This window comes from Nicotiana tomentosiformis, chromosome 8 (genome assembly GCF_000390325.3).
Source record: "Nicotiana tomentosiformis chromosome 8, ASM39032v3, whole genome shotgun sequence".
NCBI classification, from domain to species: Eukaryota; Viridiplantae; Streptophyta; class Magnoliopsida; order Solanales; family Solanaceae; genus Nicotiana; species Nicotiana tomentosiformis.
In genome coordinates this window covers 65,500,739-65,644,917 of record NC_090819.1, presented here as the reverse complement: position 1 = coordinate 65,644,917, position 144,179 = coordinate 65,500,739, and the positions used below count along the sequence as shown (strand labels likewise).

At 39.4% G+C, this 144,179-nt stretch overlaps 3 protein-coding genes and 1 long non-coding RNA gene across 5 annotated transcripts; 3 read left to right on the top strand and 1 right to left on the bottom strand.

Annotated features, from left to right (window-relative positions):
* The first annotated feature begins 34,257 nt into the window (after positions 1-34,257).
* Positions 34,258-76,136, top strand: LOC104119907 (uncharacterized). Of its 2 annotated transcripts, none has more exons than XM_070182407.1 (23): positions 34,258-34,330; positions 35,079-35,376; positions 35,480-35,548; positions 36,469-36,606; positions 36,747-36,864; positions 37,826-37,908; positions 38,338-38,433; positions 52,100-52,268; positions 52,352-52,494; positions 52,568-52,654; positions 52,804-52,989; positions 54,598-54,765; positions 55,896-56,016; positions 60,983-61,052; positions 61,881-61,968; positions 62,073-62,193; positions 63,356-63,549; positions 63,656-63,764; positions 65,831-65,986; positions 70,330-70,432; positions 71,684-71,857; positions 74,349-74,494; positions 75,586-76,136. In XM_070182407.1, the coding sequence occupies exons 2-23, from the start codon at positions 35,131-35,133 to the stop codon at positions 75,777-75,779; spliced, it is 2,979 nt and encodes a 992-aa protein (XP_070038508.1). In that variant the 5' UTR covers positions 34,258-34,330; positions 35,079-35,130; the 3' UTR covers positions 75,780-76,136. The 2 variants fall into 2 exon arrangements, with proteins under 2 accessions (XP_070038508.1, XP_070038507.1); XM_070182406.1 differs by lacking the exon at positions 34,258-34,330 and adding an exon at positions 34,337-34,612.
* A 2,430-nt stretch (positions 76,137-78,566) lies between these two features.
* Positions 78,567-78,896, top strand: LOC138897616 (uncharacterized). Its single transcript, XM_070183609.1, has one exon. It carries the CDS (start codon positions 78,567-78,569, stop codon positions 78,894-78,896), a length of 330 nt encoding a protein of 109 aa, XP_070039710.1.
* A 43,617-nt stretch (positions 78,897-122,513) lies between these two features.
* Positions 122,514-125,333, bottom strand: LOC104110383 (ubiquinol oxidase 1, mitochondrial). Its single transcript, XM_009619864.4, has 4 exons — positions 124,800-125,333; positions 124,542-124,670; positions 122,930-123,418; positions 122,514-122,814 (listed from the first exon to the last, which is right to left on the bottom strand). The coding sequence occupies exons 1-4, from the start codon at positions 125,181-125,183 to the stop codon at positions 122,755-122,757; spliced, it is 1,062 nt and encodes a 353-aa protein (XP_009618159.1). The 5' UTR covers positions 125,184-125,333; the 3' UTR covers positions 122,514-122,754.
* Positions 125,334-127,635: 2,302 nt separating this feature from the next.
* LOC138896878 (uncharacterized) lies at positions 127,636-129,053 on the top strand. The gene is made up of 2 exons (XR_011410379.1): positions 127,636-128,112; positions 128,759-129,053. It is a non-coding gene; the product is annotated as an uncharacterized lncRNA (long non-coding RNA).
* Positions 129,054-144,179: the final 15,126 nt, after the last annotated feature.

The following is a 144,179-nucleotide window of genomic DNA, read 5'->3' as shown; positions in this document are numbered from 1 at the left end:
ATCAGGAAAACTCCCAGATACACTAGCTTTTTGATAAATGATACGCACGTTTCCATAGAAGTATTTTATAGAAATGCCAATGCGTATGACTCGATCCCATCATAATCTGGTATATAACCATAGATACATCTATTATATATTGCCGAGAAAAATGGCCTGCTCCCATGAGAGTGTGGTATATAATCTTGCCTAGGCGAACGGCACAATCCCATAAGATATGCGCACTGCCGAGGGTCGAACGGCACGAACCATTGATGTGTCTATCCTGCTGAGGCGAACAGCCCAATCCCATTAGAATAAGAAGCTTTCACGAGTTCTCAACCTCACTCACGAAGGGACATGTGAGTTATAAGAAGCTTTGGGGAAACCTATTGATGAGAACGCATAATGCGGGAGAAATTCGTAAGAGGAGTACAATTATTCCGTGGCAAATCATGAAGTTCGTCTTAATCTCTACAATAACGAGTCTACCACTCTACACGAATCTAGTCTTAAATTGTAACGTGTAGTAAAAGAATTTAATAGGCAAGAGATAACTCTAATAGTACAGTTATAGCATGGCATGAACCTGAGTCTACCCGGACAATAACATGAATGTAGCTGCGTACGGACTCTTGTCACCTCGTGCGTATGTAGCCCCCGAAACAAGTACCAATTATCAATTACAACACCTAGGGGTAGTTTCCCCCTCATAAAGTTAGACAAGAGACTTAACTTGTTCCAAAGTTCCATAACCTTCTCCAACGCCGTTCTAGCACCTCAAACCGGTGCCAGTCACTCCAAAACTAGTCAATCAATGTGCAAATCCATAAATATATACTCTAATACGCATCGTAAATCCAACTATAACAATTTCCAACTCCATTCAAAAAATCGATAAAGCCGACCCTCGGGCCCATGTGCCCGAATTTCAAAAAAATTTGAAGATAACCATTACCCATAACATTACGAACTCAAACATATAATTTATTCTCAATTCTAAGTCATATTTCGTGGTCAAAATCAAAAAACTATGTGTTTAACTCACATTGTGAAGAAATCACTTACCCCTTAAAAGCTGATGAAGATGGCACTCCACAATTACTCCAAAAATCGGCTCCTATGGACGAAATGAATTAGAATTGATCCTACTCCTTTGTATAAAAAGAACATTGCCCAGCCCGACTACTGCACCTGCGGCCGTTTCACCGCATCTGCGGTCTCGCAGGTGCGGCCAAAACGTCGCACATGCGCATACCCTCTACACAGCACAACTCCGAACTTGCGATTCCAAACGTGCTCCTGCGGTATCGCACATGCGAAGACCTTCCGCTTCTGCGACTCCAGTTGCCCAGCTCGCATTCTGCTTCTGTGGAGCTTTCCTCGCATCTGCGGCCCTTTTCACGCATGTGCAATTGCACCAAATATCAGCTGCCTCAGCACTTCTTCCAAGTCCAAACTCGATCTGTTGATCATCCGGAATCCACCCTAAGCCCTCGAGGCCTTAACCAAATATACCAACACGTCCCAAAATACGATACAAACTTAGTCGAAGCTTCAAACCACGTCAAACAACATCAAAACTACATGTTGCGCATTGATTCAAGCATAATGAACTGTTGAACTCCTAACTTCCACATTCGATGCCGAAACCTATCAAATCACGTACGATTGACCTCAAATTTTGCACAAAGGATACATTGACATTACGGACCTACTCCAACTTTCGGAATCGGAATCCGACCCCAATAACAAAAAGTCCACTCCCGGTCAAACTTCCAAAAAATCCCAATTTCCAACTTTCACCAAATGACCTACGGACCTCCAAATCCATATCCGGACGCGCACCAAAGACCAAAATTACCATACGGAGCTATTCCCAGTCAAAAGTCTAAATGGACATCGATAATATTAAAATACACTTCAACCCAAAATTTATGAAATTCTTCCGCCAACTTTTCATAATAGGCGCTGAAACGCTCCCGGGTCATCCAAAACCCGATCCGAACATACGTCCAAGTCCAATATCATCATACGAACCTGTTAGAACCTTCAAATCCTGATTCCGAGGTCTTTTACTCAAAAGTCAAACCTTAGTCAATTCCTTCAACTTAAAGCTTCCGAAATTAGAATTTTCTTTCCAAATCAACTCCGAACTTCCTGAAATTCAATTCCGATCATGTGAACAAGTCATAATACTCAAAGCCTCAAACCGCCGAACGGCTCGCTAGAGCTCAAAACGACCGATCGGGTCGTTACAAATTCACTTCATAGTAAAAATATATTTGTATTAGAAATAAACAAATATCACTTTAGATATCTCTTGAGAAAAATGGCATCATCATTATAATATAACTACGTTCATATTGAGAATTCTATGCAGTTTATTTATTTAACATGTATTCTTGTAGTTCCTTTTATTTCGAGAAATCTAATATTAAACACTATCACCGATATTTATCAATTCGATTCTCTCAAATAGTAAGTCAAGGTAATAGAAATCTATAGAATAGAATATCCAATATCTGTGGGGACGATACTTTACGTCACTATAATTTGACAAAGTACGAGTCTTAAATCTTTATATGTTAAAAACTCGTCATTTGTATTGTGATTACAAGTCATTGTACTCCATACTTTGAAAAGGGATCTAATATGTTTAAATCCTTCATTACTAATGAACTTAAAGTTGTGATTTTCGGAATATTCTATATTTTGATGTTTATGTTGATAATCCTTGAAAGTAAAGAAATTAAAGCGTAAAATGTGAAATACGGCCACCGTGCCATGAAAGAAGAATCATAAGTATGGCCAAGATGGCCAATGAAATAATAGTGATGTTGTGAATGGTTGAAGTTACTAACGAGTCTATATATAGTGTGAAAGGTAATGAGTAAAAATATATTTTTACTTTTATTTCCCTTGTGTGCAAAATAAAAATATTTTTGGGAGTATCATTAGCAAACAGAGGAAGGGTGGGTCATAAGGCCCAAACCCGAAACTACACGTGTCGGTGTAGGGGTGGATTGTAATTATTCCCCTTATTTGGGATGAGATTGAAATATTGATGTGATTGTGATTATTCTCCTTAATTGGGATGAGATTGATATTAGTTGTGAATTGAAAAGTCAACCCACACGGCATATATGGGAAGGCGGCCTAGCCGATCGGGGGGAGATCGGACACCATATTGCGCATATAGTGGTACTACTCTTGGTAACACTTTTTTTTCGTATCACATGTCAAACCACATTGTCCGTTGGGAGATGGCCTAGCCGATCAGGCGTGATCGAACTCTGTGCTAAAAACACGGTGGTATATCGGTGCTAATGATCTCCCAACCAAAAATATTTATTATTTTTATATTTTTAAAAATTGTTATGTTTTAACTTGGCATTTGGATATCATTGATTGTTACTTGTTGCTTCCATGGTGCTTCCCCTTCTGATATTGGCGTTCTATTTCGAAATAGGACATTTAGCTTTACATACTAGTACTATTCCACATGTACTAACGTCCTTTTTGCCGGGAGCATTGCATCTTCAGTGGATGCAAGTGGTTCATCAGCGGGCAGCTTTGGTCCTCCTTAGCAGTCACTCTCTATTCAGAAGGTTTTGGTGAGTCTTACTCTGTTTCGGGCCTTGTGTCATTTGACGTTGTATTTTGAGCTTTGAGGTATAGTTGGGGCCTTATCGCCGACACTTGCATTCTTCTCTTATGTTGTACTTAGAGGCTCCGTAAATAGATTGTGGGTGGTATTTGATGTTGGGTAATGAACTAAAAGTGTTGGTATGTGGCAAACATATTTTTCATCATATCTATAAACTTGTAATATTTTGGAAGTTGTAAATGAATCTCTTTTGAATAATGGAAAAAGAATGGGGAACATTTAACTCTTCTCATGTCTATCTCTTTTACTGATTCTTATATTGTTAATGGGCAAGGTTGGGTAGAAGGCATCTAGTAGGCTTTCTTAACCGGGATATCTCGGATGAGCGCCAGTCACGCTCCCCAAGGTTGGGACGTGACAGATAGCCTACTCTTTAAAAAATAATTACGAATTAAATATTAGTGCAACTTTAGCCACAATCAAACTATAAAACACTGATCTAAAGTTTGAACTGCTACAGTCGAACTTCATACCAGTTTGAATTTTTGTAGCTCAACTTCAGACCATCAATCTGAAGTTTGAATTTCTTTAGCTCAAGTTTAGACCCTTGTTAATAATCTGATAGTTAGTTTTGTATCGTCTATCATGTTCTCTTTTTTGGTTAAAAAAAGCGAAATATTGCGAATATAAAAATAAAAAAAATTAAAGAAAAACTTAGAAAGAACGTAAAACGACATCACTCATTATTGGAACACCCAATTGTGGAAAGAAAATATTAAGATGAGTTCATCCCATGACGACTATAATGTTAGATAAGTAATCTTAGCAAATGTATTTTACTACAATAATAATCATAAATGAGATATACTTCATCACTTTGGAAGAGCTTCTAGAATCACAGTGAAGGGGTCCTTCGATTCCAATGGAACTTTCATCTTTCATAAAGAAGAAGAAGAGGAGGAGGGAGAAAGAAGAAGGCGTAGGCAAAATAAGACGAGAGATGAAGTAGAGGAAAAACGGTGTGTGTCGATAATAGTTAAATTTACAATATCTTTTATATTGTGGCTAAATTAAATGCATGCCACAAAATGGTTACATGATGTAAATAATCCCCTAAACTAGTTTATTTTCAAGACATGGAAAAAAATGCAAAATATTTTTCCATCAACATAATTAGAGAAAAATTGTTCAGTTTCTTGCAAAAATTAAAATACTACTACTTCACAAGCGTATTTCAATTTTTGGAACGTTTTTCAGTTTTTACAAGATAAAAAACTTTTCTTTATTGATATTTGGTTGAAAAGAATTTCAAACATTTTTTTGAGTTTTATTGATTCTTTTTACTCTTTCTGAAAACAAAGCCAATAAAGTGCTTTGATTAGATTTTTTGGGGGGCAATATTTGTAATCTATTCTCTACCTACTTGTTCAGTGACATCTTTAAGAACTCTTATTTCTAACATCTCCTCAAGTTGGAGGGTGATAAAACCCCTAACTTGCGCAAGATAAGGTGATGCCCAACACCAGATAAGACCTTGGTGAACACATCCGTAAGCTGGGAAGAGGTAGGAGTATGCAACTGGTGAATGAGATACTCATTGAGCTTTGTCCGAACAAAATGGCAATCTAACTCAATGTGCTTGGTCCTCTCATGAAAGACATGAATGCGAGCAATATGTAAAGTAACCTGATTGTCACAAAACAAAGGCACAGATCAAGGAGCAGGCATACCAAAATCAAATTGCAGTTTGGCAACCCAAGTAACTTTAGCAACTGCCTAACTCATAGCCCTATATACAGCTTCAGCTGAAGATAAGGAGACAATGGTTGTTTCATGGATTTCCAAAGCACCAAACTACTACCTATGACACAAAAATCAGAGACGGACCTTCAAGTATCATGGCAAGCAGCCCAATGACTATCATAGTACAAAGTTAAGTTAAGATCAGGAGAACTGTTCAAGAAAACCCCAAAATCGAAGAAGACAATAAAACAAAAGAAATAAAAGTGGCTTTGAGGTTCCCATCGATTGGTTATAGAGGTTTCTACCACTGAACTCATTTTATTGATTGAAAGAGAATAAGCACTATCCATTGAGTAAAGAGAGGATTTTTGGTCAGTTCCCGGTCGCCTTCCCTCCCTGTGCGTAGATCAAAGCTTAGTAGAGAGACCATACATAGGAAAGTTACAAGGACAGGTTATCAACAGGGGTCGATGGTAACCAAGATGATTTCTTTATGCCCATCAAAGGACGTCGAGATGCTAATCCACAAAAAAGGATACGAAATTTTTTTATCATATACAGAACGAGGGCGATCCGTGTAAATACATCGGTTTCTTACTCTTGCAAAGGAACTCTTTCTTGGCTCTTTATTTCATCTCCGGTGCTATTGCTGGAGTGATGGGCACATTCTTCTCAAAACTAATTCATATGGAATTAGCACGACCCGGTGATCAAATTCTTGGTGGGGTCCCTTTTAAGTATCTCAACAAATGCAAAGTAGCTTTCATGTATGGGAGACATATTCTGCATAAACTGGGAAAGGTATTGGACAACAAAGGATATGTCCGGCCTAGTATGAGTCAAGAAATTCAACTTACCCGCAAGACATTTGTACTTATCAGGATGAGGCAATAGATCACCTTCACCAGCTCTCAATTTGGAGTTTATCTCAAGTGGACATACTACTGAGGTAGTATCAGAAGAATAAAACTCAAAAAGTAAATCATGAAGGAATTTCTTTAGATGAAGCAGAACACCAGAAGCAGAAGGCAGAACCGCAATTCCAAGAAAATAGTGGAGAGACCCCAAGTCCTTTATCTTGAACCGAACATGTAGAAAACTTTTAAGTGTTTCCAACTCAAGAGGATCAGTCCCAATTAAGATATTATCTTCCATATAGATTGCTAGGATGATAAGAGAATTCCCAGAAGACTTGGTAAAAACTGAGTAGTCATTAAGAGAGTGAACATATCCTTTGGAACATAAGGCTTATGATAATTTGGCATATCATTGTCAAGAATCTTGACGCAAATCATATAAATATTTCTACAATTTACAGACTAATGGAGCAGAAGAACAAGAAGAGGATGGAACGACTAAGCTAGGAGGAGGTTTCATGTAGACCTCCTCATCCAAATCACCATGAAGAAATGTATTATTGACATCCAACTAAATATAGGCCAATGCTTCTTAATAGCTACAGCAATAAGAGTTTTGACAATGGATAATTTGACAACAAGAGAAAACGCCTCAGTAAAGTTAACACCCTCAACCTAAGTATTACCTCTAACAATCAACCTAGCCTTAAACCTTTTTATGGAGGCATCAATCTTTTATTTAACTTTATACATCCATTTGAAACCAATGGGCTTCTTCCCTTTAGGCAAGAGAACAAGCTGCCAAGTCCATTGGCTTCCAAGGCATTAAATTCCTATCTCATTGCATATTGCCACTCAGAAGTAGCTGTATCCGAAGAATAGGTATTAGGTTCAAAAGCATGATGATGAATCACAGTAAAAGCGTAGAATCGGATCAAGGAGAGTAGATAGTAGGAGCACAAATATAATCCTTGAGATAGGAAGGAGGATTATGAGGTCTAGAGGATTTCCTAAGGGAAGGAGCAAAAGGAGTAGGAATGGCAGGAGAAGGAGAAAGAGAAGGTGAAGAACAAGAGATACTAGAGGAAGAGTAATTAGAAGAGGAAGAAAAATATGAGGAGGAAGGAAATGAAGAAGTTTGAGCAGGCACCACAGAAGGAAGAGAGTTATCAGAGAAGTCAAAAATATAGAGAAAGAAAAAGGAAGAGTAGGTGGAGAAGCAGTAATGCTGGAGGATTGAGAAAAGGGTAAAATTTGTTCATGAAAGTAAGCATCTCTGAAAATAAAATAAGACTTAGAGACAAGAGAATATAACTTATACCCCTTTTTAGCAAAAGGATAATCTAAAAAGACACAGAGAGTAGCTCTTGGCTGGAACTTATCCGTGTGAAACTTTGGAACAGTAGAATAACAAAGATAACTAAAAGATTTAAGTTGGGAAGATTAGGGAGTTTTGTGATAAAGCACTTCATAAGGACTTTTGTTCTTCAATGAAGGAGATGGAAACCTGTTGATAAGGTAGGTAGTAATGAGAATGAATCACCCCAAAATGTAATGGGAAGAGAAGATTGAAAAGGCAAAGCTCTAGTTTCAAGCAAATGTCTATGTTTACTTTCCACAATGTCATTTTGCTCTGGTGTGTGGGGATAGGAGGTCTGATGAATAATGCCCTTTTCAGAAAGAAAAAAAGAAGAAGAGCCAGACAGACTAGAGTCAAGTTTCAAGGCATTAGCACTTCTAACATTCTGCACTTTGGTGGAAATTGTGTTTCGACCATGGATATAAAAGCTTTAAGAAGGTCAAAAGCATTGCTCTTAGCCCCCATAAGATGAGTCCAAGTGGCTCTGAAAAAGTCATCAACTATTGTTAGAAAATATTTAGCCCCATCTGAACTGACAATATGATAAGGCCCCCAGGTATCCAAATGAATTAATTGAAAATGTTTAATAGTTTGTATAGAACTGTCTAGGAAAGGCAACATGGTTTGTCTGGATAAAGGGTAAACAACACAAGGAAATGATTGTTTCTGTGAGATGGATGAGGAAATATTAGCAATATATCTCATTTTTTGAAAAAGGAGCATGACCAAGTCTATAATGCCAAAGAACATATTTTTTATAGATATTATTTACACTTGAAAGACTACCAGACTCATTAGATGAAGAACTCTCAACAACAGGGAAAGAAATAGATTCAAAACATACAAGAAATGAAGAAACATGAGTAAACCTATCAACAACATTAGAACTAGAAATGGAACTTGCAGCATTGAAAGGAATGGCACATTCAGTGAGAGGTGTCACTGTAGGCGTGGAGTAGAACTTGTACAATATATTGTCTAATTTGTCAAGTACTAGTGGCTTCTTTATTGAAGGGCCCTGAAACATACCTATAGTACTGGTAAATAGAACAATACATTAAAGTTGAATGGTCAATTTGTGAATAGATATCAGGTTGTAGTGCAATGTGGGCACATATAAGACTTTGTGAAGAGTGATGTCAGCAGACAAGGTTAGAGAGCTTGTGTTAGTAACCTTAACTTTATAACCATTGGGTAATGAAACGAGATAGGGAATATGAAGTACTTAAATATTAAAGAGAAGGGAATTATTTGAAGTCATTTGGTCTGAAGCTCCAGAATCTACAATCCAAACGAAATTATCTACTTGTGATAACATGCAAGACTTGAACGACACACCAGTAGGAAAGAGCTTAGCAGCAAAGTTTGCAGAAGCTATGAGTGCAGGGCTTTGAGAGGAATGATGAGAAACAGGCAGTGCTTCAATAGTGATATTAACTAAGTGTACCGATCTTTAGTTAGACCTAGAGTAAAAGACCTCTCCTCATTGCTGGAACCATCAGAAGTGGATGGACATGCAGGCGCGTTGGCAGCAAACTCAACTTCAACATTACTTGCAGTCTTTCTAGGTGCAGAAGATAACTTGTTGAACTTAAAATTTGGAGGAAATCCATGCAATTTATAACACTATAGAATGCCATGGCTTCTTACAATATTTACAAACAACCTCAGTCTTTAGAGGCTCAAAACTGATTTTAGAGGAAAAACTCTGCATAGGAAAACTCTGCTTGTACACTCGATCATTAAACAAAGCAGAACTGGAGGAACATTGAGACGTATATGGCAAATGTCGTTTTGCTTCTCATCCAATAATAGGATGCTATAAACTGTGCTGAAGGAAGGGAAAATCTTAATCATAAGGATGTTGCTCCTAGTTTGGCTATACATGTCGTTCAGTCCCAACAAAAATTCATAATGTCACGACCCAATTTCACCTATAGGTCGTGATGATGCCCAACATCACCGCTAGGCAAGCCAAGTAGTGAATTAGACATATTATTCCTCTTTTAAATAAATTTTCGAGTAATTAAACTTTCCTTATTGCAAGATTTAAGAAAAAATAAAAGGGTTTAAATAAATAAAACCAAATAATAGTTCAAAACCACAATTCTACCAGTGTGTGTTCCAAGACCTGGTGTCACAAGTGTAAGAGCATCTGGTAGATTATACAAAACTCAACTATTGTCTGAACATAAAATAGACAGAATACAAATACAAAGGAGAGGCTCTAGGAGCTGCAGAACGGCTCAGAAAGCAGCTCACCACTAAGTCTTGGGATATCTGGGATGCATGTCGGTAAGACCGCCTGATGCACCTATCTCAGATCCTGCACAAAAAGTGCAGCAATTGTAGCATGAGTACGTAAACAACGTGTACCCATTAAGTATCAAGTCTAATCTCAAAGAAATAGTGACGAGAAGTCGACTTCGACACTTATTATGGGTCAGTAATATTAAGATAGGAATATTTAAATAAACATGATTTATAGGTATAATAACAAATTTCCTTACCAAACAGGAAAAAATAATTATTTCACAAGTTTAAAGGTTTCCAATAAGTCATTCATCTTCACAAGTTGCAATAATAATGTCAAGACACCGTGTAATTATTATTATTAAGTACGATTTATGCCGAGGTAGTACAACTCGATCCAGAATAGTAGCTACGCACGGACAATAGCATAATAGTAGCTACGCACGGACTCTCGTCACCTCGTACGTACGCAGCCCCCACAATTAGAAACAAATATTTATTTGAAACACCTATGGGGTAAATTCCCTCTTACAAGATTAGACACGAGACTTACCTCTTCTCAATGCTCACTTCCTGATCATAATTTCGCGTTATAGCCTCAGTTTGGTTCCGAAAAATCCAAAACTAGTCAAACGTTATATAATTTAATCAATAAATACTCAAAATTTCATAATTTATCTATTAGAGTAATTACCCAACCCAAATTGGTAATATTTCTAAAATTCACCCCAGGCCCACCTGCCCGGATTCAGGAACTTTTGGAGGGAATCGTCACCCATAACCTTAAGAAATCAAATATACAATTTTTATCCCATTCCATAACCATTTTCATGGTTAAAATTTTATTTTTATCAAAACCTAGGTTTTTCATCTAAACCCATAATTTTCAATAATTTACATGTTAAAATCTACTCCTAATCTAAGTATTTAACTCACAATAGGTAGAATTAATTTACCTCCAAGTTGATAGGTGAATACCCCTCTCAAGAAGCTCCAAACATCACCCCAAAATGAAGGAAATGAGTCAAAAATACTCAAACCCCGACTTAAATGAAGGTTCTGCCTTTCTGTGTTTTTCGCACCTGCGGAGGTACGGCCAATTCTGTGGTCCCGCATCTGCGGAAAAGTCCTCGCAGAGGCGGTCTCCTCCAGTTGGGCCAAATTCCGCACCTGCGGACCATTTGCCCGCTTCTGCGTGTCCGCTTCTGCGAGTCTCGCGCGACTCCTCCCTCACACTTGCACGCTCGCAGGAGCGCCCAATGGCTCTGCTCCTGCGACTTCTGAGTTACCTCTGCTGGACCGCTTCTACGGCTTCTTTCTCACACCTGCGACTATCTATGTGCAGGTGCAGTTACACCAAAAGCTGGAAACTTTAGCCATTGCTCCTAAATCCAAACTTGGTCTGAGCCTCGTCCGATTAACACTCGAGGCCGCCGGGGCCCCTCCCGGACATACCAACAAGTTTCAAATCATAAAACAGACTTCCTATATCCCTCGGAATGCGTAAAACAACATCAAAACTAATAATCATACCCCTAACCAAATTGATTCAACTTGGAAATTTCAAGTTCTTCAAACTTACTCTGAACGCGCCGAAACATACTTAAACTACTCGGAATGACACCAAATTTTGTGGACAAGTCTTAAATCACCATACGGAACTATTTCTAGGCCCGGAATTCCATACGGACCTCAATTACTCCAAAACCTACTCCAAACCAAATTTGAAGGATTTTAAACCATCAAATAGTCAACTTTTACTATTAAGCGCAAAACGCTCCCGGGTCGTCCAGAACACGATTCAAATGTACGCCCGAGTCCAAATTCATCATACGAACCTATTGGAACCGTCAAATTCCTATTTCGGGGTCGTTTAATCAAAACGTTGATCGAAGTCAAACTTACCCTTTTAAAGCCAAACTAAGGAACCAAGTATTCCGTTTTCAACCCGAACCCTTCAAATTCCTGAACTAACCATCCTCGCAAGTCATAAAACAGTAAAAGTACATACGGGGAGTCTTATTTACGGGAACAGGGTTCTAGAAGGCAAAACAACCGGTTGGGTCATTACATTCTCCACCTCTAAAATAAACGTCCGTCCTCTAATGGTTTTAGAATCATACCTGGTGCTGAATAAGTGTGGATATCTGCTCTGTATGTCCTCCTCGGCCTCCTAAGTCGCTTCCTTGACTGGTTGGTCCCGCCACTGAACTTTTACCGAGGAAATTCTCTTGGACCTCAATTGGAGATCCTGCCTATCAACAATGGCAACTAGCTCCTCCTCATAACCCAAGCTCTCATCTAGCTGAACCGTGCTGAAGTCTAACACATGCGACAGGTCGGCGTGATACTTCCGAAGCATAGATATATGGAAAACCGGATGAACTCCCGATAGACTGGGAGACAAGGCAAGCTCGTAAGAAACCTCCCCAACTCGTCTCAACACCTCAAATGGGCCTATAAACCTTGGGTTCAACTTGCCTTTCTTCCCGAGCCTCATGATTCCCTTCATCGGCGAAACCTTCCAAAGAACTTTCTCACCCACCATAAATGATAAATCACGCGCTTTCTGATCCGTGTAACTCTTCTGTCTGGACTGTGCTATACGAAATCACTCCTAAATCAACTTTACCTTTTCCAAGGTATCCTTCACCAAATTAGTACCATATAACTTAGCCTCGCTGGGCTCAAACCATCCGATGAGTGAACGACATCGCCGACCATATAGAGCCTCAAATGGAGCCATCTTGATGCTGGATTGGTAACTGTTGTTATAAGCAAACTTGGCTAAAGGCAAGAAACGATCCCACTAACCTCCTAAGTCAATCACGCATGCCCTGAGCATATCCTCCAAGATCTGAACTGTACGCTTCTGCGGATGAAAGGTTATGCTGAGCTCTACAGAAATGTGAAGTAAATTGAGGGCCTCTATCTGATATGATGGAAATTGGTACACCATGCAATTGAACTATCTCCTGAATATAAATTTGGGCCAACCTCTCTGAAGTATACGTAGTCACAACCGGAATGAAGTGTGCTGACTTGGTCAATCTGTCGACAATGACCCAAACTGCATCAAACTTTCACAAGGTCCGCGTCAACCCAACTACGAAGTCCATAGTAATGCGCTCCCATTTCCACTCCGATATAGACATCTGCTGAAGTAGGCCACCTGTCCTCTGGTGCTCATACTTAACTTACTGGCAATTTAGGCACCTAGCTACATACTCAACTATGTCTTTCTTCATCCGCTGCCACCAATAATGCTGCCTCAGCTCGCGATACATCTTCGTAGCACCTGGATGAATAGAATACCGAGAACTGTGTGCTTCTTTTAGGATCTTTTCCCTCAAGCAATCAATATTAGGAACACATAGGCGACCTTGAAGTCACAGAATACCATCTTCGCCGATAGTAACCTCCTTGGCACCACCCCGTAGCACCGTCTCTCGGAGACCCAACAAGTGTGGATCAACAAACTGGCAAGTTTTGATCCGCTCAAATAGTGAAGACTGGGCAACAACACATGCAAGAACTCGACTGGGCTCTGAAATATCCAGCCTTACAAGTCTATTAGCCAAGGACTGAATGTCCAAAGCTAATGGCCTCTCCTCTGCTGAAATGAAGGCCAAACTACCCATACTCTCAGCCTTTCTACTCAAGGAGTCTGCAACTACATTTGCTTTGCCCGGATTATAAAAGATAGTAATATCATAATCTTTTAGTAACTCAAGCCACCTACGCTGCCTCAAATTTAGATCCCTCTGTTTGAACAAATGCTGCAAGCTGCATTGATCAGTGTAAACCTCACAGGACACCCTATAATGATAATGCCTCCAAATCTTAAGAGCATGAACTATCGTGGCCAACTCTAAATCATATACCGGGTAATTCTTCTCGTGAGGCTTCAGCTGACGTGAACCATATGCAATAACTCACCCCTCCTGTATCAATACACAACCTAGGCTAACGCGTGAAGAGTCGCAATACATTGTATACATCCCTGAACTAGAAGGCAACACTAACACTGGTGCTGAAGTCAATGCGGTCTTGAGCTTCTGAAAGCTCACCTCACAATCAACGGACCATCGGAACGGAGCACCATTTTTGGGTCAATCTTGTCAAAGATGCTACACAAGATGAAAAGCCCTCCACAAATCGACGATAATAACCCACTAACCCCAGGAAACTCCTGATCTCAATCACTGAAGTGGGACAATGCCAATTCTGAACTGCCTCAATCTTTTTGGGATCAACCTTAATACCCTCGCCCGATACAATATGCCCCAAGAATGCTATAGAGTCTAGCCAAAACTCACACTTGGAGAACTTAGCATATAGCTTTTGTTCCCGCAAGGTCTGAAGCACCACTCTCAAATGCTGCTTGTGCTCCTCCATGCTACGCGAGTAGATCAAAATGTCATCAATGAAGACGATAACAAACGAGTCGATATACGGCCTGAACACCCATTTCATCAGATCCATAAATGTCGCCAGGGCATTAGTCAAACTGAAGGACATCACCAGAAACTCATAATGGCCATATCTAGTCTGGAAAGCAGTCTTTGGAACATTCGAATCCCGAATCTTCAACTGATGGTACCCCGATCTCAAGTCGATCTTAGAGAACACTCTGGCACCCTACAACGGGTCAAACAAATCATCAATACGCGGCAACGGGTACTTGTTCTTAATAGTAACTTTGTTTAATTTGCAGTAATCAATACACATTCGCATAGTCCCATCCTTCTTCTTCACAAATAATACCGGTGCGCCTCAAGACGACACACTCGGCCTGGCGAAACCCTTTGCTAACAATTTTTCAAGTTGTTCCTTCAACTCTTTTGGATCCATACGGTACGGTGGGATAGATATAGGCTGGGTACATGGAGCCAAGTCAATACAAAAATCAATATTACGATCTGGTGGCATGCTTGGAAAATCAAAAGGAAACACATCGAAGAACTCTCGGACTACGGGCACTGAATCAATTGTTGGAGTCTCTGCAATAGTATCCCGAACATAGGCTAAATAAGCCAAACAACCCTTCTCTACCATGTGTTGAGCCTTCATAAAGGAAATAACCCAACTGGAAGCACTGACAGACGAACCCTTCCATTCCAATCTAGGCAAATCTAGCATTGACAAGGTAACAGTCTTGGCATGCCAGTCTAGGATGGCATGATATGGAGATAACCAGCCCATGCCCAGGATGATCTCAAACTCGGACATATCAAAGCAGAAGAAGATTTGCTCTAGTTTCGTAACCACAGAATGTAACAATGCAGGACCGGTAGATATGATCCACAACAATAGAATCGCCTCCAGGAGTGGACATATAAACAAGAGTACCCAAGGACTCACGAGAAACACCTAGGAAATGAGCAAACATATATGACACATATGAATACGTAGACCCTGTATCAAATAATACTAAGGCATCTCTACAGCTAACAAAAATAATACATGTGATCACGGCATATGAGGCCACTACATCTGGTCTGCCCGAAAATGCATAGAACCTAGATGGAGGGCCACCTAACTGGCCTCCATCTTTAGGACGGCCCCTACCCACCTGCCCTCCGCCTCTGGGCGGCCAGACGGCTGGTGGAACAACTGGTGCTGTAATCATAGGTTGGTGACCCTGCTGCACTGCCTTGCCCCGAAGCCTATGGCAGAATCTCCATATATGACTGAAATCCCCGCACTCAAAACAACCCCTCGGTACGGTGGACTGTTGACTTGAAGTCTGGCCCTGATGACCTGAATATCCACTGGAGAAGCCCTGAATAGCTGGTGGGTGGTAAGAACTCTCTGGCATAACACTGAAATAAAGTCGCATTGGAGCACCCCAAGGAGGTGGCGGTGCTGGATAAGGGGTCCTGCTGGAATGACCCCTCACGAACTAACCTCTGCCCCTAGCCGGGGCACCACTGAACTCTCTCAAATATCGAAACCACTTGTCCCTTGCCGCCTTCCCTCAGCTCTATTGACGGACACCCTCGATCCTCCGAGATATCTCCAAAACTAGCCCGTAAGAATTCCCCATCTCCACTTCTCTAGCCATGGTGGCCTGAATACCAGAGTGCAATCCGGAAACAAACCTCTGCACTCTCTTTGCATCGGTAGGTAGTATCATAAGTGTGTGGCGAGACAACTCAAAGAACCTCGACTCATAGTCTGTCACTGCCATCTAACCTTGCTGGAGCTGCTCGAACTAGAACTGCAACTCTTTCCTCTAAGATGGTGGAATGTATCTGTCCAAAAAGAGATGTGTGAACTGTTTCCAAGTCATGGGAGGAGAACCTTCTAGTCTGCCAAGAAGATGTGACTGCTACCACCTACGGGCCATGCCCTATAGCTGAAAGGTAGTGAAGTCTACCCCGAGGGACTCTAGTATCCTCATATTATGTAGTCTGTCCCTGCACCGATTAATAAAATCCTAGGGGCCCTCATGTCGCTCACCTCCGAAAGCAGGAGAATGAAGCCTGGTCCATCTGTCCAATAGCCTGTGCGGATCACCTACCGTACCTGGTATGGGCTCCGGTGTAGCTTCTACAACTGGCCGAGCTCCGCCCACGGGTAATGCACCGTGGGTCTGATATACACCAGTTGCATGCCCATGAGCATGTGCGGTAGGGGTCTGTGCTCCCCCTCCGGCCTGAGATGTGGCTAGGTCTTCCGGAAATAAACTGGTCTAAGTCATAGTATCCATGAAGTGCAGCATACGGCCCATGACCTCCTGAAATCCCGGAGCAGTTGTGAAATCCACCAGACTCTACTGCAGTCACCTCGCCCTGCTCCTCAATGATAGGATCCTCTACAGGATCCACTGGTGGCATAGCTAGAGCAACTCTGGGACGTCCTTGTCCCATACCACGGGTTGGATCCCTCCCTCGGCCTCTACCTCGACTTCTAGCAACAGGAGGAGCAGCCCTTCCCTGGTCTGGAACCTCCGTAGAGCACGTTCTCACCATTTATGAGAGAATAATAGAAAGATACTTAGCACTACATTAACTGCACGATAGGAAATGAAGAAAGGTAGTTTCCTTAAACCCTATAGCCTCTCGAAGATAAGTACAAACGTCTCATTACCGATCCGCAAGACTCTATGAGGACAGCTCATAACTTGTGAGACCTACGTGAACCTAGTGCTCTGATACCACGTTGTCACGACCCAATTTCACCTATAGGTCGTGATGGCGCCCAACATCACCGCTAGGAAGGCCAACTAGTGAATTAGACATATTATTCCTCTTTTAAATAAATTTTTGACTAATTAAACTTTCCTTATTGCAAGATTTAAGAAAAATAAAAGGGTTTAAATAAATAAAACCAAATAATAGTTCAAAACCACAATTCTACCAGTGTGTGTGCCAAGACCTGGTGTCATAAGTGTAAGAGCATCTAGTAGATTATACAAAACTCAACAACTGTTTGAACATAAAATAGGAAGAATGCAAATACAAAGGAGAGGCTCTAGGAGCTGTAGAACGGCTCAGAAAGCAACTCACCACTAAGCCTCGGGATATCTGGGATGCGCGTGGTAAGACCGCCTGATGCACATGTCTCAGATCCTGCACAAAAAGTGCAGCAAGTGTAGCATGAGTACGTAAACAACGTGTACCCAGTAAGTATCAAGTCTAATATCGAAGAAATAGTGACGAGAGGCCGACTTCGATACCTACTATGGGTCAATAATATTAAGATAGGAATATTTAAGTAAACACGGTTTATGGGTATAATAACAAATTTCCTTAACAAATGGGAATAAATAATTCTTTCACAAATTTAAAAATTTCCAATAAGTCATTTATCTTCACAAGCTGCAATAATAATGTCAAGACACCGTGTAATTGTTATTACTAAGCACATTTAATGTCAAGGTCGTACGGCCTGATCCAGAATAATGTGTACACTGCCGATGGTCGAGCAGCACGAACCATAGATGCATCTATCTACAGCCGAGGCGTTCGGCCCGCTCCACAAGAAGAGGAGGATACTTTATAAGCATTAGACTTAAACATTATTGAGGTTTTTATACGAAATAATACGAATTTCATTAGCGATCTTTCACAATTTCTCCAACAAATACTAATATAATTTAGGCATTTAAAATTAACAAGTATGGTGCAAAATTTCCAAATAGTTCATGAATTTGGGTCCTAAAACTACCCGGACAAAAGTATAATAGTAGCTACGTACAGACTCTCGTCACCTCGCACGTATGTAGCCCCCACAATTAGAAACAAATATTTATTTAAAACACCTATGAGGTAAATTCCCTCTTACAAGATTAGACACGAGACTTACCTCGTCTCAAAGCTCACTTCTCTATCACAATTTCGCGTTATAGCCTCAATTTGGTGCCCAAAAATCCAAAACTAGTCAAACGTTATATAATTTAATCAATAAATACTCAAAATTTCATAATTTATCTATTAGGGTAATTACCCAACCCAAATTGGTAAAATTTCTAAAATTCACCCCGGGGCCACGTGCCCGGATTCCGGAAATCTTCAGAGGGAATCGTCACCCATAACCTTAGGAACTCAAATATATAATTTTTATCCCATTCCATAACCATTTTCATGGTAAAAATTTCATTTTTATCAAAACCTAGGTTTTTCATCTAAACCCACAATTTTTACTAATTTATATGTTAAAATCTACTCATAATCTAAGTATTTAACTCATAATAGGTAGAATTAACTTACCTCCTAGTTGATAGCTGAATAGCCCTCTCAAGAAGCTCCAAACATCTCCCCAAAATGAAGGAAATTAGTCAAAAATACTCAAACCTCGACTTAAATGAAGGTTCTGCCCTTCTGTTTTTTTCGCACCTGCGGAGGTACGACCGCTTCTGCGGTCCCGCATCTCCGGAAAAATCCTCACAGATGCGGTCTCCTCCAGTTGGGCCAAATTCCGCACATGCAGACCATTTGCCTGCTTTTGCGTGTCCGCTTCTGCGGGTCTCGCACGGCTTCTGCGGCTCCTCCCTCGCACATGTGCGCTCACAGTTGCGCCCAATAGCTCCGCTACTGCGACTTCTAAGCTGCCTCTGCTTGACCGCTTCTACGGCTTCTTGCTCGCATCCGTGAGCTCGCACCTACGGCTGTCCATGCGCAGGTGCAGTTACACCAGAAGCTGGAAGCTTCAGCCATTGCTCCTAAGTCCAAACTTGATCCGAGCCTCGTCCGATTAACACCTGAGGTCCCGGGGGGCCGCCCGAACATACCAACAAGTTTGAAATCATAAAACAGACTTGCTCGAACCCTCGGAACACGTAAAATAATATCAAAACTAAGAATCATACCCCTAACCAAATTGATTCAACTTGAAAATTTCAAGTTCTTCAAACTTACTCCGAACACACCGAAACAAACTTAAACTACTCGGAATGACACCAAATTTTGTGTGCAAGTCTTAAATCACCATACGGAACTATTCCCAAGCCTGAAATTCCAAACGGACTTCAATTACTCCAAAACCTACTCCAAACCAAATTTGAAGAACTTTAAACTTTTAAATAGCCAACTTTCACTATTAAGCGCTGAAACGCTCCCGGGTAGTTCAGAACCCGATTCAAACATATGCCTGAGTCCAAAATTATCATACGAACCTATTGGAACCGTCAAATTCCAATTTCGGGGTCGTTTATGCAAAACATTGACCAAAGTCAAACTTACCCTTTTTAAAGCCAAACTAAGGAACCAAGTGTTTCGTTTTCAACTCGAACCCTTCAAATTCCTGAACTAACCATCTCCGCAAGTTATAAAATAATAAAAACACATATAAGGAGTCTTATTTAGGGGAACGGGGTTCTAAAAGGTAAAACAATCGGTTGGGTCGTTACACATAAACACTCTGGACATCTTCATCCATTTGGTAATCAGATTTAGCTCCACAAAAAGAATAATTCCTCACTCGACTCACGGATAAAGCAAGCAATATCAAGAGATCCTTACGATATATGAGTTAAATCCTTATTAAGTTCATAAACCCTAGCAACATCAGCTTTTCTATAAAGTTCCTCCAATTCATTCCAAATATCCTTGGCGAATTTTGAGTACTCAACACTCCGCGCTATTTCTTTAGCGAAAGAGTTGGTTAGCCATGAGATAACAAGATCGTTGCACCTTTGCCATTGTCTAGTAAGAGGTGAAGTAAAAGGCGGCTTATCATATGAGCCATTAATGAAGTCTAAAATGTTCCTTATAGATAGAGTGACCAGAATAGTTCGCCTCCTGCTCCCATAACAACTCCCATCAAAAGGATTAGAAACCAAAGATGTTCCTAGAGCGATCGATGGATGAACGTGTAGATGATGGAACTGATGCGTTCAATCATCCTCATGAAAAATGATACGAGATGAGGAGGAGGTAGTAGATAAAGAATTGTCATCTGATATTTCAGAAACTAGAACCCTAATTTCATAATTGCAGAAGTAATACCAAAATATCGATTCACAAGCAGAACCCTAGCTTTTAGGAGAACAATCAAAACTGACAAAATTGATGAATCAAACGAATCAATATATGAAGATTGCAGAGTACAAATTCACCAAAAAAAATCCCAAATTATTGGCGAAATCGCCGAAAAAATAGATCAGCGAAAAGCAGAATCTCAACAAAATTGAACGAAAATAAGATCGATATGCAGCTAGTCATCATCAGAGGCTAGATCTCTAGCTCTAATACCATGTTAACATGAGAAAATCGAAGGAAAATGATGAAATGACATGAGGATTCATATGTATTGAAAGAGACAACTCAATCTCATTATCAGTTGAAGAGAAAAATGTCTGAGAGCCTTTACACGTATTGGGTCAGTGCTATATATACATGACCCGAGTCCACTACCCATTGACTGGAAAGAATAAAAGAAATACATGGGTACATAATTACATTTTAGGCCAGCCCAATATTATCAATAGCAAATAAAACAAATCAGTAGTCTATTAAGTAGGTTCATCAACAAGATGTTCAATTGAACTATTATTTCCAACATCATCTAACAGAGAAGAATTTTGTTTGATTCCTTTACAAGAATTAATCTTATTCAACTTCTTTGTATTTATAAGGAAAATAATGCATGGACTATATCTGCTAAAAAGACCAAAAAATTGATTCTTTATATTGATCTTTCACATTTATATACAAAACGTCCTTTTCCACTGTACATTTTGCAAAATTAGTGTTGCCAAGTTAGCTATATTCCTTGGAGATGGATGGAGGGGAAATTGACACCAATTGTGAAAGCATTATTTTATTGATTTCCTCATATGTTCTTGGGATAAAAAATTTGGTGTATTGAAAAAAAAAAACAGGTTATTCCTGGGATTTATCTTGGAAAAGGGATTTACTTTAGTTGTGAAGGGAAGCAGATTGCTTTTTGGGTTTTTATTTTGTGAGTGGTTATAGTTTATAGTTCACCATTAGAGGAGGTTAAAGAGAGATTATGGTGATGGTGTTGAGCAGGTTATGATGTGGAGAAATTGGTTGTTGGTGATGGGTGGTGGGATATGTTGCAGATTTGAAGAAAATTGTTGAAGAAGAAATTAAACAAAAGTAAAAAAGAAAAAAACTATCTCTTGGACACGTGGCATAAAGACCCTGTAATTTTTAATTTGCATTTATCTTGTCATGCGCTAGATAAATGTGCAATACATTACTAGTATGTCACAATCCGGAATCCTAACCTCGAAGTCGTGATGGCGCCTCACATATACTTGCTAAGCAATCCAATGTTAGAGAGTCAGTTAACCATTTTAGCAGTTTTAAAATAGATCATTAATAATACGAAACTGAAGAAACTTGAAATAGTGGTGATGTGTACAACATGGCGCAGTCTAAATATATCCTAAAAATATGGAGTCACGAATACATGAGCAACTAGATTACTACAAACAAAGTCTAAACAAAAATAATACAACCGTTTGAAATGAGGTAAACAGTAAAGACTGAATAGAAGGGGAGTTCAGGGATTGCGAACCTCGGCAGCTCTACCTCAAGTCTCCTACTGAAAGCTGGTCTAGGCAAGATCTCCTCTACACGTTGTTGGGACCAACACTGGTATTTGCACAAGAAGTGCAAAAGTGTAGCATGAGTAAAACCAACCTCATGTACTCTGTAAGTGTCGAGCCTAGCCTCGACGAAGTAGTGACGAAGGTATGGCAAGTCACTCTAAAATAACTTGTACGAAATAATAATAACAGAAAAATGGGTATAGAAAAACAGACCCGAAAGTTAACTACAAAAGGGCCCAGAATAGAAATAAACTCAAATCTCATATTAAAATACCGAGAACAATCTCTACAGCCACAAACAACTTGCAATACATCAAATTCTTAGTGGCGCGCAATTCGGTCCCACTATATCATCATCTCTTCATGTTGTATTTTTTCCTTATTCCTTCATATCATTTTAATACTGTTCCGGCATGCAACCCAATCCCAACAATTTTAAATTTATCAACATAAACAACTCAAAAATAATATTTACGAAATATCAACACAAAAGAATATGAAACGTATTGAACATTTAAGAACTACCAATATAACATAGAATATCTAACACCTCGAAATTCCAAACCTTTCTGATTCATCAATACAAGAATAGCTAAACGGCTCGCATAAGAGAAATAACATAATAGAGTGCATCGAGTAATATAAGGATAATAAAAACAGGTAAAACATGTGATAATGAGAATGTACAATTAAGGCAAGTAGAAACAAGTAACAAATAAGCTGAAATCGTGTGAGAAATGAACAAATTAAAACAAGTAACAATTAAACAATAATTAACAAGTATAACATAGATGTCAGGTAAGAACATGTAAAAATTAAAGCATGTAACAAGAAATAATATGGAATAAATGAAGACATGAAAATAAATAGCCCAATCCCGCATGTTAAATCCCATGACAACGCATATACACACATCACATCTCATATACATTGGTTTCCACATAATTCACATAACAAATAGTTCAACAAGTCCTAATTCCCTCAAGTCAAGGTTAGACACAACACTTACCTCTTTTCGCAATCAAATAATTATTCAACCACGGCCTTTAATTTAAAACTAGCGTCCAAATTAGTCAAATCTAGCCAAATATAGTTCAAATAATTAAAAATAAGCTTTAGAAACTACCTACGAGTGAAATAAATTCAATCTATAATAAATTTGAAAATAGTCAAAAAAAGGTCAACCCTAGGCCCTCTTGGTCAAAACTAGAGATTAGGACCAAACCTAATTACTCATTCACCCCCCGAGCTTGGTTATGTGATTTGTTTCGTAATTCGACCTCAATTTGAGGTCTAAATCTCAATTTTGCAAAATTCATAAATTCTACCCAAACCCCTAATTTCTATCATTAAATTCATGGATTAAAGGTTAAAATCAATGGATGATTATGAAAATAAATCAAAAATCACTAACCAATGAAGTGGGGATGAAATTACTCCTCAAAATTGCCTCTAGGCCGAGTTCTAGCCTTCAAAATGGTGAAAAATGACCAAATCCTAACTTTTAACACTTTAAATATCTGGTTGTCATGTGTTCTTCGCGTTCACGAAGCACCCGACGCATTCCCGATGCACTAGCCAATTGGCCTTCGCATTCGCGAGGTCCTCTTCGCATTCGTGATGACATCCAAATCCACTACTAAAAAGTAAATGGACACGACTGCATGCAGTATAATATATCCAACTATGAGTCGGGATCGAATCCCACAAAGAACAATATGTAGGCGATTAGGCAATGTAAGAGAATTATCGCTTATTATGCTAAGCCAAACACTTAAAAGGTGATTGTAAAAATATCATAACTAAATGTGAACATGTAAATTAACCTAGAAAGTGAGTAAAATGATCAATGGCTACAAGCATGGATACATGGGAAATTACACTCAAGTAATGATCCATTGTATTTCATAATTTTATTCTAGGATCTCGTGGGGTGAGTTTTGTTTAAGGATCATGGTGTTCTGGCAAGGAGAAGTGTCACCTTGAGGGTAATTAGGAAGGAACTCGAAGAAGTAGGACAATTAGATAGTAGGTTGGATCAGCATGGTAATGGGTATGACAGTTCTTTGGGCATTTATGATGTGGTGAGTCTCTATAGGTGTTTCGTGGTAATGCGCTGGGGTTTGGTGACCTACGTGGCTTGGTTGAGGTAGAGAGATTCAATTATGATGGCTTGGTTATGTACAAATGGGTTTCGAAGAGTTCTTAATAGTTTTTACCACGGTTTGGGATGGATAATTCCTACTGCCATGAGGAGCATGTTCCGCATTGTGATTTTTCTCTTAGATGGGGATCAAATGGAAAGTTTCTGACCGATTGAGTATGTATTCTACTGGCGACTCAGAATGGATTATGAGATTCTCGTACTTTTTATATGATGGCATGATGGATGCGAAGTGTGTGTGGGATTAAGATTTGCGTGTGCAAAGTCACGGTTCAGTTTTGGAGGGAAGGTCATGAATTTGGATAGCATGGACAATTTCAGATATTTAAATAAGTGTTATAACTACTTGGTAATTCCTGGAAAGGGTGCACATTTCATAAGGCACACTGTGTGTTGACTTACGGATGCTTCATTGGTATTGCGGTACTCGCCTATTTGACTGACTGTTGATATTCAGATTTTTGCTATATGGCACGGAGGAATTTTAGAAGTATTCCTTGTGGGATGATCGTGTATAAGAGATGTGTTAGACATTCGAGCGGTGGAATTGGGATCAGATATGGTGATTCATGTATTCTATGGACTTGGAGACCAGGAGTTCTCAGAAATATATTGTTTCGTGATTATGGAATGTGAAGATGTGGCCAAAGCTAGCCAGATATTAGTATGTGTTATGGTTCAGTTATTGTGGACTTTCGGAGGGTTATGTATCTATTTATGGGAGACCGGGGTGGATTTGGGGTCCATTGGCAGGCTCAATGAGGATGTGTATTCTACATCGAGTAAGATTGGTTGACTCCGTACTGCTGTTGTTGAGGGATTTGCCATTCGGGTAGAGTTGAGCTTATTTGTGTTCTGAGATGTTCTATGAGTTACACGTCTATGCTACGAGGGGTTGGGATCCGTTGGTTATAGGCCCACATGGTGCGGTCCTATTTGGGCCTTGTGGTGGAATTTGAGCGAGATGGATATTAGGGTGTTGGATGATTGATTGCGCATTTGGTTATGTTCTTTCTAGATTATGGTATTATGTTATTGGTTCCTCCGTGGTTATGGTCATGCACCTTAGGTACTTGATGTCAAATTGCATGTAGTTGTTGATTTTGAGCATGGTGGCTTGAGGTATTTCATATGGGCCGTGTTTGGATGGGGTCACGCATTGCAGCGAAGTTATGTTGAGATACGGTCCTTTGTGTTAGATTCATGTGTTATGGTTCTACGATGTGTGATGGGTTTCTAGCATTGCGTTGTGGTGGTACTTGTTGAGCTTGTGGGACAGTTCTCTCATTGGAGTCATTTTCTACGTTTGAGTGCATTTGAATTATTGCGTATTGGTGCACGGATTGCACGGTTTGTGGCTCTGGGTAGTATTGGTGTGGCATGTTAGTAGAGTAGAATAAGGTTGTCGAATCTAGAAAGGTGCTATCGGAATCAATCGCGGTATATTTGGAAGAATGGTGTCGCTGATCAGCTTAGAAATTAGCGATAGTTCTTGTCGAAGGAGATGGAGCTCTATGACTTGTTGATCTGATGAATGGTTATGAGTTTCTGCATGTTTCTTTTATCATCGACAGTGTGCGAAGGTTTTAGAATGGGGTTTTGTTTGATATAAGGTTTATTACCGGTTTTGGGTTATTTTGAGCAGCTACTGTGATCGAAAATTTTGCTACAAGTATGCGAGTCATGTAGTATGTCATGTGATTACATCTTGGGTTATAGTTATGGCTTGATACAGCTTGTTCAGACTTATACAGTGTGTAGATGCGAGATTCAGGTCTTATAGGAAATTTCAGATGTTGTAAATTGGATTTTAAGGTTTTTAGGCTAAGGTCGAAGTAATGACCTTCAGTTATGTTGTGGGTGACATGGGATCACCCACGGGTATGCGCATGGTAAGGTTACACGGCGATTTGATGGCTTTTGGAGCGACTCTCGGCACGTTCGAGGACGAACGTATGTTTAAGTGAGGAAGGATGTAACGACCCGACCGGTCGTTTTGAGCATTTGCACTTCGCTCGGTATTTTGAGGGCATGAGTAGCTCTGTATGATGTATTTTGACTTGTGTGATTCATCTGTTTTGGTTTTCAGGTTATTCGGAATCGACTTGGAAGAATGAATTTCATTGTTGAAGCTTTAAGTTGAAAGATTTGACCAAGTTCGACTCTTTAGCATTTGACCTCGGATTTGAGTTTTGATGGTTCTGTTAAGCCCGGATGGTGATTATGGACTCCACACATGCCAAGATTTGCATTTGGATATTTCTAGAAGGTTCCAGCACAAAGTGGCAAAAGTTGGAAATCCGAAGGTTTGGAAAGTTCATAACTTTGACCGAGAGTTGACTTTGAGGATATCGGATTCAGATTGTGTTTTCGGGAATTTGAATAGCTTCTTTATGTAATTTGTGAATTGTGTGCAAAATTTGAGTTCATTCCGAGTTGATTTGATATGTTTCGGTGCAAGTTTTGAAAGTTCAAAGTTTATTTAAGTTTGATTTGAGGTGCGATTCGTTGTTTCGATGTTGTTATGCATGATTTGAGGCCTTGAGTAGGTCCGTATTGTGTTTCGGAACTTGTTGGTATATTCGGACGGGGTCCCGAGTGGTTCAGAGGAGTTTCGGACAAGGTTCGGTTCGTTTGGAGTCTTGTGGATGTTGCTGGAATTTTTGTCAACTGGTGTCTTCGCGCATGCACATAAGGGACCGCAGGTGCGTGCTCGCGGAAGCGTGGAGCTGATCGCAGAAGTGACCTGGGGAAAGGCTAGCTGGGGAGGCTTCACAGAAACGACTCGTCATGCGCAGAAGCGCCATCGTAAGAGTGAACCTGGGCATCGCAGAAGAGGCCACTACTGGCCAAGGCTGTCTCGCAAATGCGACTTTGTTTCGCAGAAGCAAAGGTCGCAGGTGCGACCTACTGTCTGCAAATGCGGAAACGCTGGGCAGAATGCTTTAAGTTTGAGGGTTGGCCATTTTTATCACATAGTGTGCTATAGACTTCGGAATGGAGCAATTTTGGAGGCAAATTTCATCACAAGGATTGGCGTAAGTGTTCTACACTCGGTTTTGATTATATTTCGCGAATCTATCTTCATTTTTGGCAATTGGTAGATGAATTTTAAAGAGGAAGTTGGGAGATTTTGTCTAAAATTTAATAAAGCGAAATTTTGAGTTTTGAACATCGATTCGGAGTCGGATTTGAATGAAACTAGTATGGTTGAACTCGTAATTGACTGGGTTGTCAAATTTTGTGAGTTTTACCAGGTTTTGAGGTGCGGGCCCGGGGTTTGACTTTTGAGTTAATTTTGGGCTTTTGATTAAGGATTCGACCTTTATCATCTGGAATTGTTTTCTTAGGCATTGTTTGATGTATTTGAGTTGCTTTTGGCTAGTTTCAAGCCACTCGGAAGCCGGTATACATGAGATGGAATTTTTGGAGTATCGTTTGACTTGCTCGGTGTTGGATTTGGCTTTTTCGAGGTAAGTAAAACCGCTAAACTTGGTGCTGAGGGTATGATCCCCTGAATATACGTGATATGTGTTTGGTGTTGAGGTGACGCACATGCTAGGTGACGGGCGTGTGAGCGTGCACCGTGTGAATTATGACTTGGTTGTTTTTATGGTACTATGTAGTTACCAAATCTTGTTTTATCCATGAGATTTCTATGTGTTAGAGTAATTGAGTTGTGATCCATGTTAGAAACCATGTTTAGGATATATGCTTATTCTGTTGGGACCCACTGAGGTCATATCTGTTGTGGAGTTATTTGCTTAAATTGCAATGACATACTCAGTCATACTCATTCCTTTGTATATCATATCTCAGTCTCTGTTGCTATTTATTGATACATTATATCATCATTTTAGGGCTGTTTAGCATGAGTGTTGTGAGTCAGAGAGACTGGAGAGATTGATGACTGAGTGAGGCCGAGGGCATGTTGTGAGTAATATCTATGGGATCGGGTTGCACGCCGCAGCAGACTTTATTGATTCATGCCAGGATTTGGCTTATTATAGTGCTTGGGATGGAAGGAGCCCCTCTAGAGTGTGCACACCCACAGTGGGCGCAATTGCTAGCAATCATTTGCATTGGGCTGGATCTGCCCTGGTTCATTTGCATTGGGTGCGATCTTCCCCGATTTATTTGTATTTAGATTCATTTGCATTGAGCTAGATCCACCCTGGTTTATTTGCATCTTGGGCTGGATCTGCCTTGGTTTATTTGCATATGGGTTGGATTTGCCCTGTACAGTATTGAGTGTGCTGCGTATCGAACATGATGAGTGAGAATACTGGACAAAGAGATTGAGTACTCTGAGAGTGTGAGTACATAAGTTCATCATTGAGATGCATTGTATTTGACATGCGTACTTGAGATACATGCACAGAGATGCATTTCCTTCTACTACCCGACTTTGGTGACATTCTTGATTTCACCTGTATATTGACATGTAGGCATAGAGATATGTTTTCCTCATGCTATCTAAAAATGAAACATCTTATTTATTGTTGAAAGGTTTTTAGGAAAAATCACAGTTTTCAAACTTATTCATATGTTTTGGTGTTTCCGGTGAAAGATTTGGGATTTAATGTTATACCTGAAAAGCATGTCTATCATTCCGTAACTGTGAACAAGTTGAACATCTTACCTCTGAGTTATTTTCATGTCCATTTTATTATTATTGTTATGACTGTTGCTCGTTATTGGAGTTGGACTCTAACCCTTTGTCCGAACTCGTTATTACTTTCAACCTAATGTTAGGTTTGTTACTTATTGAGTGCGTGGAGTCGGTTGTACTCATACTACACTTCTACACTTTGCGTGCAGATGTTGGATGTTGATGTTGCTGCGTACAGAGTGAGCTGGATCGGAAGATGTACCCGTATTCTAGTTATGGCTATCACTAGTCCTTGATAGCATTAGATTCGAATTCTGTTCAGTTATATTTCAAACAGATGTTATAATTATTTCAATTCAGTTTTTGTAAAGAAATCTAAATCTTAGACGCTCATGATTTGTACTACCAGTCTTTGGAAAATTCTTGTATGAAAGCAGTTGTATTATCATTTCTTTTCTTAATAAATCTCATTAAATTGGATAGTTGTTAATTGGCTTACCTGACAGGTTGGGTGTCACACCCCATGTTTTTGTACGTAAAAGTACGTCATAAATAAAATGATGAGAGCTAGGAAATGAGATGTTACATCCCGAGTTTTTGTACGTTAAAGTTTCGTCGTAAGTTAATCGACGTAAGCTCGGAAATTAGATTATATTGGGATTATAAGTATTTTGCAACTTCAAACAAGTGATGAGTAAATTCGTAAAGGTGAGAGGGTAAGCAAATCGAAGAAAATGAATTTCGTCGAAGTTTGGTATTTTGAGATAAAATAAGGCCCAAGCTAAACTACCTGGTGTTCATCTGGGGTTTCAAGAAGCCCAGCAAATGTCGATTTCTTTCACTTCCAAACATGATTTTGGCACATAATTTGTACTCAAAACTTCTAAATTAGTGCAAATCATGATTAAGTGACTTGATTAAACCAGATTTTACGGCACTTAGCAACCAAAATTCTTTCGGACAATTTATTGAACACATGACAAGCACAAAGTGTTTTGAAAAACTAAATGGGTAATCAGAGTTCCCCAGTTATTTTCAATATTAACATCACACACAAATACACTTTCAACCAATTTCCCTCACTCCTAAAACTAACATGAATCGAGAGGGGAAAGCGGGACTGTGAGGGTTCATTCATGCAAAATCAGAAATGAATAAGAAGAAGAAAATAGAAATAGAGAAGAAAGAGAGGAAGAGTATACTTGGTTGCCTTATGTGAGAGCAATAGAATGCGAGAGAAATGGAGATGTATAGTAGTAGTTGTGTGAGAGATAGAGGATTTAGAGTTTTAGGGAAGATGTTTTTGAATTTTACCTGTTGAAGAACATATTGCATCTAAACAATTACCGGACGAGTCGCAGATGTGGAAACCTGACCGCTTCTGCGAGGGCGCTTTTGCATTTTTTTTGTAGCGCTTCTGCGATAAGTCCGCATCTGCAGTCAAATTAGCGCTTCTGCGAGGTCGCATCTGCGAGAAAAGTTCCACAGATGTGGTTGCACCAGATGACTGATGCACAGACTGGGCAACCACTGTTTTGGTTCACTCCAACACCTCAAACTTCTCAATTCAACTCCAAAAAATCTGAAACTTTGCATATTAGTCAAAAACAATATAATAAACTATTCTAAAAAAGAAAATTTCAAAAACGACTTCAAAATTTGAAACGACGGGTTGCCTCCCATCAAGCGCTGCATTTAGTGTCGTGGCACGACAATTACCAACTTTACCACTTTTCTCTCCACTTGGAGGATATAAATTGGGCACCTAACTTGGAATCAAGCTTGTGACCATGAGCGGCGGGGGTGGTAAGTAGATGAAAAAGCCAAATGCCATTTGCATGATTTTGCATTTCTTGGCTTTCATGTGAGGAATGTCATTTTGCCTTCTTAAATTTTCAAATTGCATGGCTCTTATTTTTCTTCTTTGCACTTCCATATGGATTCACACGGTTCAATTCTCATATCAGCATGAAATTTTAAAATTGAAAAATGCTTGGAATGTGACATCAAGCCTTCAAATTGCAATTCTTTCCGGATTTTGACATCCTTTTTATCCCCCGAACTAGAGTCAATTTCAACCATCTTTTCAATTACACCGATTTACTCTAATTCCATATTTTTCTTGGCATCACCAACAAGCATGGAGTCGGCTGGCGGATGTTCAATTCTTGATTCCTCAAAAATAAAGCTCTCTTTCTTCCTCGAAGTTGGACTCTTCTTGACCTTTTTTCACACTCTCAAATTGGTAGGCATAATGAGCCTCAGCCAATGATTTCATTTGATTTTCCAAAGTGCGGATAGTCTCATCATTTCAATTTAGTGTTTCTCTTAAGTCCTCGAGTGCCAAGTTTTGCTTCTCCTCATTTTCAAGAATGACATCCAACATGAGCATTAACCTCTCATTTGAGCATTTGAGAGTTCTTCTTGATTTGGATTAAGTGTCAAAGAAGGACTTTTGGCTTCAACCTCTAAGGAAGGTTCTTGGCTATCATTCACTTCCGAGACTTTTTGGACCTCTAAAGCTTCAAGCATTTCTCCCATTTGTGAGTTCAACCTTTCAAGCGCCAAATCATTAGGAGACTATTTTCCAAAAGCTCCTCCAAGGATTTTTGCTCTTTGTTTCCTCATTAAGTAGGCATTCCTTCCTGAGCTTGAACTCTCTATTTTTACTATGCTAAATTTACTCTACTTCCACATTCCTATAATTGTCATCACAAAAAGTAGAATCATCATAGCGGGTGTTTAGGGAAGGGAAGGACAAATAAGTACAATTAGCGCAATGGCCATTTTGACCACCACACTTATCATATATAGTCCACTCATAGGTTTGAGATTGTGCGCACAATCCGTCCTCGGGAGAATTTAAATAATTTTGCCAAGAGTGTGGTCCTCCACAATAAGGACAAGGGTCATCAAATTATGAACAACTACTATCCGAAAAATTTTCATTATGCGATGCCATTTTTCAAAACTAAGGAAATATACAAGAAAAATAAACAAGAAAACAAATAAGAACATAAAAAAGATAAGAAAATAATTACACAAATATTCATAAGTTTGAACCAAAGCACGTACGCTTACTTCTCAAACAACCTAAGTGCGCCAAATTGTTCCCCGGCAACGGCACCAATTTTGATGACGTTCAAATCCACTACTAAAAAGTAAACGGATATGGTCAAATGCAATATAATATACCCAACTATGAATCGGGATCCAATCCCACAAAGAACAATATGTAGGCGATTAGGCAATGTAAGAGAATTATCGCTTATTATGCTAAGTCAAACACTTAAAAGGTGATTGTAAAAATATCATAACTAAATGCGAAAATGTAAACTAACCCAGAAAGTGAGTAAAATGATCAATGGCTACAAGCATGGATACACGGGGAATTACACTCAAGTAACGATCCAATGAATTTTACGATTTTACAAATATGAGCGAGTTTATGTTAATTAGCCTCGAATATTAATCCTTTATTAGCTTCTTCCGAAGACTAACAAGACTTCCTAATTGAATTATCCCAAAAACAATTAAGAGATTAAGTGCATCCCATATGGCTACAAGTAGTTCAATCCTATCCCTAGGTAGCATCTATAAAGTGAGGGTTAACGCTTCAAGTCCTTATTAATTAATCTTTCCCAACCCAAATTACCTTTTTCAAGATTAATTCGAAGTTAATGGACGAGTCCTAGGGTTAGCTAATCCCTTTGGAAATATTAAATAATAAGAATAATTAAAGAAACAATAACTCACTTCAATATTTTCGGAAAATCATTCAATACATAAGCACAACAAGATATTTAACCCAAACTTTAAATATAAATATTTCCATAAACAACAATCAAGTGTTGGAATCCTACTTAGATATTCAATATACAGCAAGAAAATTAAGAAATGAGAAAAAACAAGGGTAAGAAAGTCTCAACCAAAAGCTTCAAATCTTCAAGTCCCAAGTGTGTGTGCAAGAATCCTAGCTTGAATACTTGTTTCTCTTAGTCAAGAGACTAAAAATATGCCAAAGACATGTTTCCAATATCCTAGGTCGCGTATTTGTGGGTTTGGAATGGAGAATGAGAAATGTCTAAGTTGTTAAAGTTTGAAGCCCGTTGCCCTCATCTGCGAAAGGACCATCGCAGGTGTGTCTCCGCATATGCGGAATTATGCACGCAGATATGATGGTGAGTAGACAGTTAAATCTCCGCAGAAGCGGATCATGGGGTGCAGAAGCACATACGCAGGTGCAGTCCTTTTGTGCAGAAGCTCCTCCGCAGATGCGGATGACCTAACACAGATGCGATCCTAGCAAAAATTTGGTAATTCTGCAGATGCGGCCTTCTACTCACAAATGCGAGTTCGTATAAGCAAAAAGTGTTCCGCATATGCGAGATCACTGAAGGAATTTTGCCCATCTTTAACTCTTTTTTTGCTCAATTCCACTTCAATTGACTTCAACTCTCTTCATGACATCAGTTACCTAAAAATCTAGCAATACACACCATAAACATCTAGAAACACGAACCAGACATCAAAACGCATGAAATTCAATAGAAAACTCAAGAACCTCTAGAATCACAACCAAGCGTCTGAATCCTATCAAACCAACACTAAATTTTGCAGACAAGTTTCAAATATCAAAACGAACCTATACCAAGTCCCAAAACCAAAATTTGAACCCAATAGCCATAAAGTCAACCTATGGTCAAATCTAGAAAATTTTCAAACATTCAAATTGCTAACTTTCGGCAAAACAAGTCAAATCAACCTAGGGTCCTCCGAATTCAATTTTGGGCATATGCCCACGTGTAAAATCATAATACGAAACTACTGGAATCGTTAAAATACCGATCCAAGGTTGTTTTCCCAAAATGTTGACCGTAGTCAACTCAAGTTGTTTTTTAAAGCCAAAAATTATATTTTCTTCAAAATTTTACATAAAAACCTTAAGAGATAAAAACACAGACCACGCACGCAATTCAAGATTCACCAAATAAAGCTAGTGGAGGTCTCGAAAACTAAAAATAAGGGCTAGCACTCAAAATGACCTATCGGGTTGTCACATAGTGCTACGTCAGCTAATAAGGTGAAACTAATTACACTTGAAAATAGTTCAACGGGGTTAATAGGATTCCCCCCTAAAGTATAAGTGTGTAGTAGCAAACCCGAGACAAGTTCAGGGGATTTTTTAATGTATTTCCCCTTTAAAAAAATACTAGAACTAATGTATTTGCCTTTAAAAGTCAATTTTAATATTGTTTTCTGATTAAAAAAAAAGGATTAAGTAGGCGTTTAAGCATAAAAATTATGATTTTTGAAAAATGTAGTAGTTGAAGTTAAGTTAAAAAATAATATTTGAAATTTGAAATTATGTTTAAACATGTATTTTAATGTGAAAAAATATTGTAGTTTTGTGAGTGGGAAAATTTTTTTCTCGAAAAAACTTAAAAGAGTGGTCAAGTTTTTGAAAATTTCACTTTTGAAGAATCACTTTACAAATTTTCGCGGACAAATATGATTTTGAAAAAAATTCTAGAAAAAAACTTAAATTTCACTTCAATTTTTTTTCATTCGGTATCAAGTACTTCACTTTATGTGCGAAAAGATAGAATGGGCATATTAGCAACAGCTGAAAAAAGTGCCTTCACAAATGGACAAAAACTCTCACCACGTCATGCACTCTTTTCTGACTCTACGGATATGGCCATACGGCTAACTCATACTGACGTAGTACACTACGCTATGCTATTATACTCATTTTATTCTGCACCTTTTTTGTTTTGTTACTGAATTATTAAGGTTTCGGTTCAGGAGGAACCCATATATGGACAAACTACAGTTTCCAAATAGCATCATTATATCACCAAAGTGTCACATATTTGGCCATTCCATTAGTCCTTGTTGTGCCAATCCTAGGGTTTCAAATGGGTCTCTGAACAACACAATATTTTTGCATTGCATTAGTCTGCTTAGTTCTAGAAGTACAACTTGTGTTCATCGTTTAATCAGGTTCATTTGACTCTAAAGTTTTAATCTTTTTGTTGTCCCATTTGGTTAAATTTGATTAAGGATTGGTTAAAGAAGAGTTTGTGTAATGATTATTGAATCTTTAATTCACTTTACTTTATTGGGTGTTTTGATTTTTTCTTGATTGACTGGAAGTTGAAATCTTTGGAATGCATTTCTTAGAAAGTTGAGAACTTTATTTCCCGGTCATTTGATAATACAACCCTTTGAGTTTCTGTGCTTCACTTTTGGGTCTGATCAAAGTGGTAGAATTTTCTTGAATTTCATTGCTTCAGTATTATTGAGTTGTTGAGCTGATAATTGGATGGATATTTTCTTTACTCCAGTATTCCAATTGAGTTCTTGAATCTTATGATTGGACTGAAAATTTGCTTTCGATGTACTGGTCTTGATCAACCATGAAAGGCATGTTTTTTGATAAGTCCTAAATCTATTCTTTTGCGTGCAGAGCGAAGACCGTTAATAAGAGGTCTACTGGTGTAAGTTTTGTTGTGTCGAAAATGGCTAGAATAGATGGTAGAACTTCAATGTCAGATGCCAGAACGGGGAACATGATTTTCGAACCTATTTTGGAGGAAGGAGTCTTTCGTTTTGATTGCTCTGCAGATGATAGAAATGCAGCATTTCCGAGTTTTTCCTTTGTTGATCCCAAAGTTAGGGAGACACCGATAATGTCTATCCATAAAGTTCCATCACATATTCCTACTTTTGAATGTATCATGGGACAACAAGTTGTTAACGTTGAGGTAACACTTTCAGGTCCTGGTGGCTTATTCCATTTCCTCTCCGTTTCACTAATGAAAAAGGTCTGAATATGTCATTGATTGAGATGTTTCGACTTCAATTAAGCTTCCACCAGGTACCTCATTCTATGGAACAGGGGAGGTTAGTGGTCAGCTTGAAAGAACCGGAAAAAGGGTGAGTTTCACATACAATTTTGTTGAACAAGATATACTCTAAAGGCTTTTCTAGTTTTAGCTAAGTCTCTTTCTTCATATTTTACGAATTCTAGGCAACATATAAAAAGCATTTAAAAGGAATTATTCTTATGGAGGACAAACTATCCAGAAACAAAGACCAGTCAAAAGCTATTTCCAAGAAGAGGCGTAGATAGAACACTGCCAATCTGATCTCATGACATATCAATAAAAACCTGTTTCTTGAACCTATAGCCTTGCACCATGAAAGCTAAGAGTAGCAGCGGTCCTGAGCATATTTATTAGGGACAATGGTATTGAAAGTTACATTTCGACCAAGCCTATCATGCAACAGCATACCATACATACTGCAGATCTTGGTAGAGCTTCACTTGCTTAATACTTTACACAATCCCTGGATTAATTGGAAAAGAAGTTCAAGTTCTGTGGTACTAACACATTATAAGTGAAGTAGTGAACTACAGGAAAGAGCCTAACTGTGAACAATCAACAGTGGTCAGTTTGCTAATGACCACTGTTGATTAATTAATCCAATCCCTGGATTAATTGGAAAAGAAGTTCAAGTTCTGTGGTACTAACACATTATAAGTGAAGTAGTGAACTACAGGAAAGAGCCTAACTGTGAACAATCAACAGTGGTCAGTTTGCTAATGACTAATCTGTCTTTTTGATTTTGGAACATTTGATGAAACAGAAATTGAATAAAATGCATATATTTGATATCAATTGGTGCTTTTCCAAATTAAAGAACCAAGCGTAAGGTCTTGGTCCCTTTGATGATGGGAATAAAACACAATAAGAAAGACCTATGCAGAAAACTTGACTTTCCAAGAGCAAATCACAAGATGAAGGTGGTTAACAGATTTATTACACTTGCAAATTTAATTTTATTATTTTCAGATTTTTACATGGAATACTGATGCATGGGGTTATGGTCCTGGAACTACCTCCTTGTATCAATCACACCCGTGGGTGCTAGCTGTTCTTCCTAGTGGAGAGACACTTGGAGTTCTGGCAGATACAACACATCGCTGTGAGGTACTAGCTTACTCTACTTTCTACACCCATGCAAGCGCTAGCATGTGTTTTCTGTATGTCTGTTTGTGTATGTATCAATGCGCATATTCTATACTAAGCTACAATTATGTGTCACTGAATGATTATTGTCGTTTGAGCAGATTGACTTGCGACAAGAATCCAGTATAAGGTTTATCAGTCAACAATCCTATCCTGTCATCACATTTGGCCCATTTGCTTCACCAATTGATGTTCTCGTATCATTCTCTCATGCAATCGGTAATTCCCTGCAGTATTATTCTTCATTTTCTCATAAATATACAAGCTTATCTTTAAATTGATTTTTCTATCACTGAGTAGAAAGTAGTGGCCAGGAAAGGAATCTTTCACTTCGGTTCTTATGATCTTCATTGGACCTTGTAACTAAGTATAGAAAGTCCTACTCACCGAGGCCCAGGCATCAACCTAAATATGTTTATTTTGTCTTTTAATAAATAGATATGTCCGGATTATCTGCTCGGCACCTAAATGGCTAAATGCATCAGCTTTTGGAATTTGATACACGTATTATTGTGGATGAAATTAAGAATCTACAGCGAAATCAATCGAAGATGAATGTTAAAATTGTGAGAATGACCCCATTGTCGAATCACATTTACCAGTTACTAATTGTTCTAGGTAGGTTTGTGGAGAAATTTGAATTTACGAGACCTTGCCTTTGCTGTTGGGCAGCATACAATTGAGTAGATGGCATGAATATTTGAACATTTTGCAAACAAATTACAAAAAGATGAAGATTGATGCCTATTTTCTGCCTTACATCTCTATCATCAGCCATGTGTTGGTACACGTATAAAGCAATTGAATCCAGTTTGACACAGTTGTTTAAATGGTTTCTGATGCATCTTATGTGAACCTACAATTTTTCGTTCTGCTGCTGCTTTTTCCATATCTCCGAGTGTGCCATTTTCTTTAGATAATAACTTACTGCATTTGTTTAAATGAGTTTTGATGCATTTCATATAATGGGATGTTTCTGTGAGCCGATTACCTTCGTTCTGCTCCTTCTTACATATCTGAGTGTGTGTCATTTCTTGTGGAAGATTAAGCTCAAAATATAGACTCTTATAATTTGATAAATCTTTAACCTATTCCTCCCCCCAATCTGTTCCCAGATTTCATTTCCCCATTTGTTATATTTACTTTGTTTGAAGTATTAGTCACAGCAATTTGAACTCAGGAACGGTGTTTATGCCTCCAAAGTGGGCCTTGGGTTATCACCAATGCCGATGGAGCTATGTGCCTGATGCTCGTGTTCGAGAGGTATGGTCACTTCATTATGTGAAATAGTCTCTTACTCTCCTCATGGTGTTTGTTTTGCAAGTTGTCTCTTGATTCTGGCTGCCTGAATGCAATTTACCTTATTTATTTTTCTTTTCTCTTCCTCTGCCACCAACTGTTGCCATTTTCTTATCCTGTTCTTTGTCCCTCCATTTATGTGCATTTGATTGATTCTGCCCGTTTACTGGGCTGGGGGTAGGGGAGAACCTCAGATATGAGAACTACTCGGCTAGGGGACAATATGAGCTCTAATTTTGTCCTTACTTTGCAATGCTTGTCCGGTTTCATTGGTCTGTTTTTGTCCTCCACTTACATTAATCTTTTGTATTTGTCTTCCTCATACTAAAGTCTGATAGGTATATATCTGGCTTTTGAATCTTGTATTTCATTGCGTCTGAATACTTCATGCAGATTGCAAGGACCTTCAGGGAGAAGAAAATTCCTTGTGATGTCATATGGATGGACATTGACTACATGGACGGTTTTCGATGTTTCACATTTGCAAAGGTACTCCGTCTCTCTCTCTCTGTCTCTCTCTCTTTCTATATATATATTTGATTCTACAGGCAATTAGTCCAAGTCAATGATATATGTAAGACAATGATCAATTTCTTTTATCCCCTGCTAATTAACATTAATGTTTTCATGACCAGGCATTAAATTATATGCAGTTAAACTGAGAAGAATGCTTGTTAATATTTCCTATGTATATGAAATAGGGAAATTCTTGTCTCCCACTGATGTATTTCATTTGGTTTCTGTTCATGAAATTCCTATCTATACAAAAAGGAATAATGCATGAAGCAGGTAACGGGGAAGGAATTCTGTATCTTCTCCTTGAAACTCTGTAAAGAGAATTGTGTTCTCTTCTGTTACCTTAACTTTATATTCGTGTTTCGAGCTACTTAAAGTTGTAAACTGAATCATATATCCAATTTTCCAGTTATCTGGATAGCTTTACATATTTGAGTATTTAACTTAGTTGTGAAGTTTACAGTTGGATGCTTCTCTCCCCTTCTCCTTCTTTGACCTTTTGTTCAACATCAATATTCACAAATAGGCATTAATTATGAATTTTATAGTGCTCTTATCAAAAATGATTTTTAGAAGGTGTTTGATGTATGGAAGTGCTTGGTTTTGGTATCTGATCTTAGACACAGGCTCTGCTTCTTTGGCATTGTTAGATAGTTATGTAATTAGTATGTAATTAGTTGGAGTCCCACATTGAATAGGAGTAGGATATATATTATGTATAGTTATAAATATGACTCATTGTATTTCAATTAACATCAATAATATATTTTTCTCCCGTGCTTTCTCACATTGTATCAGAGCTAACGTGAGAGATTCATCGCCGTGCAAAAATACCAGCGACTCAGGGAAGAAGAAATCAGTTAACCGGAAAATTTTCCGGTGACCGCAGGTCTGTCCGGTTTAAAAGTTCTTTTTTGTCTGTGTTGTGCAAAAACTAACACCACCACGAGGTAGATCACCCTCCGGAGACCAACCTCGAAAAATGTCTCCGCCAGAATACTTGTCACGTGCCCTCACGCGCCGCTGACAGTGAATTTTTCACCGACATCTCCGACCCATGCGCCGGCGCGTGGAGACTGTTCCGGCCACTTTTTGGCCCAACTTCTTCAGGACAGCTTTCTGGGGAGGTGATTCCGAGCCTGTCCATACAATTTTCTTTCTAATCCGACAACCTTGGAATGTTTCGGCGAGCTACAGTGTTTTCTGGCGTGAACAGTGTTTCCCCAGCTATTTCTTCAGTTTTCCCGTAGGAGTTATTGATTTCCACTATTTCAAGTGAAGAACTTGATTTCCAACTCCATCTAACTAAGAGGAAAAAAAAAGGTCTCTATCTTAACTTGTTCCGACTTGGCATTCCAAGGTTAATCATACGACTTTTAGTCAAGAATTTGAGCAATTGGTTGTAGCGAAATGGGATCCAATACTATGAATAGTTGGATGGTTTCTCTACCGGATTATATTGAGTTCCTTTAGTACAAAGCATGTGAACATGCATCTTCAAAGATAGCTTCCGTTGTTCAAACAGGTAATAGCGTGACTTGTGTCCCTCAATCTTCATCATCCGATTCTTGGGTCACTGATTAAGGTGCATCTGATCATATTTCTGGTAACAAATCTCGTTTCACTATTATTTCATATTCTCAATCTCTTCTAACAGTTTCAATGGCCAACGAGTCTCAAACCATGGCAACTGGAATAGGTCAAGCAAGTCCACTTCATTCCTTACCTTTAGATTCAGTTCTTTATGTTCCCGAAAGTCCTTTTAATCTCATAGCCGTTAGTCGCTTAGCCAAATCACTTAAATGCTCTGTTTTATTTCTTGATGACCTTGTTTTTATACATGAACGCAGTACGAGGCGGATCATTGGTACTGGACGTGAGTCAAATGGACTTTATTACCTTATCCTTGCTAAATCACATGGACTCACATCTTGTCTTCCTTCAACAGCTTGTCATGTTACTGATTCACCAGATTTATTACATAAACGGTTGGGACATCCTAGTTTATCAAAACTTCATGTCCACTTTAGAGTGTGAGTCATGTCAGTTCAGTAAGCATACTCGCTCCCTTTTCCTCGGCGTCCTGATAATCGAGCAGTCACCTTTCACTTTAGTCCACTCAGATGTTTGGGGTCCTAGTCGAGCCAGTTCTACCTTGGGATTCCGCTACTTTGTCAGTTTCATTGATGATTATTCCAGGTGCACTCAGTGTTATCAAAGGCGAAAAACGCAAAAAAACTCTAAGGTCTGTTAGGGCTTTAAGCGCAAAGCGCAAATAAAGTGTGGGTTTTAATGAAGAAAGGCGCAAATGGAGAAAAACTACAAATATGTATGTGTAGTCCAAGACTAATATCTACAAGCATGAATACCTAATATATGAACAAAGAAGTTGAAGAAAATTTACGATAAGGTGAAATATCAAACGGTCTTCCGGATTACGCTCGTTAGCAAGGAAAAGTATGCCTTAGAGCCTTGATGACAACACTTAAGCGCCCATTAAGCGAGGCGAAGCGCTCAACATGTTTTGAGCCACGCTTCAGGGCTTAAGCGCGCCTTTGATACACTGGGTGCACTTGGATATTCTTGATGAAAATTCGATCTGAGTTGTTTTCTATTTTCAGACTTTCCACACTGAAATCCAAAATCAATTTGGGGTTTCTATCCGCACATTTCGTAGTTATAATACCCCAGAGTATTTGTCTTCTCCATTTCAGCAGTTTATGAACTCTCATGGGATCATTCATCAAACATCTTGTCCATACACATCTCAACAAAATGTGGTAGCGAAAAGGAAGAATAGACATCTCATTGAGACTGCTCGTACCTTACTAATACAATCTCATGTTCTGTTGCATTTTTGGGGGATGCAGTTCTCACATCTTGTTGTCTTATTAATCGTATGCCATCCTCAGTTATCCAGAATCAAGTTCCATTCTCTGTGTTGTTTCCTCACTCACCCTTGTTCTCTCTTCCACCTCGTGTTTTTGAGAGCACATGTTTTGTTCATAACCTTACTCTAGGAAAAGATAAGTTAGCTCCCCGTGCTCTTAAGTGTGTATTTTTAGGTTACTCGAAAACGCAAAAGGGGTATCGATACTACTCACCTGACCTGCAGCAGTGCCTTATGTTTACTAATGTTACCTTCTTTGAATCTCAGCCATACTTCACAGGACCAGGTGATCACTTAGACATTTCTGAGGTGCTACCAGCTCCATCTTTTGGAGATTTAGTCACTATTTCCCCTTCATCTTCCTCCACGACTCCATCACCTACAACTCTAACTCTAACTCCAGTTTCGTCACCTATAGCTCCTCCTACATCCTCAACCACAGAAGTCTTACCCATACCAACCATTAAGGAATCAAGTGTTGCTCTTCCTGTATCTCCAGCCACAGGAACACCTCTCTTGACTTATCGTCGTCGTTCACGCCCAGCATCAGGCCCAGCTGATTCACGTCCGACACCTGACCCTGCTTCTACTGCGGGCTTGTCTCCTCATAGTCCACCACTTGCACTTCGGAAAGGTATACAATCCACACTTAATCTTAATTCCCATTATGTCGGTTTAAGTTATCATCGTTTGTCATCACCCGTTATGCGTTTGTATTAGGGATGCGCATAATTTGGTAAATACTGAATTACCGTACCGAAACCGAAAATTTTGGTATTTGATATTCGATATTTTGGTATTTGGTTTAAATTTTTAAAATAATTTGGTATTAGGTATGGTATTTGGTATTTTAAAAAATAATACCGAAATACCGATACCGTACCGAAATATATAATAAGTTTAACAATACACATATTATTGATTATAACATACTAAGTTACACAATACTTTTCTTTGGTATGCATGTTGAGGCTGACAGTAAAGCCCATATACCTTTTTAGGAAATTGGATGAACAAGCTGCAGATTTTGACTCTTTGCCTCTAGGATGCCAAGCATATTAACGTAATACTTTTATGGTTTTAGGATGTTTCTTCTCGTATATTGAATTTCATTTGTTGGATTAGTCCTTGTTGTATTCTTTAACTTCAACAATTAGCTGTAAGCAAGTAACAAGACATTTTCAATGATTAAATTTATTTCTTTATGTACCTTTTTTCTCTCTATAGGTTGATACTTGTTGGTATTGGACAAACTTTTTGGCAATAATCACGTGAGTTTAGAATATTTTCATTTTTATATTTGTGAGTACTTTAATTAAGAATATTAGAGTATATGGCTTTATGCACTAGTTAATATTGAAACCAGTTAAACCGAAGTTACCGCCGAAACCGAAAGGAGAAAAGCCAAACCATATCAAATATAATTAGGTACGATATTGGTATAGCATTTTAAGAAATCGAATACCGAAAATACCGAACCGAAATGTCTAAATACCGTACCATACCGACCGACAAACACCCCTAGTTTGTATTATCTTTGTCCTCTATTTCCATCCCTAAGTTTACAGGTGAAACATTGTTTCATTCAGGATGGCGATAGGCTATGATTGACGACATGTCTACTTTACATACGAGTGGTACTTGGGAGCTTGTTCCTCTTCCTTCAGGTAAATCTACTGTTGGTCGTCGTTGGGTGTATGCAGTCAAAGTTGGCCCAGATGACCAGGTTGATCGACTTAAGGCTCGTCTTGTTGCCGAAGGGTATACTCAGATATTTGAGCTCGATTATAGTGATACTTTCTCTCCCGTTGCTAAAATAGCACCAGACCGCCTCTTTTTATCCATGGTTGTTGTTCAACATTGGCCTCTCTATCAGTTAGACATTAAGAATACTTTTCTTCACGGTGACCTTAGGATGAAGTTTATATGAAGCAACCACCTGGTTTTGTTGCTCAGGGGGAATTTAGTGGCCTTGTATGTCGGTTGCGTCGGTCACTCTATGGTCTAAAGCAGTCTCCTCGAGCCTGGTTTGGTAAATTCAGCACAGTTATTCAGGAGTTTGGCATGACTCGTAGAGCTTATCACTCTTTGTTTTATCGGCATTCTGCTTCAAATCTCTGTATTTATCTGATGGTTTATGTTGACGATATTGTTATTACCGGCAATGATCAGGATGGTATTACTTAGTTGAATCAACATCTCTTTCGACACTTTTAGACTAAGGATCTCGGCAGATTAAAATATTTTCTGGGTATTGAGGTCACTCAGGCTAGCTCAGGTATTGTGATCTTACAACGAAAGTATGTCTTAACATTCTTGAAGAGACAGGAATGACAGGCTGTAGACCTGTTGACACTCCTATAGATCTGAATTCTAAACTTCTACCAGGACAAGGAGAGTCGCTTAGCAAACCTGTAAGATATATGCGGTTGGTTGGTAAATTAAATTACCTTACAGTGACTAGACCTGACATATCCTTTTCTGTGAGTGTTGTGAGTCAGTTTATGGATTCTCCCTGTGATAGTCATTTGGAATGCGGACATCCGCATTCTTCGATATATAAAATCAGTTCCAGGCAAATGACTATTGTTTGAGGATCGAGGCCATGAGCAGATCGTTGGATACTCAGATGTTGATTGGGCAGGATCACCTTCTGATCGACGTTCTACGTCTGGATATTGTGGTTTAGTAGGAGGTAATTTGGTGTCTTGGAAAAGCAAGAAACAGAATGTCGTTGCTCGGTCTAGTGTAGAAGCAGAATATCGAGCAATGGGTGTGGCAACATGCGAGCTAGTTTGGATCAAACCGTTGCTCAAGGAGTTGAAATTTGGTGAGATCAGCCAGATGGAACTTGTGTGTGATAATCAAGCTACCCTTCATATTGCATCGTGTTCCATGAGAGAACTAAACACATTGAGATTGACTGTCACTTTGTCAGAGAAAAGATACTCTCAGGAGATATTTGTGATAACTCGCCATGTCATCATGCCACGTAGGCGCCATTTGGCATATATTAATGCCATGTGGAAGTTTAAATAGGAGGAAGACTTGCATTTGTGAGAAGATTCTACAGAAGTATGGACATTTCCTTTGGAAGATCCTAGATGTTTATGGATTTGCTAGGAAAGTCCTTAGAATCTTCTAGGCTTGTAGAGAGTTCTAGAGAAAGTCCTTATCTTGTAAATATTAAGGACTTATGTAACAATTAATATTTACATACCAGCCCCTAGGAGACTAATATATAAAAGGGGGCCATTCATTTGTATTTCATCAAGCAAACAATTCAAGTTTTCTCTAATACAAAGTTTCCTTTAACAATTCTCTTGTGTCCTTTCTAACATTCTCTTAGCGATCTTGAGTGTAGTAAGGCTGACTTGGCATACCAAGAACGTGAGAAAATTGTCAAGTGCCGCACGTGTACTTAGTTAACGACTAAGGACGTGACAACGTGGTATCAGAGCAAAGGTTGCAACTAAGGGAATGACGAACGACGGAGAAATTAACGCTGCCAACACCCAAGCCAACATCATCCAGGATGCTGCTGGCAAGAGTGGCCGTAACAAAAAGAGAAATGCCACCAATAAGGGCCAGGAGGTGCCACCCGAGGTTGTGTCAAACGAAGGGCTTACATCCCAAGAACCATCTGTCACTGAAGCGAGCGAGGATGAAGTGGAGGTCCTGCCCGAGGATGTCTCGCTCGGTAAAGAGTGGGTGATGAAGATGAACGCGGGGATGGATGCCGTGGAGATCTTTGGCCAACGCTTGGGGAAGGTGGAAGGCACCCTTAGCGTTCTTGAGGGGCACGCTCTTGAAGAGATTGAGAGCATCCGAAATGACTTGGAGGGACGTACACAGACCGAGATGGAACTAAGGCAAACTATCACTGCCTTAGAGTGCAGACTCATGGAGGCTTTGAGTACTATCGATGCTATGAAGGCAAAGATAGAATCACTCGAGGAGCATGTTAATGCTGGCGTGACCGAGGCAGCCAGCAATGTTGTGGTGACGAAGGAGGCCAAGATCGAGGCTCCCAAACCCCCGGTGTTCAAAGGTGTTCGTGATGCGCAAGAAGTGGAAAACTTCCTTTGACACTTGGAGAACTACTTCAAGCACGGCAAAGTGAAGGACGACGAGGCCATGATCAACACTGCAGTGTTGTACCTCTCAGAGACTGCCATGCTATGGTGGAGAAGGAAGATATCCGACGTGGATAAAGGTCTATGTACTATTAGCATGTGGGATCAGTTCAAAGCCGAGTTCAAGCGACAGTTCTTTCCAAACAATGTCTTGTACGAGGCAAGGCGCAAGCTTTGGGAGTTGAAGCAAACAGGGAGCATACGTGTCTATGTCAAGGAGTTCACTACCCTTATGCTTCAAATCCCCAATCTGACCAATGATAACTTGTATCACTTCATGGACGGGTTGCAAAATTGGGCTAAGCAGGAGTTACAATGCCAGCAAGTCGCAAATATAGACCAAGCCATAGTGGAGGCCGAATCATTGATGGATTTTAGGCATGACAAGCACGACAAAGGGAAAGTCACAGAATCAAAGTTTAACAATGTCAAAGGTGGGGAGACCGTGGCAAAGGCAAGGAGATACAACACCAATACTACAAGACTCAAGATTCCAAAAAGTTGAGTAGCCGTCAGGGCTACGCCGAGAAGAATGGATGTTACATATACGGAGGGCCGCACAGCTTCAGGAATTGTCCCGACCTAAAGAGCCTTAGCGCCATGGTCCGTGAACGGAAGGAGCAGCAGCAAGAAGAGAGTTCGGGAACCGCACAGTTAGGTATGATCGGATTATCCGGTGCTGTCACAAAGCAATCTATCCAACCTACCGAGAATGGCAACCAGTACGTGGATCTCACCATCAACAACAAGCCTGCTCGTGCAATGGTGGATACTGGAGCAACTCATAATTTCGTGACTGAGGCTGCCGCAAAAAGACTAAAATTGAAACTTGCTCCAACCAACTCCCGCGTCAAGACCGTGAATGCCGAGGTATAAAATGCTCGTGGGGTAGCTAATGAAGTTGGTGTCAAATTGGGAACTTGGAAAAGCATGATAAACTTTACTGTAACCGCTATGGATATCTTTGACATCATATTGGGACAAGAGTTATTTAGACACTGTCATACTTTGATCGATCCCTACCTCCAACATCTCTTGGTTATGGAGCGAGAAAGAGCTTGCATGGTACCTACAGTGTCTATGCCACACGGACAGAGCCAAGCACAACTCTCAGTCTCAGCTATGCAGGTTGTCAAGGGGATTAAGAAGGGGGAGCCGACGTTCGTGGCAACCATCGCAAGTTTGGAGGAAGACAAGAGTTTTCAAGAGACACTACCACCTTGCATAGAGAAGTTGCTTGAGGAAAACAAAGATGTCATGCCCGAATTATATTGATCCAATCGGTCGTTTTGAGAATTTGCATTCCGTTCAGCTATTTGAACTCTTGAGTAGCTTCGTATGATGTATTATGACTTGTGTAAATTGTCGATTTTGGTTTTCAAGTGATTCAAGATTGATTTGGAGAAATGATTCTCAATTAGGAAGTTTTAAGTTGGAAGAGTTGACTAAGTTTGACTTTTTGTATATTTGACCCCGGATCAGAGTTTTGACGGTTCCGTTAGGTCCGGATGGTAATTTTGGACTTGGGCGTATGCTCGGATTTTGCATTTGGATGTTTCGAGAAGGTTTCGGCACTATTTGACGCCGCCCGAGCTAGAGGAGCTTAGGAAACAATTGAAAGAGTTGCTAGATGCTGGTCATATTCGCCCATCAAAGGCACCTTTCGGCGCACCAATATTGTTCCAGAAGAAGAAGGATGGATCACTACGCTTGTGCATAGACTACCGAGCACTTAATAAGGTCACAGTGAAGAATAAGTACCCGATCCCGCTCATTGCTGACTTATTCGATAGACTTGGGCAAGCCAAGTATTTTACAAAGGTGGATCTTCGCAAGGGCTACTACTAGGTTCGCATTGCAGAGGGGGATGAGCCAAAAACAACATGTGTGACGAGATATGGAGCCTTTGAGTGGTTGGTGATGCCTTTCGGCTTAACCAATGCACCTGCCACATTTTGCACCCTTATGAATAAGATTTTTCATCCCTACCTTGATCAGTTCGTGGTAGTCTACCTAGACGACATAGTCATCTACAACAACACCTTGGAAGAGCACATGAAGCACTTTAGGAAGGTTTTCCAAGTCTTGCGGGAGAACGAGCTATACATCAAGAGAGAGAAATGCGAGTTTGCACAATCAAAGGTGCACTTCTTAGGCCATGTTATTAGCAATGGCGAGCTACGCATAAACGAGGCTAAGGTACGTGCTATCCAGGAGTGGGAGGCACCTATAAAGGTAACTGAGTTGAGATCCTTCCTTAGCCTTGTTAACTACTATCGTCGGTTCATCTATGGCTACTCAGCAAAGGCCGCACCATTGACTGAGATGCTAAAGAAGAACAAGCCATGGGTTTGGACAGAGCATTGTCAAAGGGCGTTTGAAGACCTCAAGGCAGCTGTAACAGAGGAGCCAGTCTTTGCATTACCTGACTTTGCCAAGACATTTGAGGTACATACCGATGCCTCGGATTTTGCCATTGGAGGTGTCTTGATGCAGGATAAACATCCCATGGCATTTGAGAGCCGCAAGTTAAATGAGACGGAGCGGCGTTACACGGTGCAAGAGAAGGAGATGACCGCCATTGTGCATTGCCTTCGTACATGGCGACATTATTTGCTCGGGTCGAGGTTCGTGGTCAAGACCTACAATGTAGGTACTAGCTACTTTCAGTCGCAGAAGAAGCTCACACCAAAACAGGCTATGTGGAAGGATTTCTTGGCCGAATTTGATTTTGCGCTGGAGTATAAGCCAGGCAAAGGTAACATTGTAGCCGATGCCTTGAGCCGGAAGGCCGAGCTTGCTGCAATCACTTCAACAAGATGGGACATTCGTGAGGCTATAAAAGAAGGCGTGCAGCATGATCCAGCAGCCAAACAACTTATCGAGTTAGTCAACCAGGGCAATACGAGACGTGTTTGGGTCGAAGACGGTCTAATGCTTACCACAGGTCGACGGGTCTACGTGCCTAAGTTTGGAGACATTAGACGGCGGATCATAAGGGAGAGTCACGACACAATGTGGGCTGGTCATCCAGGCCAACGTCGCACTAGGGCCTTGGTTGAGTCATTCTACTACTGGCCACGCATGCAAGATGACATAGAGTGTTATGTGCAGACTTGTCTTGTCTGTCAACAGGACAAGGTTGAGCAACAAAAATCCGGAGGACTTTTGGAGCCACTACCAGTTGCAGAGTATCCATGGGAGAGCGTGACTATGGACTTTATCACTTGCCTACCGAAGTCTGATGGTTATTGTACTATTATGGTGGTCGTAGATAGTCCAAATATGCCACCTTCATGCCCGCCTCACCAGGTTGCACTGCCAAGGAAGCCACCAAGCTATTCTTTAAGAATGTGGTGAAGTATTGGGGCTTACCAAGGCATATTATCAGTGATCGAGACCCCCGTTTTACTGGAAACTTTTGGAGAGAATTATTCGACATACTTGGCACGAAACTGCACTTTTTCACTAGTTTCCACCCACAGACAGATGGACAAACGGAACGGGTCAATGCCTTACTAGAATGCTACTTGAGGCATTATGTAAGCGTGCATCAGAAAGATTGGGCAAGGCTCCTAGACATCGCCCAATTCTCTTATAACTTGCAGCGGAGTGAGTCCACGGGGCGGACACCATTTGAGCTAGCCACAGGCCAACAACCACAAATTCCACATTCATTACCAGCCGCGTTCGAGGGAAAGAGTTTGGGGGCTTATCATATGGCCAAAGGATGGGAGGAGCAGCTTGACACTGCTAAGTCCTACTTGGATAAGGCAGCTAGGAAGATGAAGAAGTTTGTAGATCGTAAGCGGCGTCCCACGGACTATAGTGTTGGGGACATGGTCATGGTGAAGTTTAACCCAAGACAGTTTAAGGCACTACGGGGCATGCATCAGAATCTGATTCGCAAGTATGAGGGGCCATTTAAAATAGTCGCCAAGGTAGGCAAGATCTCATACAAGCTTGACATGCCATCGTATTTTAAGATCTACCCAGTTTTCCATGCCAGCATGCTTAAGCCATATCATGAAGATAAAGATGATCCGAGTAGGGGCCAATCAAGTCGAGCGCCTATGACTATCACCTCATCGCATGATAGGGAGATTGAGGCTATCATGGATTACCAAGCCAGGCGAAAACAAGGGCAAAAAGCCACCGCTATGTTCCTCGTCCATTGGAAGGGGCAATCACCGGAGGAGGCCACATGGGAACGATATGAAGATTTATGACAATTCAAAGATAAGATCCGAGAGTTTATGCAGCAACATTGCGCCGCGGTCGTCGCAACATTAGGTAGGGGAGAGTGTGATGACTCGCCATGTCATCATGCCACGTAGGCGCCATTTGGCATATATTAATGCCATGTGGAAGCTTACATAGGAGAAAGGCTTGCATTTGTGAGAAGATTATTGAGAAGTATGGACATTTCCTTTGGAAGATCCTAGATGTTTATGGATTTGCTAGGAAAGTCCTTAGAATCTTCTAGGCTTGTAGAGAATTCTATAGAAAGTCCTTATCTTGTAAATATTAAGGACTTGTGTAACAATTAATATTTACATACTAGCCCCTAGGAGACTAGTATATAAAGAGGGCCAATCATTTGTCTTTCATCAAGCAAACAATTCAAGTTTTCTCTAATACAAAGCTTCCTTTAACAATTCTCTTGTGTTCTTTCTACCATTCTCTTAGCGATCTTGAGTGTAGTAAGGTTGGCTTGGCATACCAAGAACGTGAGAAAATTGTCAAGTGCCGCACGTGTACTTAGTTAATGACTAAGGACGTCACATATTGCTACAAAGTTTGTGAAGTCGAATGATCAGCTTGCAGATATTTTCACCAAGTCCCTCACTGGTCCTCGTATTAGTTACATTTGTAACAAGCTCGGTACATATGATTTGTATGCACCGACTTGAGGGAGAGTGTAAGATAGTTATGTAATTAGTATGTAATTAGTCCGAGTCCCACATTGAATAGGAGTAGGATATGTATTATCTATACTATATTAAAAGCACGAAGTCCATTAGTGAAATGTCGTTCGTCTTTTTTATCCTTTAAAAAACAGAGTGCACAATGAATAAAATAGTCATTTTGTTAATTTCCTAATATTTAGGATTTTAAAATCAACTAAAATTTTAACTATTATAGTAGGAAATCCCAATATTTAAGACATTAAAACCAACTAAAAGTTTCCTTTTATAATTCAAAATCCTAATATTTAAGACCAAATATAAGAACTAATTTGGAAGTTGAAATACGTTTTAGAAATTTCAAAATTTCAATATCTCACCACTAAGCATTATATTTGGATTCAAGAGATTAAAGGCAAAAATTGAAGAACTACAACTACTTTTAAATTTGAAGAAAAGAACAACTATTATTGATTCTTTTTTTTTCTAAGTACTATTGTTAATTATTCTAAAAGTAAATTGCTAGATGAGGAATTGGAGTTAAAACAAGCCAATATACAACTAATATAAGGGAATTAATTTCTACTCCCTCCATCTCAAGTTATTTATCGTAATTTTTAAAAATAGATGTTTCAGATTATTTGTCATTTTAGAAGTTTAAGAAAAAATTTATTTATTTTTTTCATTTTATTCTTAGTAGTAATTGTTCTTGAAGATGAAGATATCACATAAATAAAGTAAATGTCAATAAAGAGATATTATACTTAAGACATAAATAATGGTTAAATAGTCAAAAATTCCTTCGAATTAATGTTTTCATTAGGTGAGTGTAAAAGAGAAATGCGATAAATACTTTAAGATAGAGAAAATATTTATTAGTAATCGAGAGCCTTTAAATAGATAGAAAAATGTTGAACTTATTAGTAATATGAAACATTTAATTTAACAACAAGAACGTAACTCCAACCAAACAAATCATTGATCAATGTCAGAAATCACATCAATTGGTAAATGGCGATGAACGATTACCATTAAGATATTAGTACTGAAGTTGCACTAATCAATAAACTCATAAAGTTTACTAGCAAAATTAACTATGTTCTGGCTGGTGGAATTGTATTTTCTAAAAGTTGAAGGCAATAAATTTTATTGGTATTTGACATAAAAGAAAAATTATAACTCACAAAGTTAAAACCATGTATCAAAATTACTCAAAGTCGCAATAACTCACAAAGTTAAAACCATGTATCAAAATTATTCAAAGTCACAAGTCGAAAGTTATACTTTTTTAATTATAAAAGGACAAAAAATAAATAATATTAAATCTTTGTTTAATTTTACTATTTATATATGATTTTTGTCCACAACTAAAAAATGTACATGAATCTATCTATATATCTATCCAATTTTAATAAGAAAAACGTGTTATATAAATTGAAATAGAGGAAGTAATATTTATATAACTTTTTAAAAATTTAGCATCCGTTGATATAGGTACACGCGCAAAGCGCGTACCCTAAAACTAGTGTATAGTTATAAATAATACTCAGTGTATTACAATTAAACATTAATAATATATTTTTCTCCCGTGCTTTGCATTAAATTTGTCTTTTCTTTATCATTTAGTTATGTTAACTTAGGTGAATTGCCTTTGTTTACTAATGTCAAAATTGACATCCTAAAATGTTTTCTGGACATGTTGTCAGGAGAGTTTTCCAGATCCAAAGTCCCTTGTGGAAGAACTTCATCAATCAGGTTTCAAAGCAATCTGGATGCTTGATCCAGGGATTAAGTATGAAAAGGGATTTTTTGTTTATGATAGTGGTTCTGAAGCAGATGTATGGGTTCAAACAGCAGATGGGAGGCCTTTTATTGGTATGTCTTTATCCTGCAGTTTAAACCTTTATTATTGTTTGTATACATTTTCAGATTTGTCATCTTTTTGCTTCCATCTTTAGGGGAGGTGTGGCCGGGGCCTTGTGTGTTTCCCGATTTCACTCAATTGAAAGCCCGATCATGGTGGGCTAACCTAGTTAAAGATTTCATCTCAAATGGCGTGGATGGTATATGGAATGACATGAATGAACCAGCTATTTTTAAGGTGGCCTACTGTACAACTTCAGAAAACTTATTATGCTGCACTGTTTTCGTTCATTGAGTCTTTTCTGTTGCAGACAGTAACAAAGACAATGCCTGAGAGCAATATTCACAGGGGAGATCCTGAATTTGGAGGTTGCCAGAATCATTCATACTATCACAATGTGAGCCCATTTTCCGCGTTATACATAGATGAAGTTTATACTTGAACAGCTCTGAGGAGAGTTGTACTTAATGTGCTTGCTGATGATACCCCTGCTCCTTTGCCTTTTGTAATGCAATATGCTTATAATTGGCTTGACTGCATTTTAAGGTTTATGGCATGCTCATGGCAAGATCAACCTATGAAGGAATGAAGCTAGCTAATGGAAATAAACGCCCTTTTGTTCTCACACGTGCTGGGTTCGTGGGTAGCCAGAAGTACGCTGCTACATGGACAGGGGATAACCTTTCTACATGGGAGCACTTGCATATGAGTATCTCGATGGTTCTTCAACTGGTTAGTAGCTAAGTATGATCACTTATGCTTTTAAGTTTATATCAGATGCAGGCTTTTACGTTTGATTTTATTTTGGGAAGTTCCTGAAAGGTAACTGAAAACTTTTGAACTCAAAATCTGGGGAATACAGTTGGAGGTTTTGTTCTAGCAGGTTAGTAATTTAGTTGTTATCTTTGCAACTTGTGAGGTGCATTCATATGATTCACCACATTAGAAATTCAAAAGTTGTAGTTACCTGTTTCCTTTATTAGTCCTCATGGAAAACCAATACCTTCGCTTCCAGGAAATCTATAGAATGTCTATCTGTAAAGCTTCAATTTGTTCCAATAAAAAATGTCTGATCTATAGAGGTTCGATCATTATGATTCAAGGTTAATGTGTACTACCAGTAAAAAGTATCGTCAACATAATCCTTAGGATGCACAAGGCAAATTTTTTGATTAGCAACAGTTCCATCCCTGCCACAATGTTGAAACATACTCTAGTGTTGTGGTTCTTGACGCTTTGTTACAGCTCTCAGGTCCAAGCACTGGGTACAGGTATCTGTTTAAAAAGCCAGGTTTTCTATCAACTAGAGAAACCCACACAAGGTAAGCTTGATTGCGTCCTATTTGACATGGAATGGCAAGCACTACCAATCAAATGTGTTGTATACGAGTTCATCCCTGACCGCCTGACACCACTTGTACCCGTGTCCGACACTAATCCAACCGTGTCTCTTTGTTGTTATTTAATTTGTTAATATGTTTCGTTTCAATTAAGCAGACTCCAACAGGGCACTGCTTCTTGCTTCTTAGGTATGCTTCAACTAAAATTTTAAGAACAAACGTGGTTGTTGCATTATGAAGGATCTACTAAAATGGAGTCTTCAATATTTTCTGTTTGACCTCGCCCTATATCAATTACAAAAATGGTGAAGTCTGCTAAGAGAGTAGGACAATTGATAATGTGTTTTGATGATCTTTTAGTTAATGAACTGCTTGCTTTTGTCGACTGAACTTTAAAGTTGATAAAGTATCCATGAGACATGTCCTTGATGTGTTATGCTATAGTAGATTATGGCTACAAAGAATGTTGCAGATATTAGTATTTAATTCCTGTCTTGGTTCCATGCCTGTGCTACTTAGGACATGGTTATTTCAATGCAAAGATGGTAGATTCCATATTGCCCTATCATACAAGAACAACGACAACTACCCCCAGTTCCAAACAAGTTGGGATCGGCTATATGAATCCTTACTTCTCTCATTTAAGCTCAAATCATGTCCTCATCATATCAAATAAAATTAAAGTGAAATATATATAAATAATAGTGATAGTATTAATAATATTATTATTATAAGTTCTCTAGAAAGACTAAATCCTATTCCCAATTAGTAGATATCACCTATATGGATCATGGCATTTATTTTCACGTGACACAAAAAATCTCTTTTGCTCTTTAGTATAGTCAAATTTCGCACAATTAATCTCCATGCCCTGTGTGTGTTGTACATACATATTACATTATTATGTGTGTATGCTTCATAAGTAACAGTAGCAGTTTCATTTAGCATTGTAATGGGTTGACACATTGCACTCTTCTCATGAGGGAAATTTAATGTTCAGGGGCTCAGTGGCCAACCACTTACTGGACCAGATATAGGTGGCTTTGCTGGAAATGCAACTCCTCAGATGTTTGGAAGGTGGATGGGTGTTGGTTCCCTGTTTCCCTTTTGCCGTGCGCATTCGGAGGCTGACACAAATGATCACGAGCCTTGGTCATTTGGGGAAGAGGTTTGCTCTTTTCTGTAGTAATGAGTAGTCAACTATTTGAAAGTTCTGTTTTGTCAAATGACTTATTTAACTGTGTCATATCCTATGGCTTGGTCTGAAAGATCCCATCTGATTGTGTCAAATATGAAAGTTTTGCATATGTTTCAGAGTGTGAACTGGTCCCTGACGGGAGTTGGAGTTTTCAAGTTAGATTCATTCATTTCTTCAAGCGCGTGCACTCTCTCAATACCTGTTATAGTTTCAATGGCTAACCAAGTTCCTAAGCAATAACTGTCTCAAATATTCTTGATCCTTATTCTGAAACTTCAAACATGCAGATTATAGTACCAGGCTCATGACACTGATACAATAATAGTTGGCATGTATGCTCGGGATACCATGTAGAAAAATGTGATTCTATTTCGCACTTTGATTGCATGGATGATTACAATTCTTCTCTATTAATCTCAAATTCTTTTCTAGAATATCTCTAACTAATTAAATATACAAAAAACTGCAATCATTCTAGAGGTACAAATCCCTGTTATTAACTCCGGATACAATGTACAATCACTCTAACTGATTTGACTTTCTATAGCAATGTAATATATCCATTTTATTTGCATTAATTCTTACAATTTTGATGCAAGCTTAGTATGTTGGTTCTTGGAGAAAAATGGATTTTATAACTGTATGAACATTTGAATTGTTAACCATTGCTTTCTAGATAGCTTTGTTCAAGAATTCCATTGCTTCGTCTAGTTGAATGGTATCTTAAACAAAAAAAAACGAGGAGTTGCAGACATACCCTCTTCTCCTGATAAACTTCAGTTTCTGGTTACCTCATTTCCTGAAATCTGGGTTGATGATTGGCCTAGTTGTGCTATAGCATTCTTTTCCGTTGGCATTCCCCTTGTGGTCTCGTTGCTGATCTCCCTCTTTTCATATTTACTCTTGGAAATTTATGAAGATGGATACACTTGGATATGGCTAAATTGTGCAGACTGGATTAATCTAGTTTCTTAAGTGTATTCAAGATAATTAACCAGAATAATAGTATACCTTTTTCATGTCTTTTCTGTATGTAAAACTTCTTATTTGATTTTGGAATAAGACATCTGATTTGACTTGGGACCTTACATCTCTAACAGTGTGAGGAAGTTTGTCGCTTAGCATTGGAGCGGCGCTACCGTCTTTTGCCACACATTTACTCCCTCTTTTATTTGGCACACACGAGGGGTACACCGGTGGCCACACCTATCTTTTTTGCTGGTAAATTTCTCATCACTGATCAAATTGTTTTTTGTCCATGTGAGAAAGCACGGGAGAAAATATATTATTGATATTAGATACTCAATATAATACAAGAGGTCCTATTTATAGCTATAGTCTACAAAGTACATATTACTCCCATTCCAATGTGGGACTACACATAACTAACACTCACCCTCAAGCCGGTGCATATACATCATATGTACCGAGCTTGTTACACATGTAACTAATACGAGAACCAGTAAGAGACTTAGTGAAAATATCTGCTAGTTGATCATCTGACTTTACAAATTTTGTAACAATATATCCTGAAAGTATTTTTTTCTGACCAAGTGACAGTCGATCTCAATGTGTTTAGTCCTCTCATGGAACACCGGATTTGACGCAATATGAAGAGCAGCTTGGTTATCACACACCAGTTCCATTTTGCTGATTTCTCCGAACTTTAACTCCTTGAGCAACTGCTTGACCCAAACTAACTCACACGTTGCCATAGCCATGGCCCGATATTCGGCTTCAGTGCTAGATCGAGCAACTACATTCTGTTTCTTACTCTCCACGAGACCAAATTACCTCTTACTAGAACACAATATCCAGACATAGAACGTCTATTAAAAGGTGATCCTGCCCAATCAGCATCTGTGTACCCAACAATTTGCTCGTGGCCTCAATCCTCGAATAGTAATCCTTTGCTTGGAGCTGACTTTATATACCGAAGAATGCGAACAACTGCATTCCAGTGACTGTCACAAGGAGAATTCATAAATTGACTTACAACACTCACCGGAAAAGAAATGTCAGGTCTAGTTACTGTGAGGTAATTTAATTTGCCAACCAGCCTCCTATATCTCGTAGGGTCTCTAAGAGGCTCCCCCTGTCCAGGCAGAAGCTTAGCATTCAGAATAGGAGAGTCAATAGGTCTGCAACCCATCATTCCAGTCTCCTCAAGAATGTCTAAGGCATACTTCCGCTGTGAAATAACAATACCTGAGCTAGACTGAGTGACCTCAATACCTAGAAAATACTTCAATCTGCCCAGATCCTTAGTCTGGAAGTGATGAAAGAGATGCTGCTTTAGTAATACCATCCTGATCATTGCCAGTAATAACAATATCATCAACATAAACCACTAGACAAATACACAGATTAGGAGCAGAATGCCGATAAAACACAGAGTGATCAGCCTCACTACGAGTCATGCCGAACTCCTGAATAATTGTGTTGAACTTACCAAACCAAGCTCGAGGGGACTATTTCAAACCATAGTGACCTGCGCAATCTGCACACACAACCATTAAACTCCCCCCTGAGCAACAAAACCAGGTGGTTACTCCATATAAACTTCTTCCTCAAGATCACTGTGGAGAAAAACATTCTTAATGTCTAACTGATAAAGAGGCCAATGACGTACAACAACCATGGACAAAAAAAGACGAACAGATGCTACTTTAGCCACGGGAAAGAAAGTGTCACTATAATCAAGCCCAAAATTCTGAGTATATCCTTTTGCAACAAAACGAGCCTTAAGCCGATCAACCTGGCCATCTGGGCCGACTTTGACTGCATAAACCCAACGACAACCAACAATAGACTTACATGCAGGAAGAGGAACAAGCTCCCAAGTGCCACTCGCATGTAAAGCAGCCATCTCGTCAATCATAGCCTGTCGCCATCCTGGATGAGATAGTGCCTCACCTGTAGACTTAGGGATAGAAACAGTGGACAAAGAAGATATAAAAACATAATGAGGGGACGACATACGATGATAACTTAAGCCGACATAGTGGGGATTAGGATTAAGTGTGGATCGTACACCTTTGCGGAGTGCAATTGGTTGACTAAGAGGAGACAAGTCCGCAGTAGGTGCAGAATCTGATGCAGGCGTGAATCACCTGGGCCTGATGCTGGATGTGGACGACGATGATAAGTCAAGAGTGGTGGAGCTGCAGAAGGTTGAATTGGATTATGTGGAGGAACTGGAGCTATAGGTGGTGGAGCTACAACTGGAGCTGTAGGTGGTAGAGCTACAACTGGAGCTGTAGGTGGTGAAGCTGGAGATGTAGAGGAAGATGAATGGGAGATAGTGACTGAATTTCCAAAAGATGAAACTGGTAGCACCTCGGAAATATCTAACTGATGACCTGAACCTGTGAAGTATGATTGGGTTTTAAAGAAGGTAACATCAGCGAACATAAGGTACCGCTGGAGGTCAGGAGAGTAGCGTCGATATCCCTTTTGTGTTCTCGAGTAACCCAAATATATGCACTTAAGAGCACGGGGAGCTAACTTATCTGTTCCTGGAGTAAGGTTATGGACAAAACAAGTGCTTCCAAAGATACGGGGTGGAAGAGAGAACAAAGGTAAGTGGGGAAACATGACAGAGAATGGAACTTGGTTCTGGATAACTGAAGATGGCATACGATTAATAAGATAGCAAGAAGAAATGCATCCCCCCAAAAACTCAACGGAGCATGAGATTGTATGAGTAGGGTACGAGCAGTTTCAATAAGATGTCTATTCTTTCTTTCTGCTACCCCATTTTGTTTAGATATGTACGGACAAGATGTTTGATGAATAATCTCATGAGATTTCATAAATTGCTGAAATGGGGAAGACAAATACTCTCGGACATTATCACTACGAAATGTGCGAATAGACACCCCCAAATTGATTTTGAATTTCAGCGTGGAAGGTCTGGAAAATAGAAAACAACTCAGATCGATTTTTATCAAAAATATCCAAGTGCACTTGGAATAATCATCAATGAAACTGACAAAGTAGCGGAATCCCAAGGTGGAACTGACCTGACTAGGACCCCAAACATCTGAATGTACTAAAGTAAAAGGTGACTCTGCTCGATTATCAAGTCGCCGAGGGAAATGGGAGTGAGTATGCTTACCGAGCTGACATGACTCACACTCTAGAGCTGACAAGTGAGATAAACCATATACCATTTTCTGAAGTTTTGACAAACTGGGATGTCCCAACCGTTTATGTAATAAATCTGGCGAATCAGTAACAAGACAAGTTGTTGAAGGAAGACAAGATGCGAGTCCATATGATTTAGCAAGGATAAGGTAATAAAGTCCGTTTGATTCACGCCCGGTACCAATGATTCGTCCCGTACTACGTTCCTGTATAAAAAACATGGTCATCAAGAAATAAAACAACGCATTTAAGTGATTTGGCTAAGCGACTATCAACTATGAGATTAAAAGGATTATTGGGAATATAAAGGACTGAATCTAAAGGTAAGGAAGGAAGTGAGCTTGCTTGACCTATTGCAGTTGCCATGGTTTGAGACGCATTGGCCATTGTGACTCTTAGAAGAGATTGATAATACGAAATAGTGGTGAAAAAAGATTTGTTACCAGAAATATGATCTGATGCACCTGAATCAATGACCCAAAACTCAGAGGATGAAGATTGGGAGAAACAAGTCACGCTATTACCTGTTTGAACAACAGAAGCTATCTCAGAAGATGTCTGCTTACATGCTTTGTACTAAAGGAACTCAATATAATCTGCTAAAGAAACCATCCGACTATTCAAAGTATCGGTTCCCAAGTCGCTACAATTTGTAGTAGTAGGGTTAACTTGAAATAGTGGAAATAAGTAACTCCCGTGGGAAAACTGAAGAAATAGCTGGGGAAACACTGTTTACAGCAGAAAACAGAAAACTATTTTATGCCGGAAACATTGTTCACACCGGAAAATACTGTAGCTTGCCGGAAAATTGTAAAGTTGTCGGAATTTAATGTAACCAGGATGGATAGACTCGGAATTCCCTTGCGAGCAAGCTGTCCTGAAGAAATATTTTCAAAAAAAAAAAAGCCGGAAAAATATAAAAGTGGTCGGAATTTGATTTGAATTAGATGGGTAGGCTCGGAATTGTGGGGATAACAGACTGTCCTGAAGAAGCTTCGTGAAAAAAATGGCCGGAAAGTGACCGGAACCCTCTCCGGAAAAGTTGTTGTTGCCGGCGCGTGGAGGCGCGTGGCAGCTTTTCTGCCGGATAAATTTTCAGGGATTGGTCGTCGGAGGGTGATCTACCTCGTGGTGGTGTTGGTTTTAGCACAACACCGACAGAAAGTGACTTTCACCTAGACAGGCCTTAGGTCACCGGAAAAAGTGCACGACGACTAAGTTCTTTCTTCCCGGTTAACGCTAGAATGACGCACAATGATTTTTTCTCACTAATGCTCTGATAACATGTGAGAAAGCACGGGAGAAAATATATTATTGATATTAGATACTCAATATAATACAAGAGGTCCTATTTATAGCTATAGCCTACAAAGTACATAATACTCCCATTCCAATGTGGGACTACACATAACTAACAGTCCACAATATATGTGCATGAAAGCATGGCTGGTAGTGGACAAGATAGTCAAATTGTACAGGATTTATGCAGTTTTGGTTGGATAATCATTTGAACGGAATTTTCAAATGTAGAGTTGTCATCTGTTTAGGAATTTTTTGTTTACTTTCTGTAAAGCCCAAAAAGGAAAATCTGGTCTATTGTTGCGGACTTTGTGCAAGTCACTTAATCCGAGAACAACTTAGACATTTCTAATTAAGGATTTGGTTTCTTTACGAGTTCCTTTCCCTATCAATAGTATCAAATCTATTACTGTTTGTGTCCATCTCATCTAAAAGCTTAAGCTATTAGAAAGAACACACTTTTATTTACTTAATTATGTCTTCAACATGCCCCCTCGCGTGCGAGCTTGATTCTTTTTGATGAGCCAAGCACGTGGATTTTTTTTTTGATATTGGGTGGCTGTGCGCTTCGAACCCAGGACCTCTGCCTGCTCTGATACCATGTTGAAGTGTGTGCCCATCTCATCTAAAAGGTTAAACTATTAGAGAGAACACACTTTTATTTACTTAATTATGTGTTCAACACTGCTTAAATTGAACAACAATCAATTTCGTAGTAATTAGTCGCTTACTCTTGCAGATCCAAAAGACCCTGAGTTAAGGAAACACGAGAACTCGTTTCTGCTGGGACCAATTCTTATATATGCAAGGTTTAATTCTTTTTCTTCACAGATGCATTAGTAGGTGATTGTAGAACTCTGTGTAGGTGGTTTCTTTGTTTGCATTCTACAATATACACATTGTTAAGATTCCTAATGTCCATCAATCAACTTTGTAGATAACTGTCTTTCTCATGAGATGAGAAAAGATTAACATATCTTTTGGTTTTATCATTTTAATCCAAAAAAGTAGATTAAGGGGGCAAAACAAAATGTTTTGCTGGTTCCACTAGGTGTCTATGTAAAATTAGTTACTAGTCAAAGGAGAAAAAAGGGCGGTTTATATTATGGTCAGAAAACAGTTAAGATATTATATATTCGGCTATGTAGTAAATAAATAATACAGGCTATTGTGGTCTAATTTTTGCTCTAATAACTGTAAGCCCAAAAGGCAATTTCATTTACCATTTGCCAAGTGTTTGGTAGCAGGTTTTAGAGACACTACTAACATTATCATGCAAAACCTCTTTCTTTCATGCAACATAGTCTGTTATCTATTTGTGAAAATTGATTTCATAGATTTGCGTATCATCCAATAATCTGATGGATTATCGTTTTTCACTTCCCAAATGACCTCCCTCAAGAACCTCCACATTCACGAGGCAATTGGCATGCTTAGAGGTGACTGACGTAGAAGTGTGAACGCGATATTGCTAACTGATGATCCTTTATGATGCAGTTGAGATAGATGGAGAATTTTGCTTCATTTAGCCTTAACCTGATCCATGTTTACGTCCTTATCTTCATATTTCTGGATCAGTGTGGATGGTTTAATCTGTCATGTGCATGCATATACTAATGTATGTTGTACTTGAGCAGCACTCAGCGTGGTGAGGAATTGGGTACAATTCAGCACAAGCTACCAAAAGGCACATGGTTGAGTTTTGACTTTGAAGATTCACATCCGGTATTTATTCTTGGGAACTGGACACACACAATATCACTTTATGGATTATCAGTACTTTAATTTGCTTTTAGTTATCTTTGTTCTTGTTCCTCCCAAAATTTTAGGATTTGCCTGCATTATATTTGCTTGGTGGATCAATCATCCCTGTCGGTCCACTTTATCAGCATGTGGGTCAAGCTAATCCTAGTGATGATTTAACATTACTCGTCGCCTTGGATGAAAATGGTAAATTTCTATCTTTTTGGTAATGCTAATGTAGTTGACTCCCATTTATTTTTTTTTTTTGGGGGGGGGGGGAGGGTTGGGGGGGGGGGGAGAAATTATGGTTAACTAGCTTTAGTTGGTTTAGCATTATCAGGGATCTCAACTTACTTTCTCCATTCCAATTGGCCTATTCCATTTCCTGAGTGTCAAGTCAACCAAATCTTATAATTGAATCATGTAATTCATTTTAGAAAAAATAATATTTTATATTTTTAGTAAATAAAACTAGATTGAGAGAAAACCTCAAAAGTGTTCGAAATTTCCAAAATTGCAATTCAAAATATTAATAACACAGAGAGATCAATCAGAAATTATTTTATTTGAAATTTAGGAGCGAAATGGGACCACTTTTCCATAATAGATGCAATGCTACGTTAATCTGATTTTGGCACATGTTCCAGAATTAGTTGTGGTCACTGTAGAGTGTATAGTGTGGTATGGAGTATTTATTTCTTTCTTCCCTTTTCTTCCTGTTTCTTGATCGTAACATAATTCATTGTTGTGAGGAATTCCGTGTGCCAGTGAAGATTGCTTCCAATGATGATACAGGAAATAAAAAATGGTATCATCTGGGTAGCACACATGCGTGTACCTATATTAACTATATCTTGTTAAAACAGGTATGCAACTTTGATAGTGTAGTGAATTTGGCTGATGCACCAATATGTCCTTGATAAAAAGGAAAGGATTCATGAAGTTATCATGAGATGGCGGGTCTTAATTCAGTAAAGGTCAATAAAGATAGGCTAGTAGGGCTAGGAAGAATGAATGTCTTTTGTGGTACATTCTAGGATATGTTATCCCGAATAAGAATGACAGAGCTAGGACACTGGTGGAACTTGGGGGATAAAGGGAAGATCACACTGACATTGGAATTGGTGTAATCAAGCAAAGAGAAAGACTTTAAACTTTTCAGCAACTCTTTTGCTTTCTCCTGTATGTTTTTGTTTTCTGCTCTATGCATCTATTCTTTTACAAGTTTAATGGTAGTTTATTTAGTACTTTCTCTTGATCGTGGGATCATTGGCGCATTGTACAACAACGGTGACAAGAGGCAGTGAAAGGGAAAAGAGTTCTTTAGCAGCTATAGCACTCAGCATCACTCATACTTTTGCAATTTCAGGTAAAGCTGAAGGTCTTCTTTTCGAAGATGATGGTGATGGATATGAATATAGTGAAGGTGGATACCTTTTGACAACATATGTCGCTGAGCTTCAGTTTTCTGTTGTTACTGTGCGAATCTCCAAAACAGAAGGAAAATGGAGAAGGCCAAACCGCCGGTTGCATGTCAGGATATTGCTTGGTAAAGGTGCTATGGTATGTTTCCTCGTGCCTCACATATATTAGCTTTAGGGAAAAAGAGAGACCATTTAAGACAGACATGTTTAATTGGTGATTGTTTGCTATGGTTCCCCTTATCCAGCTTGAAGCTTGGGGTTCTGACGGAGAGATTGTACAAGTAGCAATGCCATCAGAAACTGATGTATCAAATTTGGTTTCTGCAAGTGAAGAGAAGTACAGAAATCGTCTGGGTAAACCTGCTCTTCCACGTGTCCTGCTTTGCTTATTTCTTTCTTTCTCTAACTTTCTGCATAACTCTTTCTTGGATTTGCATCAAACGTAGATATCTCATCAAATTAAATGACATATGTGCAGAACGTATTTCACAACACCCAATCTTAGGTATGTTTAAAAGTACTCAAGTCAGACACCTACACCCGCTGTTCAACGCAACCCAGCATGTCTTAAAACTTTATTTAATTCTTTAACGACAACACTGGCATCACCCATTTTTGGTGCTTCGTCTGTGCTGGATGCAAATGCTTAGAGAATGCTACAGTATTTCTACTTTTATTAAAATTCTTTTTTACGCATAAAGATAAAATAATCTGATTTTTAGAGAGAATCATTAGGGTCCATTTCAATTAAAGAGCATGATTTGGTAAAATGTTTTCCAAATTCTTTTAATGTATCACCCATAAAGTTGGCCCCAAATGTCTATATCACACTCCAACTTACCAGGTGACCATATAGACACTTTATGTTGGTTTTAGTGTGTCTAAGTAAACACACGTGTCTGGAAGGTATAATGCGTGAGACACAATCGCTCCTACGTGGTTAAATGAACCAATCAGAATTTAACACGTAGACTACACGTGGTTAAACAAAAAAAGTGATAAATAAAAATGAAAAAGAAAACCCAAAAGTAGACCCCACCCTTGTCCCCTCCCCAGCTCTCCCAACTTCTTCTTCATCCAGAAAATCCAAACCAGATCCTATCCATCTTCTTCTCTCGCACACCCCTCACCCCAAAACCAATCACCCCTTTTTAAAATTCCTACTCTAAAATTCTTCTATAATCCTAATAGATTTGAAAAGAGAACCAAGCCAGCAAAAAAATACCGAGAAACCATTTTCAACTATCATTGGACCTCACCGGAAAAGCTCTCCTCCAACGACCTCTCTCTTCGTCTCCTTCCCACCTGCTTTCCCTAATCTCTTTCCCCTATCCATTTTTTCCTATCTCACGTTTTATTTTTCTGACAAGTTTTCCGATTTGTAGTACAAAATAGCCAAGCATATATACAAATTGCGAATTCTTTTCGAATTTTCTATTCATTCTTACTGTAATTTTACAATTTTAACAAATTGCATCTCCTCTTTTTAGTTTCAAGCACTAATTTTTCGTCTCTTTAATTCAGTTCTTTTGCCACTATTTTTTATTTTGATGATTTAGTGATGGGGTTTTTGATAGTGTTAAAATTGTGGCTAGTTGAATTGTATATTTGGTGTTGTTCTTATTAAGGTGGTGGCATGAGGATGGTTATGAGGTTGTGGCTGGGTTGTAATGGTGGCGAAAAGGTGGTAATGAATATGGCTTGATTGGAGATGAAGAATGTGGGGTTCACAAAAAAAAGAATATCTATATATATATATATATGCTCAAATATGAGTGAGACACTCATTTTGCCATGTTAGCTCGGAATGTTTACGAGACACACTTGTACCAAGTTAAAGTCTCTACTTGATCATTAGATAAGTTTAAATGTCTAACTGACAGCTGGGGCCAAGTTTAAGTGTCTGTCTATGTATTTTGCCTACATATTTAATATCTCTCTTATTGAAAAAAAAACGTATTTTAATTTCTGATCGGAAACTCTACATTTCTTCTGGCTGCCGCTGTTTGTAATCAGATAGATTTACTGATTGGACCAGCCTTTAATGAGTAAATCTTGAAAACCTGGAGTTTCGAAGGAGGATAGAAGGGAAAATCATTTGCAGGTCTGCCATTTTTCACGTTTTTCAGGGCAGTGAGGTTAGAATTATGTGAGGATTTTTTTGAAAACACTACATGGGACCTCTTTATCAGCTGTTGGATGTAGTGTGTTCTGTATCGATGAGAACTAAATAGCTGGTTTTTATCACGCCTTACAGATTTGCAGAGGAATTGGGGTTCTTACTTTTGATGTCTGTTTTATATGTCTACCAATTCTATGCCATCTTATCCTTTTTACTTCAACTTCTTCCCGTGCAAGTAGTTTTCTTTTGTTTCAAAATTTAAAGTAAGTGTTGGTTCCTTGTTGAAAATTAATTGCAGAAAGTGCTAAACGTATACCAGAAGTGGAGACTGTCTCTGGACACAAGGGAGTGGAACTTTCAAGGACCCCCGTTGTTCTGAAGAGTGGTGATTGGGAGCTGCAAGTGGTTCCTTGGATAGGTGGTAGAATCCTTTCTATGGACCATATTCCTTCAGGTATTGTGAGCTCCATAGTTATTTTTTCCTTCAGTAATTCGATAATCTTTCACTTTCTTTGCATTTTTGCTGGTATTCGTCAAGCTTGTGAGAAGGCACGGGAGAAAACATGTTATTGATATTGGATGAGCAATACTATACAAGAGGTCCTTATTTATAGCTATACTATACAAGGACATACTACTCTTTTACCAATGTGGGACAATACTACCACTATATACATGCTGTAAACTAACACTCCCCCTCAAGCAGGTGCATACAAATCATATGTACCGAGCTTGTTACATATATAACCAATACGAGGACCAGTGAGAGACTTGGTGAAAGTATCTGCAAGTTGATCATTCGACCTCACAAACTTTGTAGCAATCTTTCCTGAAAGTATTTTTTCTCTGACGAAGTGACAATCAATCTCAATGTGTTTAGTTCTCTCATGGAACACCGGATTTGATGCAATATGAAGGCAGCTTGATTATCGCACACAAGTTCCATCCGACTGATTTCACTAAATTTCAACTCCTTGAGCAATTGTTTGGTCCATACTAGCTCACATGTTGCCATAGCCATTGCTCGATATTCTGCTTCTGCACTAGACCGAACAACTACATTCTGTTTCTTGCTCTTCCAGGACACCAAATTTCCTCCTACTAAAACACAATATCCAGACGTAGACCTTCTATCAGAAGGTGATCCTGCCCAATCAGCATCTGCTTATCCAATGATCTGCTCATGACCTCGATCCTCAAAGAGTAACCATTTTCCTGGAGCCGATTTTATATATCGAATAATGCGGACAACTGCATCCCAATGACTATCATAGGAAGAATTCATAAACTGACTTACAACACTCACAGGATAAGAAATGTCGGGTCTAGTCACTGTGAGATAATTTAATTTTCCAATCAGCCGCCTATAGCTTGCAGGATCGCTAAGCGGCTCCCCCAGTCCTGGCATAAGTTTAGAATTCGGATCCATCGGAGTGTCAACAGGTCTGCAACCTATCATCCCCGTCTCCTCAAGAATGTCTAAAGCATATTTTCTTTGAGAAATAACAATACCTGAGCTAGACTGGGCAACCTCAATACCTATAAAGTATTTCAATCTGCTTAGATTCTTAGTTTGGAAGTGCTGGAAGAGATGTTGCTTCAGATTGGTAATACCATCCTGATCATTGCCAGTAATAACAATATCATCAACATAGACTACCAGATAAATACAGAGACTTGAAGCAGAGTGCCGATAAAACACAGAGTGATCAGCTTCACTACGAGTCATGCCAAACTTCTGGATAACCGTGCTGAACTTACCAAACCAGGCTCAAGGAGACTGTTTTAGACCATAAAGTGACCGACGCAAGCGACATACAAGGCCACGAGACTCCCCCTGAGCAACAAAACCAGGTGGTTGCTCCATATAAACCTCATCCTCAAGATCACCGTGAAGAAAGGCATTTTTAATGTTCAGCTGATAGAGGGGCCAATGACGAACCGCAGCCATGGATAGAAAAAGGAGGACTGAAGCCACTTTAGCCACGGGAGAGAAGGTATCACTATAATTGAGCCCAAATATCTGAGTATATCCTTTGGCAACAAGACGGGCCTTAAGTCGATCAATCTGTCCATCGGGACCAACTTTGACTGCATAAACCCAACGACAACCAACGGTAGATTTACCTGAGGGAAGAGGAACAAGCTCCTAAGTACCACTTGTATGTAAAGCAGACATCTCGTCACTCATAGCCTAGATGAGACAACGCTTCACCTGTAGACTTAAGGATGGAAACCGAGGACAAAGAAGATATAAAAGCATAATGGGGAGATGACATACGATGATAGCTCAAACCGACATAACGAGGATTAGGGTTAAGTGTGGTCCGTATACCTTTCCGAAGTGCAATCGGTGTACTAGGAGCAGGGTCCGCAGCAGGAGCAGGGTCAGGTGCAGGACGAGAACCAGTTGGGCCTGATGGAGGACGCAAACGACGATGATAAGACAAGAGTGGTGTTCCTGTGGCTGGGGAACTAGGGGGAACAACACTAGACTCTTCAACGGTTGGTATGGATGAAACCTCTGTGGTCGAAGGTGGAGGAGGAGCTATAGTAAACTCCTCAAAGGTCGGTATAGGTAAGACCTCAGATATATCATGGTGGTTAGCAGAGGTAAAGAAAGGTTTAGACTTAAAAAATGTGACGTCAGCTAACATAAGGTACCTACGAAGATCTGGAGAATAACAACAATATCCCTTCTGAACACGAGAATAACCAAGGAAGACACACTTGAGAGCACGAAGAGCTAACTTATCTTTCCCAGGGGCTAAGTTATGAACAAAACACATGCTCCCAAAAATACGAGGTGGAAGAGAGTATAAGGGTGACTGGGAAAACAATACTGAATGCGGAATCTGATTCTTGATGGGAGATGAAGGCATCCGATTAATCAAATAACAAGCTGTGAGAACTGCATCACCCCAAAAACGCAACGGAACACGAGATTCAATTAGAAGTGTGCGAGCAGTCTCAATAAGGTGCCTATTCTTTCTCTCAGCAACCCCATTTTGCTGAGGGGTACAAGGACAAGATGTCTGATGAATAATTCCTTGAGAAGTCATAAACTGCTGAAATTGAGAAGATAAATATTCTAAGGCATTATCACTGCGAAAAATGCGAATAGAAACACCAAATTGGTATTTGATTTCAGCACAGAAACTCTGGAATATAGAAAATAACTCAGAACGATCTTTTATTAAGAAAAGCCAAGTACATCTTGAATAATCATCAATGAAACTGACAAAATAACGAAATCCCAAGGATGAACTGACTCTAGTAGGACCCCATATATCAGAATGAACTAAGGAGAAGACAGACTCTGCATGACTCTCAACACTACGCGAAAAGGAGGCTCGGGTATGTTTCCCAAGTTGACACGACTCACAATCTAATGTAGACAAACTAGATAAACTAGGCACCATCTTCTAAAGTTTGGATAAACTCGGATGTCCTAAACGTCTGTGGATTAGATCTGGAAGATCTGTAACTAGACATGTTGTGGAAGGACCGAGTGAGTTAAGGTAGTAAAGGCCTTCTGATTCACGTCCTGTACCAATTGTCTGTCCCGTACTGCGGTCCTGCATAATAAAAGAATCGTCAATAAAATATATACCACAATGGAGGGCACGAGTTAAACGACTAACAGATGCAAGACTAAAAGGACAGCCAGGGATATAAAGAACGGAATCTAGGGTGATAGAAGACAAGGGATTAGCTTGTCCAACTCCTTTTGCCTTAGTTTGACATCCATTGGCTAAAGTAACAGTGGGAAGAGACTGTAAATATATAATATTTGACAAAAGTGGTGGCGCGTGGAGGCGCGTGAGGAGGCTGCTGCCGGAGTTTTTCACTGGGCTTTGGTCGCCGGACAATGACGACTCTTGTGGTAGTGTTGGATTTTGCACAACACCGACAGAAATGAAGCAGATAGAAAACAACCTTAAAAATGTACTGATTTCTCTTTCCCGGAATCGCTGGCATTTATGCACAGCGATTTCTCTTTCCCGGAATCGCTGGAATTTATGCACAACGATAAGTCTCTCACAATTGCTCTGATACCATGTGAGAAGGCACGGGAGAAAATATGTTATTGATATTGGATGAACAATACAATACAAGAGGTCCTTATTTATAGCTATACTATACAAGGACATACTACTCTTTTACCAATGTGGGACAATACTACACTATATACATGTTGTAAACTAACAAAGCTTATTCATGTGCACTTATTGCAAGTGTCCCTCTATTTGAAATATCAGTGGATCTGTAAACTGACTGCTTAAATGGGTGATGTTTAATATCTTGGGAAGGTTCTTTTAGTCGTCCCAAATGACCATTTAATCAGAATCTAAGCTATACATGCTCACTTATTGTCTCTTGATACTACCAACCATTCATTTCTCTAGAATCTTTTCAACAACTGACACTTAGGATTTTGATTGTCATTGTAAACAGGCTTCAGTTTAATCAACTTATAATCTTCCACTTATCTGAACAGTGGGTCCTTCTTCAGTTATTCATTCGACAAAGTTTGAATTGAGAAATCGTGTTTCCATCTTTTGATCTAATAAAAGAGCCTTTAGCTGTTAAACATTTTTATCCTTTGTTTTGCTATAGGGAGCAGTGCTGTCTGAGCTCGCATCTTTTTCTCTACTCTGTACTTTGCATCTCTGTCCAACTAAATTGCTCCCCTGTTCTGCTCCTCTTTTGTAAACCTATAAGCAGTAAAGTACTGATAGCAGCAGGAATGTCGAATATATATACTGTCTTATTCATCTATTTTCCCTGTAACAGGAACTCAATGGCTTCATAGCCGAGTGGAAGTAAATGGGTACGAAGAATATAGTGGCCGTGAATACAGATCACCTGGATGTACCGAGTATTATTCAGTTATTGAGTAAGTTAATAAGTTCATCACTCTAGCATTATGTTTCAAATAGTTTCTATTTGGTAACAGAGAAAAGAAATTAGTATTAGTCAAGTTCTAGTAATGACAAGGATTTGTTCTTCACTGATCAAAAATGGAAAACTGAAAATGCTTCGTGTCTGAATTCAACTTTCCTATTTTCATTGAAGAAAATGGTAAATCCTTTGCGATTCAATTATAAGGGAGACTTTATCTCCTCACCTGATAGAAAGTTGTGCATGTCTCTGTGGTCCGAAAGAAAGAAAAGTAAGTGTAGCTGAACTTCAAAATTAACAGCTCCAAAATGTGAAAGCAATGAAAAGCATGAGATAATAAAAACAGGAGCCATTGTTGGTATTGAGCTGAAATCTGGGTAAGGTGAAGTTTTCTCTTATACTTCCCATTTGAATCGTGAAAGAGAAAAACCAGCAGCCTTGTAGGGTCAGCTTCTTTTTGTATATCCTGGAATGGTTTACTCATCTCATAGTGAAACTAGGTTTGAATATTTAATTTTATGTGGATATAAGTAGAAATGGATTACTGATGTGGAAACAGGGAAAGAAAACTCAGCTGAATTTTTATACATTGTAGAATTAATCCGTGAAACAAATTTTTTGATCATTAAACTTCTCAACCGGCTATGTATAGAATCAATCGTCAGAGAGTGCCTTATATCAGGTAATGATATTTTGCTGGATTGTTCTCGACTCAAATCCAGGAGACATTACTACAGTTTTTTAAAATATCCTGGTAGTGATTTTCCTTGGTCACATTTTTAGAGAATTGGTACTGTTTTAAATATCAAGAAGGGTCAAGTGTTTGGCTTCTGATATGTTAATCATCTTAAGGTGAAAATATGGATTTGAATTGGGTAATGTTGGGTATCACTAGTAGTTTCTAGCTATTAATATGGAAAACATACTTGGAAAAAGTGATTATGTTTTTCACGTAGAGAGGGGCATATATTTCTCAAAGTTGTACCCGATGCATGTTAGAACCTCTTTATATATGACATCTTCAACAAGCTCTCGTGTGATTGTTCTGTTGTATTTCTTCATTTCTGTCCCAACTCATAATGCCGTTCAATTTGGTCTTATATGGTAATTCTTCATTTATGGAAATTATCTTTCCTTATTTGCTTACTAGTAAAGTTAGAATTTTGATTACACTATTGTATATTCTACCCATAAGGGAACTTTTTCTTCTCCGTTACTCACTGTACAAATTCTTTCTGTTTCATAGACGGGATCTGGAACAGGAAGGGGAGTTGGAGTCTCTGAAGCTGGAAGGTGATATAGGTGGAGGATTAGTTATGGAACGATACATATCTTTGCCAAAAGACAACTCCAAGGTTTTCCGCATTGATTCTGGAATTGCAGCTCGCGGAGTTGGTGCTGGTTCTGGAGGATTTTCTAGGTCTGTTCTGTCCTACATCTTATTATTGAAAACTACTTGTAGGATCTCTTAAATTCACCTGTTGAAAAGTTGATTTTCTTACTGTTGTTGCATGGTTAGAAACATCGTAGATAACAACTTTTACATTTCCTATTTGATAATGAGTAATGAAGTTGTAAACTTTGTCAATTGACTTACTTATCACCCAATATGGGCTGGGTCAATCCATGGCGAGCCTGATATTTCTATCAGTTTTAGTTTGTTAACAGTTCATTTAAATAAAATTCGAATGATTGCTTAAGATTGTCTAACATTTGCTTCTCTTACAAACTGAAATGAAATTTGCATTGGTCTATCCAAACTTGAGCTAACTTTTTCTTTGTGAAGTGTCCCAAAGTGATGCGCAGTCTTATAGCGAAAACCTGATTTTACCACCTTCTTACAACCTTTTCCCCATTCTATTCTGAAAAGATAGAAATAGAAAGAGTAAATTGTGTTACTGATGTCTTATTCAATACTAAGGTGTTAATAGTTATATTCTTGACTACATGCAATGGGACATTTGTTATACATGGCGTACTGATATTAATGTAAACAATTTGTCATTGAATAAGCATAAATAGGATGTAACAACATAATATTCATAATTATAGCATCTCCACTCTTAGAATTTTAAAATTGCAAAATGCATAAGTTGCATCCTAAACTTGTTCGGAAAACTCAGTTTCACACTGGAATTTTACGCGTTCAAGTTCCCCCCTAAACGCCTTTGGAGTGAATTTTCCCCCCCTCCATGGCCCTAAGGCACGTGCGTGGTAAACTATCATTTCTGGGCGCGTTTTACACTAAATTTTAAGGATAAAACGAATTGAAAAAAAAAAACATTTTAAAACATCTCTTCTTCCTCGTCTCTCTCAAGAACCCTAATGTTCTATCTAACCCACTTCTTCATCTCTCTCAAAAACCCTAAGTTTTTCTCCCTCATCTTAAATCAGCCCCAATTTTCGCTCGAGATATGAATTTTCTAAGTGATTCTTTGCCTTGGACCTGAATCTTTGTGTTAAGCCACCCTAATTACAATTGTTGAAACCTAAAATATGCATTTATCATTATTTTTACACTTTGCTTTACTTTTTGACTACATGCTGACTCCAGCTTTCATTCCAAACACTGCATAGGTCTCAAAGCATCCATTCCGTTCCTTCATCTCTTTCAGTTTCAGAATTCTCTTGCTTGCTTCTGAGTTACTCATTTGCTCCTTATGGCTATTGATGATGGGATTTTGGCTTCTTTGGTTGTAGTTTCAGTCGAGTTCCATTTATCTTTTTTTTTTCTTTTGAGTTTTTGATAGTTTTTCTCTGTACTAATGTGACGGGTGAAATTTTGGGGGGGTAAATATTTGGGAATGGGTCGGGTCTTTTAATGGTCTTGAATTCATTAATGACTTGGCTTCACCAGAATGCGTGTGCCTCACACCAGTAAACTTTGAACTGATTTGGGGCCATGGGGGGGGGGGGGGGGGATAATTCACTCCAAAAGGCGTTTAGGGGGAACGCCCCTAAAGTTCCAGTGTGCAACGAGTTTTCCGACAAGTTCAGGGTGCAACTTATCTATTTTGCCTTGTAATGGAATTTTATTAAACATTAAGAACATAGAATGTGTAGATACTACTCTTGTTCTGAATGCTGGTGAAGTAATGTGTTTCTCTATGATTGTTTTCAATTTGTTGTGAGACCTTCATCATTTTCCTGAACTTCCAATAATACTTTATAAACGTGTTGATAGTTATATATCATGACCTTTGCAAAAGATTGTTACTTTATTTCAGTTTTTGTATAAAAAGAATTGCAAATTAAAGTGTTTTCGTTATCAAGCTGATTGAACTGTACTGGTTCCAGCCTCCTTTAACTTTGTGCCTGTTAAATAAAATCTCAACCCTTTAGGCTTTAGCCTTGATAAGAACCTGCCAAGTTCAGGTTGTGCTGCATATTGCTTCATATGCCCCCACGGCCGGTGCCTTCATCGAAATACTCTTGTCTAAAAACTTATTATGCAATTCTACCAAGATCACACTTTTTGTGCCTCAGGTGAAGCTTTTTGACCCCTTTTTTTTTGGTATATCAAATCATCATAAGCTTTTTTCTGCAGATACACGAATTTTATCTAGTCTTCCTCCACATCATTTTAAGCATGTCTAGTCTTCATCCACAGGGTCAATTTAAGCATGCCAACTAATACAGTATTGGGATATCATTGTTATCATGTTGTGCATTTTTCGCATCCGTGTAATATGTCATCTCATCAAGAAAGCCTGGTTACAAGCTGCATATATAAGAGGTTTTAACATTCATTCTGTCCAAAAATAATTATTTTGTCGTTCAATTTTCTTATTTCTGGATGGTCATGTTTATAATAGCTGATTGGAAGGTGCTCTCTCTCTCTCTCTCCTTTATATGGTGTAGAGCCTCAGTTTAATTCATTCCCTCTTCTCTTACTTTTTTTGCTTTGGTAGGCTTGTGTGCTTGCGTGTGCATCCAATGTTCTCGTTGTTGCACCCAACTGAATCATATGTGTCCTTTACCTCCATCAATGGGTCCAAGCATGAACTTTGGCCAGAATCTGGAGAACAAGTGTTTGAAGGAGATCTTCGCCCAAAGGGTGCGTTTTACCCTTGATCTTTTGCTCACCTGTACAGCTGTTTTTATATTTTATTTTTATTACACTCACATAGATCTTACACACATATTTGTGGTGTTTATATTTCTCTAAAAAAAACTGGTGTTGCCTGACTAGAGGATACATTTTCTGCGCAGACCGTACCATCTTTTAAAAGCACATCAGGAAGTAAAAGTAGATAATAGCGGACTGCCAGAACTAGGTTGTGATGTATGCATGTCAGTATATGTAAATTTCCACGAGACTGGATCTGTTTTTGTATCAGTAGATACCTTAGTAAGCCTAGTAAATTCACCAGGCATTGCTTCTTAGGGGAATAGTAGTAAGACAGGGACTGGAAGAATAGAAAAGACAAATTGGGAGCTAACTGTTTTCAAGATTCCAAATGAAGGGAAGTGCACCAGTTGTGCAAGTTACTGGTTAATGTTCCAGTAAGCAACTTGTTATAATTCCCTGTTTTGGGAACTAGGAACATTCTCCCAATTTGGTCTGGTTCCCTCGTTATCAGTTTCATCTATTTAAACTTCAGGTGAGAGCTAGAGGAATATATTAGAAGGGACACGGAAATACATTACCCTGGTTTATTCAGACACCTTGAGTAGTAGGCACTAAAAGCTTAATGGAATGTCATTTATCAAATAGGAAAAGAAAATGTTTACGGATCGCCTGCAAATATTTGAAAAGACTACATCCGTTCTCAGAATATATGCTGAAAATACCAATTTGAGTAAAGGATTTTAGCTGTGATGTTCGATATGAGTTGCTTTCTTGGATCATCTATTTGCACGTTCACCTACTTAGCCCAATTTCTATTTCAGCTCGCAAGCACCTTGACTTCCATCCGATATATGCTATCTCCCACCAGCACAGATAATGGGAAACTCTGATCACTAAAGCTTAGGTAGATGAGTAGGAATCACCTAGGGATTTTTTTCTCTGCTGTGATAGAACCAATGGTCTCCCATGGTTTTCACCCACTTTACTGACCTCTAGGCCACACCCTTGGGTGCTGCCATGGTGATAATCTGTTTGGTGTCCATGTTGATGTCTTTTACTTGTGACTTCTTTTTCAGGTGAATGGATGCTTGTTGATAGATGTCTTGGTCTGGGGCTAGTCAATCGGTTCAACATTGATCAAGCATACAAATGTATGGTGCATTGGGGTACGGGAACAGTGAATTTAGAGCTCTGGTCTGAAGAGAGGCCCGTCTCAAAGGAATCGCCTCTTAAAATATCTCACGAGTACGAAGTGCAAAAGATAGCCTAAAACTCTCACCTGCATTTAGAATTTGTGAGCCACATGACCGAGTAGTTCAATGTGCTCATTCTGCATTTTCTGAAGCCTGAAGAACAGTTGACATTTTCGCAAGCTATGTGGATGGAATAAAGACTATAAAAATTGACTCGACGTCATCCTCACCTTCCTCAATGATCCAACTAAACATGACTAAATAGAGTTTTCCTAAATAACCTTGCTAGTCGGGAGAAGACCTGTATATAATCGCGGAATGTCATTAGTTTCGGTGTGTGGACCAAATAATTACAGTAATGCAAGCCTCTCGCTACAGTTGACAATTTCACTAGCTACGTAAATGTCATAATGACAATTCCTACTTTGCGAAAATTCCAATCTTGATGCTATTGAAGCTACTTCTGGTCCTGGAAAGGGAACCAAACTATTAGTTTCTACTTTTTTCTTGTTACTCCCTTACCCTTCTGGATAGAGGGGGATCTCTGGAAAAAAGAAATTACTCTTGATGCTGTTGAAGCAAGCCTTGAAGTGAAGAATGTTATCGCATTAATTGATTAAGTGGAATAAATATTTGACTCCCTTTTCCGCAAAAGAAGATTTCAGTTTTTTTTATTAGAACTCTCTATCCTCACAAGGTAGGGGTAAGGTTTGCGTACACACTACCCTCCCCAGACCCCACGATGTAGGATAATATTGGGTATGATGTTGTATTAGAATTAAAGCCCCTGTGAAAAATATGTATTCTATTTATCGATTTCCTATGTAATATATCAAATACTTCCTTTGTGCCACGCAATTACTCTTTGGAGACTTAAACGAGTTTTTCTTTGGAGACTTGGAGATATAGAATCTCCAAAGTCTCCAAAGAAAAACTCGTTTAACATAAAGTGGGTCAAAGAGTATAATCAAAAGAAGATCCGTAAATGGGCCATTCAGTGTTCCTACCTATTCTTTTCAAACAAGTCTCTCCGTCGAAACATCCTTGTTACCTTTCATTCTTCTCACAATGATTCGAATCAAAAACCAGAAAAATAAGAAGAATTCAGGTGGAAATGTAGATCTAATTGCTTACGCATATTTTCCTTTATCGTATATGCAAGCGTTTGTTAATAAAGTCGTAAACCTAGGTGAAAGTAGCAATACCAAACAAGTCAAGTTGGTGAACAGAACCAAAAAGTTAAGCAACTAAATTAATAAAAGCCTATTACCCTTTGCATTCATAACCACCCTACTCCAACCCCATTACTTTAATCCAGTTCTTGAATTATACACTCAAGTCCATTTCTATTTTTTATCACAAAAAGAAGTAACTTATATATGACACTGCCAAAAACAGCCATTTTCCTTAATTTATAGAGAATATGGTTAAAGGGCCTTCTCCATTAGTCCATCTTCTTCTTGTACTCAGTTTAGGATTACTCCTCCATGGCCAAAACATAACTGAGAGATTCTCATTAGCCTTTGAACAGAAAATATAAACGTTACTTTTTATTTTTTTATCCCTCTTCTAGCCATTTTCTTTGTATACTCTACTACTAAATCAATAATAGTATCTCTTGCTGTTATTCTACTAACTTACAGTGTCTTCAAAATCCTTCTTGGTCCTCTTTTACTATGTATGGCAAGTATTTATGCACCTTCTCTTCAAGGTTACAATTACCATCCGAGCCGAGCTTATCGGATGAGTTAAGGAAATGGGGATTGTTGTTCCTTATTTTGGTCTTCTTTGCTTTTCAAGTGATGTTTTCCATGGCAGAAGGAAATGAATGGGGACTCGCCATGCTTGCTTTGGTTATTTTCTTCTTATTTAACTTTTCTAGTGACTAAGTCTCAATGGATAGAGTGATTCTATCTTGTGATAGTGGAAAGTAATGAATAGACGAGGATTGACCTCACAAAATAGTTATTGTTGTGAATAATTTATGATAGTGGATGCTTGCTATGGTGACCCATTTCCCTTGCTTTTTGCTTAGATCACTTTTTAGACTTATAAATAACTTTGTATTCTTATGGAAAAATTGCACACATAAGAGAAAGAAAGAAAAGAGTTCTCTCATCCCTTATATAATTTCTATTCTTGTTACTTTATTTTGCTACATTGTTTTTATTTTATAACACTTCAATAACACGAAACTCTAATTTCATCTTTATCCCGCTAAGTTGAGTCATATTTTACCAAGGTATGTGTCATTATATTCATTTTGTTTATGACATACATATCATATGATTACTTATGCTCTTGGACATCTTAAATAATTTAAGTACACTGTAATGATAAAATAACTATTAGATGACCTCAAAGTCTACTAGCTACACACTAATGAAACTACTTATAATATTAATGGACTTCTTGAATCAACAAAACAGTAATTAGGAAAGTTATATGCAAGAAATTCTATTAACTATTGAACTGGAACATATAAATAATATTAGCAACGTTCAAATATATTAACACATATATAGTAGCTTGTTCACATGATATAGCTGTATTTCTGTTTCTTTTTCCCTTAATTGTTTTATTTCATTAATTGTTTATTAACATAATTATTTCTCTAACTTATTCATCTTTTATGATAGTTTTCACCAATGGCAGACCCAGAATTTTGTGCAAGCGGTTTCAATTTTAGAAGTGCATAACTTTAGTCGTAAAATAGTAGTTATCAAGTGGGTTCAAATAAAATATTTATACAAAATTTACACAGCTTTAATACTAATTTATATATATACACAGTATTATTTTTTGGTGAAGCGGGTTCAGTTGAACCCGCTAGCCACCACGTAGGTCCGCCACTGGTTTTCACTATGTCAAATTTATCAAAGCTCGAATTTGTGGCACTTGACATCTCCGGAAAGAATTATTTATCATGGGTCCTTGATGCTGAAATTCACCTTGCTGCAAAAGCTCTTGAAAATACTATTATACAAAGAAATGAAGCATCAGGCCAGAATAAAGCAAAGGCTATGATTTTCCTTCGTCATCATCTCGATGTAGGGTTAAAGACTGAATACTTAACCTTAAAAGATCCATTTGAATTATGGAGCAGTTTGAAAGAACGATATGACCATCTTAAGGCAACGATATTGCAAAGAGCTCGATATGAATGGATTTCACTTACGGTTACAAGATTTTAAAACTGTAAGTGAATATAATTCTGTTATATTCAGGATAACTTCCCAACTTAAATTATGTGAGAAAATTGTGAATGATGAGGATTTACTGGAAAAGACTCTTTCTACTTTTCATGCCTCAAATATGGTATTGCAGCAACAATACCGTGAAAAGGGTTTAAAGAAATATTTTGAATTAATCTCATGCCTCCTGGTGGATGAGCAACATAATACTCTTTTAATGAAAATTATGAAGCACGTCCCACTGGATTTGCACCATTTTTCGAAGTGAATATGGTAGCAACTACTCAAAAGTATGAAAGAAGAAACAATTATTATTGTGGTCGTGGCCATAGTCGTGGACGTGGACATGGCCGTGAACGTGGAAGGGGACGAAATAATTATCGTTATCATGGTGGAAATAAACAAGAGAACAATAAGGATCCTCAAAATAATCCTTTAAAAGGCAGAGTTAATATTTGCCACAGGTGTGGTATGAAAGGTTATTGGGCACGTGTTTGTCGTACACCTGACCATTTTGTCAAACTTTATCAAGTATCCAATAAAAGAAAAGACAACAATTTGGAGGTACACTTGACTTTTCAAAATAATGATGATAAAGCAGGTCCCTCAAACAAATATGATGATGTTGAGGCAAATCCTGCATATAAAGATGATGATTTTGGAGGCCTTGCAAATATTACTCATTTAGAAGGTGAAGACTTCTTTGAGGATATTGACCGAAGAAGTGATTATCTTACTGGGGAATAAAGCTTTAAGAAAAGTTGTTATTTTCATATTATGTCTTTATGTAGTTTGTTCTTCTTAGTGTACTTTCCTAAAGCATCATTTATGCTAGTTTCTACATTCCTCGTGTAATTTCTAATGTTTATTTTATTTATAGTCTTTCGTATTTCTTATGATGTACTTTTTGTTTATTTATGAAGAATATGAAAATTTCTCAATCTCCAGTTAGATCCAAGATCAATAAAGATGATATATGTCTTTTGGATAGTGCTACAACACATACTATTTTAAGAGATACGAGAAAAGAAGCCAATATTAATACAATATCTGGCAGTATAAAATTAATTGAAGGCTCAGGAAGAGCAAATTTATTACTACCTGGAGGAATAAATTTGGCTATTAATGAAGCATTATATTGTAGTAAGTTTCAAAGAAACTTACTATGTTTCAAAGATATTTGCCAAAATGGATATCACATTGAGACTACATCTTTATATTACTACAATAAAGTCAGGTAAGAAATATGTGTTTGAAATATTACCCGCTCTTTTTTTTGGCTTATATTACACAAGTATTAGCAGGATTGAAACACATGCCCTGGTAAATGAGAAGTTTACTAATCAAGATAATTTTATTATTTGGCATGACCGGTTGGGTCATCTTGGTTCTACTATGATGCGTAAAATAATTAAGAATTCACATAGACATTCAATGAAGAACCAAAAGATTCTTCAATTTAAGGAATTTTCTTGTGCTGCATGTTCTCAAGGTAAATTAATTATTAGACCATCAACTATTAAAGTTATGATGGAATCCCCTACATTTCTAGAACGTATTGATAAGTGGGGATTTTGACTACTTATTAGCGTCTTTTAGCTTTTGTTTTAGTCCAAAAGCGTTTAATTGTGTTTCCGAAAACTGATGACATATGCTTAATTGCAGGAATATTAGAAAATGAGCCTCCAAGATGAAATCCAACTCAAAAAAGAGTGATCTGAACTCAAGGACAAAAACAGATACAAAAGCTTAAAGTGCGGACTGCAAAACATCATCTGCGGCCGCAGATTGTGTAGAAGAACTTATCAAAGATCTGTGAGAAGTGCGGTCCACACATGAAATGTACGGCCGAGAAACTAGGCAAGAGCAAAAGTTCAGAGAACCTACATATCAAGTTCAACGGAAGTGCGGACCGCACAATTATTGTGCCGCCGCAGAAGATCAACTATGCGGCCGCAGTTGCATTTGTGCGGTCCGCAAAAGAGCCATGTGCGGCCGCACTCAGAAATGTGCGGACCGTAGAAAGAGAGAGATGCGGCCGCGATTCAGAATTGTGCGGCCGCAAGATTTCAATCCTGTCAGGTTGAAGCAAAGTGCGGATCGCACATGGAATTGTGCGGCCGCAGAACCTTCGCAGGGGCATTTTTTTTCCGAAAATTCCAACTTTATATAAATAGAAGAGTTTCACTTTTTAGGTCAAGTTTTTGACATCAGCAGCTACAATAGCCGTTTTTCTTTACTCTTTTTAGTAGTTTTTGCCATTTTGAGCTTTTTAAACATAGATTTCTTTATTTTAATTATCAATATGAGTTTAATTATCATTTTTTCTTCTATTTCTTTCGTCTTAATCATGAGTAGCTAGATTTTTACTAGGGTTGTGATCCAACCCTAGAGTGTAAACTTAATGGGTGTTTGATTTATTAATTGTTTATGGTTGGGTATTTATTATTTAGCCATGTTCGTGCTTTTTGTTGTAGAATTAATCGTTGCAAATATTAGTTCATGCCTATTTGACTTGGTCTCTACTTGAGAAAGAGAGACTTAGTCTAGGAAAATTTGGCTAACAAGAAATTGGGGTGAATCAAGAGATTGATAGTCCCAATTAAAGGGTTGAATCTAGAGATAGTAAAACCTGACTTGAGCTTTGTATCAACCGTTTTGTTTAACACCCATTTGGACTTGAGAAAGCCAATTTGGGCAAAGTAACTCTCCGATCGAGAGGTATTGAGTGGGTACTCAAGTTTTGATAGCTATAATCCATCCCCGACCAATAAAACAAGTTTTAAAGTTTACAACCCATTAGACAAATACCTAGGTAAAGGTCATAGTCCTAGGCCTTTTACAGTATTTAAAAAACAACAACAAAAATAATTTCTTAGTTTCATTACTTAATCTTGCAATCTTAACTTGGAATAGACATAGAACAAGCATCAATTTGTGGAAGTGTAATTTGAGATAGTTCATACTCATACACTGTAATTTAAACTCATAAATCTCACATATAGCTCCCTGTGGAATTAGACCTCGGCTCCTTGTTGGGTATTACTATTGCAATCGACCGTTTCATAACCTTGAATTGAGGTGTGAACTTGGATGAGATCACATATACATGGTGATATATGTGGGCCCATTCACCCTCCATGTAGACCATTCAGATATTATATGGTTTTGGTAGATACATATACAAGATAATTATATGTGTGCTTATTATCAACTCGCAATATGGCATTTGCGATATTGTTGGCTCAAATAATAAAACTAAGAGCACAATTTACAGATTACTATTAAGACAATTCGTTTTGATAATGCCGGTGAGTTTACATCTCAGGCCTTTACTGATTATTGTATATCAACTGGGATAACAATTGAGCATCTGATTGCTCATGTTGATACACAAAATGATCTAGCGGAATCATTGATCAAACGCCTCCAATTAATTGCTAGACCAATGCTTATGAGAACAAAATTCCCCATTTCAGTATGGGGTCATGCTATTTTGCATGCAGCAACACTTGTGCGGATAAGGCCCACAAGTTATCATAACCCACAAATTATCATAAAATCTCCCCATTGCAATTGACTTTTGGTTAGAAGCCAAATATTTCCCATCTTACAATCTTTGGTTGTGCGGTACATATTCCAATTGCTCTACCACAACGCACAAAGATGAGTCCCCAAAGAAGGTTGGGGATATATATTGGGTATGAATCTCCTTCTATTATAAAATATCTTGATCCTATGACTGGAGATTTATTTACGGCAAAATTTTCTGATTATCATTTTGATGAATCAGTATACCCTACATTAGGGGGAGAAAATAAGCAGCTGAGAAAGGAGATAGATTGGAATGTATTATAACTATCTCATTTAGATCCTCGAACAAATCAATGTGAACAAGAGGTTCAAAAGATAATTCATTTGCAAAATATGACAAATCAACTGCCAGATGCATTCACTGACCTACCAAGGGTGACTAAGTCACAAAAATCAGCTGCTAATGCTCCAGTTCGAGTTGATATCCCGGTTTGTAAATGTTTTATCCGGGGAATGCCCCGAAGAACATATAAATGAAGGCCAAAGACTGGACGATGTGAGGAAGCATAGAATAGAACTTTAGTATTTCATTTTTATTTCTTCTTTTACTTTATTTTATTTAGGATGGGACAACCTTGAGCCTTTTGTGTGTTTATTTTTGCCTCAATTCGATATTTTTATAAGCTAACTAGATCAAGTACGCGACAAGAGTGAGTTGCTCTAGTGGTAAGCACCCTCCACTTCTAACCAAGAGGTTGTGAGTCCGAGTCACCCCAAGAGCAAGATGGGGAGTTCTTGGAGGGAGGGAGCCGAGGGTCTATCGGAAACAACCTCTCTACCCCAGGTTAGAGGTAAGGTCTGCGTACACACTATCCTCCCCAGACCCCACTAGTGGAATTATACTGGATTGTTGTTGTTATTGTTATTGTTGTTGTTGTTGTAGATCAAGTACGCAACCGCACTAGTTACGGGACTCGGGGAATGCCTAACACCTTTTCTCCGAGTCAAATGAACCCCCTTACTTAGAATATCTGGTACAAACTAGCTTTGGAGTCTAAATGTGTTTTGAAAGGAAAAATCATATTTTTTAAAAACGGTGACTTGGCACACCGAAACCAAATGTCAAGTGGCGACTCTCACAAAATCCCTTTTAAACAAATCTTTTCTCACTTTCATGATTGAAAACCCTTTCAACTTTAAAACTACTTTTTATTTATTTAAAAGAGAGTTAAGGTTTAAAAAAGGGGTGTGACAGTCGCTGTTGAAATAATGCAACACAATGGGGATCTTAAACCAAAATCTGTCTATGAATGTAGACAGAGAAATGATTGGCCAAAATGGAAAGACGCTATCCAGGCAGAATTAACTTCACTTGAAAGTTTTTGGGTATGTAGTCCAAACACCTAATGGTGTTAAGCCTGTTGGCTATAAATGGGTATTTGTACATAAAAGGAATGAGAAAAATGAGGTACAAAGATATAAGATACGCTTTGTTGCACAAGGATTTTCACAAAGGCATGGTATCGATTATGAAGAGACGTATTCTCCTGTTATGGATGCTATAACGTTTCGTTATCTCATTAGTTTTGATATTCATGAAAAGCTTGACATGCATTTAATGGATATGGTTACAGCCTACCTTTTTGGCTCACTTGATAATGAGATATACATGAAAATTCTCGAGGGATTTTAAATGCCTGACGCACATAATTCAAAGTCCCGAAAAATATTTTCAATTAAATTGCAAAGATCTTTGTATGGTCTAAAGCAATCAGGAAGAATATGGTATAACCGCCTTAATGAGTATTTATTAAAGGAAGATTATATAAATGATATCATTTGTCCATGTATTTTTATAAAGAAAACAACATTAGAGTTTGTTGTATTTGCTGTATATGTTGATGACATAAACTTTATTGGAACTCCGACAGAACTCCAAAAGGCAAGTGATTATTTAAAGAAGGAATTCGAGATGAAAGATCTCGGAAGACAAAATTATGTCTTGGTTTACAAATTGAACATTTGGCAAACGAGACTTTTGTTCATCAATCTGCATACATAGAAAATGTATTGAAACAGTTTTACATGGATGGGGCACATATATTAAGTACTCCGATGATTGTTCGATTACTTGATGTGAATAAGGACCTGTTCTGACCTCAAGAAAGGAATGAAGAGATTCTTGGTCCTGAAGTACCATATCTTAGTACAATTGGTACAGTAATGTATCTTGCTAACACTACAAGGCCTGACATAACTTATTTCAATTAATGTCTTAGCAAGATATAGCTCTGCTCCTACAATGAGACATTGGAATGGAATCAAACACATATTGCGGTATCTAAAAGGAACTACCGATATGGGATTATTTTACGGCAATGATTGCAGTCCCGATCTTGTTGGTTATGCCGATACTGAGTATTTATCTGATCCCCACAAGGCTCGATCTCAACAGGCTATGTATTTACATGTGGAGGCACTGCCATATCTTGGCGATCGACTAAACAATCAATCGTGGATACTTCGTCTAATCATGCTGAGATAATTGTTATTCATGAAACAAGTCGAGAATATGTATGGTTGAGGTTTATAATACATCTTATTAGAGACAAATGTGGTTTGAAGTATGAGAAACTACCCACAATTTTGTATGAAGACAATGTAGCATGTATAGCCCAATTGAAGGGAGGATTCATAAAAGGAGATAGGACAAAACACATTTCACCAAAGTTATTTTTCACACATGATCTTCAAAAAAATTGTGATATCAATGTTCAACGAGTTTGTTCAAGTGATAATATGGTTGATCTGTTCACTAAGGCATTTCCAGCCTCAACATTTGAAAAGCTGATATACAAAATTGGAATGCGTCGTTTTCGAGATATTAAGTGATGTTTCTTTAGGGGGAGTAACTACGCGATGCACTCTTTTTTCCTTAACCAAGGTTTTGTCCCGCTGGGTTTTTCTGGTAAGGTTTTTAACGAGGCAACAAGCAATGCGTATTACATATAACTATGTACTCTTTTCTAGTAAAATCTTAGTAAAGCATATTTATTTTATATGGACATCCAAGGAGGAGTGTTGTGAATAATTTAAGATAGTGGATGCCCATGTTGCTATGGAGACCCATTTCCCTTACTTTTTGATGGAGTGCAAGATCACTTTTAGGCTTATAAATAGTCTTCTTGTATTCTGATAGAAAAATTGCACATAGAAGAGAAAGAAAGAACTATTCTTGTTACTTTACTTTGCTACATTGCTTTTATTTTATAACAGTTATTAAAAAGAAGAAAAACTTTTCTAGTGACTAAACGTCACGTTTATGTAGTAGTAAAGTAATAGTTGATATTTAGATTTTCTGTATTAACTGAGAATAACAAAAATAATGATCAGAAATACAAATATTCAAAGGTCTCTTTATAGTTGTTGATCAGTCAGATACTTATTTGTTTTCTCGGTCTTCAGAAGGAATTTTCGGAGGTGTAGGTGATGTATAAAATAATAAAATATTCCAAGTTGTACTTTTGTTTTCCTTGATTTTTTTGGACAATCATTAGCTGATTGAACATAACCGTTGGTTTCATATTAATAGAAAGAAATACAACATCCTAGGAGTTTCTGCTACTGTATTGAATGGAGATTACTCATTTTGGCAAGTACGTATTACACAAAATTTGGGTTCTGCAAAATAATACTCCATATTACTCATTGTATCCTTAAACTAGTTTCAAAGAGTGAATTGATAAAGTTCCTTGTCACTTACTGGAATTGGAGTTAAGTTTGCAACCAAAAGGATTAACCCTTGCTATCATCCCTTGAGTTTTAGGCATAGAGTTACAAGTGCTGGAGTAGCTGTTCGGTTGTCCATCTTCTTCGACTTCGAGGGTCCTTTATGAAACACTTGTATAGAAAATCTCTAGCATACAGTAGGGTTCCCCGATTGAGCTCCACTTATATATGCCATTCCATCACCAACTCTCAATGACAATCCAAAGTCACCCAACTTAAACTTGTGCATGTCACGTTCATTAGCACTGAAAACCAAAATATTAGCTTAGGTTAATTTTCAATAATAGGTTTAGAGATTTGGCCAAATATTTTAAAACTTTACACCACTTATAACAAAGAATTACATGAGTACATATTTATGATTAAACATTTTATTTTGTTGAAAGATCTGTAAATATGTTTCTATCATATCAAAAGATTTAAATAATTTTTTATATTTTATAACTTAAAACAATGAATAAATTAATTTCTTGAATGATTTTTGTCTATAACAACCAAATAATTTTTAAACGTCAAATAATGTTACAGGGTATACAACAACCAATCACTATAAAGGTCAAAAAGATATCGGAAAAAACGAAGATGTTATAGAAAGATTTGAATATATATATATATATGTTGTCAATTATTTGCGTTTAAAATCAAACCATATCAAATATTATCAACAACAATAACATAACCAATGTATTTTTACAAGTGGAGTCTTGAGAAGATAATGTGTACGCGGACTGTATCGGATCTGAAAAATATAATACCAAATCAAGCAAAAAAATAATTTTTTCCAACAAAAATAATCAATTCATTTAGTTTTTTTAATTGAACTTTTCGGTTTGCTGCACTTTCTCAATTTGTTTGAACACCCCTTGTGTAATGGATTAGTGCAAAACTGCAAATCACACAACCGCAATTATCTTTATTTCCTATAGTTGTTTTATTTTGTCCTAGTTTTGGATTTATTCTAATTTTAATCTTGTTCATGGGCACACTAATTCATTCAATATCCAGTTTGCGTCCAAAATAAACTAGTTTTATCGTAGTAATGACACGAAACAAGAGCAATCTACGCTAAATGCCCATGAAACTTAAATTTATTACCATTCTTTACCCATTTTAAAAATAATTACAAAACATAGCCACCCCACTCAAACTTATTATCCGGTCGTCCATCATAACTCTAGTCCCTCAGTCACAAAAGACTCCTAAAGTCAAACTCACAAACTTTCCTAGTTATTCTTTGGTTAATCAACCAAAAACAACGTAACTTTCTTTAAATTCAAATTTTTTTGCAAGATTGTTGGTTCTGGAAATAGCTAAACTTTTTTCTTTATTTCTCTCCCTCTTTCTTTCAGTTTCAGTTTTAAATTAAGTATTGGATTAGCTACTAATTTATTTAGTATTTGGATTAGCTTAGCACATAATTCAATTATGACAAAATTTCAAACTAAAAAAAAAAGAATGTAAACTCCATGTGCATAAGTTTAAAATTTCAGACATGAATTTTCATGTGGGGTTTGAAGTGTTTATTGTTGGAATTTAGTGGGTATTATTTTATGATGTGTAGATTGTGGTGTTAATGATGATTTTTGAAGATTTAATTGTGACAAACATTAATCTGCCATTGGAGGACCTTGAAGCTTGAAACTCATAAATTGGGTTTGTTGAGTTTGTGGTTATTTTGATCTGATTCTGACAGGGTATATTCGAAATGTTAATTGGAGGATGTGGCTATATTCTGAGTCAATTTAGTGGAGATTTTAGAGTAGATTTTTAAATTTTGGGTTGAAATTGAGTTGAACTAGCAAAGAAGACAAATTTATAATGTATACCAAAATGGTATATTATATAGTGTATTGGTATACAATAATTAATTCAAGAGTATATAATTAACTACAATAGTATACTACTAATATTTTTTGAAGGAATGAACCAATCCTCTATATACCAAAATAACATATTATAAACCATTTTTGTTAACTCAATAGTGTATAATTTATTGCGTTGAACTGGCACAGAAGAATTTATACTGTATACCAAAATGATACAGTTCATTCCAATGATATACTATTATAGTATATTATATAATGTAACGGTATACTCTTACAATTAGGTCCTTTTAGAATTTTTTAAAATTTTTATTGACAACTGATATTATTTCAGTTTAATAATTGAATTAATTTTTTTTTTTAAAACGCTTTGTGTATAATTGTATACCCTGTTGGTATAGCTATATACTATACTGGTATCATATGTTAGTTGGAATATTTTTTGGTTGTATTAGCTACATTTAATTGGTACACTATTTGATTTTTCTTTAGTAATAGTAGAATAGTACAATATCTACAATTTTTTTAATTTTCCTTTATGCATGTGTATTATGTAATCATTTTAATTTTTTCTTTATGCGTTTGTTTTATATAATAGTATTATAGTACAATATCTTAAAATATATTATTATATTAATATGTGGTACACTATTTTTTAATTTTTCTTTTTATGCATGTGTATTATGTAATAGTATTATAGTCATATATAGTTGCTTGGAATTAATTAGTAGAACTGTATACCCTATTGGTATAATTATATGTCATATTGGTATCATATGGTAGTTGGAATATTTTTTTGTTGTTTTAGCTGTATTTTTAAGTGAATTCTATTCTGAAATAATTTATATGATCATGTTTTGCTGTGTTAGATTTTATTATATCTATGGACATAGATTTTGTGTATTATGTAATAGTTTTTATAGTTGTATGCAGTTCTTGGAACGACCTCGTACAACTATATACCCTATTAGTACAGCTATATACTATATTGGTATCATATGCTAGTTGAATCATTTTTTGGTTGTATTAACTGCATTTGATTGGTGCAATATTTGATTTTCTTTTAATAATAGAATAAATTACAATATCTTGAAATACTTTATTATATTAATATGTTGTACATAATTTTTTTATTTTTCTCTTTATGCATGTGTGTTATATAATAGTAGTATAGTCATATAGCTGCCAGGAATTAACAAGTAAAAACCTATACCATGTTGGTATAGTTATATGCCATATTGGTATCATATGATAGTTTGAACATTTTTTTGGTTGTTTTAGCTGCATTTTTATTCTATTATGAAATTATTTATATGAACATGATATGCAGTGCTGGAATTTTTTTGTGCCGATGGACATGGATTATGTGTATTATGTAATAGTTTTTATAGTTATAGGCAATTATTGGAACGACCTCATACAACTATATACCCTGTTAGTATACGGAATGAGCAAGTTACTTTGCGAATATTTTGCTTGCAATGCGAGCATGTAATTTTCTCATACTTTTATTGCATCCTTTAATGTTGTAACGACCCGGTCGGTCATTTTGAGAATTTAAGTCTCGTTCGGCGGCATAAGGCCCTGAGCAGCTTCGTATTGTGTGTATTGACTTGCGTGCATGGTTAAATTCAATTACCGGGTGATTTGGAGTGATTTGGGACACTTAGTCCCTAAAACGGAAGCTTAAGCATTAGGATTTTGACCGTAGTCGGAACTATATGAAGACGACTCCGGAATGGAGTTTCGTCGGTTTTGTTAGCTCCGTTGGGTGATTTTGGACTTAGGGGCATGTCCGGATTGTGTTTTGGAGGTATGTAGCTCATTTAGGCTTGAAATGGCGAAAGTCGAATTTTTGGAGATTTTGACCGGTAGTGGACTTTTTGATATCGGGGTCGGAATCCGATTCCGAAAGTTGGAGTAGGTCCGTAATGTTGAATATGACTTGTGTGCAAAATCTGGGGTTAATCGGACGTGGTTTGATAGGTTTCGGCATCGGTTATAGAAATTTTAAAGTTTCAAGTTCATTAAGTTTGAATCGGAGGGTGATTCATGTTTTAAGCGTTGTTTGATGTGATTTGAGGGCTCGACTAAGTTCGTATGGTATTTTAGGACCTGTTGGTATATTTGGTTGAGGTCCTGGTGGCCTCGCGTGAGTTTCGAATGCTTAACGGATCGAAATTTGGACTTGTGTAGTTGCTGAAGCTTTCAAGCTTCTGGTGTAATCGCACATGCGGTAGGGTGGCCGCGGGTGCGGACTCGCACGTGCGGAAGGGAGCTCGCGGATGCGGCCCTGGTCTGGGTAACCAGTGGTCGCAGGTGCGACAAATGGGGCGCAGAATCGGAGCCGCTCCTGCGGAGAAGGGATCGCAGAAGCGGAAGGCAAGCTGAGAGAGGATTCCGCAAAAGCGGACAAGAATCCGTAGGCACGCACTCGTAGGTGCGGCCTTATACTCGCAGAAGCAGACCAGAGGACTTAAGTCATTTCTGCACCTGCGATGGAATTTCCGCAGGTGCAGCGTCGCAGGTGCGACTGGAAGCCCGCAGAAGCGGAAATCGCTGGGCAGAAAAGGGGCTAAGTGCAAGGGTTGATTTCATTCTCCAATTTTGGACCTAGAGAGCTCGGATTGAGGCGAAATTTCGAGGGATTTTCAGAGGAAGCTTGTGGGTAACGATTCTTAACTCTTTTATGCTTATATCTCATGAATCTATAGTTGAATTCATCATTTAATTAAGGAATTTAGTTGAGAAATTTGGGGAAAAGTTGGAAAGTTCTTCAAATAAATTTTTGAGTTTTGATTCGGATTTTGATATCGGATTTGGATAATTTTGGTACGAGTGAACTCGTGGTTGATTAGGTGTTCGTATTTTGTAATTTTTACCCGATTTCGAGACGTGGGCCCGGGTCGACTTTTTGGGCTGAATTTTCGATTCTTTGCTAAAGTCGTAGATTTATTATTTAAATTAGTTTCTCGTAATTTTATTCATGATATGTAATTATGTTTGGCTAGATTTGGGCTATTCAGAGTCGGATAATCGAGGAAAGGACATTCTTACTGATTGATTGAGCTTGGTTCGCGATAAGTATCTTGCCTAACTTCGTGTGGGGGAACTACCCCTTAGGATTTGAGTCTTCTATGCTAATTGTAGTCCGTGTACGCGAGGTGACGAGTACGTGCTCGGACTTATTTGTGAAAAGTTGGCCTTTTAGGATTCTTAGGTCCTTGTATTCACTGATTATGCAGTTGTTATCTTATGAATATGTCTCTTAATTATTAGTTTCACCTCTACATGCTTTAATTAGAATTAATTGCTTCATGATCCGCCCTTGATGCTTATTTGAGTCATCTGTGCCTTAACTGAAATTGTTATCTCTTTTGTAATTGTTCATCCTTAATTGAGGCTATGATTATCTTTCTACTGCTTATCCCTAATTGAATTTGTTGTATCTCTTTCTTAATTGCCAACCTTAAAAGAAGTTAGATATCCTACATTTTAGTTGACTTGTCCTTATTTGTAATTATTCGCCTTGTGTTAGATCCCTCATTGTCGAACTGTACATGGTAGACCATTGTTACATAATATTTTCTTTCTTGTTGAGATGTTCTTATCATGACTAACAATCTCTATTGTGGCCACTCCTTGTGAATTAATTCCTCCATTCCTTTGAGTTCTGAAATTTCTTAGTTGATTTATATGTCGTACCCCTGTACTGCATATTTACTTTGGGACTACGAGGAGTTTATTCGGGAGATCCCCCTGTACTGCATATTTACTTTGAGACTACGAGGCAGTTCCTTGGGAGTTTTCCCTGCACATTTACTTTTGAGACTACGAGGCTGTTCCTCGAGAGTTCTCCCTGCACATTTAGACTACGAGGAGGTTCCTCGGGAGTTCTCCCTGCACATTTACTTTTGAGACTACGAGACGGTTCCTCGGGAGTTCTCGCTGCATATTTACTTTTGAGACTACGAGGCGGTACCTCGGGAGTTCTCCCTGTATATTTACTTTTGGGACTACGAGACGGTATCTCGGGAGTGCCCTCTTTGTTATGGGGTTGCACGAGGTTTCTGCCATGCTATTATTACTATTGATATTTGCACATGCGGTGTGACAAAGTGGGATATATATATGTGGGTTACGCATTATGGCGAGACAAGGTGGGAACATTATTATGCACATGTGGCGAGACAAGGCGGGTATTTAGTTTACTATTGCACACGTGGCGAGACAAGGTGGGCTATATCAGGGATTGATTTGTGATGACTTGTGATGGCCTGGGGGCATTCTTGTTATTGATGTTTGTGTAGTGGTACACTTACCTGTATGGGTTTTATCTTGTGGAAAGTTATGAGAAAATATTCTACGTGTTGTCCATTTCTGTTCCTATACTTACTAGCTGACATGAACCATGTTAGGACACTTGCACAAGCATACACGTAGTTGAGCACTCTTATCGGTTAAGAGGTTTTCTTGGTATTGCTGAGTATAGATGCACACCCTTGTTTACTTGCCTTCTATGTGAGAATGGCTCTATTTGGCACGTGAGCCGTCAGTGCGGTTATGAGGTGTAATGAGGGCACAAGATGCCAAGTGCTAGGGTTCCGATATTGAGACCCGTGGGTTGTGATTTGTTTGAGGTTCGGTACCTCGTGGAGTTTGCTGACTAAAACCTGATGTGAAAGCGGTCGATATTGCTGAGTTATTATTTGTTCTTTTTGTATCTGTGATTTCAGATGTAGGTTGTGTTCATGTTCACCCTTCTGTGTCATTATTATGGTATTCCGCTAACACTTGTTGTTGTCCTTTCCTATTGAAATTACTGTATTGTTAGTCACATCGCGTAGTATTTATGTAGATATTATACTCTGTTGTTTCTATACTTATATTTTGTTCAGGTCATTTAGTCCAGTAGGTGTCTTGACTGTTCCTCGTCACTACTCCGCTGAGGTTAGTCTTGATACTTGCTGGGTACCGCTATGGTGTACTCATACTACACTTCTGCATATTTTTGTGCAGATCCAGGTATTGCGGAGTCAGTTGATCATTAGCTAGCTGTGCGGATTGTTGCTGTGGAGATTCAAGGTAAACCTGATGCTGCGTTTACAGGCATCGGAGTCACCTTCCTATTCTGTATTCACACTATTTTACCTATTTCCAAACAGTTGTATTTTAAAATTTGTATCAAACTCTGTAGAGCTTATGACTTGTACTACCAGTTTTGGGAATTGTAAATCTTTTTATAAAGAATTCCATTTCAAGTTGTTAGATGTTATTTATTATGGTTGTTATTCAGTAAATGTTAGGCTTACCTAGTTCCTAAGACTAGGTGCTATCACGATACCCAACGGAGGAAAAATTGGGTCGTGACAAGTTGGTATCAGAGCTCTAGGTTCATAGGTGCTAGGGGTCATAAGCGAGTTTAGTAGAGTCTTGCGGATCGGTATAGAGACATCTGTACTTATCTTCTAAAGGCTACAGAACTGTTAGGACAGTTTCACTTCCTTCATTCCTATCGTGCGAGTTTAAGTTTGAACTTTTATCATTCCATTCTCTCACAGATGGTGAGGACACGAGCTGTAGTTACTGATGACGTTACCCCAGAGCATATGTCGCTAGGGGCAGAGGCAGAGGCCAACGAGGAGAACGTGCCGTAGCTAGGGTACCTACAAGAGTAGCAGTTGAGGAGCCGCCAGTAGTTCCAGTTGGGGGGCAGGTACCGGAGGCTCCTGCTGTTACCCCCGGACTTTAGGAGACCTTAGCACTGTTCCTGAGCATGTTTGGTACATTGGCTCAGGAGGGGTTGATTCCGGTTGTACCATCTATTTCACAGACCGGGGGAGGAACCCAGACTCCCGCCGTCCACACTCCAGAGCAGCGAGTTCATATTGGTCAGGTTCCAGGTGTCATGGCGACACAGCCTGTGGTCCCAGTTCAGCCCGTGGTTAGGGCAGCAGCATATGAGGAAGAACAACTTATACTTAAGAGGTACAAGAAGTACCACCCTCCTACCTTCAGTGGATTGGCGACAGACGATGCTCAAGGCTTCCTAGAGGAGTGTCACCACCTCCTTCGTACTATGGGTATTGTGGAGACGAGCGGGGTTGCTTTTACTACGTTCCATCTCAGGGGAGCGACTTATCAGTGGTGGCGGACATACGAGTTGGGTAGCCCGGCCGAGTCAGCTTCGCTTATACGCATTCAATTTTCAGAGATGTTCCTGAGAGAGTTTGTACCTCAGTTCCTTCGAGATGCATGGCGCGCGGAGTTTGAGAAATTGCACCAGGGCACTATGTCAGTGTCAAAGTATGCCGTTAGACTCAGTGATTTGGCTAGACATGTGCCTCCTTTGGTCGCTACAGTTAGAAAGCGTGTTAGTAGATTCATTGAGGGGCTTGGGCATGATATTCGGTTCAGCATAGCTCGGGAGTTAGAGTCAAATGTTTCATTTTAGCAGGTAGTAGGGATCACTCGCCGAGTAGAGGGCATGTGGGATCAGGAGAGAAGAGGCAGGCAGGGCCATGAGAGAGAGGACAAGCGAGGCCAAGAGAGAGAGGATAGGGAGGCGAGGAGGCCTCGTAGACCGGAGAGATCTACTGGTCCTTATTTTGGAGGCAGGGTACGACATGGTAAAGGTTTTGTAGGTCAGCCAGTTCAGTTTATACTTCAGGCTTCGCACAGTGTTTCAGGTGCTCATGGGTCTCAAAGTACCCATACCGCACAGTTCCCACAGCCACGTCAGCAGAGAGGTTGCTTCGAGTGTGGAGATACCAGCCACAGGGTGAGAGATTGTCCTAGACTCCGGATAGGTGTGTCACAGTAGAGTATTCAAGCGAGTAGAGGGCGCCCAAGAGGGGAAGGCCCGGCCCGTTGATGTGTTTCATATAGTAGGCTTGAGGTCATTGCGCTAGATGATGTCATACATGTATGCTTTTGATTTGTTACAGAGGGGCACCATTCATATTTTGATTCTATTCTGATTATCGAGGCGAGTTTCTCTATTTGTTGTCCCACCTATGGGTGAGTTCATGACCTAGTATTATGTTTATGTGTTTGCCCCTGTTGGGAGATTCTATGAGTTATAGCCGTGTCTATAGTTGTTTTATGGTTATATCTCATTAATATATAGTTGAATTCATCATTTAATTTAGGAATTTGGTTGAGAAATTTGGGAAAAAGTTGGAATGTTCTTCAAATAAAGTTTTGAGTTTTGATTCGGATTTTGATAACGGATTTGGATAATTTTGGTACGAGTGAACTCATGGTTGATTGGGTGTTCGTATTTTGTGATTTTTACCCGATTCTGAGACGTGGGCTCGGGTCGACTTTTTGGGATGAATTTTCGATTCTTTGCTAAAGTCGTAGATTTATTATTTAAATTAGTTTCTCATAATTTTATTCATGATATGTAATTGTGTTTGGCTAGATTTGGGCCATTCAGAGTCGGATAATCAAGGAAAGGGCATTCTTACTGATTGATTGAGCTTAGTTCGAGGTAAATATCTTGCCTAACTTCGTGTGGGGGGAAATACCCTTAGGATTTGAGTCTTCTATGATAATTGTAGTCCGTGTACGCGAGGTGACGAGTACGTGCTCAGACTTATTTGTGGAAAGTTGGCCTTTTAGGGTTCTTAGGTCCTTGTATTCACTGATTATGCAGTTGTTATGTTATGAATACGTCTCTTAATTACTAGTTTCACCCATACCTGCTTTAATTAGAATTAATTGCTTCATGATCCGCCCTTGATGCTTATTTGAGTCATCCGTGCCTTAACTGAAATTATTATCTATTTTGTAATTGTTTATCCTTAATTGAGGCTATGATTATCTTTCTGCTGCTTATCCCTAATTGAATTTGTTGTATCTCTTTCTTAATTGCCAACCTTAAAAGAAGTTAGATATCCTACATTTTAGTTGACTTGTCCTTATTTGGAATTATTCGCCTTGTGTTAGCTCCCTCATTGTCGAACTGTACATGGTGGACCGTTGTTACATAATATTTCCTTTCTTGTTGAGTTGTTCTTATTATGACTAGCATCCTCTATTATGGCCACTCCTTGTGAATTAATTCCTCCGTTCCTTTGAGTTCTGGAATTTCTGAGTTGATTTATTTGTCGTACCCCATGTACTGCATATTTACTTTGGGACTACGAGGCGCTTACTCGGGAGGTCCCCCTGTATAACATATTTACTTTGAGACTACGAGGCGGTTCCTCGGGAGTTCTCCCTGCACATTTACTTTTGAGACTACGAGGCTATTCCTCGAGAGTTCTCCCTGCACATTTACTTTTTAGACTATAAGGCGGTTCCTCGGGAGTTCTCTCTGCACAGTTATTTTTGAGACTACGAGGCGGTACCTCGGGAGTTCTTCCTGTATATTTACTTTTGGGACTACGAGATGGTATCTCGGGAGTGCCCTCTTTGTTATGGGGTTGCACGAGGTTTCTGTAGTGCTATTATTACTATTGATATTTGCACATGCGGCGTGACAAAACGGGATATATATATATATATATATATATGTGGGTTGCACATGTGGCGAGACAAGGTGGGAATATTATTATGCATGTGTGGCGAGATAAGGCGGGCATTTACTTTAGCACACGTGGCGAGACAAGGTGGGCTATGTCAGGGATTGATTTATGATGGCCTGGGGGCATTCTTGTTGTGAATGTTTGTGTAGTGGTACACTTACCTGTGTGGGTTTTATCTTGTGGAAAGTTTTGAAAAAATATTCTACGTGTTGTCCATTTCTGTTCATATACTTACTAGCTGACATGAACCATGTTAGAACACTTGCACAAACATACACGTAGTTGAGCACTCTTATCGGTTAAGAGGTTTTCTTGGTATTGCTGAGTATAGATGCACACCCTTGTTTACTTGCCTTCTATGTGAGAATACCCGTACCGCACAGTTCCCACAACCATGTCAGCAGAGAGGTTATTTTGAGTGTGGAGATAACAGCCACAGGGTGAGAGATTATCCTAGACTCCGGACAAGTGTGTCACAGTGGAGTATTCGTGACAACTATTTTGGTACAGTAGTATAGTCGCAGATAGTTGTAGCAATATTCTAGTGCAATCATATACTCTCTTGGTATACATGTATACCATATTGGTATCATACAAGTTTTTTTTGCTACTTATACTTTTATTGCATTTTTCAATATTTTATTATCATTTCGATTCTAACTAGTATATATAGAGATTTAGTAGCCGCAGATTATATTTTTTTGCTCCATAACTGGTTGTGTTACTGCTAATGGTAGAGTGTGTACTAATATTTGTAGGGAAGGAGATCAAGATTTGCATGGTAATCACGTGTTGATTCTTAGAATCCGATTATGTAATTTATGGTGCTCAGCAACAGTCAGTGTGATATTCAGTGAATTAGATCAAGTGACAACTGGTATTATTTCAGTTTAATAATTAAATTAAAAAATAAAAAAAAAGACAAAAGGTATATTATACTAGTTATATTAAAACAAAAGGTGAACAAATATTTACTATATCAGTTATTTCTTCTTATTGTATAAAAATAAGAATAATAAAAAATAGTGAAAACAGTAAATGAAATTAGATTAAGAAAAGAAAAAGTATATAAAAAAAAGAAGTTAAATGAAATTAGAAAAGGAACAAGAAATAAAGAAAATAAAAGAAAAAAGGAGTTAAATGGAATTAGAAAAGGAACAAGAAATAAAAAAAATAAATAAAAAGAAAATAAAAATAAAGAAGGAGTCAAAATTGAGTGTGAAATAAGTTATGATAAAAATAACAATAATACGATTTGGGCAAAAATAAATGAATAGAAAAAGAGAAAAAAAGAAGAAGAAGAAAACGAGAATAAAGAAAAGGAGAAAAGAAAGAAAGAAAGGAAAAAAGAAAAGAAGCATAGAAATAAAAAAAAATTGGAGAAAAAAGAGAAAATTCGCCACAAAACTACTATGAGTAGGAAATGTAATTAGTTTGATGGGTAGAAAAATAAATGGGTAGGTAAGGAAAATAGTTTATTTTTTGTGGGTAATTGTGTCATTCACCCGAAAAAACTATCCTATATACCTACCTAATCAAGAGTAATTACCCGTAATTATCTATTTTAAAAGTAATTACATCAAATACCTATTCTATTACAACTAATTACTCGCCCAGCCTAATACATCATTAGCTTTCCTTTTTTATCTCCTCATCAATTCTCGTTGTTGCCGCTACCCATTTCTCAAGGAGAAGCAGCAAACACTTTTAAGAAGTTTCAAAATTAATTTTTCTCTTTTACTCCATGAAAAATCACAATTCTCAATCGGAAGTTTAATCACAAAAGAGATAGCATTTGTATGTTGTTTGTATTGTTGCTTTTTCTTGCTATCATCACCCATTTTTTTTATTTGTGCTCCATAATTCATTTTATCTCCTAAAAGTAAAACAAAAAATAATACGTACTATCTAACTAAGATTTGAATTTTCATGTGTGTTTGAAGTGTTTGCTGTTGGAATTTATTGGGTATTGTTCTTTGATGTATAGATTATGATGTTAATGCTAATTTTTGAAGATTTTATTGTAACAAAATTAAACCCATGATTGAAGGGTCTTGAAGCTTGAAACTCATTAATTAGGTTTGTTGAATTTGTAGTTATTTCGATCTAATTCCGTAGTTGGAATTGTGTGAAGATGACTTCGGAATGAAGTTCCGTCGGTTCCGTTAGCTCTGTTGGGTAATTTTGGACTTAGAAGCGTGTCCGGACTGTGAATTTGAGGTCTGTAGCTAATTAAGGTTTGAAATGGCGAAAGTCAAATTTTGGGAAGTTTGATCGGGGGGTTAACTTTTTGATATCGGGGTCGTATTCCGATTTCGGAAGTTGGAATAGGTCCGTAATGTTGAATATGACTTTGTCTGAAAAATTTGAGGCCAATCGGACGTGGTTTGGTAGGTTTCGACATCGTTTGTGGAATTTGAAAGTTTAGAAGTTCTTTAGGCTTGAATCCGGGTGTAATTGGTGTTTTGATGTTGTTTTGAGTGATTCAAAGGTTCGGCTAAGTTTGCATGGGGTTATATAAATTGTTGGTATGTTTGGTTGAAGTCCCGGGGGCCTCGGGGGTGTTTCAGATGCCCATCGGAAGAAAATTTGGACTTAGGCATTGCTGGGGTTTTTTTCTCGTGTTCTGGTGTTTCGCACCTGCGGTGGGATCCCGTAGGTGCGGCCCCATAGAAGCGAAGAGGAGGACATAGATACGGGCAAGGCTGGGTTGGACTGAAAGTGCAGGTGCGAGGTTAGGAGCGCATCTGCGAAACCGCAGATGCGGAAGGGGAAGCGCAGATACGGAAGAAGGCCTGAGTGGGAAGGATCGCAGAAGCGGGCAGGGCCTGCAGGTGCGCACCCGCAGGTGCGAATGAGTGACCGCATATGCAAAGTCTAGGAACTTAAGTGGGATCTGCACCTGCGATAGAATTTTCACAGGTGCGGCATCGCTGATGCGACAGAATGTCCGCTGGTGCGGAAGAACTTGGCAGAAAATGGAACTTCGAGAGTTTTATTCCCATTTCGATTTTGGGACTTTGAGAGCTTGGTGTAAGGCGATCTTTCGAGGTTTCTTCAAGAAGATTGTTGGGGTAAGTGATTCTAACTCGGATTGGACTATATTTCATGAATCTATTACTATTTTCATCATCTAATTAGGGATTTGAGTTGTAAATTTGGGAAAAAATGGTAGAAACTTCATAGGCTAAAATTTCAAGTTTTGGAAGGTGATTCAAGGTTGGATTCGAGTAATTCTTGTATGGTTGGACTCGTGAGTGGATTGGTGTTCATATTTTGTGACTTTTGTCGGATTTCAAGACATGGGTCCGGGGGCCAATTTGAGCCTATTTCGGATTTTTACTTATAATTTCGTGTTTCTCTTGTGGAATTGATTCTTTTAGCCTACATTAATTATATCGTAGTGCTTGTGGCTAGATTCAGGGCATTTGGAGATTAATTCGAGGGGCAGGGGCAGGGGCATTGCGGAGTAGGATTTCTGTGCGGTTGAGGTAAGTAACAGTCTTAAATCTGGTTTTGAGGGTATGAAACCCCGAGAATTGGTATGATGTGAGTATTTGGAGGTGACACACATGCTAGGTGACGGGTATGTGAGCGTGCACCGCGAGGGATTGTGACTTGGTCCGTCCCATGAGACTGTAAAGTCGAATAACCATTGTTATTACTTGTTTTTCCTTATTTTTGAGCAATTGACAGCCTTTCATGTTAAAAACCATGCTTAGGCCATATGATATCACTGTTGGGACCCACAACGGTCGTATACTTGTTGAATTGATTGCTAATTGCTATCTTGTACTCAGTCACAGTCTTACTTGTGTGTTATATCTCTGTTCCCTCTCCGTTCTTGTTGATACTTGTTGTATTCTCTGTTTGGGCTGATTATTTTGATATTCTGTGTGCCCGAGGGGCTAGAGAGGTTAGTGACTGATATAGGGCCTCAGTGTCGAGCTGTGAGCTATGTGAGGTTATATGGATCGGGTTGTACGTCGCAACGAGCCTTATGGCTATTTATGGATTGTGGATCAGGTTGTATGCCGTAACGAGCCTTATGACTACTTATATGATTGGGTCGGGCTGCACGCCGCAGCGATATAACACTTAGCTGAAAGGAGCTCCTCCAGAGTCTGCGCACCCCCTATGAGCGCAGGTACCTATTGAGTGTGAGTACTGAGGGCTGAGAGCCGAGTGATTGAGCTGTTGCGACAAGTTGAGTGTCTGTTGCCTTGAGAGGCTGTACTTGCTTTCCATTTGTTGACGTACTTAGTTGCTATCTATCATTGTTGTGAAATCTCTGAAAGATTCTATATCCGGATTACCTGCACTGTAACTGTATAAAAACTGATTTGACTTAAATTGCCGGATTTGAAAGCATGTCTATGCTTTGCTGGAATTATTGAAATTGAACTGCATTTATATAGCTCGTCACTACCTTCTCAGTTCCTTGTTTATTTCTATTACTTGCAAAGTTGGTTGTACTCATGCTACACCCTGCACTTCATGTGCAGATCTAGGTGTATTTGATCTTGGAGGTCGTTGAGTTCGTGCACAATCGAGTACCGGAAACTACGAGGTAGCTGCCGACGTCTGCAGACCTTGTCTCTCCTTCTATGTTTTATTTCTTTTCAGTATTGATACTCAGACACTATTTGTGTTAGACGGGATATCTAGATGCTCATGATTCAGTGGCACCCCGATGTCGGGCTATTTTTCCGCACTTATGCTTTGGGGTATATCTTATTTTTTTATGAAAGACTCCGATCATTTTTAAATATATTAATTTATTTCTATTAAATGTTGAAAGTGTTTTGGAGATGTCGGCTTGCCTAGTATCACGATAGGCGCCATCATGACGGGTTAGGTTTTGGGTCGTGACAAGTTGGTATCAGAGTCTAGGTTACATAGGTCTCACGAGTCATGAGCAGGTTTAGTAGAGTCTTGTGGATCGGTACGGAGACGTATGTACTTATCTTCGAGAGGCTGCCGAACCCTTAGGAAACTTCACATTCTTGAATTCTTGTCGTGTGAATCTTTTGATTCTGGTAACTAAATTTCTGTTGTTCTAATTCTCTCACAGATAGTGAGGACGCATACTATGGGGCAGGATGGACAACCACTAGTACCACCAGTCAGGGCCGCGAGAGGTCGAGGTCGCGGTAGAGGCCGTGGTAGGGGCAGAGGTGCAGCTCGCACCGTAGCTAGGGCAATACCTGTAGATCCACCAGTTGCCCCAGTTCAGGAGCAGGCTCCAGTTGTGGATGAGCCGGTGGGACCAGCTCAGACACCACCTGTGCCTATTGTGATTCCAGGCCTTTAGGAGGCCTTAGCTCAGATTCTGACCGCGTGTACCAGTCTTGCTCAGGCGGTCTCTTTTTCGGCCACAGCAGCCACTTCTCAGGCCGGGGAAGGTGCTTAGACTCCCACTGCCCGCATACCAGAGTAGGTGGTGCAGGGATTCCAGACACCAGGGGCATCACCAGCCGATTGCAGCTGCTCAGGACTATGTGGTTCCTGTCATGCCTAATGATGAGCAGCGTCGATTGGAGAGGTTTGGGAGACTCCAGTCTCCATCTTTCAGTGGTACCGAGGGAGAGGATGCACATGGCTTCTTGGACAGGTGTCAGAAGATACTCCGCACATCAGGTATTCTAGAGGCCAGTGGGGTCTCGTTCACTACTTTTCATTTCTTTGGGGCTGCCTTCAGTTGGTGGGAGGCTTACGAGAGGCGTAGGCCGGTCGACGCAGCACCCCTTACATGGAAGCAATTCTATGGTCTATTCCTGGAGAAGTTCGTGCCACAGTCCCGCAGAGAGAAGCTGCGTAGGCATTTCGAGTAGCTTCGTCAGGGTGATATGTCCGTGACGCAGTATTAGATGAGATTTTTAGAGTTGGCCCGTCATGCTATCTGGTTGGTTCCCACAGACAGGGAGAGAATCATGAGGTTTATAGAAGGCCTCACTTTTCAGTTGCGATTGATTATGACCAGAGAGAGAGTGTCTGGTGCTACGTTTGATGAGGTTGTCGACATTGCTCGTCAGATTGAGATGGTTCGCAGCTAGGAGCAGGTTGAGAGAGAGGCCAAGAGGCCTCGTGAACATGGTGGTTTTGGTGATGTTCCTTCTGGGGGCAGTTCCACCACGGTAGGGGTCGTCCTTTCAGACATGCTTAGACTGCTCGCCCAGTTTACCATGGTGCATCATCTGGTCATGGTTCACACAGTTATCAACAGGGCCATCCATTTCTCAGTGCCCTCCCAGCTCAGAGTTCGTCCTGTGCTCCATCGGGTCAGGGTTCGTCTATGCCAGGTCCTTCTGCCAGTTATCCCGATGCTCGGGGCTCCCTTCAGTCCCCAGCACCAGCACCAGCACCGGGGAGTTGTTATGAGTGTGGAGAGTTTGGCCACATCAAGAGACATTTTCCCCGCCTTACGGGAGGTCCGGCTTAGCAGAGGAGCCAGTCTATGACATCAGCACCAGTTTCTTCACCACCAGCTCAGCCAACTCGGGGTGGAGCCCAGCCAGCTAGGGGTCGCCCGAGAGAGGGAGGCCGATCAGGGGGTGGCCAGGCCTGTTTCTATGCTTTTCCTGCCAGACAAGATGCCATTGCTTCGGATGTTGTGATTACAAGTATTGTCTCAGTTTGCCACAGAGATGCCTCTGTATTATTTGACCCTGGTTCCACTTGTTCATATGTTTCCTCATATTTCGCTCATTTTCTGGATATGCCCCATGAGTCTTTAGTTTCATCTATTCACATATCTACTCCTGTGGGTGATACTATTATTGTGGACCGCGTATATCGATCATGGGTGGTGACCATTGGGGGTCTGGAGACCAGAGTGAATCTTTTGCTGCTCAGTGTGGTCGATTTTGATGTGATATTGGGTATGGATTGGTTGTCTCCATGTCATGTTATTCTAGATTATCACGCTAAGACTGTGACATTGGCGATGCCGGGGTTGCCGAGGGTTGAGTGGAGTGGTTCCATAGACTATGTTCCCAGTAGAGTGATTTCATACTTAAAAGCTCAGCGGATGGTTGAGAAAGGTTGTCTATCTTATCTGGCCTTTGTGAGGGATGTTAGTGCAGAGGCCCCTGCTATTGATTTTGTTCCGGTGGTGCGAGATTTTCCGGATGTGCTTCCTGCAGATCTGCCGGGCATGCCGCCCGACAGAGATATTGATTTCGGTATTGATTTGGTACCGGGCACTCAGCTTATTTTTATTCCACCGTACCGTATGGCAGCGACGGAGTTGAAGGAGCAGCTTCAGAAGCTCCTTGATAAGGGGTTTATTTGGCCTAGCATGTCACCTTGTGGTGAACCAGTTCTATTTGTGAAGAAGAAGGATGGTACTATGAGAATGTGCATTGATTATAGACAGTTGAACTAGGTCACAATCAAGAACAAGTATCCTTTGTCGCGTATTGATGATTTGTTTGACCAGCTTCAGGGAGCGATGGTGTTCTCCAAGATTGATTTGAGGTCAGGGTATCACCAGCTGAAGATTCGAGACTTGGATATTCTTAAGACAACTTTCAGGACCCGATATGGTCATTATGAGTTCCTTGTAATGTCTTTTGGGTTGACCAATGCCCCAGCAGCGTTCATGCATCTGATGAACACTGTGTTTCAACCGTATTTGGACTCGTTCGTCATTGTATTCATTGATGATATCCGGGTGTACTCTCGTAGCCAGGAGGAGCATGCCCAACATTTGAGGATTGTGTAACAGAGATTGAGGTAGGAGAAGCTTTATGCAAAGTTCTTCAAGTGTGAGTTTTGGCTCAGTTCAGTGGCGTTCTTGGAGCACGTGGTGTCTAGTGAGGGTATTCAAGTGGATTCGAAGAAGATAGAGGCGGTGCATAGTTGGCCCAAACCGTCCTCAGCCACGGAGATTAGGAGCTTTCTTGGTTTGGCGGGCTATTACCATCGTTTTGTGGAGGGTTTCTCATCTATTGCATCGCTCATGACCAAATTAACCCAAAAGGGTGCCCTATTCAGGTGGTCGGATGAGTGTGAGGAGAGCTTTCAGAAGCACAAGACTGCTTTGACCACGACTCCAGTTCTAGTTCTGCCATCAGCTTCTGGTTCTTACACAGTGTATTGTGATGCCTCGCGGATCGGCATTGGGTGTATTCTGATACAGGAGGGTAGAGTGATTGCTTATGCTTCGCGCTAATTAAAGCCCCATGAGAAGAACTATCCTGTCCATGACCTTGAGTTAGCAGCTATTGTTCACGCCTTAAAGCTTTGGCGACACTATTTGTATGGTGTCCATTGTGAGATTTACACTGATCATCGAAGTTTGCAGTATCTGTTCAAACATAAGGATCTTAACTTGTGTCAGCGGAGGTGGTTGGAGCTTCTTAAGGACTATGATATCACCATTTTATACTATCCCGGGAAGGCCAATGTGGTGGCCGATGCCTTGAGTCGTCGGGCGGAGAGTTTGGGGAGCTTAGCATATCTTCCAGCAGCAGAGAGGCCATTGACATTGGATGTTCAGGCCTTAGCCAGCCAGTTTGTTAGATTGGATATTTCTAAGCCGAGTCGAGTATTCGCATATGTGGTCTCTCGGTCTTCTCTTTATGATCGTATCAGGGAACGTTAGTATGATGACCCTCATCTGCTTGTCCTTAAGGACACGGTCCGGCACGGTGATGCTAAGAATGTCGCTATTGTGGATGATGGTGCATTGAGGATGCAGGGCATGCTATGTGTGCCTAATATAGATGGTTTGCGTGAGTTGATTCTCCAGGAGGCTCACAGTTCGCGGTATTCTATTCATCCGGGTGCCGCGAAGATGTATCAGGACTTGAAGTAGCATTACTGGTGGAGGAGAATGAAGAAGGATATAGTGGAGTATGTAGCTCAGTGCCTAAATTGCCAGCAGGTGAAGTATGAGCATCAACAACCAGGTGGGTTGCTTCAGAAGTTAGAGATTCCAGAGTGGAAATGGGAGCGGATCACTATAGATTTCGTTGTTGGGGTTCCACAGACTCAGCGGAAGTTTGATGTAGTTTGGGTGATTGTGGACCGGCTGACCAAGTCAGCTCATTTCATTCCTATGATGACTACCTATTCTTTCAAGCAACTGGCTCGAGTGTATATCTGTGAGATCGTCAGGCTTCACAGCATTCTGGTATCTATCATTTTTGACTAGGGTACGCAGTTTACATCACGGTTTTGGAGGGCCGTACAACATGAGTTGGGTACTTGAGTGGAGTTGAGCACAACCTTTCACCCTCAGACGGACGGACAGTCTGAGCGCACTATTCAGATATTAGAGGATATGCTCTGTGCGTGTTTGATGGAGTTTGGAGGTTCATGGGATCAATTCTTACCTCTAGCAGAGTTTTCTTATAACAACAGTTACCAGTCGAGCATCCAAATGGCACCGTATGAGGCTCTGTATTGTAGGCGGTGTAGGTCTCCAGTAGGTTGGTTCGAGCCGGGCGAGGCTAGATTATTCGGTACAAACTTGGTTCAGGATGCTCTGGAGAAGGTTAGGGTAATTCAAGATAGACTACGCACAGCGTAGTCCAGACAGAAGAGTTACGCGGATCGGAAGGTTCGCGATGTTGCATTCATGATTGGAGAGCGGGTTTTGCTCCGGGTGTCACCCATGAAGGGTGTTATGAGGTTCGGAAAGAAGGGCAAGCTGAGCCTGAGGTTTATTGGTCCATTTGAGGTATTGCGATGTGTTGGGGAGGTTGCTTACGAGCTTGCCTTGCCTCCAGTCTAGCAGGAGTTCATCCAGTATTCCATGTTTCTATGCTCCGGAAGTATCACGGCGATCCGTCTCACGTGTTGGATTTCAGCTCAGTCCAGTTGGACAAGAATTTATCTTATGTTGAGGAGCCGGTGGCGATCTTAGATAGGCAGGTTCGCAAGCTGAGGTCGAAGAGTATTGCTTCTGTGAAGGTTCAGTGGAGGGGTCAGCCGGTCAAGGAGGCGACTTGGGAGACTGAGCACGATATGCGCAACTGCTATCCTCATCTTTTCACTACTACGGGTGTGTCTCTATGCTCGTTTGAGGACGAACAATTATTTTAAAAGGGGGAGGATGTAACGATCCGGCCGGTCGTTTTGAGTGTATTAGCCCCGATCCCCTATTTACTATTTTTTCCGTATCTGTTTCTACTTGTGTGACTTGCCGGGAGGTCTTGTTTTTTGTTTCGGAGTATTTTGGGACACTTAGTCCCTAAAACGGAAGCTAAGTCTCAGGATTTTATACCGTAGTTGGAATTGTGTGAAGATGACTCCGGAATGGAGTTCCGTCGGTTCCGTTAGTTCCATTGGGTGATTTTGGACTTAAGAGCGTGTCCGGACTGTGAATTTGAGGTCTGTAGCTAATTTAGGTTTGAAATGGCGAAAGTCGAATTTTGTGAAGTTTGAGCGGGGGTTGACTTTTTGATATCGGGGTCAGATTCCAATTCTGGAAGTTGGAATAGGTCCGTAATGTTGAATATGACTTGTGTGAAAACTTTGAGGCCAATCGTACGTGGTTTGGTAGGTTTCGGCGTCGTTTGTGGAATTTGAAAGTTTAGAAGTTCTTTAGGCTTGAATCCAGGTGTAATTGGTGTTTTGATGTTGTTTTGAGTGATTCGAAGGTTCGACTAAGTTCGCATGGGGTTATATGACTTGTTGGTATGTTTGGTTGAGGTCCCGGGGGCCTCAAGTGTGTTTCGGATGCCCATCGGAAGGAAAATTGAACTTAGGCATTGCTGGGTTTTTTTCCGGTGTTCTGGTGTTCTGGTGTTTCGCACATGTGGTGGGAGCCCGTAGGTGCGGCCCCACAGAAGTGAAGAGGAGGACACAGATGCGGGCAAGGCTGGGTTGGACTAGAAGCGCAGGTGCGAGGTTAGGAGCGCATCTGCTAAACCGCAGATGCGAAAGGGGAGGCGCAGATGCAGAAGAAGGCCTGAGTGGGAAGGATCGCAGAAGCGGGCAGGGCCCGCAGGTGCGAATGAGTGACCGCAGATGCGGAGTCTGGGAACTTAAGCGGGATCCGCACCTGCGATGGAATTTTCGCAGGTGCGGCATCGCAGATGCGACAGAATGTCTGTTGGTGCGGAAGAACTGGGCAGAAAAATGGAACTTCGAGGGTTTTATTACCATTACAATTTTGGGACTTTGAGAGCTCGGTGTGAGGCGATATTTTGAGGTTTCTTCAAGAAGATTGTTGGAATAAGTGATTCTAACTCGGATTGGACTATATTTCATGAATTTATTGCTATTTTCATCATCTAATTAGGGATTTGAGTTGTAAATTTAGGGGAAAATGGTAGAAACTTCATAGGTTAAAATTTTGTATTTTAGAAGGTGATTCGAGGTTGGATTCGAGTAATTCTTGTATGGTTGGACTCGTGAGTGGATGGGTGTTGATATTTTATGACTTTCGTCGGATTTCGAGACGTGGGTCTGGTGGCCGGTTTGAGCCTATTTCGGATTTTTACTTATAATTTCGTGTTTCTCTTTTGGAATTGATTCTTTTAGCCTACATTAATTATATCGTACTGTTTGTGGCTAGATTCAGGGTGTTTGGAGATTGATTCGAGGAGCGGGGGCATTGCGGAGTAGGATTGCTGCGCAGTTGAGGTAAGTAGCAGTCTTAAATCTAGTTTTGAGGGTATAAAACCCCGAGAATTGGTATGATGTGAGTGTTTGGAGGTGACGCACATGCTAGGTGAAGGGCGTGTGAGCGTGCACCGTGAGGGATTGTGACTTGGTCCGTCCCGTGAGACTGTAAAGTCGAATAGCCATTGTCATTACTTGTTTTTCCTTGTCTTTGAGCAATTGACTACCTTTCATGTTAAAAACCATACTTAGGCCATATGATATCACTGTTGGGACCCGCAGCGTTCGTATACTTGTTGAATTGACTGCTAATTGCTGTCTTGTACTCAGTCACAGTCTTACTTGTGTGTTATATCTCTATTCCCTCTCAGTTCTTGTTGATACTTGTTGTATTCTCTGTTTGGGCTGATTATTTTGATATTTTGTGAGCCCGATGGGATGGAGAGGTTAGTGACTGAGATAGGGCCTGAGTGCCGAGATGTGAGCTATGTGAGGTTATATGGATCGGGTTGCACGCCTGTAACACCCCAAAAAATTTCGAAGTGTTTTAAGACCATTAAGAAGATTGACGGGTGCTAATTATATTAATTCGGGTATGAACAAGACTGATAATTTAAATGATATCAATTAATCATGATAATATATGTATGAGGTACATTAAGAATGGTTTATGGTCTAAGAAGAACCCTAAGACTAAGTCAAGTTGAAAATTATATGATGGGATAAAGTTTCAAGTGAGTTCGCATAAGACCTAACTTCAAACGAGCATAACTCTCAAGATATGAAGTGTTATATGGTGTAAAACGTATCAAATCAAATCCCTTTGAGTCTAGTTTTCAACGCATTAAACCGTTTGTCATTTGGATATGTATACAGAAAGTTATGGCTATTTTACTGGACTTGTGTCATATGCTCGCCCAGATGCGCGGCCGCGCATATTTGAGAGTTTCTGCCTCAGGTGCGCGGCCACTTGCCCAGGTGCGCGGCCGCACATGTAGGAACCCATTAAATAACCCCAAGGCCGGGTAGAGAGAGGGGTTAAATCATTTTAAGGTAAAAACCTGATATTTTAGAGAGATGTAAGAGCATTTTAGAGAGAGAAGGAGTAAACCTAACATTCTAATCATCCAATCTTGCACCAATCTTCAAGAATCAAGGAAGCTAATCACAAGATCTTCATCAAAGAGGTAAGGTTCCATACCCTAGTTTTTAATTTTGGGATTTGGATTAAAAGTAGGCCATAAGAAGTATAATTCTTAGGTGTGAGAGTATTATGTGTACAATTAAGCAAGTATTGGAACATATGGTATAGTGATTGGAAGCCATAAATTCTCAATTTAAATACATAACCATTGTAGAGATTGAAAGGTGATTATTTGATGGAATTTTGTTGGTTGGGTGAGAATGGTTGGTCACACATGTGATGTTAGGATTATAAGTTGTTAAAGAATGATGGTGGGATGAATCGTTGGTAAATGATGGTAGTTAGAAGAACTAATTCTATGGTTAAGAAATGTATAAATGTATGCCCACTAGATGTTTGGTAAATTGTCTAAATAGCCTAAACTATGGAATTGGTTACTAATGTTGGTCCCATTGGATGTTGATATTGTAGATTGCAGTTGCTTAGTATGGTAGATCACTGTAGTATCATTAAGGGGTGAATTTCAGTTTCGTATCGTTGGCATTGAATTGAGGAGACAAGAAGGTATCCAGAGGTAGATACACGTGGAATGGAATTTCCTGAGTATTGATTAGCTGGCTCGACGTTAGGTTCGTCTTGTTGAGGTAAGTAACAGTTTTAAATCTGGTCCTGAGAGTATGAAACCCTAGATTATTGTATTATGTGAGTATTTTGGAGGTGATGGATGTATGGGCTTGCACCGTCGGAATTGGGACTTGGTCCATTCCGTGAAACTGGAAAGTTGAATAAGCTTGTTGTTAGCTATGTGCCATTTCTGTGCTATAAAAATTTGACAGTGAAGCATGCTTAGGCTATGTGATGGTGCTGTAAAGACCACAAAGGTCTTGTACATATTAAATTATTTGCTAAATTATTGTTTTGTACTCAGTCACAGTTTACTTGTTTATTTTATCTCAGTCTCTATTGTTCATTATTGATGCATCATATTATTGTTATTTGGGCTGAGTATCATGACTATTGAGAGCCCGAGAGACTGGAGAGATTTATGACTAAGTGAGGACGAGGGCCTGATTGTGCGATATTATACTATAACACGTGAGTTGTCCGTACAACACGTGAGTTGTCCGTGCGGATCCTTATATTATACTATAGCACGTGAGTTGTCCGTGCGGATCCTTATATTATACTATAGCACGTGAGTTATCCGTGCGGATCTAGATATTTACACTATGGCACGTGAGTTATTCATGTAGCACATGAGTTGTCCGTGCAGATTATAGCGCTTGGGCTGTAGGAGCCCCTTCGGAGTCTGTACACCCCCAGTGAGTGCGGGTACCCATTGAGTGTGAGTGCTGAGGGCTGAGAGCCGAGTGGTTGAGCTGTTGTGACGAGTTGAGTAACTGTTGCCCTGAGAGGCTGTACTTACTTTTCATTTGTTGTTGCACTTAGTTGCTATCTGTCATTGTTGTAAAATTATCTGAAAGATTTTATATCCGGATTACATAAACTTGAACTGTATAAAACTGATTTGACTTAAACTGTTGGAATTGAAAGTATGTCTACTCTCTGCTGAAATTACTGAAAATGAACTGTAACTGTGTAGCTCGTCACTATCTTCAGTTCCTTATTTATTATTGTTACTTACTGAGCTGGTTGTACTCATACTACACCCTGTACTTCGTGTGCAGATTCAAGTATTTCCGGACATAGCGGGTGTTGATTCCTTCGCACAGTTGATTTTTCGGAGATTCAGAGGTAGCTGCCGTATTTCGCAGACCTTGTCTCTCCTTCCCTATCTCATTGTTTACTATATTTGGTTTCAGACTATTATAGACCGTATTTTCCAGACTTGTATTCATATTAGATGCTCATGTACTCAATGACACCGGGTTTTGGGAGTGTTTATATTTGTACTTGTGAGATATCCTCCGCTGAATTTAATCATTATGTTTTCAAATTTAAAAGATATGTGGTTTATTGAGATTTTTGGCTTGCCTAGTATTGAGATAGGCGCCATCACGACGTGTGAGATTTTGGATCATGACAACGCCTCAACGAGCCTTATGGCTATTTATGGATTGTGGATTGGGTTGCACGCCGCAACAAGCCTTATGGTTACTTATATGATTGGGTCGGCGATATAGCGCTTGGGCTGAAAGGAGCCCCTCCGAAGTCTGCACACTTCCAGTGAGTGCAGGTACCTATTGAGTGTGAGTACTGAGGGCTGAGAGCCGAGTGATTGAGTTGTTGCGACGAGTTGAGTGTCTGTTGCCCTGAGAGGCTGTACTTGCTTTCCATTTATTGACGCACTTAGTTGCTATCTGTCATTGTTGTGAAATCTCTGAAAGATTTTATATCCGGATTACCTGCACTGTAACTGTATAAAAACTGATTTGATTTACATTGCCGGATTTGAAAGCATGTCTATTTTTTGCTGGAATTATTGAAATTGAACTGCATTTGTATAGCTCGTATCTACCTTCTCCATTCCTTATTTTTTCTGTTACTTGTTGAGTTGGTTATACTCATGCTACACCCTGCACTTCATGTGCAGATCCAGGTATGTTTGATCACAGAGGTCGTTGAGTTCATGCGCGATCGAGTACCGGAGACTACGAGATAGCTGTCGACGTCCGCAAACCTTGTCTCTCCTTATATGTTTTCTTTCTTTTCAGTATTGATACTCAGACACTGTTTGTATTAGACGGAATATCTAGATGCTCATGATTCAGTGACACCCTGATGTCGAGCTATTTTTCCGCACTTATGCTTTGGGTTTTACCCTTTTTTTATGAAAGACTCTGGTCATTTTTAAATATATTAATTCATTTCTATTATATGTTGAAAGTGTTTTGGAGATGTCGGCTTGCCTAGTATCACGATAGGCGCTATCACGACGGGTTAGGTTTTGGGTCGTCACATATATTATATACTATTTTGGTATATAAATAATTACAAAAACATAATGTTATAGTGTATAATATAATATAATAGTATAATGTTGAATGAAGAACACAAGATATTATTTTGATATATTGTATAGTATTTTAGTATATAATATATAATTTAACAGTATATAATTTACTGATATTATTTCAGTTTAATAATTGAATTAAAAAAATCTTTTTTAAACTCTTTGCGTACAATTGTATACCTTGTTGGTATAGCTATATACTATACTGGTATCATATGTTAGTTGGAATATTTTTTGATTGTATTAGCTACATTTAATTGGTACACTATTTGATTTTTCTTTAGTAATAGTAGAATAGTATAGTATCTTGAATTGTTTTTTAATTTTCCTTTATGCATGTGTATTATGTAATCATTTTAATTTTTTCTTTATGCATTTGTTTTATATAATAGTATTATAGTACAATATCTTGAAATATATTATTATACTAATATGCGGTACACTTTTTTTTTTCTCTTTATGCATGTGTATTATGTAATAGTAGTATAGTCATATATAGTTTCCTAAAATTAATTAGTAGAATTGTATATCCTTTTGGTATAATTATATGTCATATAGGTATCATATGGTAGTTGGAATATGTTTTGGTTGATTTAGCTGCATTTTTAAGTGAATTCTATTCTGAAATAATTTATATGATCATGTTTTGCTGTGTTGGATTTTCTTGTACCTATGGACATAGATTTTGTGTATTTTGTAATAGTTTTTATAGTTATATGCAATTGTTTGAACAACCCTGCACAACTATATACCCTATTAGTATAGCTATGTACTATATTGAAATCATATGCTAGTTGAATCATTTTTTGGTTGTATTAGCTGCATTTAATTGGTACACTATTTGATTTTCTTTTAATAATAGTAATATAGTACAATATCTTGAAATAATTTATTATATTAATATGTAGTACACTATTTTTTTTTTTATTTTTCTCTTTATACATGTGTGTTATGTAATACTAGTATAGTCATATAGTTGCCGAGAATTAACAAGTAAAACTGTATACCATGTTGGAATAGTTATATGTCATACTGGTATCATACGGTAGTTTGAATATTTTTTTGGTTGTTTTAGCTGCATTTTTAAGTGAATTCTATTATGAAATTATTTATATGAACATGATTTGCAGTGCTGAAATTTTTTTGTGCCGATGGACATAGATTATGTGAATTGTTGGAACGACCCCATACAACTATATACCCTGTTAGTATACGGAATGAGAAAGTTGCTTTGCGAATATTTAGCTTACAATGCGAGCATGTAATTTTCTCATACTTTTATTACATCCTTTAATGATTTGGTATAGTAGTATAGTCGCAGATGGTTGTAGCAATATTTTAGAGCAATCATATACTCTGTTGGTATACATGTATACCATATTGGTATCATATGGTACTACAAGTCTTTTTTCTACTTATACTTTTATTGCATTTTTTAATATTTTATTATCATTTCTATTCTAACTAGTATATATAGAGATTTGGTGGCAGATTATATTTTCTTACTCCATAACTGGTTGTGTTACTGCTAATGGTAGAGTGTGTACTGAAATTTGTAGGGAAGGAGATCAAGCTTTGCATGGCAATCACGTGTTGATTCTTAGAATCTAATTATGTAATTTATGGTGCTCAGCAGCAGTCAGCGTGATATTCAGTGAATTAGATCAAGTGGCAACTGATATTATTTCAGTTTAATAATTGAATTAAAAAATGAGAAAAAAGACAAAAGGTATATTATACTAGTTATATAAAAAAAAGGTGAACAAATATTCACTATATCCGTTATTTTTTCTTATTGTATAAAAACACGAATAATAAAAAGTAGTGAAAACAATAAATGAAATTAGATTATGAAGAGAAAAAGAATATAAAAAAAAAAGTTAAATGAAATTAGAAAAGGAACAAGAAATAAAGAAAATAAAAGAAAAAAAAGAGTTAAATGGAATTAGAAAAGGAACAAGAAATAAAGAAAAAAAATAAAAAGAAAAAAATAAAGGAGTCAAAATTGAGTGTGAAATAAGTTATGGTAAAAATAACAATAGGGCAAAAATAAATGAATAGAAAAAGAGAAAAAAGAAAAAAATAAGAAAAAAGAAAAGGAGAAAAGAAAGAAAAAAAGGAAAAAAGAAAAGAATCATACAAATAAAAAAGAATTGGAGAAAAATGAGAAAATTCCCCACAAAAACTACTATTGGTAGGAAATATAATTAGTTTGATGGGTAGAAAAATAAATGGGTAGGTAAGGGTAAATAGTTTTATTTTTGTGGGTAACTGTGTCATTCACCCATTTAAGAATCAAGCTTCACTAGGATTAAGAAATTTTCCCTTTTCTTTTTAAATAAATCAAAGGCCTAAAGAAGTTCTTAAAAGTAATTCCTCAGTTCCAATTTGTTCAACGTCAAAACTAGCCAATCTTTTTAGCTACACGGTTAAATACAATTTTAGAGTCTCCTCCCTTCAAATTTATTATTTGAGAAAGATGATTAGTCAACTTATAAATTGTATAAGTAAAATCTCATGAATATACAATCTTTAAAAAAAAAAAAAAAAAGAACTCAACCAAATGGCGCTGCTTCCTCTCATACCCAATCATCAAGCTTATGCTGTGAAAATAGCACAGGCTAGCTAGTTTTCGGACCGGTAATCGAAAAATAGCCAGCATTTTCAAAGTCATTGAAAGATAGCCATTATTTTGCTGAAACACGGAAAGTTTTAGCATAATATCCGGGATTATGGAGCTCCGGCGTATAAACTTCCAGTATATTATGTTGGAACTCTAGCGGAAAGTTCCAGCATAATATGTTGGATTATGGAGCTCATGCATATAAACTTCCGGCATATTATGTTGGAACTCTAGCACATTATGAAATTCCAACACATTATGCTGAAAGCTCATATGTAAAAGATTCGAACTCCAGCATATTATGTTGGAATATTTCCGTATTTTTAAGGGTGTTTTTGTTCAGATTTTATCTTTACATGAAAAGGTAGCTAAATTTCGATTACTTTTGAAATTGTGGCTATTTTTCAATTAAATCTGACTATTTTTGATTTTTTTTCTTGCTTAGTCCTCATACTTGTAAATCGAAGGTCCAAAGAAATTCCTAAAAGTATTTTATATATATAATTTACGCCTTGCGCAGGCGTGAGCCTTCTATTTCAACCCAAATACACCAAACAAATGGGTACATAAAACTTACCTTTGTGCCAAAGTATACAGTTATCCTATTTCTTTGCTAAATACGTCGCCAACTCAGGTGGGGGAGAATGTCATGGGCTGCTTTCCATCATCGACCCATGACCCCTTGGACGCGCCCCGTGGCGTCCCGGCAAGCCTCCCAACGCCTAGCGCCACGGTCGGCCCCGTGGTCTCGGCAGCGCCAAGTGACAAGCGAGCATGCGCCTCTGTCGCCCCACCGATAATCAATGCCAGCGCCCAGCGGCTGGCCAATGCCATCAGTGCCGCGCGCACCGACAATGCCGCGCGCACCGACAATGCCGCGCGCACAAATCATCATGTTGCCATCAGCGCCGCACACCCAGACAGCGCCCCGCGCGCAGACCCAATGCCAAGCACCAGCGCCCACCGCTGGCAGATCCAAATAGTGCCGCGCGCGCTCTCAGCAATGCGCGCGCAGACCCTGCTGCTCAAGACAAAGTTGCTGCCATCGGACTTGCTTCCATAGAAGACTAAGTCCTTTTTATTGTAATTATAGAGTAGTTTTACTTCATTCATTTTCAGTGTGCTTCTATAGCTTTCTTAGGTCAACTCATGTAACTTTGGTTTATTTTTTTAAGCATTATTAAGGGGGACCAAAGCATTCAAGCATTCAAACAATTCTCTGTACTGGTGTCTCTCCCCCCGACACCGCATTGCATCTTGTAATAGCTTTCATCATCATCAATACAATCATCAGCTTTCATCATCAATTGCTCATTTTTCGCTGCTCAATTGCTCACGACATTGTTTTTCCCGTACGGCACTGACAATCTAGTCTAGCGTATGGCGGGGACCTCAGTTGGCGCATAGCAACCGCACTGACATCGGTTGCTTAGCCTTACGTCGCCCTTCCAAGGAACTTCAGGAAGGCGCCGCGTAACAGTTGGTATCAGAGCCTAGGCTCGACATCGGACGAGGGAACTCATTGGCATCATCATCACCATTTCTGACCATGGTGAATCACGGGGATCGCATCACGACCCTAGAAGAGACGGTTGACGCATTACGGCCCATCGTGCATACGTTGCCTGATCTAAAAACCAGCCTAGTGCAAAGGTTGGACGACCTGGACCGCAGAATGCGGCAGGCCGAAAGTTGACATAGCAAACATCAGTCAAGACTCTGAGGAAGACCGGCAAACGGCTGCCGTCGAGGCAACCAAAATTCATGGCCAATTCGAGGACCTCCAACAGGAGCGTGCCGAGGATTTAGCCCATCGGGAACTAGAGGCAGACAGACTGACAGTCATGCAGCAAACCATAGACAACTTGACAGGCCAGCTCAATGTTGTCAATGCTGCCCTTCAAAGCCTGCTCAAAGGAGGCGAAAACCACATCAGGGGTGCCATGAACATTGCCCCCATGCCACAAAAGCTGAAAATTCCGGAGCCCAAGCCATACAACGGAGCCCGGGATGCTAAAGAAGTGGAAAACTTCATCTTCGACATCGAACAATACTTCGATGCCGTTGGACATTTGGAAGAATCCAAAAAGGTAGCAACTGCTGCCATGTATCTTCAAGGCGATGCAAAACTCTGGTGGCGAGTCAAATACGAAGCCATCAGGGCCGGTGAAGATACTCTCCAGGCATGGGCAGAACTGAAGGCCGCCATACGCCTGCAGTTCTTCCCCGAAAATGTGGAATACAATGCACGGAGAAAGTTGCGTGAACTCCGCCACACCAGGTCGGTGCGGGACTACGTGCGTGAATTCTCCGCACTCATGCTAAACATACGGGATATGGGGGACAAAGACAAACTGTTCGCATTCATAGAAGGTTTGAAACCTCATGCTCGTATGGAACTGCAAAGACAACGGGTAGATACCCTGCCCAAGGCCATTCAAGCTGCAGAGTGCCTTGGGGATTACCAGTTGGAAACTCAGAAGGATAGGCCCCAGCCGCCTGTCCGAGAGGGATACAACGGGAGCCAACCTAGCAACGGTGGCCCCAACAGAAACGGAGGAGATCGAGGTACATCCAAATCCAAGACTCCTTCCTCAAGCAGTAACACTACTGCATCAGTCAACAACCATCAGGGGAGAAAGCCCCCATCAGAATGCCGTCATTGCGGCGGGGAACATTGGAACAATCAATGCCCCAATACACAAGTCAATGCTCAACAAACTGTTGACGATGACGAGACAGATACCGACGACTCAGACGGCGCCGATCAAGTAGGTGCCTTCAACGCATTTGTCGGCTCCATTCATGATACCTTGGCGGGAACCAGTACTGGCAACCCCAAGAAGAAGGCATTCCTAATCGACAAGAAAGGGAAAGGAAAGGCGGACGAGAGGCCTCCCACATCACAAAAGAGGACCTTAATGTTCGTTGACATGAAAGTAAACGGCAGACCTATTCGAGTATTGATTGACACGGGTGCTAGCCACAACTACCTGGCCTCAACTCAGGTGCAACGCCTCGGTCTAGCAGTGCAAAAATGCAAGGGTCGTGTCAAGGCTATCAACTCTCCATCTCAGCAAGTGAGTGGAATAGCCAAAGAAGCGCCAATCCAGCTTGGCCCATACAAGGGAATATTCGACCTACGCATAGCTATCATCGATGACTTCGAACTGATAGTGGGATTGGAATTCCTCAGGCAGACCAACACCATCCCGGTACCATATGCCAACATGCTCCTAATGATGGGAGACAACGGGGCCAAACCCCACACCATACCGTGCATATCCAAGAAGATGGCCGCTGGAAACATCACGGCCATGCAGTTTAAGGAGGGAACCAACAGACCTGAACCCACAGTTCCGGCTGCCCTCAACATCATCAAACAGGCATCACATCATCGGGGTCCAACAGCTCATGGCGCCCCTCATTGTGTGAAGACTTGTCAAGCATTCCCAAAGGACAAGTCGGATCACCCAGCACAAGCGGGACTCTTGGAGCCGCTACCTGTCCCACAGAGACCTTGGGAAAGCATTTCCCTGAATTTCATCACAGGATTACCCAAGGTCGGAAATCATGCAACCATCATGGTGGTAGTAGAGCAGTTTTCCAAGTATGCTACCTTCATCGCAGGCCCACAGAATATATCAGCAGAAGATACAGCTCGACTCTTCTTCTCTCATGTTGTCAAACATTGGGGTATGCCCAACAACATCATTAGTGACTGCGACCCACGCTTCACTAGCAAGTTTTGGACCCAACTCTTCAGTTGCCTCGGATCCAAATTGAGTTACAACTCAAGCCATCATCATCAGCAAACACATGATCAAACAGACCGGTTCAATGACATGCTGGAGGAATATCTCCGCCAATTTGCAACCGGGTCACAAACACATTGGGTGAAGCTTCTGGATGCTGCTCAGCTGTGTTTCAATTCACAAAAGTGCGCCCATACAAACAAAAGCGCTTTTGAAATTGTTACCGGACAGCAACCGCTACTCCCACAAAATGTGAATGCACCAGCCATGCCATCATCTCATCGAGCTGCCAGTTTCTCTACAGAATGGGAACAAACTTTGAAGATAGTGCGGAGCTATCTTGTCAGTGCCCAAGACAGGGCAACGAGGCATGCCGAACAAAATCGTCACTTTGCCCAACATCAAGCAGGGGACAAAGTGATGGTAAGAACCCCGAGACGGAACTTGTTTGCAAAAAGGACCCAAGATCCTCGCCTATTGCAAAACTACATCGGGCCTTTTTCCATTGAAAGGCGCATCGGGAAATCCACATACAAGCTGAACACACCAGCCTGGTGGAAAATCCATCCAGTCTTCCATGTCAGCCGCCTCAGGCCAGTTCAGAAAAGCATGGAAGATCATTCCGAAAGACATCTCACAACACCGAGGGGAACAGACCTCCCAGCCATCAAGAGCCTGACCAATCATCATCATCCTGCAGGTAAGGCTCCGAGGACGTCGCCAACTCAGGTGGGGGAGAATGTCATGGGCTGCTTTCCATCATCGACCCATGACCCCTTGGACGCGCCCCGTGGCGTCCCGGCAAGCCTCCCAACGCCTAGCGCCACGGTCGGCCCCGTGGTCTCGGCAGCGCCAAGTGACAAGCGAGCATGCGCCTCTGTCGCCCCACCGATAATCAATGCCAGCGCCCAGCGGCTGGCCAATGCCATCAGTGCCGCGCGCACCGACAATGCCGCGCGCACAAATCATCATGTTGCCATCAGCGCCGCACACCCAGACAGTGCCCCGCGCGCAGACCCAATGCCAAGCACCAGCGCCCAGCCGCTGGCAGATCCAAATAGTGCCGCGCGCGCCCACAGCAATGCGCGCGCAGACCCTGCTGCTCAAGACAAAGTTGCTGCCATCGGACTTGCTTCCATAGAAGACTAAGTCCTTTTCATTGTAATTATAGAGTAGTTTTACTTCATTCATTTTCAGTGTGCTTCTACAGCTTTCTTAGGTCAACTCATGTAACTTTGGTTTATTTTTTTTAAGCATTATTAAGGGGGACCAAAGCATTCAAACAATTCTCTGTACTGGTGTCTCCTCCCCCCCGACACCGCATTGCATCTTGTAATAGCTTTCATCATCATCAATACAATCATCAGCTTTCATCATCAATTGCTCATTTTTCGCTGCTCAATTGCTCACGACATTGGTTTTCCCGTACGGCACTGACAATCTAGTCTAGCGTACGGCGGGGACCTCAGTTGGCGCATAGCAACCGCACTGACATCGGTTGCTTAGCCTTACGTCGCCCTTCCAAGGAACTTCAGGAAGGCGCCGCGTAACATTACATATGGTGAGTATAGTTTAGAAAAGAAAAGAAAAAATAGTTTAGAAGCTTACATATTGATTCTTTCTTTGCTTGTGTCTTATGGATGTCATATTAGCCATGTCTAGAATATATGTCCCAGCAGCTTCACAAGAAAGTTCCCTCACATGATAGAAAAAACCATCATGTGAAGTTCCTCAATACTCCACTTAGCTAATGCGTCCACTACATGATTTGCTTCTCGGTAACAATGACAGATGCCACAATTGGCCTGAGCAAGTAGCTTTGTAGTTTCAAGAATAGTATCCTTTAATTGCCAAGCTATGTTGGTGGTGCCCTTGAGCATATTAATAATCAACAAAGAGTCACACTCCAGTATAAAATTCTGAAATCCCTGGGAGATACACCCTTGTACTCCTATTTTAGCAGCCTTTGCTTCAACTAGATTACTACTAACTCTGCCTAAAATTCTGAAGCATCCCTTACTATACCTGATACCTCCAGCTCATGTAAGAATGACTGTCATCTGTGTTGATTTTAATCCAATCTACCAGAGGTCTTTCCCATTTAACAATAATGCATTCAATCTTGTGGGAAAGAGCTAAACACTATTGGCAAATGTCTTGCCAGTGCCATAGCCATTCTGTTTTGCTCTGAAATTTTGTCATCACCCACCTCAAGTGATAAATAGCTTGATAGATAAGTCTATTCTTAGATACTTTTGCATTCCCATATCTTGATGCACACCTAGCCTTCCATATTTCCCAACAAATGAATATAGGAGTAATTTTGAGAATCTCCTTATGCAATCCATTTAAAGGTTTCACTGACCATCATTTCGTGAACATTACTTTAACAGAGACCGCTTCCCATGAAATCCCCAGAGCACTTCCAAAACCTTCCAAGCATTTTGGGCTAGTTATCCTTCCATAAAGGTATGTTGTATAGTCTCTCCTTGAGCCACTGTACAACAACATCAATCAGAAATAAAATTCTGGCCAAACTTAACTAGCACTTCGTCAAAAGGTAGTTTATTCTTAAACAACCTCCATACAAGGAAAGACATCTTAAAAGGGAGGTATTTATGCCACAAATTCTGAAGTGAAGGTACTATCCCCTGTTTCTGTCTAGTAAGTTTCCAGGCACAAGAAGTTGAGAAATGGCCATCAGTACTAGACATCCAGATAGGCGAGTCTGGACTAAAAGGGTTCCCAATAGGTATGTTGAGGATATGTTCAGCTAAATACTCTGGTAGATGCAAGTGTTCTATATTCCAAACGCCATCTTTAATGACATCTTGGACAAGCTGGTCCCTAAGGGTAATGTCATATGAAATGACCAATGCCATTGCTCCCAGGCCTGTCGAATTATCCCACCACAGACTAGATGGACCAGAATTAACCTTCCATAGTAGATGCTCTTCTACTTTGTCTTTTACATCCATCAATTTCTTCTACCCATGTGATTGCCCTGCTCGCCACTTCCTATCAACTGGGTGAGAGAGTCTGCATTTGAACTTTAGAAACTCCGCCCAAATGGAATTACATGTTCTAAATCGTCACCACCTTTTCATTGCAAATGCTTCACCAATATCTTTCAATCTTCTAAAGCCAGTGCCTCCCTCTTCAATAGGAAAACACATCTTACTCCATGAGCTCCAGTGGTATCTCTGTTTCCCTTCACTTGTACCCCAGAAGAATCTAGACACGTACCTCTCTATTTGTAGAAAAATAGACTTCGGAGGTTCCATAGCAGCCAATAAGTATACTGGTTGTGATTGTAAAACATGCTTAATAAGGACTGCCCTGCCTCCGACTGATAACAATTTCCCATGCCACCCTTCTGTTTTCCTCACTATCTTAGATACAGAGTCACTGAAAGTCGAAATCAACCTCCTGCCAACATAAAGAGGACAACCAATATATATGAGAGGAAATTCTCTGTGTTTGTAGCCAGTGATATGTTTAATCCTTGCTAGATCATTAGCACAGGTGTTTGGTTTAACTAGAAAGCAATTCTTGTCTTCATTGATCAATTGTCCTGAGCAATCTGCATATTTCTAGAGTTGGAGCTTCACCAAGTTCAGAGACACCTGACATCCTGCTGAGAATAAAATTCTTAAAAGTTCAATCCACTTTTTAATTTGTTCAAAGGCCATAACGAACCCATTTTGGTTGTTTGTTTTAGGTACGACGTAGTGGTATGAAACAATTCAAACACTCATTCAAATTCAACATGTTTAAAGGGAGATCAGTCAATCTAATTTCTGCTAATAAAATTCAACGAATAAAACACACACAAAAAAAAAGAAGAAGGAAAAGCTAATGGTCTTGGAAAAACCAAGATGGTAAATTTTATCAAGAAGGTATATGATCCAATCATACAGAGCTCATTGTGCTCTACTGCTATCTCAGAAATTCATGAAGGCAGTAGTAAAAAACCAACCAAATCCACAGAAAAAAATATGTACAACAACATTCAAAATAGTAGTAGGTACTACATTAGCTAGCTGTGTACCAGTACAAAAAAAGAAGATAATAGTGACATTTAACTTGATCAATCTCTGGTGGCTTAGTGATACCCAATTGGTGCTGGAGAGTCCTTCAGCTGTTGTCCCTGATAATGAATGTCCTGCAATCAAAGCCATAGAAATTAGTTAGTCAGGACTTAAAAGCAAACATCAACCATATTTAATTAGAGTTTGCTATATAAACAGTCTATAACTGTTTTGTGTTGCTCCACTTACAGATGCAAAGTGGTTGACATCACGGTGATGAGCCTCGTCAGCCCTAACAACCAAGACAACATCACGGAGAGTGGAGTCTTTAGGGAGACGCCAGTAATCAATGGCAATAGCAGGAGCAGGGACGTTCTCAATGTTACCCTTGTCCAATTCCTTTAGGAACTCAGTGTAGGAATGAATAGCCTCTTCTTCCAAGTATCCAACGATACGATGAGCCAACTTTGGAGAAAGAAGGTAAGTGACAAAGTAGGCGTTGAAGAAGACGCCTTGCACTGCAAAGACAAGTGCACGCTCGTACCAATTAGGCTTGGCTACTTCCATGAAAGTCATGAGGTGCATCCTCTCATTTTCAGCTTCTTCTAACAGTGTTTTAATCCATCCCCCACTCTGTTCGAATCGCCTCAGTGATTTGCAGTGCAACAACATTCCTCCTACCATTCCAGGCACTGCAGCCACTGTTTCCAACATCATTGCTCTACAACCATATCTCCTCTGCACCACATTAATTATAACCCAACACAAATTAATCTCCAATAGATCTCATGCTAATTTTCATTAGGTATAGAAGGATTTGTGGTAATAATTAATTCCACATACATAATATCATTCTTGCCCATCCGATGCTTGATTTTCAATGATAAATAGTTTTAATATTCAAGTTGACTACATTTCTTTATGTTGATAGCATAAAGAAGAGCTATTCTTGAATCTGGATCTATAACGGAGTAAAATTACTTAAAACTTTAGCCATCCCTTCGTTTGTTTTTTCTTTCAATTAAAATCTACCACAGAAGCAACTAGTACCAATTTTATTTCTATTAAACTATAAGAAAACAATCTAAATTCTTCAGAAATGGCATTAAAAGCTTTTTCTTTTAAGAGCTAGCCAAATTATTATTCCAAGATCCAAAGCCAGCATTTGACCATAAATTCCCAAATTTGTTTTGAAAAATCTGATTTGGGTGAAGTTTGGTTTGAAGATGAAATTGTGTTTGGACATCAGTTTTCAAAACATATTTCCCAAATTTATTTTGTAAAAATATGAAACACGACTTATACCCACAAGTTTTAAAAACTATCACAAATACCCAATAGTACCATTATCAATAACAATCATTATATTATCGCAAACCATAGTCTTGAACATGAATAAATTTGGTACAAAATTATCATTTTTATAATGAACTACATGATACACTATCAGATGATCGAGAAGACGAAACAACATTGTTACAAAATAATAAATGGTAGGCTCTTTTATAAAATACAAAAGTTTGGGACAATTTTTAAAAAATCTAATAGTGATATTTTGGCCCAAAAGATTTAGGATTTGAGATTTTGCCAAAATGTAAGCAAAATCTATGGCCAAACATGTGTTTGCCAAATAAAACCCAAATAAAAGATAGAGTATCACAGCCTGAAATTATTATTATTATTATTATTATTATTATTATTATTATTATTAAGGTCTAAGCAATATTCCAAAATTCTAGGAAATGTGACTGATAATATTTTCTCTCTTCTAAATCGGGCGAGACAAATTTGTTCTGAAAAATAACATCATATTCAAAGAACCAGAAAACACAAATAACAAGAAAAAGAATAACTTAAATACCTGAAAAAATATATCAGTGGGGTATCGAAGGGACTTAACAGTCCAATAAGCGAATTTGTCCAAGAAAGTGGTCGGCGCGTGGTGTTTCGTCAGATCTATTGATAAATCAGCCTTGTACGTCTCCCATGGCTACATCCCACAAAATTAATAAATCCACCATTAGTGACAAAAAAGAAAAATCAAATTCTCTAAAATCTCAACAAAAAATTCAACAAGAAAAAATATCAGAAAATATGTGAAAAGCTAAATTAAACTTACCCTAAAGCAATTCCATTTCCATTCAGTACCATCCTCTTTAGTAACCTTTGAAGGCTGAACACCCCAATAACTCACTACTGATTTTTCATCACCACCATCACCGCCGCCGGTTGCGGCGGCGCTTCCATTTTCCGCTTTCTTGTCGTGCTGCTTATCATTCAAAGCCATAGAACTAGCGCTGCGTGAACCCATCACCGGAAAATGTCTAACCCATGTAACCACTGCTTTCTCCGACGGATTCGCCGGAACCCCATGCATGAAACCGGCGGCGCTACTCATAACTCCGGTTCCGGCATCATTTCGAAAAATTGCAGTGGAGAAGTAACGTGGACCCATGTGACCCAACACAGTTCGGGTCATCCTTGTCGCTCCACGTGTCATCATCTTTGATAACTCCGATCAAAATTCAAGAGTTGCAGGAAGTTTGGAAAGAAACTTGGGGAAGAAGGCAAGAGGTTTTCTTTGCTGTAATATTTCTGTTTTCTTTGTTTTTTGTGTTGTGTGAAGGGTTTACGAAACATGCTCCTTTTATATAGGGTCAGATTTTTATATTCTCACTTAATTTTAATCATTTGTTTTTTAGTTTTTGTTATACGGTTGGTTCGATCAAGCTTCGCGTGAAGACTGTGTGTGGGACCAACGGTTACGTATATTTTATTAATTTTATGGCGGAAATTAATTTCTTTTAGTGTTTGAGATATTTTTGAGACGTGTGGTTCCGAAAATTCTGGAGAAACCTGAAATGACTAAAATGAACCGTGACACAACTCGAAAATCTGAAGTTTATTGATTTTGTTTGAGTCAAATCAAGTATATTGGATATGACTTGAAAGTCAAAGTCATAGATTGAATATTAACAACAAAAAGTTTTGCGGTGTATGTTTGCTCAAAGTATGAGTTCCTTATACCAACCATTATTATACGTGTAATTTCTGATTGACATGCATTGATATTTACTTCAGGTATGAAATAGAATTTGTAAATAAAATTACAGCAACAACAAATCTACTGAATTCTCACAAGTAAAATCTGGGAAGGGTGTTGTATGTACGGACTTACCCCTATTTTGAAATGGCAGAACTACTATTTTCGATAGACAATCGTCTAAAGAAAAGATGAAAATAAGTTGTGGTAACAAACAGTAACAACAACATGATATTAAGTAAATTAAAGCAAAAGATAGTAATCAAACAGTAGGTAGTAATAGCCATCTAAGAATAAAAAGATACCATTCTAACATTAATACTACCAGTATGGGAAAAGAATGCTCGACTACCTATTAACCTTCTGCTCTAATTCTCGACCTCTATACCCTCCTATCAAGGGTCATGTCCCCGTAAGCTTAAGTGTTGCGCTGTGTCCTGTCTAATCACCTCTCCCCAATACTTCTTTGGCCTACTTCTACCTCTCCCCATATCCACCAAGGCCAACCTCTCACGCCTCCTAACTGGGACATCTATGTTTCTCCTCTTCACATGTCCCAACCAGTGGCAGAGCCAGGATTTTCATTAGGGAGGGTGGGATCAAAATATAAAGAAATAAACTCACTAAGAAGTCAAGGGGTGTCAATACATAGTATATATACATATTTATTTTTAAAATTACCTAGCTACACAGTATAATTTTCCGAGAAAGGGGTGTCGGACACCCCTTGAGTGCATGTGGCTCCGCCACTGGTCTTAACCATCCTAGCATCGCCTCCCACATCTTATTCTCTATAGGGGTAACTCCCACCTTTTCTCGAATATCTTCATTCTTAATCTTATCTAACCTGGTATGCTCGCACATCCATCTCAAGATCCGCATTTCAACTACTTTCATCTTCTGGACATGAGGGTTCTTGACTGACCTACACTCTGCTCAATACAACATAGTTGGTCTAACCACCACTTTGTAGAACTTACTTTTAAATTTTAGTGGCACATTTTTTATCACACAAGACATCGATGCGAGCCTGCAATTTTATTTGTGAATAAAATCACTTATCTAATTCAGTAGTGAATGTATGGAGTATAACTTTATGTTCATCTAAACTAAATATTTTTGACACAGAATATTAATATGTACTATGTGATAATAGCTAAACCTTTAATTGAGTAACTTTCAAACTAATAATTTTAAATATAAAATGAATTCAATGCTAAGCACTTTGAAGGACGAACCCGTTGAAATTAAATCCATGTGATTAAAGGTGATAACCCGTAGTTTGGTTTTACTTAGTTACATAGTTTAGGCGAATGATTTTGATTAAAACTGCATGCATCTTAAAATTAATGTGTCAAATAAAATGTAAATGCTGATGAAAACTTAATAAATGTATAGTATGGTCAATGGTGGTCAAATCAAATAATACAAAACTCCAAGGGCATTTCTGGAAATTAATGGCAATAGTAACGCAACGCAAGTAGCTTTTTGGTCAATTTCGTGTTTTGCTTCTCTTTTTCTTTGGAAAAAGAACGTCTTGAGGAGCAAGTAATAGGATGTTTCGTGAAGAGCAAGAGTTGGTCCAAAGTCATTGAATCATGCATTTGCCATTAAGCTAAGCACAACTATTATTAATTTTTCTTTATTAAGCACAGCTAGTTTCAGTACTATATTTGGTAATTTCTTATTCGTAGTTGCCATAATAAGACAGAGAACAGCCAAGAACAGCCAAGCACCCAGAAACGGATATAATTATGCCACGTCATTGCACCTGTCACCAAGAGATTCTTTTTAGTTTTCTATTTTCTACTAGTAATGGATCTAGTATCATAGAAAAAAAGAAATAAAATTAAATTAAAACTCCACCTATTATATTATATAGAGACTTGGGTGAGTTGGGCAATATGTCGTATTAACTTGATTTGGCAGAAAGACCCTCAAGTTATGTAAATGTGACTTTCTTCATTAATTATCATTAGTGGGTGATTGCGATTAATAAGTGCATAGTGGGAAGTTCTGACCCAGCCTCAAAGTTTTAATTATTACACATTGATCACCATATATAGATAAAATTATTTTCAAAAATACAATTTTTTTTCTCCAAAATCCATTCTCTCTCATTCCCACCCTCTTCTTCCTCTTCCTCTTCCTGCACCCAAATCTGCCATTGTTATCCATTTTAGCTTGTGTTTTTTCTCCATTTTGCGCATAGAGCTCCACTCCACTTTTTCCCTTCTTCCTTCTTTCCTCTCAAAACCATATTTTTAGCTCCTTAGCAGTCAACTCCATTTGGCAAGGGAGCTCGAATTTGTCGTTTTGGGGGTTAATTTGGCAGTGCATTAGATTGGAAAGTACTTCTAAGGGATATTTATTGTCCTCGGATCAATTGGTCAGTGGTCAAATCTCTTCTTCTTCATCATTATTGTGTAGTTTGAGTTCTGTAATTTTTAACCCAAGTTTATAATTTATTCGTCGCTCGACTATTGATTTACAATAAACCATTATTAAACAGACCTACCCCAACCATTGGTTTATAATCAAATCTTTTAGATCTGATTAGTAATAAAAGAATATATATATATATATATATATATAGCAAAATAATTGGACTTGAAATTCTGATATAAAGCTGACAGTATCCATTGTTTTTCGTAGCAATGCTACATATTCCGTCCAGTTCAATTTATGTGAATCCATTTTACTGAGTACGAAATTTAAGAAAAAAGATAAAATTTTTAAACTTGTAGTATAAAATAATTTTGTGTGGCTATAAATCATTACATAAAGATAAATTATTTTCAAATAAGAAAAAATGTTATTCTTTTTGGCACAGACTAAAAAAAAAAATAGGTTCACATAAATTGAAACGAAGTGAGTATAATGACCGATATCATCACTAAATGAGGTCAATTAACATGCTCGCTGAGGCAGCTGCCCATTACTTACATGCTTAGTTTTTCTCCAACAAGGGAAAAGATACCTTCTTTGTTCATAAAAATAATGATAATTTGCATACGTATCTGGTGTTGTTCAAGTGAGGTACGAGGCCCGGTATAAAAATATTTACGACAGAAGAAGCGGATAAAGTAGCGGATGAAGGTCTCAGTAAGCTTCAAATGTGGAGCAACAACAACACCACCACCACTATCAATTTTAGAAGTAAGGATTTAGTCATTCTATAACATACAATGACTTAACATTGTATTATCGGAGTAGACTTTGAAAGTATAATAAATGGTGTGATTAATAATTTAAAACTTTACTTTAGAAATAGAACATTTCATAGTACTATTAAGGATTGATAAGAAATAAACAATTTTATAATGCTTATTGTTTGCTGTTTTATTTTCAGTTTGTTCTTATTTTGTTTTACTGATTTTTGAACACATTATTTACCCGTAAAACGGTACAATTGAATTTGTTGCATGGTTTATAGACAAGCGTACTGATTTTATCCAAAATAATAAATAAATAAAATTAAAAATAAGACTTAGCGTTAGAATCAAAGCAAATGGCAAAGCCTGGCTCCGGGAGCAATACTTCCGAGGACAGCAGTAAGAGCAATATCAAACACAAAACTAAAGTTATATTATTTAGCTTGAGAATAAAGTATAACATAAGTTTTGCCAGAGATTTCGTCCCTTGCAATGGTTATTGAAGCCACTATTTATAGCTCTATCTAGGGAACAAGATCCTAGGATCAAGCCCCTCTTGAATGACAATAAAGGGAGGCCATTGATGAAGGTGTAACGGCAGGCCATGAATGCCAAAATTATCTGCAATGACTGCCTATTTAATATTAATGAATATTCTTTATTAAATGCCATCTAATGACAAACATTCGTTTTGCCCCCGTTGATTATGCTCCGTTCGGGATCTATCTGACACTAACTGCAGTTGTTGCCCCCGGTCTCGGTTATTACTCGACTCATCTTCCGTCTGTCTTCGTTTTCACGTGTCATGCAATTATTCGATTATTTAATATAAACTAATTTTACCCTATACAGATAGTCTCCCTGCTTTTTGGTGGCACATCTTTGTGTTATCGGAAAGTTGGTAAAGATTCCTTTCTTGGCGGAATTTTTTTTGATCCCCTCTGAACAGTCTCTGATATTTGATAAGACGCACGTCTCCTCGCATTTAATACCCCGAACACGTGTTGCCCCACGATTCAACAATATTTTCGCCGAATCTCGAGGTAATCATTACCACGATTTTAGCTGCGTATATCTTTACTTATACGTACCATTTTACCTCATTCACTTCTAACAACTTCATAAGCTCTTTTATCCTTTTTGCACTTGACTTCCTTCTACTTTCATCTCTCTCTCTGATCTTCTTCTAAGGACTCTATCATCTTCTTACCATTATGGCTTCTTTTACTAAATCTTTCAAGAACTCCGGTCTTCTCTTCGGTGGAGGCTCGAAGAGAGGCAAAGATAAAGAGGTTGATGCTGATGCTGATCCCCCCACGATAAGCACCATCATACCTAAACACCTGAGTACCGCCAACGACTTCCAAGAGAAGTTTCCCTCTGCAAACCCTCGAACTTGGGCTATTAGTAGGTATCATTCTTCTATCCGCCCTTCCAGTATTCCTACTGTGAAGGAGGATTGTGATTGCCATGAACTAAATATCATCGCTCCTGACTTGGTAGAGCAGGTTACTTTCACCAAGAATGGTTTTACGTATGTTTATATGTACCCCTTCACTTTGGTCTCATTTTCATTGAGCGGGGAACTTGACCCCGTGATCTTGGAATTCTGCCATCGGTGTCAGGTTTGCTTGGCATAAATAGACCCTTCTGTATGGCGAATGGTGGCTAGTCTGTGCTGGCTATGCTTGGAGGCGTGGGAGACCTTTTCCCTGGCACATATGATGAACCTCTACTCCTCCAAAATCTTCCATGGGGGAGTGATAAATTTTAGCAAGCGTGGCCACCATGCTTTGCTTACCAGCATGGATGATGACAATGACCGTGGGTGGATGGAGCGATTTGTCATCATTGCTACCAGGGATATCATCCCGGACATAACTCTCTCTTTTCCCGAATCTTAGAGTCGTTCACGTAAGTTTATAATCTATCTCTTTCTTCGTAAAAGCTTGTTCCATGTCATTGCTAACCCTTTTACTTTCGTTATTTTAGCTACTCATTGGACACCACCACGGGTTGAAGGCCTGGACCAATAGGTTCAGAAGATTCTGGATATTACTACGCCAGATACCCGTCGGTGGAAGGAGTTGGCCCCCAAATACGGGTGGAAGGCCAAGAACCATCGTAAACAGATTCTTTCTACTTTCCGCCTCTGCATATACATAAGCAAACTTTGCTAACTGTACCTTTTTGTTTGATTCAGGACTCCCGCAAGGTTTTGTTACCTGCCCCGATGTCGAGGTTTTGACTGATCCTGCAGAGGCTGCGAGGTTGTTGCAAGAGGCTCTTATTCGGAGTGGTGCCCTCGGATCTGCCTCCGGTGCAGGTGCTCCCTCTTAGAGTCCCCAGCCAGAGAACAACCAACCAAAAAGGCAGAGTTCTTCCTCGGCTTGGAATAGAAATAAGAAAATAAAGAAGGCCACGCCCGAGCCGGTCACAACCACTATGGTCATTGATGATGACGGGGAAGCTAATGATGAAGAGGATCCCCTTCAACGGAGACAACGATCTTCATCAGCTCAACATAATGCTCAATCTGGAGAGCTCAGAACCCCAATCGAGGGCGAGGTCCAAGTGCTGTAGGGAGAAATGGATTTAGTAAAGAATGCCGATTCTCCCTTTCCGGTCCCAGTTGTTGCTTCCAGTCCTATGAGGTCGAATACCTGGCCTCTTCTGCCTTTGGTTGATGAGCAACCAATAATCAGCACTGCCTTTGTCGCAACTGCTTCTCAACCCATAACATCATCAGCTTCATCTCCCTCCACACTAGCTGTGCCTTCATCACCAGAAACTGTTGCATCTCCTCCACCGGCCGCAAGTGCCCGAGAAGAAGATGTATCCCCTCCCAAGTCCCCTGACCATGGGAATTTAGGGCACAACTACTCACCCCCTTCTCCAGATCCCCGAGGGAGAAGGAGCGTCACTCCCTCGGTTTCAAAGAAGTGCCATCTGCTATCCAGGCCGGTAGAGCTTGCCAACTATCTAAAGCCGCTGGCTTCAAAAAAAGATAAGAAGAAAATACTCTCTCTTTCAGGAGAGTGTATGTTGAATAATGCTATGCATAATGCGGCAGCGGTACTATACTTGTTCTCTCACTGTTTGTTTTTATTCGTCTGTTATAACAGGGTTTCTGACTTTGATACAGGTTTATAGGCAACTTCCTCACTTCCGAAGACCTTCAGAGATTGATCCTTGATAAAGAAGGACTCATGTCCGAGCGGGATCAACTGTTGGCCGAGAGGAATCAACTCGCTGCATGCCTCCCTGTGCTAGAGGCAAAGGCTGCTAAAACTATCGAGCTTGAGGCTCGGTTGCAGCAAAGTGAGCATGAGGCGATGACTCATAGTCAAGAAGCCACTCAGCTACATGCTCAACTTTAAGATGCTAAGTCTAGGTGGGCTGAGTCTCAAGATGCTGCTCTTGCTGCTACCGAGCACGAGTCTGCCTCCATTGAACGAGCAAATAACTTGGAGGCAGCCTTGAACTCCACAACTGAAGAGGTTGATGCTGCCAAGGAGAAGCAGGATCGGATGGAAGCTGGTATAAGAAGATCATGGATCAAAATAGGATTCACATATCTACAATCCGTGATCTCGATCTTAGCCTTGGTTCCACGAGATCCGAGCGGGATGGCCTTTTGGTTGAGGTTGACAGGCTCAAGGCAATGCTCCAGCACCAAGGGGATTCCCCCATCTTTGAAAAGACATACTCTATGTACCATATAAGGAGGAAAACCTTGGAGGAGGCCACAACAAGCATTATTGATATTGATGATGATATTACCAAGGCCTGAGCACTGGAGTTAACTGCTCGAGAACGTCTCCTGGCTCGGTCCGACATAACTGGACCTTCTAGTACTGGCACCGAGTATTCGGGGACTGAGGAGGAACTTGAAGAGGATGCTGATGAGGGCCAAGATCCTGCACCGGCAACAGATCCACCTACTTCTCCCAAGGGCGTAGATGACTCTCTTCCTCGAGTTTCGGTGGCGATGAAGTTTAGCTTTTTCCTTTTTTCTTTTGTTGTTTTCCCTTTGTATTTTTGCACTTATGCCGTTTGGCATGTTTGATAAATAAAAAGGACTTTTTGTTTAAGCATTGCGCAAAGTTCATTCTTTTTGCGTCGAATTAGGTAAGGCTTCAAATGTGTTTTCTTCCGATAGCTTTTGGGTTCCGGGCATAAATTCTTCCGTAACTAACCCTTTACTATGTGGGTTTCATAAGAGAGGGCCCTCTTATGTTTACGGTGCTCTTGGAGAGGATGTCTCTTGTTCATTCTGTCACTAGCATTTGAAGTTTTTAGTAAACTTTCAAATGATAAAATCAATTCATCGTTTGGACAAGAAATAAGATAAAAACAAAATGACTTTATTTTATTCCTTCTATCTTTAAAAGTACATAAGCATTTGATTGCTAAGAAAAAAAGAAATTGCCAATACATGTGGCTAATTAGTACAACTTGTTTATACGGGGCTAGCCGTGCAGTCCCCGGTCCTATGAGACATTATTGTTCCCGAGTCTCGCAATCCTAATTTTTGTGGCAATCATGTTGTCATATTCTTATACTATTCCCCCCAGTGTTCGAATGCAAAATATGCGAATTGGAATAATAGAAGTCTTGCTCATTTGAAGAAAAACATTTGTGAACGGTTGGATAATCTTTGGTCCGATGACAAGCTTCGTTTTCCGTTAGGAACTTCGCCATCGAGCCAAATACTATCTAACCATCCCATAGTGGCTTGTTGTTTTAGTGCTTGACATTTAAAGGTCTTATCATTGCTGATGATGCTCCCTTCGTAGTATGCTTTCCGTTGATGCCTCGTTAAAAACCTTGCCAGAAAAACTCGATTGAGACAAAAATTGGTCGAAGGGAAAAAAAGTGTAGCACATACTTTCAGTATAAGTAGGATCCATCGGCAGTAATACCTTTTTAGGTGAGTCACGTTCCAGTTGCTTGGAAATTTGACTCCATCTTGATTCTTCTATTCGTATGATCCCTTCCCGGTGACAGCTGAAACCCGTTAGGGACCTTCCCACGTCGGACCCAGCTTTCCAGCGTTGATCTCTCAAGTGTTATGAGTCACTTTCCTCAAAACCAAGTCTCCTACTTTAAAGTAGCGGAGATTGGCTCTCCGGTTATAGTATCTTTCCATCCTTTGTTTCTGAGCCACCATTCTTATGTATGCCATGTTCTTTGTTCATAAAGCAATTGCATCTTGACTAGCAATGCCTCATTATTTGCTTCTTCGTACGTTCGGAAGTACTGTAAGGTTGGTTCTCCTACTTCCACTGGGAGCAGAGCTTCTGCACCGTATACGAGAGAGAAAGGTGTCTCTCCCGTGCTTGATTTTGCCGTCATCTGGTACGCCCATAGCACGCCCGGTAACTCTTCGGGGCACTTACCTTTGGTTGCTTCCAACCTCTTTTTGAGGTTTTGAATAATCACTTTATTGGTAAATTCCTCCTACCCATTAGCACTCGGATGGTATGGTGAAGATGTAATCCTATTAATCTTCAGGTCTTCAAGAAAGTTTGTAACTTTGGAGCCTATGAATTGTGGCCAGTTATCACAGGCAATCTCCTTCGGTATTTCGAACCGAAAAATTATGTTTTCCTATAGGAAGTCGACCACTTCGCGCTCACCGATATTTTGGTAAGGACCTACTTCAACCCAGTTAGTGAAGTAATCGGTTAAATTTAAAAGAAGTCTTACCTTCTTGGGACCCGGTGGCAGCGACCCAACTATATCCATCCCTCATTTCATGAATGGCAATGGGGATAGTACCGAATGCAAGAGTTCTGCCAGTTGGTGCACCAACTGTGCATGGCGCTGACATTTGTCGCATTTCTGAACGAATGCCTTTGCGTCTTGTTTCATCCGTGGCTATTAGTATCCTGCTCTTACTAGTTTTAGCACCAACGAATCTGCACCGAAATGGATCCCGCGAATTCCTTCATGGACCTCTCTCATGATGTAGTTTGCCTCTGAGGCTCCTAAACATCGGGCCAACGGGCCTTGGAACAACCTTCTATATAACTGTCCACCTTAGAGGCTGTAGAGAGCCGCTTTGGTGCGTATTTCCCGGGATGCCTTCGGGTCTTCGGACAACTTGCCATGCTGAAGGTAATCGATGAATTCATTCCTCCAGTCCCATACTAGGTTGGTTGTATTTACTTCACAATAGCCGTCCACACCTAGTACCGAATGCATAAGCTGATTGAAAGTACCGAAATCTGATCCTTTTATCTCCATGGATGACACCAAATTGGCCAATGCATCTGCTTCTACGTTTTCTTCTCTCGGGATGTGGGTGATCGACTACTCCCTAAACCGTGTGAGCAAGGTTTGAACTCTAATCACATATTGTTGCATGCGTTCCTCCCTTGTGTCAAAGATCCCATATACTTGGTTTACTACCAGTTGTGAATCACATTTGATCTCTATGACCTCGAAGCTAAGTCCCTGGGCCAGTTCGAGTCCTGCAATCAATGGCTCATACTCGGCTTCATTGTTAGTTAAAGGAATAGTTTTTATGGCCTGCCTCAAGGTTTTCCCCGAAGGCGTGATTAGGACCACCCCGAGCCCAGACCCTTTCACATTGGAAGCTCTGTCTGTGAACAAGGTCCAAACTTCTGACGTTGTTTCCGACACCATCACTGCTTCTTTTGCAGCCAAAAATAGAAACCCGAGACTGAAATCAGCCACAATGTCGGCCAAAACATGTGATTTGATGGCAGTCCTGGGCTTATATTCAATATCAAATTCAATAATTTCAACTACCCATTTGGCCAACCGACCCGACAACTCAGGTTTGTGAAGGACATTCCGCAAGGAAAAGGTTGTCACAACGGCTATCAGGTGACACTAAAAATAAGGCCTAAGCTTTTGAAGGTGACTATGAGAGCTAAGGCTAGTTTTTTGAGGTGCGAATAACGAGTTTTCGGTCCTGACAAAATTTTGCTAACATAATAGATAGGAGATTGCGTACCTTTGTCCTCCTGGACTAGAACGACACTTATCGCTACCTCCAAGATCGCTAAGTATATTAGCAACTATTCGCCTTCCCCCGGTTTGGATAGTAGCAGAGGGCTTGATAGATAACGTTTTAGGTCTTTTAAGGCCTGTTGGCATTCTGGAGTCCATTTGAAATTTTTCTTCTTCTTCCGAAGTGAGAAGAAGTGTGACATTTTCCCGAAGATCGAGAGATGAACCTGCTTAGAGCGGCTAATCTTTCGGTTAGCCTTTGGACTTCTTTCTTGCTTGTCAGCTTGTCTGCGATGTCCTCGATGGCTTTGATCTTATCGGGATTTACCTCAATCCCCCTTTTGTGAAACCAAGAAACCCAAGAACTTACCGGAGCTAATCCCAAACACGCATTTTTTGGGGTTGAGTTTCATGTTGTGCTTCCTCAAGATATCGAAGGTTTCCTTGGAGGTATTTTAACTGGTCACCTGCATTGAAAGACTTGACCAACATGTCATCTATGTATACTTCCATTATTTTACCTATTTGTTTCTCGAACATCTTGTTCACGAGCCTCTGATAAGTGGCTCCAGCGTTTTTAAGCCCCAAGGGCATCACATTATAACAATATGTGCCAAAGTTTGTTATGAACGAAGTTTTTTCCCGATTCTTCGGGTTCATTTTAATTTGATTATATCGAGAATAGGCATCGATAAAACTCATTAACTCGTGTCCTGTCGTTGCATCTATCATTTTATCGATGTTCGGCAATGGGAACGAGTCTTTTGGGCATACCTTATTCAAGTCTTTATAATCTACGCACATTCGAAATTTGTTATTCTTTTTTGAAACTACAACTATATTAGCTAGCCAGTCGGGATACTTTACCTCCCGGATTGAACTAATATCAAGTAGCCGAGTTACCTCTTCTTTAACAAATATGTTTCTGACCTCGGCTATCAAGCGCTTCTTCTACCTTACCGGTGGGATGCTTGGGTCCAGGCTTAGCTTGTGCACGGCCACCTCTTGTGGGATACCTGTCATATCTGCGTGCGACCATGCGAAACAATCGATGTTAGTTTTAAGGAAATTAATAAATCCTAACATGAGCTCGGGGTTGAGTCATGTCCCCAAGTGAAATTTTGTCTCCAGGAATTCCTCAAACAAAGCCACTTGTTTGAGTTCTTCTGCCGGGGACTTGGTCGCGTCTGTCTCTTCCTGTACCTGAAAGTATCTCTGTACCTGGTGGGATTACGACGACTCCTCTCCTTTATCATCTTCGCTTGGCTCGGGAGTATGCGTCGGTTCCTGTAATTACTATTTGTCGAGTTCCTTCCCTTTACTGCTAGAAACCAATACTGCATTCATTTCTCTCGCTACAGATTGGTCTTCGCTTATTTGCTTAATTCCCTATGGGGTCGGGAATTTCAGTAGATGGTGATATGTTGATGGTAGAACCTTCATCTCATGTAACCATGGTCTACCGAGGATTATGTTATAGCCCACGTTGCCGTCCACCACCTCAAATAAGGTGGTCTTCGTGACCCCTTTGGCGTTCATGGGTAGCAGGATCTCCCCTCGGGTTGTCACACTCACCAAATTGAACTCGTCAAGGAGTTTTGTTGCCGTAATGATACTTCCGGTTAATTTGGCTTGCTTCAGCACTCTCCATTGGATGATGTTGGCTGAACTTTCTGGGTCAACCAAAACACGTATAATCTTGAAATCTATAACATTAAGATAAATTATCAGCGCGTCGTTGTGCGACAGAAGGAGTCTATCGACGTCTTCCTCTGTGAAGGTGATATCGTCTTCGGCGACTTCCCAGAGTCTCTTGCTATGTGTCACTGATACCTTTGTTTTCATGGCCGCCGAGAAAGCTACACTGTTGATTTCATTCCCTCCGAAAATCATGTTGATAGCTAGTTGATCACGTCCAAAGCACACCTCAATAGAGATATGAAATGGTTGTATGCAATAATAAATACCCAACTTGGAGTCGAGGTCGAATCCACTGGGAGCTAAGATGGGAGTTAGGGGTATATATATTTCAAATGAGCAATTACATTATCTAAATTGCACTTCCACATCATTGATTTATTTTCTATTTCTAATGTTAATAATAATTGCAAGATAAAGAAAATATACTAGAGATATTTGTTTTTAGGGTTTTCCAAATGGGTAAAAGGCCTAGGGCTATGACCATAACCCAGGTGATTGCCCAATGGGATAAAAACGTCAATGCTTGTTTTGTTGATTGGGGTGTATTATAGCTCTCAACTCTACATTACCCACTCAATACCTCTCGGTCAAAGAGTGGTTATGCCCAATTTAGCTTTTTCAAGACCAGATGGGTATCGCCCAAGACAGTTGATAAGAGCTCAAGTCGAGTTATTACTATCTCTAGGTTGAACCCTTTAATTGGGTTCATCAGTCTCTCAATTGACCCAATTCCTTGTTAGCTTAGTTATCCTAGACTAGGTCCCTCTTTCTCAAGTAGAGACTAAGTCAAATAGGCATGAACTAATATTTGCAACCATTAATTCTACAATTAAAGCATGAACTCAACTAAATAATCAATACCCAATCATAAACAAGCACTAAATTAGATACTCATAAGGTTTACACACTAGGGTTGAGTCACAACTCTAGTAAAAGTCTATCTACTCATAATGGGATTTGAAGAAAATATGAAAGAAAAACTAATTAAACTCATAATGGAAGCTTAAAATGATTAAATCTAATGTAAATACACCAAAGCAAAGTAAAACTTCCTAAAGTAGTAAGAAAAACGGCTACAACAACTTCAGATGTTCAAAACATAACCTAATTTTGTGAAACTCGTCTATTTATACAAGGCTGAAAATGTCGGACAAAACTACCCCTCGGGAGGCTATGCGGCCGCACAATTCCATGTGCACTCTGCAGATTTCTTCATCTGGAAGGAAGTGGAGTTCTGCGGCCGCGAAGCAATCTTTTGTGGTCGCACATTTCTATGTTGCGGCCGCAAGGCAAATCTTCTGCGGTCCGCACAATTAGGACTGCAGCCGCAAGGCAACTCTTCCGCGGTCGCACAATTCTTGTGTGATCCGCAATTCACATAGGCTCATGGACTTGGTCTTTTTGCATACTCTCTGATCTTCGACTCTTAGCCTAGCTTTGCGGCCGCACAATTCATGTGCGGTCTGTACATTGCGCACATTTCTGCTAAATTCTTCCTCTTGGTTTACTACCGCATAATTTCTATTGCGGACTACACATTTGTGCTTCTGTGCCCTTTATTGCCTTGTGCTTTAGACTACTCCTTTTTGAGTCGGATTGCATCTCGGGAGGCCATTTTCCAGCATTCCTGCAATTTCGCACAATTTTATTAGTTGCGGGAACACAATTCAATACTTTTGGACTAAAACAAAAGCTAAAAGGCGCTGATAAGCAGTCAAAATCCCCACGTATCAACTCCCCCAAACTTAAATCTTTGCTTGTCCTCAAGCAAATGAATTAGTTCCCACCTCCAAAAATTAAGGGACATTTCAGCGAGTCAAAGGTGAGCTATCCACACATCAGTTGGGACCAACAATTACCCACACTACTCATGTATTATCAACAAGGCGACAAGTTAAACATTCATGCACATATAGTTCTAATGTGACATTCGAGCTTCAAGAATTGACTTTACTCATCAAGGACTCTTGCTCTATCATGTAGGTCATGGTGGACTCCAAACTCTTCCTTCTCTACTTTTCATTCAACGAGCTTACTTAAGAAGTTTAGCACTCAATCCAAAGATTTATGAAAGACTCACTCATCTCTCTCAAGAGAATGTCCAAGTACGACTTCAAGTACCATAGGCTTGCCCCTCATGTAGATTGCCACTAATGTAAGCTCACTCAACTTGAAATCAAGTATGACTTCTTAACAAAACAAGATTAAAAGAGGGGAAAGAGTGAAGAAAACTCCCTATGGCTCCTTGGACATCTCTGTGTCCCCATCAATGTCTCCACCCTCAGTCTCATCCAACTGAATCTCATCATCCTCAACTCTGGGTGTGGCCGGGTTGGTGAACATATGATGCACTGCCTCGGCAGTGTCGGCAGCAAGGTTTGGCTCCTCAGACTAGCCAGCTGATGCCACCGGTGCTGTTGGTGCTGTAGGATCTGGGCCTGAATGATATGCAAGTATAAACCAAGAACACAGTGGGGGTCACAGTTTAATCATGCTTGCAAGATAAGGATCCGCGGTCCGCACAACTTTCTTGCGGCCGCAGATGAGGCCTTGCGGACTGCATAATTTTGTCTTGCAGCCGAAAAACGTGAAGTGTGGCCGTATAATTTCACTTGTGGCCGCAACTCAGAAGTCTAAAATATGCCAACTTTCTGATGATAGAGATTTGGCTGTTGTGCGGCCGCAACATGATTTCTGCGGTCCGCACAATTAGACTTGCGGTCGCACATTTGAGTCACAATTTTGTAGACTCTCCGATGATGGTAAAAAGGCTGTTCTGCGGCCGCAATGGGAATTCTGCGGTACGCACATTTTACCTTGTGGCCACAGACCCCTTCCTCACTAATTTTTCCCTAGATCAACTTCTACGGACCGCATAATTTCAGGTTCGGCCGCAGAATTCAAAAGAACTACGAATGGTCTAGTATGTCTATCTAGGTTTTGCAATTTCGTTTTTTGCAAATTTTGGTATGGTAACAGCACAAAGGCATGAAAATGCATTGATCTAGTCCCCATACAGAATGTACTAGTTAACCCACTATAGATTTACCTCTACATGAATGCACAATTGAATTCTATTGACAAATGGCCTAAAAATGACTAAAATTCTACAAATTTAAAAAAACACTTAACAAGAAATTGAAGCATACCAAATGAATGAGTGTGAGGAATGACTGATCAAAGATGTTGTATGTATGTACAGACAGATTCACCAAGAAATTTCAAGAGATTACTGTGTTTGTGTTCAGAGAGGGAAAAAAACGTAACAGTTGCCCTTAGCCCTCTATTTATACTACTTGGTTTTCCAAGGGGAGGAGGGGCGAGTGCGGCCACACAATTTCGTGTGCAGTCCTCACTCTGTTACCTGGTGAGCTTAATTTGGCATCTTGTCTGCGGTCCGCAAAATTTTGTGTGCGACCACAGATTCCATGTTGCAACCGCAGATTTACTTTTGCGGCCGCAAATTGACCTTTTCTTTGACAGACCAAACTTCAGAGTGTTGATATTTTCCACCTCCTATTTGTGCGGTCCGCAAGATAATAGTGCGGCCGGAGTGCACTTTTGCTGCAGCAACTATAAACATGCCGTCTACACAATTCAACTACGGTCCGTAATTCTTACAACACTTAGCCAGATTTCTGTCCACAATTCTTGTAAGTCACACTTATCCCTGTAGCACACTTCAAATCAAGCTAGCACAAAAATAACACCTAACTACAAAAGAAGAATAGAAACATGGGTTGCCTCCCAAGAAGCGCCTGATTTAACGTCGGGACACGACGCATAATACCATCAGTTGAAATGAATGACTGCCACGAAGTGGCTGTCACGCCCCGAACCTAGGAGCGAGACAAGCACCCGGTGCCTCACCTAATCTGGCGTACCATATTGCGACTAAGGGACTCTGAACATATAATGTCATACTTTGGCCATGGGGCCACCTTGCAAGACAATTTGCGAAGCAAAATATAAAAATGAATGGAAACTAGCGCTAACTAAACATCAATATAAAGCTAGGCCGACAAGGCCGTCATAGCTACTACAGCTGACAAACCACCAATTTATACAAACCCAACATACAACACTAACCAACAGGATATGTCTACAAGCCTCTACTGATAGATGTACTGTGATCGGAACAGGGCCCCGACCTACCCATAACATATATACAGATATACATAAGATGTACACAAAACTCTAGACCTGGCAACTCCGAAAGACGTGGAGCTTACCGATCAGGCTGAACTCGGGAAACACCTACTGAGGAGATCTACTCGTCTGTCTATCTGAACCTGCATGCATGAAATGCAGCGTCCCCGGAAAAGGGACGTCAGTACGAAATAATGTACCGAGTATGTAAGGCAATAACATAACTGAAAATCGAAACTGAACTGATAATATAATAACTGGAAGTAACTGGGAGTCAAAGATGATCTGGAGATATACTTACCTGCTGATACTGACTCAACTCCTTCAATATAGTAAGTAAAATAATTGTACGGCCTTATAAGGCTCGGTATATATAACTGCTCTGCCATAGTAGGCTCGCTCATAGGCACTCGGCCATACTAGGCTATGTATCTCGACCATGCTGGGCTCGCTCATAGGCGCTCGGCCACAGTAGGCTCGGTATATAACTTTCCATCTTGATCAGAGGTTGCCCAATAGGGGCCTGCCCATCAATTATAGCTCGATGGTAATGAAAATACTGTAATACTGTATATATAGGCTTGCTGCTCTCTTGACTGGAAGAAGACAATACTAAAATTGAATATAGAGTCTCGATAAGGAATAATATTGTAACTTATGAGACTAGAATAGTGTGAATAAATTCATGAATATGAACTTCTCTTTTTGTCTCATTACTAACACATGTAGCTACGAGATCATGCCAAAATGAAGGAAGGCTTAGCCTTAACATACCTTATCACAATCTTTCCAATCACCAAGTTGAACTCACCTCTTTGCACCTTAATCTACAAGAACGATAATAATACTATCGTTAAGTTACGAAAGGTACAACTATCGCACAACGAACGACAAACTTATTTTGTATTAAAACGGGCAGCATCTCCCCTATAATCCTTACTTCCTCCAAATTCAAGATAACACCAACAATACAAGAACAGAACAATAACAACATATATACATCATTTTCCAGCCCTATATACACCATCAAATACTACCAAACAGCCCAACACACCCCAATCTCTTCGTACACAAAACGACCACCGTAGTAGTGTCAAACGACCCGAAAATGTTATGACGAACGACCAGCTAACCACCCTACATTTATATGGTGTTTATAAACCCCCTTCCTCCTCCCAAACTCCACAAAATAGTAGTAAAACACGCAGCCCAACAGCAACACAAAACAGTCCACAAAACAGTCCGCTACAAGTGAATAACTCGAACTCACGGCTTCCGATCACCGTCCCGTGAGTTCTTACAAGTATAGAACGACTTACCATGAATTTACAGAAGAAAAATTGGATGAAAGAGAGCAGTAAACTCACCTTATTTGTTGGATAACTCAGCTCTTATCTTGGTTCTTCAAACTCTAGGTTTTACCTCCAATTAGAACTTGAAAGGGAGAGAAAATCAATTAGGGTTTGTGGGAAATTTTTGGGAGGATTCTTTGCAGAGCTTATGTCTGGTTATTATGCTCTATTTTAAGTCTAATATATGAAGAAAATAGGGCCTTTAAAAGGCCTCTTTGGATGAACCGAAATGGTCCATTTTTGGGCTTTCATTTAAGCAAGTAGGTGACACACCTACTTGTCACCTAGCAGCTTGCGCAGTATCGCAAAAATACCCATATCTCTCTACTCCGATGTCGTATTGACAAACGGTTTAATGTGTTGGAAAATAGACTCATAGATATTTAATTTTATGGGTGGAACACCCCATAACTCTAAGTATATTGGGAGAAAATCGCAGTTACATTTGACCCAAAATTTCAGTAAAACTTATGAGTGTAACTTGTGATGACTTTCATCGACTTTTGTTCCACAACTCGCTTGACATTAAAACATAACACACGGATGTCATACGACTAATATAAATCATAACATAATCTCCTTATCATGTTAATCACCCTAGTCTCACCCCAAAGGTACATGTTATAACATTCCCAACTTGTCGACTTTCGACGAAACATTGTTTTATTTAATTGCTTTAGCTTCTGAACTGTCCAACCCTCTTTGTACTTGTTGTTCATGATCTTCAATATTTGTAACCTCAGAGGTAACATGATTAACTTACTTTATATACTTTTAAATATTATCTCATTTTTGGTCCTACATTAGTTTGCTTACGACGCATTTTTACATACGAAAATATAGGGTGTAACATCACTCCCCCCTTGGGAACATTCGTCCTCGAATGTTTACTCTTAGAGACTTTGGAAAATTTTGCCAAAGTATCCTTCGTACACTAGGTTAAAACCAACCCGCACGTAGCCAGAAACATACTATGCATGCCACATATGGCCAATCTTTATAAATAGTAGCAATTTGCCTCACCGACCGTAAATCATAAATATTGAAAGTGAAAAATAAAAGCTTACCTGATGACCTGCTAGCCTACATAGAGCTATGTTGTAGCATCCCATCTC

What these genes read in the sequence shown, in the direction of transcription:
- LOC104119907 (XM_070182406.1), top strand. Translation starts at nt 34,428, where the DNA reads ATGGACAAACTACAGTTTCCAAATAGCATCATTATATCACCAAAGTGT. An exon ending in CTTGGTCATTTGGGGAAGAG is followed by an intron (nt 54,766 to 55,895) that starts GTTTGCTCTTTT and finishes CATCTCTAACAG; the next exon opens with TGTGAGGAAGTTTGTCGCTT. An exon ending in AGGAGATCTTCGCCCAAAGG is followed by an intron (nt 74,495 to 75,585) that starts GTGCGTTTTACC and finishes CTTCTTTTTCAG; the next exon opens with GTGAATGGATGCTTGTTGAT.
- LOC138897616 (XM_070183609.1), top strand. Translation starts at nt 78,567, where the DNA reads ATGTCAAATTTATCAAAGCTCGAATTTGTGGCACTTGACATCTCCGGA.
- LOC104110383 (XM_009619864.4), bottom strand. Translation starts at nt 125,183, where the DNA reads ATGATGACACGTGGAGCGACAAGGATGACCCGAACTGTGTTGGGTCAC. An exon ending in GGAAATGGAATTGCTTTAGG is followed by an intron (nt 124,671 to 124,799) that starts GTAAGTTTAATT and finishes TGTGGGATGTAG; the next exon opens with CCATGGGAGACGTACAAGGC. An exon ending in ATGTCAACCACTTTGCATCT is followed by an intron (nt 122,815 to 122,929) that starts GTAAGTGGAGCA and finishes CTTTGATTGCAG; the next exon opens with GACATTCATTATCAGGGACA.